The sequence below is a fragment of the Gastrolobium bilobum genome, unplaced genomic scaffold, assembly GCF_033153095.1.
Source record: "Gastrolobium bilobum isolate Gb01-03AN ecotype WA unplaced genomic scaffold, APGP_CSIRO_Gbil_v1 utg52110, whole genome shotgun sequence".
NCBI classification, from domain to species: Eukaryota; Viridiplantae; Streptophyta; class Magnoliopsida; order Fabales; family Fabaceae; genus Gastrolobium; species Gastrolobium bilobum.
The window spans coordinates 26780-145217 of NW_026896614.1; the positions used below are offsets into that span (position 1 = coordinate 26780).

At 34.0% G+C, this 118438-nt stretch overlaps 9 protein-coding genes across 13 annotated transcripts; 5 read left to right on the forward strand and 4 right to left on the reverse strand.

The window, feature by feature from the left end:
- The first annotated feature begins 5133 nt into the window (after positions 1 to 5133).
- Positions 5134 to 7426, forward strand: LOC133300968 (rust resistance kinase Lr10-like). Of its 2 annotated transcripts, XM_061500557.1 has the most exons (4): positions 5508 to 5534; positions 5720 to 5830; positions 5954 to 5989; positions 6216 to 7426. In XM_061500557.1, exons 3-4 carry the CDS (start codon positions 5971 to 5973, stop codon positions 7325 to 7327), a joined length of 1131 nt encoding a protein of 376 aa, XP_061356541.1. In that variant the 5' UTR covers positions 5508 to 5534; positions 5720 to 5830; positions 5954 to 5970; the 3' UTR covers positions 7328 to 7426. The 2 variants fall into 2 exon arrangements, with proteins under 2 accessions (XP_061356540.1, XP_061356541.1); XM_061500556.1 differs by having other exon boundaries at positions 5134 to 5830.
- A 757-nt stretch (positions 7427 to 8183) lies between these two features.
- LOC133300956 (rust resistance kinase Lr10-like) lies at positions 8184 to 16485 on the forward strand. The gene is made up of 3 exons (XM_061500543.1): positions 8184 to 8619; positions 15923 to 16039; positions 16091 to 16485. Exons 1-3 carry the CDS (start codon positions 8184 to 8186, stop codon positions 16483 to 16485), a joined length of 948 nt encoding a protein of 315 aa, XP_061356527.1.
- A 6196-nt stretch (positions 16486 to 22681) lies between these two features.
- Positions 22682 to 23526, forward strand: LOC133300973 (uncharacterized). Its single transcript, XM_061500560.1, has 2 exons — positions 22682 to 22908; positions 23008 to 23526. The coding sequence occupies exons 1-2, from the start codon at positions 22879 to 22881 to the stop codon at positions 23464 to 23466; spliced, it is 489 nt and encodes a 162-aa protein (XP_061356544.1). The 5' UTR covers positions 22682 to 22878; the 3' UTR covers positions 23467 to 23526.
- A 27638-nt stretch (positions 23527 to 51164) lies between these two features.
- LOC133300971 (receptor protein kinase-like protein ZAR1) lies at positions 51165 to 53443 on the forward strand. The gene is made up of 2 exons (XM_061500558.1): positions 51165 to 52668; positions 52785 to 53443. Exons 1-2 carry the CDS (start codon positions 51186 to 51188, stop codon positions 53441 to 53443), a joined length of 2142 nt encoding a protein of 713 aa, XP_061356542.1. The 5' UTR covers positions 51165 to 51185.
- A 2428-nt stretch (positions 53444 to 55871) lies between these two features.
- Positions 55872 to 56787, reverse strand: LOC133300972 (auxin-responsive protein IAA32-like). The gene is made up of 3 exons (XM_061500559.1): positions 56639 to 56787; positions 56069 to 56305; positions 55872 to 55984 (listed from the first exon to the last, which is right to left on the reverse strand). The coding sequence occupies exons 1-3, from the start codon at positions 56781 to 56783 to the stop codon at positions 55872 to 55874; spliced, it is 495 nt and encodes a 164-aa protein (XP_061356543.1). The 5' UTR covers positions 56784 to 56787.
- Positions 56788 to 67442: 10655 nt separating this feature from the next.
- Positions 67443 to 73416, reverse strand: LOC133300966 (uncharacterized). 4 transcript variants are annotated; one of them, XR_009750117.1, is made up of 10 exons: positions 73062 to 73416; positions 72861 to 72938; positions 71265 to 71972; positions 70990 to 71092; positions 70279 to 70379; positions 69729 to 69903; positions 68479 to 68649; positions 68289 to 68389; positions 67801 to 67919; positions 67443 to 67680 (listed from the first exon to the last, which is right to left on the reverse strand). XR_009750117.1 is itself a non-coding variant. In XM_061500552.1 (9 exons), the coding sequence occupies exons 1-9, from the start codon at positions 73272 to 73274 to the stop codon at positions 67863 to 67865; spliced, it is 1707 nt and encodes a 568-aa protein (XP_061356536.1). In that variant the 5' UTR covers positions 73275 to 73416; the 3' UTR covers positions 67443 to 67862. The 4 variants fall into 4 exon arrangements, 3 of the variants coding, with proteins under 3 accessions (XP_061356536.1, XP_061356537.1, XP_061356538.1); XM_061500552.1 differs by having other exon boundaries at positions 67443 to 67919; XM_061500553.1 differs by having other exon boundaries at positions 67443 to 67919; positions 69729 to 69899; positions 70275 to 70379.
- A 5405-nt stretch (positions 73417 to 78821) lies between these two features.
- LOC133300957 (uncharacterized) lies at positions 78822 to 79295 on the reverse strand. Its single transcript, XM_061500544.1, has one exon. The coding sequence runs from the start codon at positions 79293 to 79295 to the stop codon at positions 78822 to 78824; it is 474 nt and encodes a 157-aa protein (XP_061356528.1).
- Positions 79296 to 91304: 12009 nt separating this feature from the next.
- LOC133300958 (elongator complex protein 2) lies at positions 91305 to 97360 on the forward strand (the record flags this gene model as incomplete). Its single annotated transcript, XM_061500545.1, has 10 exons — positions 91305 to 91553; positions 91651 to 91738; positions 91931 to 92016; positions 92137 to 92290; positions 92386 to 92546; positions 92680 to 93351; positions 93654 to 93975; positions 95696 to 95916; positions 96212 to 96389; positions 96755 to 97360. Coding segments are annotated over 10 exons (2622 nt in total), but the record flags the coding sequence as incomplete, so codon positions are not given.
- Positions 97361 to 99581: 2221 nt separating this feature from the next.
- Positions 99582 to 102304, reverse strand: LOC133300965 (uncharacterized). Its single transcript, XM_061500551.1, has 2 exons — positions 100934 to 102304; positions 99582 to 100733 (listed from the first exon to the last, which is right to left on the reverse strand). The coding sequence occupies exons 1-2, from the start codon at positions 102184 to 102186 to the stop codon at positions 99893 to 99895; spliced, it is 2094 nt and encodes a 697-aa protein (XP_061356535.1). The 5' UTR covers positions 102187 to 102304; the 3' UTR covers positions 99582 to 99892.
- Positions 102305 to 118438: the final 16134 nt, after the last annotated feature.

Here is a 118438-nt window from a genome sequence, read left to right on the forward strand (position 1 = left end):
ACCTGCATTTTTTGAAGCAAAAAAAAAAACTAAGGCATGAAAAATAAATCTCTATAATATGACACATTCACTTTTCCTACAAGATAACTTTTATAAAACCCTATATAAATATCTTATTGACTATTCAAACATTTTTTAATAAATTTATATATTTATAAATTAGGAGGAGTAAATGAAATCTTATGCTATTTTGTAATCATTGATCCCACTTATATATATTACTAGTGAATTACCCGTGTGATGCCCAGGGGAAAAGAACGAAATCGTTGTCGCCGTCGTTGGTTAATCATCGCATCGGTAAATCAACATCTTCATCTTGTTATCAAGCTCTGAACAGTACTATGATAGAGGTATAAACATGAAGGAACAAAAAATAAAAAAGCAAACCTGTTATTTGAGAATTATGTGAAATAGAAAAGGATTATCTGGCTATTTTGTGCTATTTTTGAACTTTAAAAGGCTACAGTATTCACACAGAACTTGTGAATATCAACCACAAACAAATCTGTAACTCAGAGGCATTGATTGTTATGCAAAACAAATATAGTTATGTACTCAATAATTCATTCTTCAAATATAACCACCAATAAACCTTCTCTTTTGCATTATTATTCAATATAATCCAGTCTTATTGTTCAACCATACACAAAATTTGCTACAAAATGAAATCAATTAATATACATGAAGAAAAAAAAAATTAAATGTTGTGTTGATTGTTTATTTTATTTAGAGGCATTTTTATTTATCATAACATAATTGTTCATTTTATTTAGATGTTTGTTTCTGAAATATTTACCGCAGTAAATCTAATTATCTTAACCATACAAAGACGGATTTGTTAGACGGTAGATATAAGGGGGGAAAACAAGTTTGCGGGCGGGGTGGGCCAGCCCTCCAGGTTGAGCCCATTTTGCCACCTCTAACTATCAAAATTTTCTATCACCATATAATAGGCTTTCGTATTTATCCAGACAAAAAAAGGTTCTTATACTTACGTCTAGATTACTATGTATCTATTTTTTCTATAGTTGTACCATATATATTAGATGAAGAGTTCAAAAATATTTGAGTTAGTACGTTTAATATTATAACAAATATTTTATAGTTGAAGTTAAATGTAGTAATACCAAAAGACCATTCATTTGTTAAAATGATTCAAACTATATATATATATATATATATATATATATATATATATATATATAGGGAAATAATACTCTCATGCTACATGAGAGTAAATCATTTTCCGTGCCAATTAATTTTTCTTTTCTTTTTTAATATAAAATATGGGACCCACATTTAACTTCTCTCTACTTTTTTTCTCTCCTACAATCCTACAACATAAGTAAACTTAAACCCATATATATATATATATGTTAAGTGTTTGGGCTCTTTGGCCCATTGAGATTTTTTGAGGTTTTAATTTATTAATTTAGTATTTGATTTCCGGTATTTACTGATGGGACGAAAATTCGTTACCATCTAAGCCTATTTTGATGGCAAAATACCATCTGTTCCCTCATCTGATGAACAACTTTCTCACTAAAACCACATGTTTCATATCTTTACGACAAAAACACAGTGGGAAACAGATGATAATGTAATCCTTTGAAAAATATAGAAAAAAGGAGAACGGATTGCGAACATTAAATACACTTGTTCCACTAACTCAATTTCTCTGACCACTTTTCGGGAAACGTTGAAATTTTTTTTCCATAAAGCATAAATGGTACAACAATCAAGCAAGAAGAAACGTGCACGACAGGGAATAAAGAGTTCTCATTGGCTAAGAGGAAATCAAGGCATGAGGGAAAGCAGAAGGAAAGGCAAATCTCAACAATAACTGTCCCGTCCAGCCACTTGCGCCCCTCTGAGCACTGTTCACACCGCCCCTTTCATGCAGTCAAGAAAACAACTCAAGGAAGATTACAAGCTTTGCCACCCACTCTTCTGCCTATAAATAGGACGTTCCAGAATGAAGAAATTATCGAATTACTTAAGAAGAGATCACTTAGTTTGTTTTGTAATTTTTACATTTCAGTTGTATAGTTTTAGCAATAGTTAAGTGACAACAACTTCTCCTCTATTCTGTATCACTCACTTGAGACTCCTCACGAGCAACAATCATATTTCTCAATTTTCCATTTTATTGTAACTTAACTTGTTTCTGATTAAATTTACGTGTTATTTCCCTTCTTTTGACTCGTTATCTCTGAACTGAATCTCAGGTCTATGAGATTTCAGCTCGAAATAATCATGTTTAAAGTAGTAGCCATGAGCTAAGTTATCTATGGAACGGAAAAACTGTAAAAGAAAGGAAAATGATGGGACTATTAAACGATTTAAATTTTTCTTTTACAGTCTTTTTTGGTAAATTATGTAAAACTTGATTTAAAAATCTATAATTGAAAATAAATCATTTTCTGGTAAATTGTAACGCATCTCGCAGGATTAAATTAAATCGATGCTTTTGTCTTATTCTATTTTATTAGAATAAATCATACATTTCTCTTATAATTTGATCTAATTCCATTCTGTATTGTATATAGAATTTAAAAAACAAATTCTGTGCATATTTAATTGTGGGTTTAGGGTTAACTGCTCAAAATATTGGAAGGGTAGAAATTTGGAAAATACAAAAACATTGTCGCGTAATAAATCTTGGGTAGAAAATGCGTTACAGACTAGTTTATAAACCTATTGCTTATGCACAGTGATTGGTATATTGGCCTTGAGCCAATTAGATATCTTTTTCATAAGTATCTCTGAGCATATACCTATACAATAATACTCATGGTCTACCTAGGACCAAACACTTTCAAGTGGAAGTATTTTTCACGTACATAGAGCGCATTCCGAGCAATTACTGCCAACAACTTCTAATATTGTATTATCTCAGATAACTGGAACGTCTTATTTCCGGTAAGGCTGGATCGTGACGAGTATTATGATTTTTAACAAATCTAGTGAATAAGTCTGTCACATGCGTGTAATGCGGTGTGGAAAAAGCAACAATAATTAGAAGTTAAAATAAGTAAAACACTATTTCCATGTCTCACTCCTGCTTTAGATTTAATACAAGACACATTAGTCAACATAATAAGTGCTGCAAGAATTGTCAAAACCAATGGTAGACAAGGAAGTCCTTATCTTATACCTAGCTTCATTGTAAGTTGTAACTAGATTCCCATATTTGTTGCCCGTTCATTTGTATTTGTACTTGGTTACGAGATAGGTGGTCCTGATTAGTAAATATAAGATCAGTATGGTGGTACTCAAAGTTGTAAAAAAAATTCTTCTTCTAGAATGTAGAGCAGCTCTAAATCAAGTGTGTGTAATAGGCTGCACATCCCAGTTCCAATTAATGAGTACTCATGAAATTGCCCGAGTAAGTAGTGTTACCTTACCAAAATAAATAAATTACAAAGAGCATTTTATTGCTTCATATCATTTACTAAATAACTGTTATTCTACTAAATCTGTGAGCATCTTGCCATAAAGTTTATTTACTTTCAAGATTATCCCCAGTACTTTCGGAAGAGATAAAGGATGCAGGGGCTGGGGTATCCCAGAGAGAAATTCAAATGAAAACTTTAATAACCCATAGACAAGATATTACTGTGTAGTTTAATTATCCCACTCCTCGGTTGCTAACTAGTAAAATCTTTTGGTTTAGGTCCCATTTAGCTAGAGGCTATAAGGGTGAAATTTTAAGAGGTTTTACTTGCACGGGATAATTTTGTTGTTGCTGGTTTGTGTGTTGAGTGGCATGAGAACCCCAAAATAAGGGATACATTATTGAGTTTATGGATTTGATGTCACGTCCAAATCCAAAAGCCAATGAATATAGGAGTCTTTCAATTTATATAATACTGATTTGATGCTTTTCTAACCGCAATAACTTCACCACTATTATTTGAACTTTCAACTTTGCGAAGTCTGTTTGGCTATTTGCAAGTCAGCAGTGATTACAGGACTGGATTTTCAGGTCATTTGGCCTCTGCCCGCAGATGAAATAGAAGAAGATTATAATTGAATGATATCTACCAAGTAAAATTATCCACAAATTAATGTATAATGGACATTGCATTCGAGTAGAAAAGACTGTAGGAGAACCTTTATTCAGTTGTTTGTATCTATCTTATTTATTAATTTTGGTTTCCTGTACTTGTCTTGTTTTCATTTTCGTTTCCTTTATTGAGAACTTTATCAAACACACAAGATTTCTTAATAGTTACTGTTGAGATATATAGTCTCACATTGGTTGTATGTGCAACTAACGTGGAGTTTATAAGGTCTTGGGCACTCCCACCCTTTGAGCTAGCTTTTGGGGTGGTGATCTCAAGGTTCTTAACATGGTATCAGAACCTCGCCGCCCCCCACTTTCTCTTGTGGCATTTCTTAGCACAGGTAGGTCGGGCCTGTTGCATTGTCCACTCTTCAAGCTCAATGGGCTCTCGTGTGAGGGGGCGTGTTGAGATATATAGTCTCACATTGGTTGTATGTGCAACTAATGTGGACTTTATAAGTTCTTGGGCACTCCCACCCTTTGAGCTAGCTTTTGGGGTGGTGATCTCAAGGTTCTTAACATGGTATCAGAACCTCGCCGCCCCCCACTTTCTCTTGTGGCATTTCTTAGCACAGGTAGGTCTCCCACCCTTTGAGCTAGCTTTTGGGGTGGTGACCTCAAGGTTCTTAACATGGTATCAGAACCTTGCCGTCCCCCACTTTCTCTTGTGGCATTTCTTAGCATAGGTAGGCTGGGCCTGTTGCATTGTTCACTCTTCAAGCCCAATGGCCTCTCGTGTGAGGGGGCGTGTTGAGATATATAGTCCCACATTGGTTGTATGTGGAGTGGCCTTTATAAGGCCTTGAGCACTCCCACCCTTTGAGCTAGCTTTTGGGGTGCTGTATCCCAAGGTTCTGCAATCTATTTTTGTTGTACATGATTTAGCAAGGCACCAAAAAGTCTTCCATTGTCATTGTCCAAGTCAACTGGGGTATTAAGTAGCCTCGTATAGGCACTGTATTGGGAAGAATGTGCAAAATAACAAGGGATTATTAGCTCCTTAACATACTGGGTGATTCAGGAAGGATATGGCTCCAGTTTATGAATTTCTCTTCGTTTTGTTTTGTCAACTTATAATGCTACTTCCCTTGGCGGCTGGAGATGGGAATGGCTACAAAGGAGAGTGCCCTCCTTCATTTCAATGTGGATATGTTGGCAATATCAGCTTCCCTTTCACTAAAATAGAACGCCAAGACTGTGGCTTATTGGCCATACACAATTGTGATGATCATCCAATGAAGCCAAAAGAGATCCAATTAGTCAATCAAGGGAAATGGTTTGAAGTTATACGCGTTGTTGAACAGGTTCCTCGTAGTCCTACTGTTACAAATTTTCAAGTTAGAGACAAGTATCTGTATCAACTTCTGCAATCCAGAAATTGTGAAGCTTTCACGTACAACTGTACGCTTCCTCCCACCTTCCATTTTGGTGCTTTTCGTATCGGAACTAAAGCAACCCTGTTCAGGTGCAACCAAACCCTCCATGTCAGGCCCCCAATATATATGTTTAATTATACAAAGTGCCATGACTACGATCTTTACTACGGGCCAGAAATCACTGCTAATTATGCTTTGACAGCATGTGCAAAGGTCCAGCTTCCAATTAAAGACGTGCCCGACTCTTATGACCCATTTACATTCGTAAACGCAGATATCAACGTTGAAGTAAAATTAACAGATGAATGTGCCAATTGTCACCATTTACAGAGAGGGCAGTGTCAACTCGACAACGGAGGGAGATTTTTTTGTGCCAACAGTTACGGTATAATTCTTAAATTATAAAAAATAACTACAAAGGGTTGCGTTAGCAAATGTTTAATATAAATTTAAAAAGTTTAAATCATTTTCTTTGATTTTCTCTCTTTTTCTTTGTTCTGTTTTGCAGAGAATATCATAAAGAAGATGCCGGTAGTGGCAACAGGTAGAGCACTATAAGCATACCCAATTCAATTTTATCATTTTTGTTAAGACCCCATATGTACTGTGAAGATTTTATATGTTACATTGTTTGCGTAGTACACAGCCAAAATTTAGTCCAGTTAAATCAACTGAAAGGATAGCCTACGAGCATGTTTTGAGACTTTTGTTCATATATACAGTTCCTTACTTTCTTACTTGACGCTAAATATATTAAATAAATTCTGCAGTGTCCTTGGTGACTGCTGGAGTTGCAGTGCTGATGGTCTCGGCTTGCTGCTTTAGGACAAAGATCTTCTCTCCCCCATATCTTTTGTTTTGGAAGGCCAATCCAACCCATAAGATTATTGAGGAGTTTTTGAAGGAACATGGACCCCTTCCTACCGCCAGGTACAGTTATTCAGAGGTCAAGAAAATTACCAACTCTTTCAGAAACAAATTAGGCCAAGGAGGATACGGATGTGTATACAAAGGGAAGTTACATGATGGACGTGTTGTTGCCGTCAAGATTTTAAGCAAATCAAAAGGTAACGGAGAAGAATTCATCAATGAAGTTGCAAGTATTAGTAAGACTTCACATGTTAACATTGTTACTCTTCTTGGATTCTGTTTGGACGGTTCCGAAAGGGCTCTAATATACGAATTTATGCCTAATGGATCTCTTGAGAAGTTCATATATGAAGACAAAAATCCGTTACAGGTTGCTCGCCAATTGGATTGCAAAACATTGTATGATATTGCAATTGGGGTTGCTCGTGGGTTAGAGTACCTGCATAGAGGTTGCAACACTAGAATCTTGCATTTTGACATAAAGCCTCATAACATTCTCTTGGATGAGAATTTCAGCCCCAAGATTTCAGATTTTGGACTTGCAAAAATTTGCACAAGAGAAGAAAGTATAGTATCCATATTTGGTGTAAGAGGAACTGCAGGGTATATTGACCCAGAGGTATTTTCTAGGAATTTTGGTGCAGTATCACATAAGTCAGATGTTTACAGTTATGGAATGATGGTCTTAGAAATGGTTGGGAGGAGAAAAAATATTAATGATCAAGTTGACCGTTCCAGTGAAATATATTTTCCTCATTGGATTTACAATCGTCTTGAATCAAATCAGGAGCTTGGTCTTCGGAACATAAGAAATGAAAGTGATGACGAAAAGATGAGAAAGATGACAATAGTGGGCTTATGGTGCATCGAAACCGACCCTTCAACTCGACCAGCCATAAGTAAAGTGATAGAAATGCTAGAAGGTAGTATTGAGTTGTTGCAAGTACCGCCCAAACCTTTTCTGTCCTCTCCTTCAACCTCTCCAGTCCATTTGTCATGTGAGACACTGTAGTATGTGAGAATACTAGGATGTAGTTTTGTTGCAATATATTGCATTTATTACAGCAATATTATTTTTCTTTTGAGTTTGTAAATTGATTAGGGACTTACTGGGTTGTATAATGAATACTTCTAACAATTCTAAGATCTTCAAACGATAGTTGATTATTAGTTGGTCTGCTGCCACTTATAGAGCACTTTTAACAGAATTGTTGATTAGATTTAAAATTATAAATTCATTGTTGATTTAATTTAAAATGATTTTACTTCTAGCTACATTGACATAAAAATCTGCGTAAATCTAATCAAACAGATTCATTCATATAATTAAATTAAATCAAATCAACTCAGCTTGATTAGATTTAATTGAATTATATAAATCAATACCCACAAAAAAAAGGAATTATAAATGAATAATTTTACCATATTATGAAGATCCAAAATAAAGTAAAATCAACTTATTTATTAATTTTATATCTTAGGTAAACAAGAAAAAAAAAATTATGAAAATATCGAGTCAGTTTATTTTTTTGTGTATTTGAACTTCTGAACATGAAAACTGCAACTTGATTCAAATTATATTTTTATAGTAATTTTTAAACATACAAATTAATTTTAAAGTTAAATGGATTCGAACCAAATTAATTTTAATTTTCATTAATGCTAAACACAATATTAACAAAAAGATCAGTCTCGAACTTTCAAAAGAATAGAGATAATACCCCATGTATAATTCATCCTTCTAAATTTGTCGTTAACTTTGTTAGCTGCTTCATCCGCTGCTGTTGCTCTTGGTTTACTGCTTCAGAAGAAAGCCTTTCAACCTAACATCTCGTTGCTTTTGGAATAAAAATTGTCATACCGATGATATGACAATTGAGCGCTTTCTAAAGCAACATGGTTCTCTTCAATTAAGAAGGTACAGTTACTCTGAGATAAAGAAAGTCACTGATTGTTTCAAAGTCAAATTAGGAGAGGGAGGATATGGGAGCGTATATAAAGGAAAGCTACAAGATGGGAGTCTTGTTGCAGTCAAGCTTTTAAGTAAACTTGAAGGAACTGGGGAGGAATTCATCAATGAAATTGCAAGCATTAGCAGGACATCTCATGTTAACGTTGTCACTCTTGTGGGGTTTTGTTTCCAAGGTTCAAAACGAGCTCTAATTTATGAACTCATGCCTAATGGATCCCTCGAGAAGTTCATATATGAAGAAAACTCCATGTTAGTTGGTCGGCAATTGGATTGCAAAACTTTGTATGACATTGTCAATGGTGTTGCTCGTGGACTAGACTATTTGCACAGAGGCTGCAACACTAGAATCTTACATTTTGACATTGTTATAAATAATAGCTTAGAATAATAGTATAGAAGTCTCGTATCATGAATATCTCTTTGTATTTTCTTTCTCTTAAGTTATATAATAGACTCTCCGCTGTGTAGTTGAGACACACGGATTACTTATGAATCTCCTTGTTCCTAATATTCAACATGGTATCTAGAGCCTAATAAGATCCGCATCTTTTCGGTAGACCCACTGTCTACTAAGTAAAAATCTTCTCGGAAACTGCCACCGTCGTCAGTTTCCGGCCACCGTCTGCCACCACCGTCCTCCACCGGAAAAGTTTTCCGGCAACCGTTTTGATCAAAAAGTACATCAACGAACTCAGAAGAAGCCGATCTACCCAACGCCGCAAGACCCACCGTCCGTCATCAGGTGCCAATGCCGTGGACCATCATTTGACCGCTGTTGACCGCCACCACCGATCACTTTTCAGGCACTTTTTCCGGCGAGCCACCCACAGTTGTGATCGTCACAATGAGGCGGTTATTTCCGTCCAAGGTTGGCTCCCAAATTCCCACTAAGGCACCTTCACGCACGTGAAACATACGCGCGGCTTCCACCGTCAGAATCACCCTCTCCTTCCGTGTTCATATCGATCCTTATCTTGTGGTTTTGAGTCCGTTGCAGCCCTTCCGAAACACTCAAAGCATTTCTCCTCTTTCCATTACTGTTCACTACATCTTTGTTTCAGTGAATTGTTCTTGATCCATGGCTGATTCTAGCTCATTTATCCTTCCTCAAGATATTTCTCGGCACACGATCCCTGGTTCCACTGCTACTGTTGTGCATACAGGTAATAGCGTTGATGGTTTCACTCAAGGTTCATCATTTGATCATTGGGTTCTTGATTCTGGTGCCTCTGCTCATATTTTTGGTAATAAATCTTTGTTTTCATCTCTTTCTACCTCTGGTTATTTGTCTGCTGTCACTATGGCTAATGGTTCCCAAGTTCAGTCTCATGGGATTGGAACAATACATCTCTTTCCCTCCATTACTATTGATAATGTGCTTTATGTCCCTGGTTCACCCTTTAATCTCCTTTCCATTAGCCGTTTAATATGTTCTCTTGATTGTCTCATTTCTTTTACCCAAAATTCTGTTGTTTTACAGGATTGAAATTCGGGGAGGAAAATTGGCGACGGATTTGAGTCCAATGGCTCTCCAGCTCCTCTCATGCTCATTTTGTATTAGATTCTCCACTCACTATTCACGCTCAATTGGGTCATCTTAGTCTTACAAAGCTCCAGAAGATGGTACATTGTTTGTTCAAGCTGTCTACTTTGCAAGATGGTACCACGACGGTGGCCCGGTGGCGGAGCCACATGCGAGTAGCCTCGATCCAGACTAAATTTTAACAAATTATATTTAGGCCAAAATATAAGTTACCCCCTTGAACTTTGATCATGTTTCAAATTACCCCCTTGTACTTTTAATTGTTTCAATTAACCCCCTATACTTTATAATTGTTTCAAATCAACAATTCTTTAAAAAATTTACAAACTCTGTTAAACCTCCTCACATGCCCTAAGCCCCAAATCTAAAAAAAAAAAAAAATATTCTCTCTTTTCGTGACAAACAATATAGTTAATTTGATCAGATAATGCAATCGTCCTTTCAAATGTTTACGGCTATATTGAAATACTTGATTTGTGTGTCTTCTCACTAGCTTTCCGATTAAACAATTCAAACTTCAAACAAAATTACTGATGAATGAATATGTGGTCTCTGGGCATCAAAATTATGAACAGGCGGAAGCTTGTGTGAATTGCTTTCATAGTTATTGTCATATGATCCGATCTTTGATGCTTGCAATGTTAAGTAGAAGCAGATGCATTTCCCCTCGGTTAAGTTATCTGATCAAATTAACTATATTGTTTGTCGTGACAAGTGCTGTTGTTGGTTATCATGTAGGGTGATGAACAACATTCCAACCAAACCGTTGATGGCCTGTTAGATGGACTGGGACTCAAAAAATATGTTGTTCTCTTCAAGGCTGAGGAAGAGAGAATTTTTTTTTTTTGAGATTTGGGGCTTAGGGCATGTAAGGAGGTTTAACAGAGTTTGTAAAATTTTTAACAGAATTGTTGATTTGAAACAATTATAAAGTATAGGGGGTTAATTGAAACAATTAAAAGTACAAGGGGGTAATTTAAAACATGGTCAAAGTTTAAGGGGGTAACTTATATTTTAGCCTTATATTTATTATATATAAGAGGAAGAGTGTGTGTCATTTTAAAAGATGTAAAGTTGGGTCATTTTAAGAAAGAGATAGATAAAGGAGGAAAGAGAATTAACAAAAAAAATAAAGGTGTGGGTCCCACCTCTTTGTCAGAGTGAAAGGATATAAGTTGTGTCATTTAAAAGGATAAACATTTTTCCCTATATATAATTAGGGATAGGATATTGTGACAACCAAGTGATGTTACAACCAAGTGATGTTACAACCATGTGACTATCAGTCAATCTCACCGTTAAATTAGTTTTTTGATCTAACGATTATATATACCCTCACTTCCCCTTCTCTCTCTCCCTTTTCTCTCTGATCATACTCTCTCTCTTACCAGTCATACTCTCATCGCCATCGCCACCGCCGCCCATAGCCGCCGTCGCGCGGACGCCCATCCACCTCCGTCGTCTCGCCGCCTCACTCCACCGCCGCCGTCGCGCCTCCCCCTCTAATCCACTGCCACCGTTAAAATAAGGTATAAGAGACATACGCTCTGTTTTGTAAATGCGAACCTTTAATTTCCAGTTTCTTATGCAGATCCAGTTTAATTTTCAGTTTAATTTGGTCCAGGTTAAAATTATAATTTGGCCCGGGCTACAATTTATTTTATAATTTGGCGCTATCTAAAGCTTAAAATATTTTTGGTAAGAGATTTGGGTAAGTTGTATGTAACGCCCGACCACTTCAAGAATCAATGACTATCCCCACATACTAACACGAGACTTTTCAGTGTGCTTTTTCCTCACTCGCACACTTCCTGGGAAAACTTCCCGGGAGGTCACCCATCCCAGAATTTCTCCAAGTCAAGCACGCTTAAATGTGGAGTTCTTCCGTTTCGGACTACCGAAAAGAAGATGCATCATCACTCCCCGCCCTCGTCAGTGCTCGGGATGTTACATGGCTTAACTGTGGAGTTCTTTCGTTTCGGGCTACCGAAAAGAAGATGCATCTTTTTAGTATAGGTAGTGCCAATTAATTCTTATAAGTTATCTCAAACTGTGCAGTCTCATACCTGCACAGTCTTTGGAATACCTCTCTTTCCGGTGTTGATTCGATTCATTCGTGCATGTAACCCCACGCTGGAAGCCTGACAGGAGCCGCTCCTTGTCCATGCCCTTTTGCATCGGCGATCACTCCCAGCCCTCGTCAGCGCTCGGGATGTTACATGCCCACCAGCTTCCGCCTGGTTCGTCCTCGAACCACACCGTACTGGAAGAGAGGCCTGCTCTGATACCACTTGTAACGCCCGATTGCTTCAAGAATCAATGACTATCCCCACATACTAACACGAGACTTTTCAGTGTGCTTTTTCCTCACTCGCACACTTATTGGGAAAACTTCTCAGGAGGTCACCCATCCCAGAATTGCTCCAAGTCAAGCACGCTTAACTGTGGAGTTCTTCCGTTTCGGGCTACCGAAAAGAAGATGCTTCTTGTTAGTATAGGTAGTACCAATTAATTCTTATAAGCTATCGCAAACTGTGCAGTCTCATACCTGCACAGTCTTTGGAATCCTGTCTTTCCGGTGTTGATTCGATTCATTCGTGCATGTAACCCCACGCTGGAAGCCTGACAGGAGCCGCTCCTTGTCCATGCCCTTTCGCATCGGCGATCACTCCCCCCCTCGTCAGCGCTCGGGATGTTACATTGTATAAAAAAAATATCTTTAAAAAAATTAAAAAATATTTAATGAAATTATAATTTTATTGGTATTGCCTGCTCAGGTGCTTTGTATTTAATATAATTTAAATGGAGAGGGTTATATTTACAAAACTTTTGTTCGCAAACTACACTATGTACTCCCGAAAGTACACTAGGTTACATTATGTATTTTCGAGAGTATATAGTATAATTTGAAAAAAAAATTAAACGGATCATTCTCAATTTTAAATATATTATGATATGAACTAACTAAAACTAAAAAAAAAAAATACACATATATAATTTTTTGGCTCGAGCTCAAATTTGAGCCCGACTTCGCCACTGCGGTGGCCTGTATTCTGAGTGAATTTATAGTGGTCCGGACCACGAAGTATTGGGTGGGACTGAGATGAAAGAAAGAAAGAAAAAGTTGAGGAGAGAGAAGAGAAAAAAGAAATAAATAAATAAATAATATAGGTGTCAATTTTTGAGTGGAAGGACCACGATGGTCCAGGAGTATATTAAAAAATTTACTGTATTCTTTTTTCGTGATTTCTACATCGATTACTCAACTAATTAACTTTAATTTGAGCCAGTACAACCACAAGAGTAGCAAAAGTTTTCGTCCGAATTTGACTTAAAATCGAAACCACTATGCTTGGTCATAGTGGCGAATATCGCTTGGTCATAGTGGCGAATTTGACTTAACTTTAAGCTCGAACCGTGCCAATTCATCAATATGCTTGGTCATAGTGGTGAATATCTTGTTCTCCAAAGTCATCTGTTATTTACATAACACTTGGACTCCACTCAACAAAGCAGCTTAAATTTAGAAATTTTATACTCATGGGTTATTTGATCATTGTGCCTTTGACTACATAAAAAAATGGAAAAACGTTTATCCTTTTAAATGACACAACTTATATCATTTCACTCTCATTCACAAAGAGGTGGAACCCATACCTTTATTTTTTTTTGCCAACTCTCTCTCCTCCTTTGTCTATCTCTTTCTCTCTCTTAAAATGACACAACTTTACGTCCTTTAAAATGATACACACCTTACCCTAAAAAAATATCATTTTGCTCTCGTATCAAAATATTTCACCTATTTGTTCATGTTTGACCATTGACCACATAATATACTCGAGTACAAAATACTCGAGTAAATATTCAACATCTGAATTTTTTTGAACATTTACTCGAGTATAGGACCTAAATATACTAGGGTATTTGTTGTTCCATGCAATATACTCGAGTATATGAATATGTACTCGAGTATTTCTATGGGAATTTTTTAACGTGTAGCTCTCGAAAAGTTATAAAGAATAAAAAAACATCTATTTCGGACACTCGAGTCAAAAGTTATAGCCTTCTAAATTTAACTCTAAAATTTCCATTATAATGCTAATATAATACCCAGAAAGCTTTTCCTCAAATTACTCGAGTCAAGTCCAATATTATAAGTATATGACTATAGAAACTTATTTGATCCAAAAAATTTAGTGGAAAAAAAAATTTAACTATAAAATTTTGAAAGACCATATTTTTTTACTTGAGTGTATGAATCAAGTGCTTTTTTTTATTACACATAATTTTTCTATAGCTACAGGTTGGAACATTCCCGAGTCAAAAGTTATGGCCTTCCGAAGTTTTGCTCTAAAATTTTCAAAATTTTATAATGTCAATGGGTTTTGTGATATCTACAAAATTTGTTTGATTCAAAAAAATATGGTCTTCCAAAGTTTTATTGTTAAATATTTTTCAACGATATTTTTCGGATCAAACAAGTTTCTATAGTTATATACTCATAATATTGGACTTAACTCGGTTAACTTGATAAGGAGCTTTGTGGATACACAAAACCTATTGGTATTACAAAATTTTGAAAATTTTATAATAAAACTTCGGAAAGTCATAACTTTTGATTCGAGTATCCGAATCAAGTACTTTTTTTTATTCTATATAACTTTTCAAGAGTTATCGTTTGAAAATTCCCATAGAAAATTTGGTCGCAATATACTCGAGTATAGACCTATATACTCGAGTATATGTTCAAAAAACTTCAAATGTTGAATATTTAATCGAGTACATACTATATACTCGAGTATTTGCTGTTATATTGGAGTATATGGGTCTGTATTCGAGTATATTGCATGGTCAACAATCAAACAGGGGTAGGGTTGTGCATGGGTCGAATCGAACCAGATTTTTTGAAAAATCGAACCGAATTGGTTTAAATGGTTCGGTTCGGTTCGGAACCGGTTTGGGTCGACCCTCTTTTGAAAAGAAAAAAAATTAAAAATTGAAAAAATAAAGTTTATAAAAATTAATTTGGTTTGGTTTAAAAATGGTTCGGTTCGGAAGCGGTTCGGTTATTAAACTGGTTCTAAATATCGGTTCTAAAAACCGGTTCGGTTCATGAACCAGATATTTAAAAACCGGTTCGGTTCATGAACTGATTTTTAAAACAGGTTATTTTATGGGGCGGTTCGGTTCGGTTCGGTTCATGGTTTGATCCAATTTTTTGGTTATTTTGTACACCTCTAAAGAAGGGCATATAGATAAAATATTTTGATAGAGTGGCAAAGTGATATTTTTTATGTAATTAAGGCATAATAATAATAATAAAAAAAAAACATGCTCTGGCTCTGTAATGCTCTTGATTACTAACAGAACACGACATAAACAACTTCACTTTGAAGATCAAAACTTACAACCTAGCTGCCAAGTTCAGGCTCTTTCTTGTATCTTAGCTTTATAGATCTAGCTAGTAATCATTGCTTATCACCTTTATTTTCATTAGCCTGAATTATATCCAATATTTACTATATTTCTCTGCATGGCATTATTTCTCAGCCTTCTAAATTCATTCTTTCTAATTTTGAATAAACTCTCCAGCTGTTACAGCTGCACTAGTGCTAGTAATGGGCACGCTCTACTACAAAAGATGGAAGAAGCAAAGTTCAACCCGTCAACGGCTCGAAGCCTTTTTGAAGAGACATGAACCCCTTCAAACCAGGAGGTATAGTTATTCTGAGATAAAGAAAGCGACCAACTCCTTCAGAAATAAATTAGGACAAGGGTGATTCGGCAGTGTATACAAAGGACAATTAAAGGATGGGCGTTATGTTGCAGTGAAGGTGCTAACTGAATTGAAAGATGATGGTGAGGAATTCATCAATGAAGTTGCAAGCATCACCAAAACTTGCCATGTTAACATCGTTTCTCTTCTTGGGTTCTGCTTCGAAGGTTCTAAACGAGCTTTGGTTTATGAGTTTATGAGTAATGGGTCTCTTGAGAAGTTTATCTTTGAAGAAAATGACCAGATTGCAGATCGTCAATTGGATTGCAAAACATTGTACCAAATTGCAATTGGTGTCGCTCGAGGGCTAGAATAGGCTGCAATACTAGAATTTTGCATTTTGACATAAAACCTCATAACATTCTCTTAGATGAGAATTTCAGCCCCAAGATTTCAGATTTTGGACTTGCAAAAATTTGCACAAGAAAAGAAAGTGCAGTATCCATATTTGGTGCAAGAGGAACTGCAGGGTATATTGCGCCAGAGGTATTTTCTAGGAATTTTGGTGCAGTATCACATAAGTCAGATGTTTACAGTTATGGAATGATGGTCTTAGATATGGTCGGGATGAGAAAAAATATTAATGCTCAAGTTGACCGTTCCAGTGAAATATATTTTCCTCGTTGGATTTACAATCGTCTTGAATCAAATCAGGAGCTTGGTCTTCGGAATATAAGAAATGAAAGTGATGACGAAAAGGTGAGGAAGATGACAATAGTGGGCTTATGGTGCATACAGACAGACCCTTCAACTCGACCAGCCATGAGTAAAGTGGTGGAAATGCTAGAAGGTAGCGTTGAGCTGCTGCAAATACCACCCAAACCTTTTTTGTGGTCTCCTTCAACGTCCCCAGTCCATTTGTCATGTGAGACATTCTAGTTTGTGATAATACTAAGATGTACTTTCTGGTTTTTTGGATTTGACTTACTGAATTGATCAGTAACTTCCCTGAAGTTAGCAGTAATGTACTTGTTACACAACTACTAAAATTATTCTGCTGCCTTTTAGCGTTACTTATTGAGAATTTTAAAAATGTTTGATCGTAGGTTCAAATAAAGTAAGTTGGGAATGCTGAAATATCAATAGAGTTTGTGTTATTCTTCGGACAGGTACTTTGATTGAGTGGTCTTTGGCTTAAAAACCACCTCTTATCACAGTAGACACGTATGTCTAAAGTTTGAAGTTTACTTTGAAGTCAACAGTGATTGCAACTGTCTCAGATTCTCAGCAGAAGGATAGAAAGATTTGATATCCAGCGTTCCCCTGCACTCATCTTCTGCTTGCTCCTAATAATTCTAATTACTCGATAAGAATGACCTTTATATGTTTTTTTCACTGATTTTGTCTCCGCCTTTTTTTGGAGATACTGTCTCCGCTTTTTTGTTCTTCTTTCTGCTGAAGATATTAAATTCCGCTACGTAAAGTGTCTACTGTGACTCTGTGCACTCTTAGTTATGAAAATTTTGTCTTGCTGAATCTGTCTTTTTTTAATCTTCCACACCACACCCTTTTCGCCAAGACTTCCATAGACATTTTCCAAGTCAACTGGTGTATGGTTCATCAATCGGCTAAAAATGAAAAGTTGTTCAACATTACTACATAGAGAGAAGAGTGTTGAAAATTCAAGTTTCAGTGATTCAAGTCCCACGTTAATTAGAAATAATCCAATCTCTTTTTAAAATTACAACTTACTTTTATGTTAAAATTAAAAAAAAAAACTTAAAAAAATTAAAAGTTATTTAGTTATTGTATAAAATTTGTAACTTAAAAATTAGTTAAAAAGCACATATTTCAATAAAAGTCTTTATCTCTATCTTTATGGCGCTTTTTTTTTCGTAATATATCTTTATGGCTTTTTGTTTAAAAGAAACATATACAGCTCAATAAAAGCTGATCAGAACTTTTAGCTTTTTTTATTATAAAAAGAAATATTTGATAAAATCTATTTGACATAAAAGAATTTTATAAGAAGAAGAAAAATTAAAAATAAGAAAATCCATAAACTCATTAAGTCATTGATGGAGGTACCTTTTTGCTTCGTGCTTCTTTTAGTTTTTTCACCTTATACTGATTCTCTCGGCTGGACATGGAAATGCTTCCCAAAATAAATGTCAGGCTCCGAACAACTTACATTTATTAGATTTTTAGAATTTTTTTTTTTTCTTATTTCTTGATTACATCAAATCCTATAGTTAAATGAATATTAAACTTTTATGATTTATTTCAATATGATTAACTTACATCAATTTTTTTCCTTTTAATGGCTAAAAGTTTAGGATAAAGAAAATTAAGGCAGATTGATGAACCTTTAACTTCAGTTAGGATTTACATTAGGATTACAAATTTCATGTACTTCAATTAATATAAATCTCTATTCGAGTAAAAAATTAGTCATTTCTGCAGAGACGAAAGGGTCCATAAAAATATTACTTAAAAAATTAATTAGCATATGTAGTTGGAAACCAGTATCTGCATACATACATCACATGCTTGTTTATATATAAACCAAATCCGGTAGATAGTTACTCCTTATATCTTGTAGTTAAGGACGTGCTTAAAAACTATATAAACAATGCAGGGTAACAAGAATTGTTGACCGACATATTAGAGTTTCAATAACTAAAAAAAGTATTCAAGTCAAAGTCCTCTTGTTTATCTTATTCTGAAATCTCGCAATAGATAATAATACTTGCGGTCTTGCACATCTCTGAATCTGCATGTATACTTCAATTTCTAACAAATGGCTCGACCTGGAGACAATAAATTAAAGGCATTGTCTGATATCGATGATCTCACACTAAGTCACTCCAATTTTTCAAATGCACACTTATAGGTTATAGGGATTTAAATACCTAAATCAGTCGTTCTCTTGTATCTGCTGAATTTAATATTAAAATAAAGCACATAACTTTCTAGTTGTTATTAGCACCTATGATGCACGGACACGGATACAGACACGGGACACGACACGACACGCCGACACGTTAATTCTAAAAAATGTCATATTTGAACGCGTTGGGACACGTTTTGATATTAAATAAAAATTTTAATATATATAATATAATTTACATTTAATACACATAGCAACTCATAATAACTCATACTAATCAAATATTCAAATTTCATAACATAAATATTAAAAAAAAACATTATGTAGATTGTAGACAATGCATGTAACCTCAAACCCACATTAAGTGAAATTCCTAACTTAAAGCTGCATATGTTGAATAGATACTATAAATATCCACGAACAGGGCAAAAATTGCTTGGGTAGCCTTATGAATAACTTACAAAGAATAAAGAATAAAGTCCTCTGCCTAAATGTTTCCCAGATGCACCACAAGAGTTACTAGCTGAAAGCTTTAGGATAAAAAAAAATAAAAAATACCCAAGCATTAATTCAGTCTGTAAAGAACCTTGGGATACACCACCCCAAAAGCTAGCTCAAAGGGTGGGAGCGCCCAAGGCCTTATAAAGGCCATATTAGTTTCCCATCCAATCAATGTGGGACTATATATCTCAACACGCCCCTCACGCAAGAGCCTTTTGGGCTAGAAGCGTGGAATTGCACAGACCCAATTTTTTGTTTACATTTTTGTGCTTTTTATTTTAATTCCACTTGAAAGTGGGGGGCAGTGAGGATCGAACTTGTGACCTTATAGTCACTCAAGCTCTGGTACTATGTAAAGAACCTTGGGATACACCATCCCAAAAGCTAGCTCAAAGGGTGGGAGTGCCGCCCAAGGCCTTATAAAGGCCATATTAGTTGCTCATCCAATCAACGTGGGACTATATATCTCAACACAGTCCACCCCCACTGTTACCACAAACTAAGTAACAACAAAGAGAGTTATGTCGTTCAAAAAAAAAAAACCCAAGCAATAATTATGTCGTTTAATAAAAAAAATCAGTTCCAAAACAGAATATCCCCATTATAATATTACCTACTCTCACAAGAGGAACCATAATATTCAAAATAAAAAGAGAAGATTTCAGGGTACCAGTCTCAGTTTCTTGGGGTACCTCTTAAAAGCTTCAATTTCAGAGTTTATTGTTCTTTCAAAGAGACTCAAGAAGAAATCAACCTCCACCTGCAGCATCATCACAAATCAAAACTCAACAAACCAACAATTAAAACAATAGCGAAGGTAATCTTCAAAGGAAAAGACATGAACGACCTTTTGGGCGAACCAAGTTATCAGTGGAAAAGGCGAAAATGGCGAACAGAAACCATACGTTCCTCTTGTGAGAAAGGAATAAATGATAGGGTTTCAGTTCCAGAATTTTTAAATTTTATTAAATATATTTTTTTTTTAATTGTAATTTTATTTTATTTTTTACAAAAAAAAAATGTAAAACGTGTCCACATACGTTGACCACGTGTCCGATACGGTCAAATTCGCATGTTCCACTAATCAACGTGTCCCAAAAAGTCTACTGCGTGTCGAACGCGTGTCTTAACGTGTCCGAACGTGTCCGCATCGGACACACATTTTTTTCCCAAAATTACGTGTCCGTGTCTCAGATTAGCACCGGTGACTTTGTTGCCTCACAATTAAGGCCGACAAGTGGGATTCATATTAAAATTGGGTGCGGTTGGTCACAAGTTTTAAAGTGTTAATAATATCTTTTTCTTAAACGTGAATATTCTATTTTTTATATAAAAGTGAATTAATAAAAATATTAATGCAATTTTTTTTTTCAAATATTAAATAACAATCTGTGTCCGTAAGTCCCCTTTTTTTCAGTCCAAGATCTATCTTTTTCGACCAAGTATTACACTTCAACTCCATTTCCCCCTTTCTGCTGTTTATTTCATATTGCATAGCTATTATATGCATTTCTTAAAATTTTGTTTTAAGTACTTCATACAAGGAAAATAAAATAAGAAATTAAAACAGATTGAGAAAAGGACCGAGAAGAAGAATCAGAAGAAACACTCGTATCGTAAAGATTAAAACACAAGCATTTAATGCATCACAAAAATTTGAGACAGCATGTGCAAGCAAGTCCAAGAACAAGATGAAGGTGATCGCCGATCTATAATATAAATAAATTGAAAGCCAGAAGAAACAATAATTACAAACATAAAAAGCTTCGACATCAAACGGTACAGAATAATCAAGTATTGATCATAAAAATCAGAGCCATGGGAAGGTTAAGCATTTTAGGGCCTGTTTGGTGTGATGAATAAGGTCTGATAGTATACGCTTATACTATACATTAATGAATTTTCAGTTGTTTGGCATGATCATTGTATAGTATAAGCTTATACGGTCTCTTAATACATCAAAATGATATATAATCTAATCAGGTATAGGGAGGTGAGATTAGACCTGATAGGAAAATAATGTATTAAATTAATCCAATGCTCATTGTTGCCTTACTAACAGTTATGCAAGTATGCGCGCAAGTATACGCGACAACAAGTAATATAGGGTTTTTTGTGAGTCCCAGTTATCGTTCCCACAAGGATCTTTGTGTTCTAACTTGGAATAAATTGGTAATTGCTAAACAGAATTAAAAATAAAATCAAATCAAATTAAATGCTACTACTATGCTAAACTAGTACGCTGAAAATGTTTTTGTGGAGATTTTCTCTTTTTAAAAGAGTGATTTTAGTTGATGAAAAGATCTTTACTTACTGCCTAGAAAAATAACTTAACTAAAAGACTTGTAAAATAACTTTTTAATGATTTTCTTTTAAGTTTTAAAACAGAAAAATAATTTCAGATTTGAACAAAAATAACAAGTGACAAAAATTGGTTTTAAAACAGAGTTTGGAAGTAAGTTGGGTGTCAATTTCTCCTTCCCTCATTTGTCATTAGGATGCTTTAACAGAAAACAAAAATTGCTTCCAGCTTAACGAAAATACTAAAGTAATTGTTGTTTCCCAACAACAGTTTTCTTCCACTAACAACAGTTGGCATATCCCTATGTCACTGTTGTTTTAGGACCTTGAAATACCATTTTCACAAGTTACATGGGGGTAACTTCATCCCTGGAGCCATACTCATTGAGAGAGATCTTCTCTCAACTTTCCATGTGCTCACAGTGGGGTCTAGTGTGAATTAGTTCTCAATAATCTCACACCACTAAGAGCTGCCTATGTGTGATCATCACATAAAAAACTCAGCAATAAAAACGCACAGTAAACAAACTGGAATCAACAATATAAACATCAAAACATCATCTAATAACAATGAGTTCTGGGTACTCTTTCAACCCAACTCTAAGAAAATTAGCTCTTCCTATATTTATAACAGCCTGACCAAAAGATCATTCTTTCATTATATAATATTTCTGATGTATAAATATTACATTTCTCTACCTCTCAACAGAGAATCTTTTTTTTTTTACTACCAAAAAAAAGAGAACCTTTTTTTTAAATGAATCTGAGCAGCAGGCTAACCACTACTTTAACCAGTTTTAGTTATAGACTTTTCTTTCCTTTATTTTCTTCTTTCATTTTCCTATGTTCAACTTCTTACATATTCATGGCATCGACATCAGTACCACAGCCTTCTTCGGAGCTAACTATCAAAATTGAAAACAATCCTTCAAAATCATGATTATCAGAGCTCGATATAAATTTGTGGCCCAAGTGAGTGCCCAACATATATCAAATTAATAGATTGTTCATAGAGTAGTTTTTTGTCATTCTAAATGGGCAGAATGATTTTTAAGAATCTTGATTTTAATTCTAAAAGTTTATTGTGTGATTCGCTATGGTGGTAGCTAGATACTTAAAAATGTGATTCGCTATGGTGGTAGCTAGATACTTTGATATCTGAGTTAATTCGTTATATAAAGTTATTATATGATTGGCATAGACTAGTCAAGGATGTTGTTTATGCCTATAGTCTCTCTGATAAATTGGTTTCTGTATTATTGAGTTTTATTTATTTGTAAAATTGTATTATATGTTAATATATTTGATAGGTATGGCATCTGAAAGTACTCAACAAGTCAACAAAGTTAAAGGAGAACGTAGGGCTTGGAGTGACGAAGAGTTTAATAAACTGTTAGATTTCTTAGAGGAAGCAGTTGCCTTGAACAAAAAGGCAGATGCAGAGCAATTCAAAAATGGTACTTTTAAATGGTTAGAACAAAAGTTGGAGGCCAAGTTTCCAGAAGCAGGCATAAAGGTGAAGCCGCATATTGAGTCGATCATGATGAGGCTAAAATTGGAGTATAGTAACATATATGACATATTGAACACAAGTGGTTTTGGATGGGATGATGTTAACAAGAAGATTCTAGTTGATAGTGATGATGTGGAATGCTTACATCCAAGCTAAGGTTCTCTAATTTTTTTAATCAATTGTAGAACATGTTCTTTATTTTTTTTATACTTTAATTAACTATAATGTGCCTATTATATTTGTTTTATATGTAAAGAAAGACACAACCTTGAAGAACTATAGGACCAAGGTGTTTCCTCACTTTAATCGATTGATGATCATCTTTGGAAAGGATCGTGCTACTGGAAAAAATGTTGAAGCTCCTGCTGATGTACTTGAGGACTTGGACGAAGAAGAAGAAACTCATGGAAACAATGGTATTGCGGTTCTTCTAGAGGGAGAAGCTAATTTATTTAGTGATGATGATATCCAAGATGTCACTCAATCAATGTTTGTGAATCAAAATAAGAACAAGGCAAAAGATACTAACTCTGAAGGTCGACGAGTAAGAAAGAGATCAAGAGGAGAAGATGCACTAGCTACTATGATGGGTGAAGGTGTGAAGGAGCTTGTAGAAGTTGTTGGAAAATCTGCTGATAGGATGGGTGCTATGGCTGAAAGTGTTAAGGTAATGGCTGAAGGTGTGAAGGTTGTGAAAGACTTTTATGATGATTAAAGGGGTATTGCGGATGAATTGATGAAATTGGAAGACCTCACATCAAGAGAACGCAATAAGGCTGGTAATTGTATTTCTCTTGCCATTTTGTTGGTTAGGGTACTGGTTCTGCTAACAGTATATGGATTGAGTGAGATTGGCATGTGGGTACATAGTCTTATAGCTAGTAATATTTCCTGTGACATTGTTTGAAGGCTTATAATGATTTTTCTAAATCACAGCCAAAGTTGCCTCATCAGGACAAATAATTATAGTACAGAAACCTAACATGAAGAAAACCATGTCACTTCGTAGTAGACATCCAAATGGATTACATGTATAATATTATTCCATGATTGTCTGTTCTGTGCATTTGGTGTCATAGAACCTTTGAAAAGGAAAGATGATGCAGCTGTAACCAAAAAAAAAGATGATGCAGTACTTAAAATCCACTAGAACTTAATCAAACATAAAAAAACAAAAAACGCAAATAAGATCCTACAAGAGCTAAACTTATTCTAATATATACATATTTCCTCTTCTGCAGGAATGGATTATATATAACAAAAAACTCACTCCATTTGTTGTAGTAAATGACATACATTTAGAACTTCCAAATAAGAACCAATATTATATTCCTTTTATTAAGAAGTTGGTTGAAGAAATTTACAAAATGTATTAGTTATGATTTTTTTCAAAAAAAGATTGAAGATTTTTACTTTTTTAAAAAATATTTTATTTTTTGGACATATTTAAAAGAGTTATATAAATTTTGTATTAAAGGGTATTTTTGTCAAAAAAGAAAATTATCCTATATAGTATTATACAGTGTATTACCAAACACTGGATAATATTATTTTATACAATACATTATCTTATACAATGTTATGCCAAACATTGGATAGTATTAAAATTTAATCAGGTCTTATACAATCAGGCCTTATCCTATCTGGTGCACCAAACATGCCCTTAAAGAGCAACGAGGGTACAATTGTCTTTCAAGTTCAACGTAGCAGTAAAAAGTTGTACGTTAGGGTGTTTTGAGGTGCAGCAACGTGTCAGTACAATTTAAACACCAATAGCAAGAAACGCATTAACGCAACATGCTTTTTCAGTTAAATCTTTGAGTAAATACCTTTTTTCATCCCTGACAAATTTCACGAAGCCCATTTTGGTTCCCAACAATTAAAAAGGGACATCGTGGTCCTTAAAATTGTAAAAAACAAGTCACGTTAGTCTTTCTGTTAATGGGACTCTAACATCGTTACTAACGTTACTCATGTGTACCGTTAAGTTGTTGAGTCATCATGGAAAAAGTCACCTGAACCAAAAACGACGTCGTTTGATACCTTTTGACTTTTTTTTCGTTCTTCTTCTCCACTCTCCAATGCAAGTTCTCTCTGATATGGATCCACCACCACCATCCTTGTTCATTACAGTTCACCACCACCCTCTACAAAACTCCGCCGCCATTGCTGGGTATATTACCGATGAGAAAATGCACATTGTAAGAGATTATCTGGAGAAGAGTACAACAATTGCAAAGAAATTATAAACAAAGAATATAACCATTCTACATGTTTCTTTCAATATAGTTCTCTGTGCCTTTCCTTCATCCTCACTTTTGACTCACAATAAAATTCTTCTGAAGTTGGCATGAGCCATTAAGTTATAACAATTACAAGTTGAAGAAATGTAGGTAGAATAATAGTAAAGAAAATACCCTTTTTCCTCCTAACTACACATAAATGAACAAACTTAGCCACAGTTAAAAATTTGTGGAAACAACAAACAAATACATGCCTCTGCCACATTTCAAAACTTTCAAAACATGTGACTCACACACTCAAGCATAACCTTTCCGTGAATACATGTAAACTGATGAATTTAACAACAAACCAAAATATTTGGAAACAAGAAACAAATGTTAGACTCTGCCAACTTCAAAACATTCAATCCAACTAAAGTCCTGGGCAAAAAAGAGGTAACTAAAGGGAACACGGATGGAAGATACCCCAACTTCCATCCCATATGTCACAATCCTTAACACTGATTAGCATAAAAGGGAAGAAATTTATCTAATAATGGCAGCATCTCCAATCTTCACTCCTTTTTTCTATAATGGAAATGCAACCAACACTCGTCAGAAAGAATTACAAAAAGAAGAATCTACTAAACTGAACTGAACCCATTATGTTTTGCAAAGTTTCCATTCACAAGAACAAAACTTGTCAAACACCCGCCTTCCATTGGCTTGCTTGTTTGCTTGCTTTTCATTACTATGTCAGCAAAGCAATTTGAGGGTATCAAGTTGAGAGAGAAGATAGAACTTCACCTAGGATAGCCTTTAAAGTAGAAGTTGAGCAGTGAAAGTGGAGAGATGCATATGAAAGAGTCCTACGCGGAGAGATACCCCAACTAAGCAAGCATGTTGTCTATATTTAATATACCAGAGAAAGTCTCAGTATCCAAATAAGCTGCTTTGACTAGGATTCCATGCAACTTAACATAATATTCAATATATGTTTATCTATATTGATGTACTTTAAAAATCATGCAGTGAGTATACCCCAAGGCTGATAGAAGATCTTGAGGGAATCAAGGTGTGAAGCTGAATTTAATGCCTTCGTGTTTCTAATTTTAGATATATTGGCTTCAAACATTTATGATTTAACTATCATCCCTGTTGTTTTGGCTACATTCTTGAAATATGTTTAGGTTCAATACGTAGCTGCTGGGTTGCTAAATTCAGCTTGTACTGATGGTACCTGAATTTATTTTTTTCTTTTATCTTTTTCTACTTTCTCGTTCCAATCCTTGATTGTACTCTTCTTCGGGAATTAACCCTTGGTTTTTACTCTTCCTTTTGCAAACGTTGCAGAAAATGGTTCTGTTTTCATTTTTGGCGAAAGAGGGATTGACAAATTGGTATGTTCAATTGGTAGCGATTAGTTTTTTTTTTTTAACTCCATTGTCTACTAATTGTAATTTGTAATGACTAATATTTTCTTCAATAAAAGTATTCAGCTCTTGAAAGGGATGAGCAATGCAACAAAACCATCCTTGATTAGTGAACTTCCACACTCAGAAGAAGTTGCTTGTGGTGGCTATCACATCTGTGTTCTACAACAAATTTGATATGATTTTTTTTTCTGAGAATTTTTTGTGGTCCAACAGCCACCTATTCTTGTGGGACTGTATTTCTACCAGTCAAATCCGTAACCATACTAGGAATTTCATACCCATCATCTATAGAGAAAACAAAAATTGTGACCCACATGATAAGTTTGAACAATGATGATGACATATAAAGAGGGAGAGACATTGCGCAGTTATGAATAGATTACCTCGTAGAAAAAGGTGTGCGTGAAAGGGGGGTTGAAGACTCCGGTGGGTGGTGGAGTGAGTTCCCTCAACATGCAGCTCTCAGAAAGGAGTTTGATCTGTACGCTTCATCAAAATGAAGTTGAAGAAGAAGAACTAAAAAAAAATCAAAAGGTATCAAACGATGTCGTTTTTTGTCCAGGTAGCTTTTTTCACTGTGTCTCAGCAACTTAACGGTACACATCATTAACAGAAGGAGTAAGTGGCTTGTTTTTCACAATTTCAAGGACCACGATGTCCCTTTTTAATTGCTATGGACCAAAAAGGACTTCGTGGAATTTGTCAGGGATGAAAAAGGATATTTACTCTAGAATTTAATTGCATTTGTGGGTTTTTTTTATTATGGTGAACTTTGCTGACTATTTACAATTAGTCTGAATATGGATGATGATATATTAAATATAAATTTTTGCTAATTCAACATTTTCAATATGTTATAGAAGTTTAGAATCATAATAAGTTAAATTTTTGGGTTGAATTGATTTTTTTATAATTTTTATATTTCAAGTCCTAAAGAGGCTTATTTGTAACAATTTCTTATAATAAAATGAATTGATGCATTATGCGGTTGGAATAATTTGTAACGGTCCTACCACAAAACAACGGATAATTTCCTTTTCCTTAATTTATGTGCATGTTTTCTTATTTTACATGTATGTTTTATTTTACAATTATAATATTTTATAATTAAATCTTTGTAAGAGAATTTTCTTAAAAACAGTTTTTTTCTTGTAATTTAAGTAAAATTGAACATACTATAAGACCGACAGATGTTTTCAGCAAAGGTAAATACACTAACTATCGTTGAACCACTTGGCATGACACTATTTTTGGTTCTCAAGAAGAACAAAAATTTAATCTCCTTAAATATCTTGGCCACACGAATGTTCCACATTGAAATCCAATTAATTCATTGATGAGAAAATTACTATTTTGATATTCAGAAAGATGCATAAATTTCCAGGTGGTTCCGCTCGAAGACTATATTTGTATATATAATGATTGGTGAAATTGAATGGTATAAATGGAATGTAATAAAATTATCATAACATGTATATTTCAATTTTTTTATGAAATTTAACTTTTTCTCAACCCGTTTTCAAACAATTGCACTATTAGTTTTTTTTTTTTTAAAAAAAAAACCTGCAAAACTAAAATTTCAAGCATATTTTCAAAAATAACAAAAAAATTGTCGTGACGCATAGATCCAGGTTTGAATCAGTTATTGATTCAAACCTAACTGATTCAAACCCAGAACCCACTTTTTTATTTTAAATTTAAAAAATTATTGATTCAAAACGTATTTTTTTTTATTTTTTAATTCAATGATAATTTGATCATAGCCTTTCCATTTAAAAGGGTTTGTGATTTCGTAGCATTTCATAGCAGTGTTTTATTTTTTTTATTTTTTTACGCAAAAGGGAATTTGTAAACCTAGAGAGAGTAGAGAAGAAAAGAGAGGATGAAGAGTAAAGAATTTAAAATTATAAAAATTGATTGTCAGCAATTAGACAATTAGATCTAAAATAAAATTGATCTAACAAATATTAATTTAATTATAAAGGTAATAAATTTAATTGGTGGTAAATATAATATTATTCCATAAAATAATTATTCCCTACTATATATTATATTTTTTAATATTATGGTAAAAACATAAATTTTCATTCTAACCCTTATCCGCTCATAAAGTACAGTCAAGTTTAACCTCGGGGTGTAGCTCAGTTGGTAGCGCTCCAGAGTCGGGCTCATGTGTCTATAGTTATGATGCACGGACACGGACACGGGACACGCCGACACGTAAATTCTAAAAAATGTCATATTTGGACACGTTGGGACACGTTTTGATATTAAATAAAAATTTTAATATATATAATATAATTTATATTTAATACATATAAGAGTCCATAATAAGTCGTATAACCAATCAAATATTTAAATTTCATAACATAAATATAAATACAAATAATTTTTCGTACTTTGTTAATTTTTAATGTCAAATTTTATAATAGAAAAAAATTAATTTATAAATTAATTTTTTTATATTTAGTTAACAAAATAAAATTAAGATTTAAAAAAAAAAAAAAAAAACATGTCTGAGCGTGTCCCCAAATGTTGACCGCGTGTCCTCAAATATTGACTGCGTGTCGGAACGTGTCGAAGAGTTGACCGCGTGTCCCCAAATGTCGACCGTGTGTCGGACGCGTGTCCAAGCGTATCGAAACGTGTCCGTGTCGAACACGTGTCCGACACGCAAATTTTAAAAAAATTAACGTGTCCGTGCATATGAGGTCTAAAGAGCATAGAGTTCAATTCCTATTAAATGCATCTTGGGGTCACTGAAGAAACCCTTACCGCTTTAATCTACAAAAGGGATTAACCACATCACAAAGGGCTGGGGATATCCTTGGGTAGAGGTGTAAGTGGGATAGGCCAGTCTACAGGGACCTACGATCTAGTCTATATTAGGTCAAATTTAACTTATTATAAATAATAAAATATAACAGGCTTGTGAATTTTTAATGGTCAGTGCTTGGTATGCTAAACTATATTTAGCAGAAAAGAAGTCTACAGACTGATCATATTTACTGGAACACTTCTTAGGACACACAGGATTAGAGAATAAAAGATGAGAATTTGGACATTACTATTAAAGTTTACAACACCATCAACTTCAGCGAATACAGAAGCAGAACCATACCTTTCATAAGACAATCAACGATCCACAATATCATGGCACAAACAATGGGTTCACAGTTTCCACGTGTCCCAATTGTGAAGGTAAATGGATTAAAGAGCCAGCCATGTCATGACAGATTAGTTGCACAGATTTTCAGGGACCTTCGGCAGGTTTAAAATATAATATATAAAATATCCCACAAGTTTATCTTCATTTTTTATTTTTAGAGTAAATACATTTTTTAGCCCCTGGCAATATCCAAGAAGCCCTTTTCAATCCCTAGCAATAAAAAAGGACAAATTGGTCCCTGAAATAACAAAAAAGAGGTCACGTTCATCCTTCCGTTAACTCTCACTTAACGGCCCAACTAACGGTGCACTGTTGGCACGTTAGTTTGCTGACGCGGCTTGGATGTGGGACACCGTGGAAGACGAGACGACGACGTTTTGGTCCCTGTCAAAACCACGAGGGCCATTTTGGTCCATGTCAAAATGCACGAGGACGTTTTTAGTCCCTGACAAAAAGCACGGGAGCCCTTATTGGTCCCTAACCAGAGAAAAATAGGCACATGACTTCATTGGTTTTCTATGCAACAATTTTGCAAAACAGAAGCGCATTACATCAGAAACAGGAGTGCAATCCAATTTTGCAAAACAGGAACATGACATTAAATTGGATTTGTATGCAGTCCAATTTGTTAAACCAGAAGATATGGATGTACAAGAACTACAACTACGTATATTAGTTAAAAAATATCAAAAATGGTAAACTTAAACATTCATCAACCCTGTGAAACATAATAGCTGGAACATGATTTGAGTATCATTATATTTGAAGACATGGATGCACAGTAGTGCATTACAAAATAAAGTCAACTGCCAGGAATTAAAAGAAAGGCCTCTAATACAATATGGCCAGAATTTACAAAAAAAACATTGACATAATAAGGCCTCCAAATACATAATGGCCAGAATTTTCAAAAAAAGTCAGTCACATAATAATAAACTCTTATCAGTTGGCTCATGCACTACTCCCAGGTCATATACAACAGCAGGTCATTTTCTTGAGGTAGGCCTTGGTGGCCTAAAACCAGGTGTGCTCATGAAGGCCAATAATCTGCTTCGTGTGCCACTGGTTGTTGCATTCATTGTTTCATTACTCAACAACTCATTTGCTTGTTGTGGATTTGATGGAGGCGGGTTGCTTCCTCTCAAGTTGCCTTCATGTGGCTAAGAACTACTAACTGCTGCAGTCCAGTCAACTGCCATGCATTGCAATTATCAACAATCATTTACCTGGCTTCTTCTCTGATTTTTTTCTATATTTAAATATCAACAATCATGCAATTATCTTTTATAGAAAAATAAATAGTATAATTGTAATGCTACACTACTGAAGATATTGTTCGTAAATCGCATAACGCTATGTCTTATACATACTAAGAGAATTAAAGCAGTTCATAGTATTCTAGGGATCGTAAAAGTTGTTTGCAAGAGCCAAGAATCCCTTTTAACAAAGTGGGAAGCTTAATTAGCATTGAAAAAGAAATGAATAATCGTGAATAAGGTCGAAACTTCAGTTAGAAACACAAACTTCATTGAAATAAAATGCCAAGAAGGAGTATTTTACTTTGTGATGAAATTTAGTTTAATTACTTTGTGATGAACAAATGGATTGCACTCCTGTTTCTGATGTAGTGCACTTCTGTTTTGCAAAATTGGACTGCATAGAAAAGGAATGAAGTCATGTGCCTATTTTTCTCTGGTTAGGGACCAATAAAGGCCCCGTGCTTTTTGTCAAGGTCTAAAAACGTCCTCGTGCATTTTGACAGGGACCAAAATGGCTCTCGTGGTTTTGACAGGGACCAAAATGGCCCTCGTGGTTTTGACAGGGACCAAAAAGTTGTCGTCTTGTCTTCCACGGTGTCACACATCCAAGCCGCGTCAGCAAACTAACGTGCCAACTGTGCACCGTTAGTTGGGCCGTTAGGTGGGAATTAACGGAAGGATGAACGTGGCTTCTTTTTTGTTATTTCAGGGACCAATTTGTCCCTTTTTTTATTGCTAGGGACTGAAAAGGACTTCGTGGATATTTTCAGGGAGTAAGAAAGGTATTTACTCTTATTTTTATTTTCAAAATAGTACATCTGTATTTTAGGTATGATAAACATGTGCTTCGGTGTAATGATTCGAAAACCATTCAGCATAATCATTATCTAAAAGCATACTGATTTGAACATGTTACAGAGCGACAAAATGGTCACCCAAACAAAATCCACAAAAAATGAAAATTTCTCAATATTCCAAGTCTAACAATTACAATATTTTTGTCGTTTGTAACATTGATTGGAAGATGGAGCAATATTTTGGTTTTGATAGAAATAATTCTTCTATCCTTAACAATAAAAGGCCAATTTGTTTGCAACCAAAAAAGGTCCAGTGTGCAAATTATATCTAAGGATTTGACTCCGCAAAAGTGGGAAGAGCACTTTAAAGAGAAAAGTACAGAGTTTAACTATTGATCGAAAAACCAAGGGTTAAGAATTGCGATAACATACATGCTCATATATAACAAACCGTAAGGCAACCGGTGCAATAAAACTCCGGTTATGAAAAAGGTCCAAGGAAGGGTTAGATTCATTGTATGGGTCTATAATAGGCAGTCTTACCCTTGCATTTGCAAAAGATTGATTAAATGAATTGAACCAATGACCCCGCATCACATGGTAACAACACCCACCATTGTGTCAAGGCTCCCCCTTCATTGTTATAACAAACTATGAAGTTGTTAAAATTCACTTCATAGTTTTTCCAATCAACAATTAAAACTCCACAATTTTTTTTTTAAGAGCAATATCCCTCACTTTAGACAAGCCAAATTCTACATCTAAAACATGCCTAATTACTGCCACATATAGTCCATGAATCTACCTTCATACAGATTCTCCCACCAACCAACACTTGATATAGAATTAACAGTTACAAGCATAGAGTACTAAAAAAAGCTTCTATAAAAAAAACCGAGATCTCAATTTGCTTAAACTTGTCCATACCTGAAGAGGAGAAGAGAAACTTCCCCCATGAGTGATGGATGAATGGATTTGGAAGGAGAAGAAATGCGTGCAAAGGGGAATCACCCAAAACCATTAAAGATGCAGCATCAGAAAACACAAAATATGTGCACCTTGCCACTCTCCATATACAATCAAGACAACACGAAATATGGCAAGAGAATACATGCAGTTTATGAATATCCAATATCCACTTTCCGCGGTTTGAATCGATACTCCTACGGACAAGCATATACTCTATGTCCAAAAAACTACACTAAAAGACAGTTGTATCAAAATGTGTTAGGCCCTATATTGCTAACAACGAGCAACACCAACAACAACAAGAAAAAGACAGTTCCAGCAAAACGTGTGCTGGACAATTAGGTCCTATATATTGCTAATACATTTTAGCAACAAACATTGTTTTTCAAATACTAAGAAGAAAGAAGAAAACTTCAAGGGTACCGTTAACTCCCCAAAGAAGCCCCAAAATGTCAGTTTGAGCTCCATGATTGAAGACCTGAATCAGAAAGGTATTGATGAGAAATCTAGAAGATCAATATATTTCCAACAATGCATGTTCCCGTTTTGAACCCATAAAGTAAACAATTGAAAGGCTACTGGAGCATAGCATTAGAACTGTAGACAAATGACACTGCAGGTTCGTTTAATTTGCTAAAAAATAAGAGATAACACAATAAAAATGTTATTTTTTTTATGTTAAAAAAACATTAACACTAAACAAATAATATTCAAGGGATAACACAAAGATCTAAATTTTTGTTACCCTCTAAATACAAAATTTTGTCCGGAGCATAAAGAGAGAAAAAAAAAAAGAAACCAATAACTCCTACCCCCTCATCATACCAGCTCTATAGCATGCAAATTAATACACAGCATAAATGATATTATAATAAATTGTGTCATTCTATCAATGAATATCACAAAATCTTTAGTCCTATGCATTAGTAATCAAATAGCTAACAACACAAGAAATTATCGTCTGACTCAACTATTTGGTTTGTGTTGTCTCTCAACTTGCATCAAACACAACCTTCCAAGACCTCAGAAACAAGTCAAGCACAAAAAGAAGTGAGACAAAAAAAAAAGACCAGGGAAGGCTAAGGTAAGACCATCCTTTATCACAATCATAGACCCATCCCCCACCAAAAAAAATATTCTCCAGGAGCTCAATCCCTAATCAAACAATGAATATTTTCCTTTACAATTTATGCTTCCCTAATTAAAACAACAAGGGACACTTCGGCAAAAGCATCTGATTAATAATACGATACTGTTGATCTCAAGTAGAGGTAAAAATCTGCACCACCTCCATATCACTGTCTACATATTTGGTCCAGAGAGTTTTGTATTGAATCAAAGCAATATCAAGCCAAGGTTTCATATTTCCATTGTAATGAATGACTGCAGTTTTGTTGATCTCAAGAAAATGAAAAAGGCAACTGATATAGAATATGAGTACAACATCAGCGTATAGACTATAGAGGAGTAAAGAGTTAAGCAACAAGCAAAACAAATTTACCATGTTTTGCCAATAATGGTAAGGATCTAAGCATCTTTCACACTTGCAAGCATAAAGGTTAAATTCACACCGTAAGCCCAGCCCAAGCACAAGCTTTAGGATTCTCTCCTTGATTATAGGATGAGATTAATTCAAGTGCCAGGCGTATCAGTGGAAAAAACCAAAGTAGATCCATGTTTTTTAATTAAAAAAACATGTTTTACCAATCCTGTGTTTTTTAATTAAAAAAAAAAAAACTGGAGAAGTTTTGGCCTTGTTGTGTAGGACTGCTTCACAGGAAATCTCATTCCTGACCAGATCTTCTGGCTGTGCATCATTCTAACAATTTTGTTTGAGCTATCTTTCCAGAAGTACTAATTTTGGATGTTATATCTCCATCATTGTTCAAGACACATAATTTTGCTTAGTTGTTTTTCCAAATATGGTTTATGGAGCCCACATTATTTTTTAAACACAATCTAAGAGCTTAGTATGCATTGTTAGAATATAAAGTACATTCATGTGTTTGGAGTCATGTTATGTTAGAAAGTCATATTGAGTTGGGTTTTTACTATACTAGTAACTTGATCTAGATTATTAGTTTATAAAGAGGTATATCAGTGCTTTGTTTTAGACACATCTCACATGATCAGATCTAATATTATTTAACGTGATTTCAACAATGGGATTTCCCAGGCCCTGCCATATAGGATATCCTTCTCATGTTATTTTGTTGAAAAAAAGGGCATTTCAAAACTGGACATACAATGCATACTAAAAGTCATCACCATGCATTGTGCTAGAGCATGATCAGCAAGATTTTGCCTATGTTTCTAGAAAGTAATATGTAGCAGACATTAGACAAGAGTAAATTGTGTAATTTCTATACTGGTCTCACAACACAACAAATTTGGTAAACGGTCCATATTCATAATCTCTGCAATTCAATATTTTTGACAGGTGGGTAACTATATGATATGATATATGTCAAGCAGAAAAAGAAAACATTCATTGAAGCTCAGTGCACTAGATCATCAACAAATTTGCATCCATGTACACTTGTTGCCCATGTGACAGGTCCTCATAAAGGCAGTATCAAATATTTGTAAAGAGAAGAAAGTTAATAGGAGGAAAAGTCATCAAAATGTTTTACCAATATTATTTAATTTGAATTTAGAGTCAACACACATCGTCTTAACCACATCCAAATAATTGAAATCAAGTTCTGTCATTAATCATGATACTCCAATGCAAGCAAGTTCAATCAGTTATAACTTATAAGTATTAATTAAATCAATGGTCATGAAGAGCACATTACTATAAAGACTGAGATAATTGATAATATGAGAGGAATCATTTACATTTATCAAATGGATTATGAATATCTTGCAAACAAAAGAGTATGACATATGCATGGTATTCAACCTCGACTAAATGGTCTTCAGCTTAACTCAAACCTTAGAATAGGAAACACAGATTCGAACTAAAACAGCAAGCCAAGCACTAGAAAAACTTGTAAAAAAAAACCTTGCAATTTTCATCCTTAAATGAACTCTTCACCTCTAAAGATTCATCTATCAAAGATTCGTAAAAAAAATAAAATAAACCTCCAATCCCTCTCAAGAACCATAGACGACATATTCTTAAAACAAAACACTTCACAAAATAAGAACCAGCACAATGTTCAGAACCCAAGCACGGAACAACTTCTATTTCTATTGTCAGTTAATTGAAGTTATAAGTTCTTAGCCAACTACAAAATATCATAATGATATAACCAGAAACATAGAATTCTTAGAAGCAGGGAGCTAAGATTGCTAATACCTTGTGCAGTCCTAGTTGCAAGGTTTTTTTGGCGCATTTCTCTTTCGAACAGATTTCTTTGGTGCTGCCGGTGGTTCAGTTGGTGCAGGGGTGCAGGCGGTGCAGTTGGTGCAGGTGGTGGATCATTCTTAGGCCCAGGGTATTCGTGGTATATTTCAACTGTATCACGGTCCTTAACTTCGTGCCATTGAAAGGACTGCTTCTCAACCATCACTGTCTTATTGTGATAGAGAGAGTAACGTCCATCCTCGGGAAGAAGAAACTTTTTTAGCGGTATCATCATCTCCTTCAACATGTCAACAGGATCGTTGGCGTTTACTTTCCCCTCTCCCATCACCTGGTGACTGCTCATGGACAGCAAGTAGATTTTCAACGATTCTCGACCTCCACCGCTGCTACTCTCAGCAACTGCAGCAGCTGCCTCCGGCACCAGCGGCGGCAGCGGCGTCACCGGCACCGGCCCCTGCGGTGGTGGCAGCGGAGGCACAGATCCCGGCCCCTGCTGTGGTGGCAGGGGCGGCACCGGCACCGGCCCCGGCCCCTGCGGTGGTGGTGGTGGCGGGTTCCATGGCTTTAGCAGGTTGCGCATAAGCTCATCACGACGCTCATCATACTCAGGCGTCCCTGACAGGTCGCGTATCGTCTTCCCTTCGCGTATCATCTTCGCTTCTGACTTTAGCAGGGCGCGTATTGTCTCATTGTACTCAACCAGCGGGTGCACCGGCACCAGCCCCTGCGGTGGTGGCAGCGGTAGCACCGGCCCCTGCGGTGGTGGTTGTGGCTGGTTCGCTCCGGCCGCTACCATGTTCTGTAGGTTAGACAAAATGATGGTGTTAATTAAAACTTTTGAAACCACATCACATGCACATCAATTCAAGTAAATCATTTACGGGTAAAATGTGAATTGTACTATTAAATTAAGGGTAACCTGTAGAAAATCTGCTCCTGCTTCAAGTTCAGAACTTTGGTTTGCAACCATTTGAGACTCAGACTTGTAAATGTTTCCAGCGACTGAGAAGCTTTTCAGGATGATTTTTCTCTTTAACTCCAGTTCCTCACTAAGCTTTGTGGCCCTTGGCACCAATGTTGAGCAGCTAAGTTTTTTCTCATAGGCGATTACAGCCTTCACAAATTCCTATGTAACAACCAGGAACGGAAACCCTAAATTGTTTTTGGTTCTTATAGCAATTTACATAGACAGCAAATGAGTAGGAACAAAAAATGTCCTTCAGGAAAGCAATAGTACCTGATAAGCCATACTGCATCCAGGGTACTCAAATTCATCACTACCTGGGTGTCTCATTCTCTCTGGATGAAATTGAAGGCCCATAATAAATTTGCCATCTTCAGGATTATAACTATTTGGATCATAAAATCCTTCAACCAGACCGTCTGGAGCAAATGCCATTGGAACAAATCGATGTGCCAGTCCCTTAACACCCTGATGGTGGTAACTATTCACCATGATCTCCATTTTCTCATCTTCCAAAGAGTCCTTAAACCAATCATGTAAGGGAGTGTTCGTCATTACTTTTATCAAATGACGATGTCCATCATAATTCTCATAGTTTATATGAGCTACTCTTTGGAACTCGGGGCATTTCCCCAAAAGTTCATTCTCTACATCTTGGTAAAGTGTGCCCTCACATGAAACATTAAGGATTTGAGACCCCTGCATATACCCAAATAAGGTATATTTCTTTCAAGACAGAGCTTTGCAAGCCTTAGCTCAATAGAGTCTTTCTCTTCATCAATGGCAGTATCACTAGGGTGAAGGTTCCTGATATGCTCAAGCTCTTCAGGTGAAAGTCCAGACAGTTCTGCATTATAATGGGAGGGATCAATGTCCTCACCTTCACAAAGAAGAACTCCATGGATAGGTTCAAAGCTTTGTAAGAGAGTGTGAACTCCACTAACTCTTGGGACAATGACTGGAACAGCTCCATATCTTACAATATTCTGTAGGTTAGACAAAATGATGGATGGGAAGGAGTTGTGGCAATGGGATTCACTATAATACGGGTTAGACAAAATGATTGGACCAGATCCTGCAAAGGAACTAAGCCACTGGGACACTGGTCAGAACATGGTAGCGGCCGGAGCGAACCAGCCACAACCACCACCGCAGGGGCCGGTGCCGGTGCACCCGCTGGTTGAGTACAATGAGACTATACGCGCCCTGCTAGAATCAGAAGCGAAGATGATACGCGAAGGGAAGACGATACGCAGGGACGCCTGAGTATGATGAGCGTCGTGATGAGCTTATGCGCAACCTGCGAAAGCCATGGAACCCGCCACCACCACCGCATGGGCCGGTGCCGGTGCCGCCCCTGCCACCACAGCAGGGGCCGGGATCTGTGCCTCCCCTGCCACCACCGCAGGGGCTGGTGCCGGTGACGCCGCCGGTGCCGGAGGCAGCTGCTGCAGTTGCTGGGAGTAGTAGCGGTGGAGGTGGAGAATCGTTGAAAATCTACTTGCTGTCCATGAGCAGTCACCAGGTGATGGGAGAGGGGAAAGTAAACGCCAACGATCCTGTTGACGTGTTGAAGGAGATGATGATACCGCAGCTAAAAAAGTTTCTTCTTCCCGAGGATGGACGTTACTCTCACTATCACAATAAGACAGTGATGGTTGAGAAGCAGTCCTTTCAATGGCACGAAGTTAAGGACCGTGCTACAGTTGAAATATACCACCCCTGGGCCTAAGAATGATCCACCACCTGCACCAACTGAACCACCGGCAGCACCAAAGAAATCTGTTCGAAAGAGAAATGCGCCAAAAAATGGCAGGGCCTGGGAAATCCCATTGTTGAAATCACGTTAAATAATATTAGATCTGAGAGAGTGAGAGAGAGAAAAAGAGGAAGTTTAAAGGACGGGACTGAGGGTGAGAGTGGTGTGAGAGTTGTGTCAGTGGTGTGAGAGTGGCGGGAGAGTGGTGTGGGTGTGTGTTTGGTGCGAGGATTCCCAACAGAACGAGGATTCGAAGAATCTGAATCGTTTAAATTTTAAGAAGGATGGTAAATTAAAAAGTATAAAATAATGGGTTTTATAATTCTCATTTAACATTTAACATGATAATTATAATTTTCCTACACACTCTTCGATTTTTGTGCTGACATGGGTCCTACATATAATTGTTTCTAACACATCGGTTCCACATGCTTTTTATCTCTACAACATGAGATTTCAATTCTCCTTCAACATGATAATTATAAAACCCTAAAATAATACTACCCTTTCCTTTATACGGGTGTCTTATTTAAATGAAGAACATGCATATTAAATCCTAATGGAAAAATTGAAGCCAAATATCTTAAATGGATTTTTTATGGTTTATTTTTTTATCATTTATTCTTCTGTGCTTTTTTTATCACTTATTTCTCTATGATTTTTTTCATTCAAACCCACTCTTAATACCATAAAAAATTGAACGAACCTCCTAATTTTACCCGTTTTTCCTATGTCATAAGCTAACCTGTCATAAAAATCTTGACCACCCAACAATAAATTACCTTTTGTCTCATAGCTCCAACAGCAAATACTATAATCTCTTGGCTTTGACTTATTTCTAGCATCTGCAAAAATGGGAAAATAGACATTTCCTTAACATCTTGCTGCTTCTATTTTTATTATTTTATAAATAAATCAAAGCATTTGGAACATATACAAATTACAAGAATACAAACACAGGATTGCGGCTAAAAATATTTTTCATGCATTGCACACCATATAATTTCGTTATTTATTAATATTTGGTAAAAGTGGAAAATACATTACATAAAGAAATTATTTTATTTATTTTTTTGATAACAACGTAAAGAAATTTTAGATAATAAAAGAACTATTTATTATGCCCCTCAAATTCAAAGCATGCCTGCTGCCATCCTTTGGTATTTCAGTGGCAAATGTAAGAGGAAATAGATACCTCTATTTGACATGAGGTAATATGAAACGATCTTAATCGTCTATTAATTAAATCAATGGTCATGAAGAGCACATTACTATAAAGACTGAGATAATTGATAATATGAGAGGAATCATTTACATTTATCAAATGGTCACGAAGATTTATTACGGACTATTATATGTATTAAATATAAATTATATTATATATATTAAAAATATTATTTAGTATCAAAATGTGTTCTAACATGTCAAAATATTATATTTTTTAAAATTAACGTGTCGACGTGTTATATGATTACTAATTGCTAATAATAAAGTTTGAAAAGGAAACCATTCAATTCAAGTTGCTAGTAATTAAAAAAAATACAAAAATTCCAGTGTTAAAAAAAAAAAGTTAAATACGAAAAGAATGATCACGATGTGGTGGCGCTGTGTTCCCCTCAATCGACACAGAATGTTTGAAGCCACATGATTATTTTTGTGGAAATCTGATCAAGTCACCTCTTTTTCACCATCCCAAATCTCTCTACCTCAATAAACTAATCACAGCAAATTTGATTTGTTCATTGCAATAAGGAAATTAAAACGTAATCTTTTTGTAACTAAAAAAACAAAAAATAACGTAATCTTTGATTAGTCTCCCAACGGGATTCGAGTCAGAATATAGAATCGGCCTTTTATCTAAAAAAATACGTTTTACGAAATATCCCACCAGTTTAATTATTTGATCAAATGCATTACTAGATTAATGGAGAAAAATACACTTCACGTGGTTATGCACATAGTCGAACACATGCTACATGCGCGTGTTTTATGTGATATGACAAAAAATGAACACATATATGCCTATAGTATTATTAACAACATATATGTGTACATCATCTACGCGTCTAGACACTTTAGTGCTAGGTGTACATTCTAATCATGTCAATACAAGGTGTGCGTTTCAATCTGTCTAATTTGACGAATCAGTCCAGTCTGATCGCCTCAATACCAGGTGCGCGTTCAACCAACGTAATATGCACATGTGTTAAGTACATGACTATATACATAAATACCTAAAACGTGTCTTCCTATATTAATTCAGTAAAATATTTGGTCAAAGAACTAAACATATGAAATATTTCAAAAAATGTACTCGTACGGTCAAAAAGCCTAGATGGTGAGACCTGTTGCACTCCCATTGTGGTTTTGCCACGTGTATTATTATAAAAAAAGTTGACTATTTCGGATTAAATCATTTCAATTAAATTTTGGTTGGTTTGAATTAAATTGTTATATTTTTTTATATATTTATGTGTTATTTATGAAAATAAAATAAAATTAATAATATTCAATAATAATTTGTACATATAGACATATATTTTTAAAATATTAGCGAGGGAAAAAAAGGAAAATCAAGGTGTTTTGGTTTTGAACTTGCAGAATCCAAAATCCGATCCAATAATAATTGAGTTACAGTCTTTTTAACCAACATACTTGAGGTAAATTGAATTTATTGTTTTGAATTAGGTCTACTTGTTTAGCTTCATTGGTCTATCAGAATAATACATGATTAGAATACCAAAAAATTAAATATAATATATGATTACCCCAATTTTAACGGAAGTATCTGACTTGATCTTGTCAATGGTAGGCTCAGAATAATATATGCTTGTTTGTTTGGGTTAATCAAAATAAGCACTCATTTAACAATAACAATAAATGCTTACTTTAATAACTTTTATGTGAAAATTTTAATAGAGTTAAATCAGTTCGTCAAATCAATTTTTATTTAAAATAATGTATTTTTTATTAAAAAAATATCTTAATCTTGAATTAATAGTTCAATTAGTTTAAAAAGCTTACACGATAACCTATTCAGATTTCAACAATTTTTTCAATGATCAAATCACTTCATGGTCGGCGTTGTTACAAGCCTTGAAACTTCGCTTCGCTCCAGCACAATACGATGACCCTAAAGGCGATCTGATGAACGGCCTCTGTCCGTGAGTATCTAGCTCAATTCGAGGCTCTGGCCAATCGTTGCATTAGTTTACCTCCCCCTTAATTATTAAGTTGTTTTATCTCCGGTCTGAAATCGAAAATCCAGCGTGACGTTCAAGCCCTTCAACCAATGTCTTTGGCTCAGGCCATTGGCTTGGCGTGTCTCCAGGAAGATAAACTCGATGACCAGAAAACTACCTCGCATTCTAAGTTCCCTTCCTCGTCTTCTTGGTCTCCTGGGGGAGACTCTTGTGTGCCAGTTGTCACGGCGTCCATGTCTACAGGAACCCCATCTGCCTCCGCGACTGCTTCACATATAGAGTCCAAAATTGCCTAAAATTCCAAAACCCTGAATCAAGCGTTTATCTCTAGAGGAGCTCTAAGCATGCCGCGACAAAGCGTTGTGCTATAATTGCGATGAGAAGTTCTATCTGGGACACAGGTGTAAACGCTCGCTCATGCTCTTAATCGTTACACAAGAATCGGAGGAGCTGTTGGACATGCTCTTAATCGTTGCCTTGAAGGAACTTATGTCTCAGGTTATTCAAACACTAGATAAGCAATTCTACCTCTCAAAATTGTTGGGGTACGATTATGATATAGTGTACAAACCAGGGCCAGAAAACAAGGTTGCAAATGCCTTGCCTGTTGGGAAAAATTTTTCAATTCCATCATATACTAATTATTGAAATTTAATGGTATATTCTGATACCACTCGTTGGAGATGGAATAATAAACAAAACAAGTAGAATAGTATCAAACTTTTATATAGAAACAAAACACAATACAAAACAAAGTGTTACAACACTATAACTAATTTTTTTTTTCTCAAAATAACTTTTTTCAAAAACTCTATTTTTTTCTCTTAAGTGCTGCTGCACTTTTTACACACCTCATAAGTGCTGCGGCACTTTCCTTTCTTTTCACTCTCTTTTTAATTCCTAATCTCACTTTTTTCACATCTAAAAATACACCTATATTTATAGCCCGGAAAACGACTCACTTTTTCTTAACAATTATAATATAATATTCAAACTACAACTTTCTACAATTTTCCATCAACCGACTTTGTTTCCTAAACTTGTCTTCTCTTTCATTTTTTTTATGTGTTTAATCCATTTGCTTTTGACCAACAACTTAATATGCCTTTCCAAAATTCTCTACTTTCTTCTAGCTTCAATTGTCGTGTTCTTCTAGTAGATGGTAGATAGTTTCTTCGTACTTCCAAATAATTAATAATAGTTGCAAAGTGTGATTTGAATTCTAACACTCCCCCTCAAATCAGACTTTGTATACCAATTATATTTTGTAGAATACATTTGTTTGGTGGCTTCGGGACTGGTGGAAGATAAACAGTCTTTGTCGGTGTTTGCGGTGTTTGTGGCGTCTCCAGTGCATACACGATCTCTTCTAAATTTGACCAAGTAATCTTTGGCTTTTCACTTTGCTCATTCTCCATAATATCTTCTTGCTTTTGCTTTTCTGGCATATCCACGAGAGTTTGTTTTTCTTTTACTAGAATTATTTCTCCTTTGTTTGTCTTCTTTGTTGGTACTCCTCCTGACTTGTTACTACTGCTACTTAACCTCACTTTCTGTTCAAAATCACTAGATGCTTTCTCTTCTTCAGCAGTGTCTAAAGAGCAAACAAGGTATTATGTTCCCTTTACCTTCTCACGTTCCTCATCACCATCATCGACTTCGTCAGAATCATCACTACGCTCGCTGTCACCTGCTCCTCCTCTTTTTTCTTCATTTTCTTTCTTCAAAGCAGATTTATTCATCCACTCATCAGTTTCTGTATCTTCTTCCATGTCTTCAATAATATTAGTTTCAGCTTCAGCTTCACCTTCTCGTTGTTGTTGTTGTTGTTGTTGTTGTTGTTCTTCTTCTTCTTCAGTCTCTGATTTTTCTGACTCTAATTCATTTTGGATATCGAGTTCTGATTCTGGATTGCTTGATTTTGTCTCATCAATAAGATAAACTTCAGGTAGATATTTTTCTTTGAACGCTTTCTCAAAGTCCTTCCAGCTTGCATCATAACCGAACCATAGCCATCTTAGATACCACTGTTGATACCAATGAAACGCGCTGCTTCTGAGCCTTCTTATAGCTTCCATAATCTTTTCATCTTCATCAATTTTCTCTGCCTGAAAATATTCTTTCAAACAGATTAACCATCTTGCAGGTTCATCTTCATTTCCATAAAATTTTGGAATCTCTATCACGGTTTTGAAACTCTTCTTTTTTACGGTGCTTCAACACTTCTTTTCACCACAGCTCCCAGATCGAGGGCTCTGATTCGCCTCTTTGATCGAACGAGGCTCTGATACCAATTGTTGGGAAAAAAATTTCAATTCCCTCATATACTAATTATTGAAATTTAATGGTATATTCTGATACCACTCGTTGGAGATGGAATAATAAACAAAACAAGTAGAATAGTATCAAACTTTTATATAGAAACAAAACACAATACAAAACACAAGTGTTACAACACTATAACTAATTTTTTCTCTCAAAGATAATTCTTTCTAACATTGCCTAGGGTATTTGATGCAGTGCCTCATATGTGTGCCTTATAGTACCTCAGTTCGATGTTTTAGCTAAGCTAAAAGAAGAGTATGTCTCTGATTCACAGTTGTGTCAGCTACTATAAGACTTAGAAAGGGACCCGAATTCTAATCCTGGTTTTTCAGTGGTGCAAGGATTGCTCTTTTATCAAGGCCGCATTTTTGTGGGATCCAAGTCATCTTTTAAACAACTGCTCTTAGAGGAATCTCATACCTCACCATTGGGTGGGCATATGGGTGTCAATAAGACTTATTCCCGACTTAGTGTTAATTTTTTTCTGGCACGACATGCAGAAAGACGTCACCGAATTTGTGCAGCATTGCCTTACTTGCCAACAGATCAAAGTCCCTACCACTAGCCCAATGGGCCTATTGCAGCCAATTCCAATACCCACGGAGGTGTGGGAAGACATTGCAATGAACTTTATCGTATGGCTACCTTTATTCCTAAGCTTCATTTCCATCTTAGTTGTGGTGGATAGGTTCACCAAAGTTGTCCACTTCAATATGCTTCCTACACATTTTACTGCTGCTAAGATGGCTGCCTTATTTATCCAGATGGTCTGTCGTCTACATTGATTCCCCAAGAACACTATATCGGATCGTGATCCTATTTTCATGAGCCATTTTTGGCAGGAACTCTTCAAGATGAGTGGCACTGTAATATCTTTGACGCTGATGAGAGCGGGGAGTGATCGCCGAAGGGCAAGGGCATAGACAAGGAGTGACTCCTAGCAAGTTTCCAGTGGCGGAGGTACATGAATGAATCGAATCAACACTCAAAAGAGAGAGATTCCAGAGACTATGTTGTTATAGGACTGTACAGTTGGAAATAACTTATAAGAATTAATTGATATGTTTAATTATTTTTGTATGTTTATATCTTCGTGTCTCCCTGACATGGATTCATAAGAGTTAGTGTTTAACTCAACTAGTTATGGACAGGTGGTAAAACCTCTGCTCCCAACCTTAAAACCCTCCAACTTTTCAAACACATATAAATTAAAGAGAGGGAAAACAACAACTAGCTAGAGAGAGTACGGAGGTTTTTTTATTTAAAATTAAAATAAAATTAATCTTAGTATCGTGTCCTTTTGGGAAAATTTATATTTTGGGCATATCTTTAAATTGTAGGATCGTTTGGATTTTTTTTACCAATTTGAATAATATTATTATCGTTGTGTTTTTTTCTTTACATGTTTTTTTTTTCACAACAATATTTTTAATCTATAAAATGCTAAATTACAAATAAGCATTTAATTTTAGTCTATCATATATAAATAAAAGGGGAAGATCAGAATTAATTAACAACTTATTACGCTAAGTAATTATACCTTTAAATATTGTTTTGTGATACTCCACCGATTTATCAATTATACGGGCTTGTTGAATAATGGATGAACCAAAGGATATATTCAAAAAAATATTACTTATTGATTTGGATCCATATTAAATGGAATAAAAAGTCCAATCAAATAACAAATCAAAAGGTTCAGAAGACAAAGACTTAAGAGGTGTTTGGTAGAACAATTTTATTTTTTCCCCCGCAAAAGTGAGGGTGGAATTTAAAGAAGACCATATTTGATAGGGGTTTGCAAAAAAATTCCACTAGAAACTTATTTGCATGGGATAATTTTGTGTGTGTAAAATTGCTATCATTATACCACCCAAGAATACCTGCAAGTGGATGGTATTCTCATTTGCATGGGAAACGAAAAAGTGGCTTCCAATAATTGTTTTGTTACTGAAATATCCCCGTTGAATATAGATTGCTTATACTATTTCGTAATTGAAAAAATAGTGGCTTCCAAATGAAAATTGATTCCAATAGATTCACACCGTTCCAAAAAGTGGTATTCTCATTTCGTAATTTCATATCATTTTTTCAGTAATATATTATTTTCAACAAAATATAGAGTCAAAAAATTCAAATCAATTTTTTCAATAATATTTCGGCTTATTAAACAATTTTTTTTTAACTTTTCCAGAAAACTCACATTATCACTATATTCTTTAATTGAGTTTCCCGGCCAATTTTTTTTTTTCTACTAAATGTCCCCTTAATCTATAAGAAAATACATACATCACACGTACATGCACTGAGGTGGGATAGACACCTAGATTCCAACCAAGCCTATACATTGTTGTTCACCAACAAGCACCCCGTAAACGGAATAGGTTGACAAAGTCACTTTAATCTATCAATAAAAATGCATATTGTCATACTAAGATGGCATAGTAAGAAAATAAGTCGATCATGGCACAATTATAGAAAAGAGACTCAGATATGATTATTTTATCATTTAACATAACCACAAAATGTTTTCTACACTCACAATATTTTGTGGGACCTGCATTTTTGAAGAAAAAAATAAAAATAAAATTACGGCACGCAAAACGAATTTCTATAACATAACGGAATCATTTTTCCTACCATATAACTTTTATAAAACTCTAAAATAAAACAAACAAATATTTCTTTTTCTTTACATTTCTATTATGTAAATATCTAATAAAAAAAGGTTAAAGTTTTGTTATGTGATAGCAACTAAATAAATTTTGCAGGGCGTACAAAAAATATCACATCACTCCATTTTCTTTTTTCTTTTTTTTAATCAATGTAGATCTCACCCTTGATTGTGTGTGCTTTTACTTTGCAGCAACGTAATAAAACTTAAACCCTAAAAAAAATCTCCAAAACAGGCTCTTATAAAAAAGTTACTTTTTAATAAAATAATAATAATAGTTGTTATTGTTATTTTTATTTTTTGCTGTAAACTGTAAAGTACAAGTAGACCCTTTATAGTTTCTAGGCAGCTATGAGCTTGGTGAGCTGTGCATCATCGGCGTTATGATGGGTGGGGTGGGCTCTAAGAAAAAAGGATCACGCTCCAGTTGCCGTTACTGCTTTTCTCAATATATATATCGTAATTTTTTGTTGTATTATTATTGATTAGAGCCTATTAATAATATATTTTAATATAATTAAATATAAAAATTTGGAATTACCATATGTAATATGTTTTCGGTCCTGTTCGGGTATTTGTATATTCTTTTAGCATTGAATTAAACCCACTTTTGGTTCACGTACATTAAAATGGAAATGTTTTCTTTTTTTTAAGTTTAATTATAACTTATGATTCAATATTATTATACATCAAATTTTCATTTATTAGACAATTTCTTAATTTATTACCAACTTTAATGTTACAATAATTTCTTAGTTGGGTCATTATAGTTAGTGTCATTCTCATTTGTATTGTGATGATTTTTATTTTTTTTTCACAAATCATTTTGATCTTGTTAAATACTTATTGGGAAAATATTTTCTCCTTTAAAAAAAGAAAATCTCTCTCATGTTAGTGACTCAAAGCATAAGTGGGTCTCACCTTAATTTTTTTTGTCTTTCCACTATTTTGTGGAACCCACTTATACAATGTGTCACTATCATGAGAAAAATTTTCTCCTTTTAAAAGAAGAAAATATTTTCCCATACTTATTTTGATGTTTTTTCAATAACTTTACCCATATACTCGATCTATGTATGTTATACTTTTTGCATATTAATCATAATTTTGTAAAATATATGTATATATATGAAATCTTGATTTAACTCAGTTTCGATTTTAATTAGATCTTAAAACCTTGAATCTCCTCCTTTATCGGTTCAACGGCTAGTGCAATTTAATATCATGTTATTGGTAGGGTAAGTATCACCCTCCTTTTTCCATAAGAGGGTGTTTGATTCAAGTTTTTAAAGAGGATTACCGGTAATTTTTTTTGGTAAATGTAATTATCACGTTTGGTAGAAGGAATAAATTACGATTCCCGGATATCCAAGGATTACCGGTAATTTGATTTATAAAGAAAAGTCACTATTCAGATTACCAAAAATAATATGGTAATTCGGAATACCAATCAGAATACCAAGTAAAGGGAAAGCACAACAATAAATTTTGAGACAAAAATACCCCAATACACATAAAAATCTAGACCCAATCTATCAATTACAAAAGTAAAAATAGTTTGGGGTTATTTTTGTAAAATAACCTCATATTCCAAGTCATATTTCGTTCTAAACCAAATATGGAATCAGTAATTTTTACCCAGTATTCCCGGTAATATTTTGGCGAACCAAACACATCTTTCGTAAGATTCCAAGTAAACTCAATTTCTACTGAATTCCCATTAATCATGATTCTCGGTCACCAAAAAATTTCTCCTGTACCAAACACACCCTAAATGTAGTCAGTTAATTTTGCTAGGTTTGGCTTGAGAAAAACTTTTATATGAAGTATGTATCAGTAGTTCAGCGCACAGTTGTTCAATGACTTCAAAAAAGTTGTTTATTATTTTGATATGCTTGTTTTTTTTTTTTTTCTTCCTTTGTACACATCGGCATATTTTAAATATCACATTTTGGTTTCCTAAAAAAAAAAAATCACATTTTGAATATGTTAAATTTTTAGTGAGAGTAGTTCATAAATAAGGATTGCAAAATCTTTTTGGGTAATTATGAGGTGGTATGTCATGATTTATGGAAAACAACTTAAATTTGTTAGAATTTTTTTGGTAAATATATTTGTTAGAACCTTATATCAATGCTATTAAAATCGGCCCGGTCATTGATCCGGTCGAGGTACTGAGTCCCTGGTTCAACCGCATGACTCGGTAATTATATGTAATTTTATAATTTATATTAAAAAATTACAAACATACTCAAATATCTAAAAAAATGATAAAATTTCAAATATTCTAATATAAAAAGTAATACATCACATATTATTATCCAATAAAAGATCAAACAAAAATATAATGATCGTGATACGGAGTTTTAGGATCAGAAAATGACATCTCTAACTATAAATTAATTGAAAATTTTCTGCATTAGTGTTGAAGTACATAACTTATGTTAGTCAATAAGAAAAAAAGAATTCAAATATGTCCATTATGATTTATTTTTAAAAAAAAAAATTGAATTTTTTTTTGGGACTGGGCCGGGTCACCGGTTTTTTATGAAAACCGGCCGGGTCGGACCGGGTCGCACCGATTCTGATGCATGACCGGTCTATTGCTTCAACCGGATCAGTTATATGACCAATTTACTGATTTCCGAGTCGACCCGACCGGATCGGTCCGGGTTTAATAACACTTCCTTATATCTTTTTTCGAGACAATTTTTTTTTAAGATGTTAGTTAAGTTTGAATTCTTTTACAAATTTAAATGTGAATAATTTTATTATATTTCTTAATAAATAAAAAGTTTATTTATTTTTTTGCAATGAATACAGATAAATTATCTTCCTTGAGCCCAAAAAGATTTCAATAGCAATATAAGGTATTTTTGTAATTATAATTTTTTTCAATGTTATAATAGTCTTTATTATTATAATTTTATTCTTTCAACTCAAAATAATAAACGATATCGTTTTAGAAGTGAATGTAAATAATTTATCTGCATTTACAAATATCTAGAAAAAAAATTCGCTACTCCTCAAATCTAATATCATTTCTTTATCATTAATGAATGATTATACTTCTTTCAAAAAAAATTGTAAACTAATTTGTTGGAGATTAACTACTACTCGTTATTGAATTCTTTTCTCTTATTTGAACACCTTGCATTTGTTTTAATATCTGGTTTTTTTTACATAATATTTTGATTATACTTTAAAATAATTTAATTTTTTTTTTGGTAAGCTAAAATAATTTAAAATATTATTAATATGAATAGGAATTAAGATAAATTTTAATATTTCCTTATATTTTAGAATAAAGTACTTTTCTGTCATCAACAAAAATTACGGAACCCAATTTAATCTCTTAAAAATAAAAAATTGACTTGTAATTCCTTTGAAATTTAAAGTAGATCTAGTTAGTCAAAATCGTGGTCCTTTTAAAATTCAAAATAAATCCATATTAGTCTTTTGAGGAACTAACGTGAATCGTCTTTGAATTTCAAATAGACCACAAGTCGGTTTTTTATTTCTAAGAGATTAAATTGTGCCTCATGATTTTTTTTAAGGATTCAAAAAATATTTTAATTTATATTTTATGTCTCGAAAATATCTATAAAATATTATATTTTATGTCTCGAAAATATCATACATATCCGATCATATCTAAAAATGATTTTAAATATTTAAAAAATTAAGATTGTTTTTCATATTTTATAGTATTCTAATTTTTTTAATTTTAGAAATATATTATAAATATGAATAAAGATTAGGAATATTTTTTGTATTTTCTTATAATTTATAGTTTATTTTTTATAGTAGGAGCCTGTTTGAATTCTCTTTTTTTTAACTAGAAGACAGAAGTTACTTATAAACTAAAGTTAAAAAAATTTAAAAAAAAAAACTAAAAGCTGTATAATAATTACATAAAAAAATTAGTTTAAAAACATATATTTCAAGAAAATCATCTCTGTATATTTTTAAAGCTCTTTATTTAAAAAAAAAATACAATTCAAAAAAATTGATAAGAACATAAAAAAAACTTCTATTGAATCTTTTAATTTTTTTTCTTTATTTTAAAAAAGAACTTTTTATTTTAAGAGTTTTTTTTTAAACTATTTCACTTAACTTATACTTATAAATAGTATCAAACTTTAAAAAATAAAATAAAATCCAAACATAGACAATATTATTCATCTCTACTCCAATTCTTGTTTCCATCAAACTCCGTGTAATTTCACCATCTTTCTTTTCTGTAACACAAACAAGCTAAGGTAACCATGTCTCAGTGAACCTGTTCTGTTCTTTGCATTGGATTTTGGATTTTCTCCAACGGTCACATAGTTGTAGGAGGAGATGTACCCTTTTGTGTTTCTGTTTTACCTTCTTTGCTGCAACTCTCTTGCACCTGCACCTGTGGTGAATTCTCTGAATGCTGAAGGTTCTGTGCTTTTGACACTGAAGCAGTACATCACAGACCCACAAGGGTCTCTGAGTAACTGGAACTCTTCAAATGACAACCCTTGTTCATGGAATGGGATTACTTGCATGGACCAAACTGTTGTGTCCGTTAGTATCCCAAAGATGCAACTTTATGGCTCTCTTCCTTCTACTTTAGGATCTCTTTCACAGCTCCGCCATGTGAACTTTAGGAACAACAAGCTCTTTGGAAGCTTGCCTCCAGAGCTCTTTCAAGCTCAGAGACTGCAAAGTTTGGTGCTTTATGGCAATTCATTCTCTGGGTCTGTTCCAAATGAGATTCAGAAGCTCAGGTACCTCCAAACTCTAGATTTGTCACAAAATTTCTTTGTTGGGTCATTGCCTGCTACAATTTTTCAATGTAAGAGACTCAAAACCCTTATTCTAAGTCGAAACAACTTCACTGGTCCTTTGCCAGATGGGTTTGGTACTGGTTGGTTTTCTCTGGAAAAACTAGACCTTTCTTTCAATCAATTCAGTGGTTCAATCCCTAGTGACATGGGAAATCTATCTAGCCTTCAAGGAACTGTTGATTTGTCTCATAATCATTTCAGTGGTTCAATCCCAACCAGCCTTGGTAATCTGCCTGAGAAGGTTTACATTGATCTATCTTACAACAATTTAAATGGTCCAATACCCCAAAATGGTGCTTTAATGAACAGAGGACCAACTGCTTTTGTTGGAAATCCTGGTCTATGTGGCCCTCCTTTGAAGAATCCATGTGGCTCTGATACTCCACCTGCTAGTTCACCTTCCACATTTCCATTTCTGCCTCATAACTACCCACCTCAAAATACTGATAATGGTCCTGGGAAAAGTGAGAAAAACAAAGGGCTAAGTAAGGGTGCTGTGATAGGCATTGTTGTGGGTGATTTAATTGGAATTTGCCTTTTAGGTTGGCTGTTCTCTTACTGCTACTTAAGGGTTTGTGGTTTTAACCAGGACCTGGATGAAAATGGTGTTAGTAAGGGAAGGAAAGGAAGGAAAGAATGTTTCTGCTTCATAAAGGATGAATTCGAGGCTCTATCTGATAATGTTGAGCAGCATGATCTTGTCCCATTAGATACTCAAGTGTCCTTTGATTTGGATGAGCTTCTTAAGGCTTCAGCTTTTGTTCTGGGTAGGAATGGAATAGGGATTATGTATAAAGTGGTGCTTGAAGATGGGCTTGCCTTGGCTGTGAGAAGATTGGGGGAGGGAGGTTCTCAAAGGTTTAAAGAGTTCCAAACAGAAGTAGAAGCAATAGGAAAGTTAAGACATCCAAATATTGTGACTCTGAGAGCCTATTACTGGTCTGTTGATGAGAAGCTTCTCATATATGATTATATACCCAATGGAAGCCTTGCTACAGCAATTCATGGTAAGTTTCATCAAGGGCAAGCCTTCTTTTTTTCTTTTTTTCCTTATTGACAATTACTGAACTTTTGGACTGACAATTTGTTCATTTGATTGTTTGGTTCCATTTCATATCTTCAGGGAAGGCTGGACATGTCACGTTTACGCCGCTATCTTGGTCCTATCGATTGAAAATCATGAAAGGAACAGCAAAAGGATTGGTCTATCTGCATGAATTTAGCCCCAAAAAATATGTCCATGGAGATCTCAAGCCAAGTAACATACTTCTTGGACATAGCATGGAACCCCACATTTCTGATTTTGGACTCGGGCGCCTTGCAAATATTGCTGGAAGGTCCCCAACCTTGCAATCCAACCGAGTGGCAGCAGAGAAACTACTAGAAAGACAAGAAGAGAGCTTGTCCACAGAAGTTACAAATAATATTTTGGGAAACGGTTATCAGGCTCCAGAGGCAGTGAAAGTGGTGAAGCCATCACAGAAGTGGGATGTTTATTCATATGGTGTGATTTTGTTAGAAATGATCACAGGAAGATCACCTGTTGTCCAAGTGGGTAACTCAGAAATGGACATTGTTCAATGGATTCGGTTCTGCATTGAGGAAAAGAGGCCACTCTCAGATGTATTAGACCCATACTTAGATGAAGATGCAGGTAATGAGGACGAGATAATTGCAGTTTTGAAGATTGCAATGGCTTGTGTCCATAGAAGCCCTGAAAAGAGACCTACAATGAGGCACGTACTTAATGCTTTGGACAGATTGTCCATTTCTTCTGATTGATAAATTTTTCAGGGAGCTGTGAATTGTGAATCCACTTCATTTGTGAAACTTTTGCCTTTAGTCTTGGTCAGTTTAAGACTGTGTTCAATCTGCTAGGATTGTCATGAGTTTCACTAGAAATACGAGTCGATGTAATTGAAGCACTAGAAGAGAAAGCGAAATTGTTGATGAAAAATCATCAATCTTTCTAAGAATCTTAGCATTTTTTTGGGTTGTTAATGAGTTATTTGATATATGAGAATAGTACTATTGTTAGTACGAGACTATGACTTTAGTATTATGTATTTATTCATAGGCTAAAATATTGAAATTGCAATCAGTTGACATATGATAGTTGAACAAGTAGGGATGAGAGCATGTATTCAATCCTTCTCAGTACCATAATTAGGAAGATTTTAAAGCCTTAATTTTGGATTCGCTCCGAATAGAATTATCTCTTATGGAGGATATATGTGATTTATCAAAAAAATAAATATTGAAATTGCAACAAATATAACAAAGTCACGTGGCGTGGGAGACTGGGAGTGCTAAAAATTGCTTTGACATACAGATTTTCTTTTTAGTTTTTAGTTGATTTATTACATGGCATTGTTTTTTTTTTTCATTTAACGAGAGAGAAAAATAATTTCCTATACGCACAAGAAAGAAGAGAGAGAATGAAAGAGAAGATTTTTTTAAAGTGGATCCCACATGCATAAGATAATAATCTCACTTAAAAGATTATTATTTCCCTTTATTATATGTATTATATTTAAATTCCAAATCAAAATTGTTCCGACTCAAATAATAGTTCTTTGTTACGAGTGGTGCAAGAATATAGAACTAAATTTATCACAAATCATAATTTATGAGTGGTTTAAAGAAAGAACAGACGTATATCCATTTATAACCGCACCAATAAATAAACAACTCAAGTTTTCTTAAATCTGATTATTCTAAAATGTAAAACTAGAAAGCTAAGAGTTAATTTTCACAAAATATATGAATTATTAATTGCCAAGTTACTTGCAGTTCCCAAATGTGAAACAACTCAAGTTTTTTTTCATAGAGAAAGGATATTCTTATTACCAAAATTTTTTACTACTAACTTACTACCTATCTAATCACCATTGAATCAAAGAGAGAGAATGCTAAAAAAATTTTGAAAAAAGAGAAAATGTTGATTAGATAGGTAGTGAGTTGGTAGTAGAAGATTTTAGTAGTAAGAATATCTCCCCTCTTTTTTATATCAGATAATTTATTCCTCCTGTTTCTGTCTGAAAATGTACTTAGATCTCATAAGATTTTGTTGACTGCAAACTAGACGAGGGAACCAACATTTTACATTAATTAAGAAGTCGTTGGACTTGGGATGTCCAAACCATGTGGCGCAAATTTAGGGAAAACGGTCTCCAACAATTTTGGCTGTCATTTTGTATTTAACTGCTAATTAACTCCTACTTTTGTTTCGCGTGGTTGGTTGTGACTTGTGAATTTAATGCCAATGCTGAAATATTCAAAATATAAACTTTGGTATCACGTTTGTTTTATGGGTTTTATTTGTGACTTGATTTCCTTGACCAAGGCTTCAACAAATAAAAGGCTACATATCTGTTTTTTTTTCCTAATAAAAGAGAAAACCCAAAATATGGGAAAATAAATAAAAGTTTAAGGCCTTTTCACCTTTTCCTTACAAGCAATAAATAAGTTGAGTATAAACGAAAAGGAAGGGAGGTTTCACAAGAAAGAATGTTAGACTAGAGTTTATCTAGCGAAAAACCACTGGAATTAGTATAGTGGTGAGGGATTTTGATAGGTTATATTCGGTTATGTATTCAATTCTCACTTGTATTAAAAAGAAAAGTTTATCTAGCGAAAAACTTTGATACAAGCCAACGAAGGGAAACATGTCATTGTCATAGTGAAAGCAACTTGAGACAGTTGTTTTTGCAAGATTAATGGCATGGAATTTGTGAAATAATGGAGAACAGTTGTTGTCCCGAAAGTCATTGCTATAAGCTAGGTATTAATTTAGTGCAACACTGTGACACTTAGTTACACTATCGCAAAGGCACCAGAGTCACCCAAGTGAAGTCTTAGTCCTCGTTTGAAATTTATAATTGAAACGTGTTAAGTATTCAATAAATCTAAAACACCATGTGCATTCTTAAAGAGCTGAATCCATCATATTTTTTGTTGACAGACAACTTAACTAAAGTTCATCAAAACAATATTGCTTTCTGATGAGTGAGACAAATAAAATTTAAGTGTATCTAGATGAGCATGAAACAAAGCCTGCATCCTTTCTTGCAATCCTTAACCGCTTCACACATTCTACAAACTCTCTGCATCAAAAGAGAGAGAGAAAACTGAAGTTAGAATTATTGTTCAGAGTTAGTAAATCACATAATATAGAGTGAATGTAGAAAGTTGGTACATAAAAAGGGACCTACTTCCAAGGGACATCACCCACAGCCCTCCAATTATCTTCTCTGTCTTTGAAGAACAATGAGTATTCTGACCCCGATTGAAACAATCTCACACCAGATAGAGATTGGCTTCCTGAATGGTACAACAAGTTAAAGATATATTACTAGTAAATAAAAGTTAACAATATTTTGCAAGTGCATTATTGACTATACCTACCAAACATGTCTTCTAATTGGATTGCTAGACTTGAGTATCCTCCATGATCAAGTACACAAATTTTCCTACCAATGGTAACCCCATCCATGTTAACCTTCACATAAGCCCATCTCTCATTGCTCTGAACCCCCTCTATCTCTTCATCAAAATTTCCATGGACAGATCTAGTTTGCATGGTGCTTGAATTCTTGAGATTGAGATTAGAGTGAGGCCAATTCATAATGTCTTCATCATACACTGAATCCAAACATGATTTAATTAGACTACATAGGAAAAGGAAACAACTCTCTGTTTAGAGGAAATTAATCAAATTCTTACTGTTAATGTTACAACTTGAACCTTTCTTAGTTGATCAATTTCATGTTAATAATGTTAGAGCAATATAACAGATAAATCATCAAGAATATTTATTTACTTAGACCTCCTTTTTGTGTGTAGTTTGTATCCAATCATTTTCTAAACTGAATTGAATTATGATTGTTTTTATCATTACTTCACAAAACTTTGTATGAAAATAAGGAAAAGAGCTGAAGAAATAATAAAAGAATGAACAAGGGGATGAATGCATACAGTTGCCAGAAGAATGATATGGTTCACGTTGAACAGTTCTGAGACTAAGACCAAGATCAATTATGCCATCATCCTGTTTGTCTTGGTAGAAAACTGAGTGAAAATTTGAAGAGTTCAAAAGAAAGCTTGATGTGTTTGAATCCATTGGGATGATGGATGCCCTATTAACTACTGGACTTGACTTAAAAATAGCTAACTCTTCAACGTAGGTATTGGTAGCCAAGGCCTACTGAGTTGCATTGTTAGACTTGGTATTTATAGGGACAATTTTGAGTATCTAAAGGACATGTCAAAGAACACATGGAAGACAGGGAAGCCTCCTCCATTATCAATCATTAAATGGACAAAGCTTATCTTCTGTTACTGTCAACATGGAGCACAAGGTAAAAACAAAACACCACAAGAACAAGGGATGGCCAAATTGATCCTAAGCCAAGTTATTCCGGATTCTGCTTCCTGACATTGCTACAAAATGCTCAGACTCTTATGTCAATATTCCACTGTGATAGTAACCCGAGGAAAGCAAATGGAAAATAATATATTAATAATGGTAGGTTAATTATACAGGAGAATGTAGCAGTTACAGTGTAATTGAGGCACTGATGGTGAGGGAACTAATTTTAGAATGATTACTTTAATGATTTATAACCTTGAATTCTACAGTGAATCATTTTTGTTGTTCATGGGTTAATTACGGATATTAATATTTGCACAGCACATTCTTCTATGCATCACTTTACACATTACAAGTGTTCAGGTGATGTAAAGTAATCAATCATAACACAAGATTTTGATGTTAAAAAAAGTGATGTAATTACGTAAATGAGGATTCGTGTGCAAAAATAATTTCAATGCATTATACATATCCAAAAGAGCAATACATAAAATTATTGGGTTGAGGGCTTCAACTTTAAAATTTCACAAAATTTAGTCATGGAGCTTATCAACTCAGTATAAGCAACATGACAATAGATATAGGCATAAAGCTCACCTTTGATTATTTGTTTGAGTTATCTACACATATGAAAGGACTGCCACTTTTCAAGGGAACAGTTATCTGGTCGGATCCTAACATCCCACGTTATGGGTTACAAGTAGTGGCACTGAATTACAATAGGATAATTTGAATATATTCATCTCAACAAGCCGTACAGAAAAGAACTCGAGAAAATGATTTTCTGTCTACATGTAAGTAGGGGTGTCAATATAGGTTTTGACACGCGGGTCGACCCGCGACACGACACGAAAATTCGTGTTTGGGTTGACCTGCAAAAAAATTCGTGTCGTGTTCGTGTTGAGAAAAATGACACGTAAAATATTCGTGTCGTGTTCGTGTTCGTGTCGATCCGTATTTTTTTAAATTATTATATTTTTAATTTATTATTATTATTATTTTAAATTTTTTAATTTCTATCCATTTTTAAATTTTTTTTTGTTAATTACTGTTTTGACCTTTATTTTGCGTGTTATTCGTGTCATGTCGTGTCAATCCGCAAAAAATTTGTGTCGTGTCAGTGTTGAAGATTTTGACACGAATAAAAATTCGTGTCGTATTAGTGTTGATGTATTCGTGTCGTGTCGAATTCGTGTCGTGTCAACCCGTTTTGACACCCTACAGGTAAGATATTAGCATTCATGGATCAAATATTGATATTTTTTATACGGATATTTAAGATATCCCAGTATTCATTTTACGCATCTATCTATGATTTGAAATTTGGTATTGGCAGGCTTAATTAGCAAAAAAGCATTTGACACGTCAATTTCTTGAGTACTAATCTCCAGGTGTAACAATTGTTTATAATAAAAGCAAGGATTGATATAGATAGTTCTTGAAATATCTAGATCAACAATGGTGGCCCGTGAACACAAATGTGGAACATGAAACCATTATTGACATGTCTTGGAGTCTAATTCATCTTCTCGCACTTGACCTATTGATCTAGCCAAGACCTTTTTGTTCTAATGACGACAATGTGTCTGTTTCAACTTAGAAACATGTTCCAAATACTTATCACCAAAGCAAACTAAATTTGCCGGTGAAGGTGTAAAGTAAGCAGAACCCTACGGGATACTATAGCTGGCCTTGCAAAGGTGTCATATCATATAATGTAGAATAAATTAACCACTGGCGTCAACAATAACATTAGCCATCATTCTCAAGCTAACATTTGCCAGTTTTATCCCTAATGAATTTCCAACAATTTCTACAGAACACAAAGTGCATGCATCAAATATATTGTTTTTAGTTTATTTGTAAGGGATATGTTATATTACAAACTTTTTGTTTATAAATTCTTACAAATTATACTATGTATTTCGAAAAATACATAAACAAAACCCTTGTAAGTATAATATTAAGATTACATAAATTAGAATTTGTATCTAAAATTCCAGAAGAAAAAGAAAGGAGAAGATAAAATGGACCACCTCACCTCTTAATTGCCATGTTTGTTGGCCAGATTGGCAATTTGTTATTCATGTATTCAAATCTTTTGGTGAATTTATATTTCATACATTGTCTTCATTAACAATTGGAAGGCTCCTAAGGGGCAAACTAAGAGGTGAGGTGATAGCTTATAAATATTACCACCTCTCTTTACTTATCCAATGTGAAATTTCTTGCTCACACACCCTTTTATCTTTTCCTTTCCTTTTCTTCTTCAATTAATTCTTATTCATAACCCATTGAATTTTAGACACAAATTTTAACAACATATTCAAATCTAAATAAATAGCCTCTTTGCAATAGAAAAATATGTTAATTTGAATATATATCAAGAAATAAAAGTGTAATTGTTCATTTTTTTCTTGATCACTCAACTTTTTAGTGTGCATTTAGTTTCACGTTTGCCAACTCCAAAACCATATTTGACCAGTTGTGTGAACGTCATTTTTTCTTTCAAAACTTATTTGGCTTTTCTGCAAAAAGTGCATCAAAATAAATTTTGGGTTTTAGGTCATTAGAGAGTTTAACTTTGACATTTTTTTATACAATAAGGATATTAATATTTGAATCTATCACCTCAAGCACATTATTCAAACCTCTCACTACTAGATTAATTCTAGAGTGACTTAATTTATGACTTTTTTAGTTATCTTTTTCTCTTTCTTGTTTTGGTCTTTTATGAATTTTTTTAGTCGTTCTTGGTCTTTTAATAATAGATGATCAGAAACGATAAATTAATGGTAATAATTCTAATGAAAAAAAAATTAAAATAAAATTATTATTTTAATTACTGAAAGTAAAGTGATGAGAAATTGCATTGAGTTAAGGCCCGTTTGGATGGGCTTTTTTCTCCGGAAGTTGCTCTTTTTTTTTAAAAAAAAAAGCACTTTTCATTTTTAGTTCGTTTGGATGTCTGCTTTTAAAAAAAACAGAAGTCACAAAAAAGTCAAAAATTTACTTTTTTTTGAAGCTAAAAATTTTAACTTCTAAAAAAAGTAGAAGTCAAAAGTCAAATATTTTTATAAAAATATAAATAGCTTTAACTTTTATAAAAAAAACTTCTAAAATAAGGAAGAGATAAAAGTTACTTTTTTTAAAGGGAAATGATACTCTCATGTTGCTTAAGATATCTATCTTATGTTATACACCCATAGAATCTCGTGCCAATTTTTTCTTTTCTTTTTTCTTTTCTTTTTAAGTTGTGGACCCCACATAATTGTGTCACCCACATGAAAATACTATCTCATTTGACATGAGATTAGTAAACCCTTTTTTTAAAATTTGCAAACAAACAGACTCTTAGTTACTAAAGAATGGACATAATGGACTGGTGATGGTGGTTTGAGTATACTTTACACAAAAAATGTAATTTTCTTAGTTTATAATTATTTAACTTTTAAAACATGTAGATTTTGGCAAAGAAAAAAAAAGTTGGGTCATTAAATAAGAATGTAATAAAGAAATATAACAGTTGAAAATTAATAAAATATTAAAGCACAAAAAACAAGAATGGTAAACAAAATCGATTATACATCATTTTATATTTAGGAATTCCTCTTTAGTAACATCTCCATATGATAGCCGCAAAAGCCTTTCATATTAGGCCTAGTTAATTAAGTTCGTTAGTCAGTTATAACCGTATTAGTTGTCAGTTAGATTCTATTAGTTAATGTAAGTTATTGATTCTATGCTTATTGATTAAAGTAGTAACGAGATTATTTAGAGGTTTTCGAATTCAAACCTTTGGAATGAAGAAAAATATTAAAAGAACCATGCCCTATGATGAGTCTATGGGATTAGTTGATTAATAGATGAATTTATGAATATTAAAAAAAAATACCAAAAATTTTATTTCCACCAATTTAAGTCTCAATATTAAACTAAGAAAGTAAATAAAAATTATTTTACAAGCGACTCCAAAGTGAGTAATCCACCTCGATTTTCCCTCTCTTACCAATTCGTTTGTATATCAAAAATGTAAAAGAAAAAAATTCTTCAAAAATCGGTTCAAGTTGGTTATCAGATTGGTTATGTCACTAAACTGGTGCCACTAGGGTTTGATCGACCGAGTTTGTAAAAAGTCAAAATCAACCTGATCAACCAACAGCAAGTAAACCATACACAACAAATTTTTATGTCATCTATTGCTTTCATAGGGTTTATAAAGCTTTGTTCACTTTATATCAACGCCGATGTGGGACTTCTTAACTTTAGAATCTTGGTAAGTTTGAATCCCAGGTTCACACTCAGCCTTCATCTTAGCAAGGACACTCAAAGCATGATCAATCCTCACACGCGACAGAGCTTGCACACACGATCAACCATGGCGTTATAAGCCCCAACGCAAAGCTCAAAACCTCCACGATACATCTCCCCAGAGCTTGTGATATGCCTTCAGCATATGGGTAAATTCAAGCCAAAAAGAGGAAGATTAATTGTTAATCCTGAGTAAAAAGGCAACGTTTATTGTTGTTTTGCTGAAATTCCAAATCCAGGATTGTTCAACTGATTTTATGCTGATTTTGTAGGAAAGCATACAAAATTGGAGTCAAATGGAGACTTACCAAAATGAAGATCCACGCTCATAGCGTGGATGTCACGCTGATGGCGTGAAACCATCCTTTCTCCCACGCTCATAGCGTGGATTTCACGCTGATGGCGTGATGATTCAGAGGCAACCACGCTTTTGGCGTGGAACTGGCGCTCAGAGTGCCAGTTTGCGAAAATCACAGCCCGTGCTTTTCAAGAGGGTAATTTTGGAAGATGAAAAAGAAGATTATTAAAAGGAGGCTCAGCACAGAATTATGTATTCTGGACCTAAGGCGACCGTCGTGCTTCAGAAGGAGAGCTCCGGAGAGAAATTCATCTTCATCTTTATTCTTCCGTTCTTTCATTCCAAGTAACATTGAATATTGAATTTTCAGCCATGTCAATGGTTGGCAAAGTTTTCTTTATTGTAGTTAGGGTCACAAACCTTATGTGAACCCTTGTTACGACGGATTGATTTATAATTGCTCATTTATATAAATTGTCTTTATCTTTACCTTGTGCGTAATTATGTCTTCTTTATTGGAATTGATCAATCTAGTAGTTGAAGATAGTTTGAGGGTTAGAACCCTAGATAGGAATATTGGGGTTTTCATCTTGAAAAGGGGTAAGATAACAATTAGTATGCATGCTAGGAATATATGTATATTTAATTGCAGTTGCTTGAATTATCGTGTTCATTGCTTAATTCTCATGAGGGATTACTAAGGGATTAGGATTCCAATTGAGATTAAAGGGTTAAATTGCCAAGGGATTGGAATTTAACTAATTAATTCTAGATGATAATTATCTGAGTATTTATATAAATAAGTATTTCCAAATCAATCCAAGGTAAGAAATGGGGATCATATGATGAGTGTATCCTAGCTACAATGTTTTTCTCATTTTTACAAATCAATTCATTCTTATTCTTATTTTTATGGGTTTTATTAATGTCATGTAACATAATATAAGGGTAGTTTCCAACTCACACAATGATGAAGAGAGAGAAAGTGAAATGATGAAAGAGAAAGAAAAATATGTGGACCCCACCTCTTTAGTGTGTGTAGGAAAGTGAAGTTATGTTATGTAAAATAATAAACATAAAACCCTATTTTTATTCTTCAATATAAAAATACAAAAACAAGTCTTTACTTTTAATTTTTCTCAAATCGACATTATTTGTCACAAACAAACCCTTTTGAACTCTTCCATTCTTGAAAGGAATATTAATTGATATACGATCACAATCCCTATGGAGACGAACTTTACTTACTATTATATTACTTGTGCGATCGGTATACTTGTCGGGAAGCATCAGCATGCAGAGCAATCACCACAGGGACATCTTCATTTGGGCCATCCGGGTTTTTCAAATTCACTTTTTCGGAGAGCTCCTTAGCCACTTCTGAGGACAACCCACATTTGTTTATGAGGTAAGATATAACACCCTTAATTCAAGCATTTAATTAATTACCTTAAATTAAGTAATTAAGCATGTATTAGTGAGTAAAATTAAGTATAGGGCCTAATTAAGTGAATTGGGGTCACTTTTGAGGTAAAAAGTGTACTAAGTGAAAATTAAGGAGTATAAATGGGTACAGGCAAAAGTACCCAAAATATAACAATAAAAGTGGAAATGTTTCTAGAAAAATATTCCAGACCTTTGGGTAAAGTTTGGTGTTGAATAGAGTTGAATAGATAGATGAGCTAATACCCGCTTAAAGCCACTTAACATAAGTTAAGTGACCCAAAACATTAGAACCCATTCTTCCCCCCCCCCCCCCCCACCCGTCGACCAAAACAAAAGAAAGAAAGAAAGGAAAAGAATGAGAAGAAGGAGAGGGAGAGAAGGGAAACCCTAGATCCCTCTATTCTCAACCATTCTCTTTGATTCAAAAGCCTAAACCACCCAAAATCTTTCCCTCTTTCATAATACAAGCTTGGTTCTTTGTGGGAAGCATTGTGGAGTGGGATTCTCCTTGCTTTTGGGGCGAAAATATGGAGTTTTGAGGAGATTGGAAGTGACTCTTACCATGGGAGCTTAGGATGACACCATCCATTGGTTGCGCAACCATTTGTGGTGAGTTTCTTCCTCTTGAACTTGATTTCCATGGAGTTGCATGGTTGAGGAAGATGATGAATAGTGTTTTTAGGGTTTTATGATAATATTAGTAGATTGGCTATGTTCTAGGAGGATTGAGACATAGTGTATGTTGTGAAAAATGCTAAGAATGACATTTAATCGGTAGAAATGAGTTTACAGTGTTATTTTAGTATGCTTTGATGTTTGGAGAAATCTAGGCTTGGAACTATGGATTTCCTTGCATTGTTAGCATTGTGTGATTGTGTTCCTTGTATTAATAGGATTGAGGCAAGAGAACCAAGTGGAGTGACCAACCATTGTGGTTGTGTGCAATTGAGGAAAGTTCAAGAGCAAGGTAAACCTTTGGACCTTGGGGTTGATCCCATTGAGTGTTCCACCATACTCCGTTGAGGAGAAATGGTTTATGAGATGTGATATGTAATTGTGATAGTAATTGTATGCTCATGCATTGATTCATGCATTGTTACATGTTATGATTGATTAATGACTGTTGGTTGATGTTTGATTGTTTAAGAGTAATTGAGGAATGATTATAGAAGTAGAAATAATGAATAAGGTAATGGTTGAGGATTGTGATTGAGGTTATGAATGATAGTATTATGATGAGGATGATTGGTAGGAACTTCCCTTGGAAACAGTCCTATGTGGATCTTCATGTGGTAAGAGCCTAAGAGAAACAGCCCTTTGAGGATCTCTCTTGGAATAGATTGAGGAAAGGACTTCCCTTGGAAACAACCCTATGTGGATCTCCATGTGGTAAGAACCTAAGAGAAACAGCCCTTAGTGGATCTCTCTTGGAAGTCCATGTGATGCTTGTGGATAAGAATGTGTTAAGCCATTATGATTATGTGTACATCGAAAGTGAACCTTAGGGTGGAGTGATCTCCAAGGACCTCTGGTTTACTGTGATATATTCGTATATCTCACCCCGTGTTGTGGGGCATCATTTCAGGTACTGATAGAGGTGAGGTTGATCGAGGCAAGAAGCATGAGTAGACTGTACCTGATAGCTGGATATTTTGAGTTGCATGCCATTTATAATTGCTATATGTATATTTTGATGTCACAATATGTATTTTGAGGGACTTAGTGCATGATCATTGTAGTGATGAATGCCTTGTTGTAAATGGCTTATAGCTTTGATCATGTTCCTTGTGTAGCTAAGTCCTTTGGCATGTATATGAAAAGTTGGAAGAACAATGATGTATTGAAACTTGAAGTATTGATGGACCCGTAGTATGTTTGTCATGTTGTAATTATTGGAATTGTGTAATATTGTATACATGATGGAAGTTCATGAATGCCATTTGAGGAATGAGTGTCTTAACCTAAATAAGGATTATGTATTAAAGTAGTATAATGTCTATTAGGTGTAAGGAGAATGGTGAAAGTGAGAGGAAACCTCCCATGGTGTCACATGAAAATAGGGGAGGGCATGTTTTGCCCAGTTGGAGAGCGTTTTAGCGCGGAAACGGACGCTAAAACGCTCTAAGTTCGTAAAATGGAGAAAAGGCCTCTGCCCTTAGCCGTTTTAGCGCTAAAATGGGCGCTAAAACTCTCTAAGTTCGTAAAATGGAGGAAAGGCCTCTGCCCTTAGACGTTTTAGTGCTGAAATGGGCGCTAAAACGCTACAATGGACGTTTTCGCGCTCCGTATGGGCGCCAAAACGTTCTGGAGACCTGTAGAGGGCAAACTCCACTGCTGATGGGCGTTTTAACGCCCATTTGGGCGCCAAAACGCACTGCTCGAAATCAGCAAATACATAGTTTAGTAAAACTTGCATAACTCGAGCTACGGAGCTCCGATTGGAGTGCAGTTAGAACCCACTCGAAGCTAACTAGGAGATCTATAATCTAGTAGGAGATGAGAGGTATAAAGGGAGTATAGAATTAATTTAATCATAAAAGAGATGAAGACATTTAACGATATATGGTCTAATAAAATAAGAATATGATGTTAAGCTTTGTCTCACTATTCCGCAAAGTAATATGGTTATGGTCATGCAATTGGTTATTTTAAATTCGGCTTGTTTAAAAAGAAAAATTTATCCGGATTTCTAATTGAACCAATGTGATTGTAACTGTGCTTAATATCATAAAGCAATGTTAACAAACCGGTTCTAGAACGGAGTGTTACATAAGATATGGTAAAGGTGTCACCTTTGTTGTGGTTTCTATCTGATTCAGTATCAGAAGAGGTGCGTTAAATGAATGAATTGAAGAAAGAAAGTTAGAGAACCCAACTGCGTTTGGGTAGTCTTGCAGTATGTGAATGATGCAGTTAATCTTGCAATGAGAAAATTAGGAGCCATTTACTCACTTATCGACGAGATGAGAAGAAGATGAGATGAAAGATGTTTCTTGTTGCTTATGCAAATAAAGTTGACGATGCATTGGTGGGGACTAATAGTAGGGTCCAGAGGGTAGAGTTTGTCTAGTTTTTGTTTTTGTTTTTTTTTCGGGCTAAAGGCTAGAGGTGTTCATCAACCGATCCAAACCGATTCAAACCGCGGTGGCCGAACCGAAAAACCGATAACCGAATAAACCGAAAACCGAAAAATCGAAAACCAATTAAAAATCGCAAATTTTAATTGGATTGGATCAGTTTTTGGATGGGTTGATGAAAACCGATCCAATATATTAATTTTCCTCTACTTATTTGGGTCTTTCCTTAATCACAACCTAAAAATTTTTAAACTCAATACCCATTAACCCATCAACTAAACCCAAAAAAAAATCTAATCACATCTCATCAACAAAATTTTACTTTTGTAGAGCTCCATATCTCATTGCCAAAAATAAAAAAAAAACTATATTATAGTTTACTAATGCTTTTGTATTTCAAAAAAAATAATTTACAAAGCCAATATATACAAAAGATGTTATTTGGACAATAATCATGAAATAAATTTTAGGATTTTAAGATAACAAAAAAAAAAAATTAGGATTTTTAAAAAAATCGAAAACCGGTCCAATCCAAACTGAAAAAAATTGGATTGGATCGGATCGGGTTTGAAAAAAATCAAAACCGAATGGATAATTATATGATCAAACCGAAGGGATTGGATTGGATGATTTTTGTTTCCGAAACCGATCCAATCCAGACCGCAAACACCCCTACTAAGGACCATTGTTACCAAAAAAAAAAAAAAAAACTTGTGACTTATTATTTTTTTATATTATAATATTTGAAACTTATATACTTTTTATTGATATTTAAGTATGTTTATAATTTTTTTAATATAAATTATAAATTTATATATATTTATCAAATCATACGATTCAACCAATGACTCACTAATTGAACCAGTGACCTACTACTTAGACCGGATCAATCTCTGATCCGGGTTTTACAACATTGGTATCAAGTGGAGACAAAGTCATTCGATATTTTTTTTTAAAAAAAAAAAAAATCCGACTTTTAACCCACTCTTAATAAGTGGGATAGATTCAAATAGGTTAACACGTCGAAAATAAGTCAAACGGGCAACCCGACGAGTTATGTCACCTCCATATTTTACCATCTCAAAAATAAGAATACCCACGTGACCTAGCTTTCGTAAGTGTACAAACAACTACGACTACCATCAAGCAAATATTAGGTCACTAGATTGGATGCAAGAGGCTCAACTAAACATAGGGCATCCATGTCCAGGCAGTAGGCACACAGACCCGAGAAGCACAACAGTTGGTCAAAACACATTCAAGAAACATAGACAGGTTATAGTCATAATAAGAGTATCATGTAAGAAATTCTGTACAAGTGTACATATATCTTACAGCAATTCAGAGGCAACGCTGCCAACTAAAAAAATTCTTACAGACTCCTGAATTGTAATTCCTATTACTATACTTGGTTGTAATTCAGAGTCATACCGTTTACTGCTATTGTTAAGGAAACAAATGTGAAAACCTCATATCCTCCAATGCACACAAGGTCTGATCAATTCTTTCAACTTTTCTGCATTATATTGTTGTACCCAGATAAATAATCTCGTGAGTACCATCAACAGCCACACAGGTCAGTTCTGCATGTTTTAACGGGATGTACAGAAGGCAACAAGAGAAAGGTATATCATACCTGTTTGGAATTTAGTAATATGATCAAAGAAGAATGTATTTGATGAAAATTGACGCTGTACATCACTTGTCGTGACAACTAAGAAACTCAATTATACAGGGGTACACTTGCTCCACTGCCTGCGCTCAAAATATGTATAGAAATTACATCACAATGAAAGCAGCTGTAGGCATAAAAAAAATAATAAACCAATTATTTGTGTCAAACAAATCCTTGATTCAAAAGAAACAGCAGTGTATAAGTAAGATAATTAAAAATGGACGAAAGATCAAAAGTCTATAAGGAAAAAACATGGTAAGAGTAGATGAACTGGAGGAGAAAGCCACAAATAGAACAGAAAGCTATGAGAAAATTCATGTCTGGGACATCCAGTAAGGCCATAACCAATTAATTACAACATAAAATTGAGTATGTTATTATTTTCTCAACAACAGTTTTGTAATATATAGGGAAAAAAAAAAAAAAAAACTAAGCGAGCAAGTTCATACCAGTCTTCCTCCAACCAAATCATAATGAGCATAATGTGGGCCTCCGGGTTCTCCAAAAATTCTATATGTAACAAGGTGCTCGGGAATCAGCTTAACGGTTTCTGCTCCATAAAAAGCCTTATAAGAACATTCACATCTTGAAAAAACACCACAGGCAAATAAAACATCTACATCTAGGATTGAAAAACACCTTTCACGGCTTCAGGTGGGCAAATCAGATCCTGGTCTCCAGCAATAGCTAAGATAGGGATGTTGCTTTTGTGTAGATGGTCCTTGTAAAAAAAGGTCCCATTCCTGTTACATAAACCACGCTCTCGAAATGCTGTTGTGAGCTGCAAGAGAAGTTTTGCGGGTATGGTACCTGCCAGTTGTAATGGTATCAGATGCAGGTTAGTTATAATATTTATTAGTTAATATATAATTTGCTTAACTAGAGAATAAAAATTTATGTTCACTGCATATACCAGTCTTGTTCGGCACTATAGTAAGTTCAAAACCCAAATATCCTACTAAAAGTGACAATGTCCAGAAAGTACATCTAGCAGGATTACAGCATTTTCCGCCTCTTAAATTTAATGAAACCAGTCAAATCACCACTTCTTACTCATTGTATCATTCTTTAATTGTTTATTATCTTACCCTCCTATCCGAGTCTTCAAGGTCCAAAGACCTAGAGCCTTTATTTAGTGAAAACAGATGAATTATTTTGTTTTTGATAACCCTATTTATCTTAGCATGCTTAAACTAAGTTATATCATTAATTCTGATCCATCTGAATATCCTCTCTCAAGATTCTGTACAATAATATGTATAACGTGCAATTCTTAATATCACTGAAAATGGAGCCACTAGGATGGTTATAACTACCAGATAAGCATTAAAAAGGGGCATGTCAAACAGAGGTTCTGGTAAGAGCACAAAACAACCAGCATATGAAACCCATTTGATTAGTCCAAATATTGTGTATTCTACGAAATTTGACACTTATAATACGTATTAGAAGAGAGGATTTCTCATTCACACCTCCTTAAGAGAATAAAAAAGGCTATGGAATTATTCAATATTTGCATGATGGTATTTATCCAATGGTCAAGCTGCAGGCTCAGGATCCTTTTAAAAATATCAACTGTGTTTTGGAAATTAAATAGAATACCGATAACCACTGAAGTAAGTAATCAATAGTTCGCAATTTCACAGGATTTTTCAAATGATAACCCAGTTATTGATTTTCACTACTGGTTCCAAAGTGAAGTTTACTTTCTAAAGAGCATCCAAGCACTGCTAAGAAACTATATCCCATGCGACGTCACAAAAAAGCCCTATGCACAACCTTTTGGTCACAATGGTTGTGATACCATGCAAGAAACAACCCTCCCAAAAGTTTAAGTTATTAAGTAAATAGATGAATGATTTTAATTTTTAATGGATAGGAATACTTACAAAAGTTATTCAAGACCAGCCTTTTTAATAAATCTGGATCCATCATGTCCTCAGCTGAAATCAAAGTATTTAACCATGAGAAAACTTTTGGTGGATGAGATGAAAGAGGATAAGCTGCTGCCAACATTGCCCCTAAAGGAACAACAGGGACATTCAGAGCCTGTGCAGGATCTGCCTGTTTAACAAGTGACCAAATTTAGTACGAGAGATTATGGCAAGTGTTAGAGAATAGTATAAATCATTAAAAATTCCTCGCCCACAAGCTTAAGCTTTTGGGTTGAATTGGTTTTTTACATGGTATCAGAGCCTCGTGTTCCGGATTCGATCCTCACCGCCCCCCACTTTCTCTTGTGGAATTTTCTTAGAACAGGTAGGTGGGTCTGTGCTTGTCCACCCTTCAGGATCAGTGGGCTCTCGTGTGAGGGGGCGTGTTATAGAATAGTATAAACCATTAAAAAGCCCTCACCCACAAGCTTAAGCTTTTGAGTTGAATTGGTTCTTTACAGCAAGTTAACCACTAAATTTGTGTGGGAAATAACCAGACACTTACAAGGGGTAAGAGTAACTTAAGAGTTGATTTGGATGATGTGTAGTCCAGAGATGATGCCAGTGTAACTACTGCAGCCAACCTAGGTTCTTTTCCTTCAAAACCTTGAATGAAATGATAACATATGCTAAGTAAATAACTTACATATTCATTCTATACATGTTTAAGCAGATTAATGTAAACCTAGATTCTATAAAGGGGTAATGCTACTTGCAAACCTAGATTTTACACCTCTATGTTTACAAGTAATACTCGCTATTAGGTATTGACAAATTTTTTAAGAAGTTGCTATCATCGCTTATAGAAGAGCAGTTGTTATGGCAAAATAGAAGGGTAGAAGAAGTTTTGGAGTAGCATCATTTTATGAAAGAAAGATTATCTAGCCTGTCATCCATCTCCCAGTAGATATAATTCAGATCGATCTTACTTTCATTTTTTTTTTAAAAAGGACTCAAAAACTCCATTGTTTGACTTTTTTGCTACCCCTTATTCAGAAGCCTAATTATGCACAAAGTTTACTAATATACCAGCCTACTACAGGAATTTCCAAATCCAAATCCTACACCTTTTCCCCCAACCATTAGAGAGTTATTGGACATTATAGTTTAGACCATAACGAATCTCAAATAAAAGAGTATAAAATTAAGAATATGACAATAAATCAAAGCAAAATGGTTAATGATCAACTGATAGTAACAAAAGCTGAAAACGTACCAAACCGTGACAGCATTGAGTAAAGCAAGATACCACCCATGGAGTGTCCAATTGCAAGCAACTTTCCATCTTTTGGCTTGCTTTCTTTCATTATGTATTCTATCTGTATAGGTAAAACCAAAAAGTCACATCAGGGATATGTAGCCTGAGAAAGTATCCTGTACATGATAGAAAAAAGAAAGGGATCACAAATGATACAATTGTTAATCACTGTAACCAAAGTAAAAATCAGTGATGAATGTATAACTTTCCAATATTATAAGATGTCACCTCACCGCGGCAGGAACATCTTCTTCCAAGTAATGATCGAAGTCCCAATCATACTTCACTATCAAGTCAAGTTGCTTCTGAAAATCTTCTATTGTAGAAGTAAACCGAGTTTGTAGATCAAATAATTGAGGAGAAACAGATAGCTGACCTTCCTCAATAATATTTACTAGCTTTTGACTCAGATCAGTTATTTGACTAGTAATACCAGAGTTTTGCCTTGTTTCCAACAAACTTGAAAGTTTTCCCCTTACCTCATTGAACTGTTCATATAATGGAGAATCCACCAAAAGTTTTGAAATCTGATCAAGTAATTTGGCAGACATGACCTTCGATTGACCTTCACTAAGAAACCCAGAGACTCTTTCTGACAAACGCATAAAAGTCTCTGTCAACCTTGCCACCAACTTTGATTCATCCCAAACAGTAGCTAACTTAGTTAGGTCTCCTTTGACAGCCACATTCTCAGTTTCTAGTCCTTTCGAGGCAGAAATATCAGGTTCAGATACAGCAGAAAAAATGTTATTCAATTCTTTTTTCGAAGCCACAGCTCCATTGTTTGCACTTTCCGAAACAGCTTCCATCTTTTCAGACATTACATGGGCAGACCGTTCAATATCTTCGGAATTTGAACTACGAAGACTCAACCCAGCTCCTCGTACTTCAAGAATCCAAGTTTCAAATCCCTGACTAGACATGTATCGTGCAAATGATGACTGCAGGATATATATCATGTGTTAGTAGGAAGCCTGATATATTAAACCAGAAAAGAAAAATGCAATAGTCAAGAAAATACAACTAACCAGCTATAATCAGGCAGCCAGCATCATTCTTTACTCAAAAATATGTTAATTGCATAAAATAATATGGAGGAAAAATAAAACTTTAGCCAGAACGATATGGGGGAAAGCATAATATAGAATCAAAAGATAAATCTATGTACCAAAAAAGAAAAAGAAAAAGAAGATATATCTTCGGTGCATTCTTTTAAGGGAAGAGGCATTAAGCATTTTGCTATCAATCTGCATTTTAAAATAGGACTTTAGTATCAAAAAACTCAAAATCCTTTGGTCCCTATGTTCATAAGATCTTATATTCATAATTCATAATGTTAAAGGAAAATATTGGGGTGCGAAAAACAAGGATAAAAAAGTAGGCAGTTTACTATACAGGAATAAAAGGATATGCATAAAAATAAGTCATGACATCAATTCAGAGACGTAATTGATTTGATTACACCATGTCTGAGAGACTTGCTTATGTTTGAATCATCCAATCGATCAAATTCAAATACCACTAAAAATTTCTTAGGTTCATAGTTGCCCACCAAACCCCAAAACAAGTTACTAAGCACAAGAAAATCATATTCCAAACGATGATAAAATACAAGCACCAACTGATTTTGAGATGTAAAAAACTGAAAATGAAAAGAGGGCAACCAGGTGTAACCGGACAAGCAGACTCAAAGGACAAACTATATACAGAACAGAAAGGAACAGAACAAAAACACACACAATGCACAATTACGAAGGAGTAAGCTAAGAAATTTCTAGATACAAAAAAAATTACAAGAAAAATGGAATGAAAAAAAAAAGGTTGATTACCTCAGGGGAAAGGTCATATCCAATGGCGTTAGTCCCCACTCCTGACAAGAGCAACAGAGGGTGATTCCTCGGAGGTACCTATGAAACGAGTATTGTATTCTATTTCATTTCTCAGAAAACGTAATCAACATATGTGTGTGTTTGCGATTTGGATGAAGAGTTCAACAATCCAAACTGAAAAAATAAAAATAAAAAAACAACCTGAGGAGGAGGGTGGTAGCGCCAGAGGGCGAGCCTCCAATCGGAATTGTAGAGGGAGACATAGTGAAGCTCGTCGGCGGTGCAAACGGAGGGCTTATCTACGGCGTTGGAGAAGGCCCTGAGACGGAAGGGTGCGGTGGCGCGTGGGAGGGATCGGAATGTTGAAGAGGCTTTGCAGAAAGCAGAGAGTATATCGGATTGAATGGTTACCATTTTCGGAAACACAAACAGCGTCGTGTCCTGTCCTGTCAGTATCGTTGATTTCACTTCCTTCTATCTCTTAACACCTTTCTTCATTTCTCTCTGTAAATCTTCAATTTTCCATTGTCAGAGTCAAATTGTTATGTCGGTTCAAATTCTGGATCAACCAAAAGAAGAAGTCAGTTAAAAAAATATACTAGTTGAATATCTTCTTAATATATCTCATGCGGCGCATGTGTGTAAGGAGCAAAGATGGTTACACTTACACCAACTTTTATATGCGTTATAACTTAAATCCAATAACATTTTAAACAATAAACTCTTAAATTAGGTTTGCAAAAATGAGTCAATTCATCGGTTTGGCTTGTAATTCGGCTAAAATTAGTCGGGTTAGATTAAAAAAATTGAGTTAGTAACTTGAGTCAGCCCGACTCGTTTCAGCTTAAAAAAAACCGAGCCAACCCACGGGCCAAATGGGTTGGCTCGAGGTTATGATTTTTTTTTAATATAAAAGTATAAAAATTAATTAAGGTAAAGTGGAAAGCTAAAACTTAAAATTCCAATTTCAAAGACTCAAACGAAAATACTTTGCAGCTGCCTATAAGTCCTAAATAGTGCATTAAGGATCTTTTTTATAGTATGTGTGACAGTGTGAATGTGATGTCAACTGTCAATAAGTCCAAGTTCAAATGCAAAATTTTCTATGGTTTATCTGTATAATATCTTTGTATTGAATGAATTAATAATTTAGGAAAAAAATTTAGAAGTTATAACATCAATGGAAAATTATTTTATTTTTCTATTTTTTCGAGCCAAGTTGAGTTTTCTGCCTAGTTTATTTTTCGAGTCAACACTAACTCGGCTCGTTTTTTACGGGTTGAAGGCAGATTGGGTTGGGTTGAGTTGAGTCGGGTTGGCCCTTTTTGCCAACCTTATCTTAAATTGCAATGGATAAAAAAATATTAATAATATAAACTAATATTTATAATGGAATTAACGTTATGGAGAAATTATCTTCTGTATCGTAAGACGGCATTATCTTGCAGTTAAATATTAAAAATAAAGAGATTAATATTTTATTATAGAAGATAAAATTATCTCATGTACGTATATAAAAATATGAGGTTAATTGAGACCATACGAAGAGAAGAGAAACAAAAAATATATGAGCCTCACGTACTTTTATATATATTAAAGATAAAATTATTTCTTATAACATGAGAAATATTAATCTTCAAAATACATAATATTTTAGTAAAAATTTCAATATAAAAAAATAGAAATTTTTAAAATACCTTTTAATTTTTAGGAAGATTATACTTAGAACCTATATTCGTTTACAATCTCTTGCAGTCATATATTAACTGTTGATTTGCACCAATCTATGGTTATCATTTATTGCGAATTAATAATTAATTAATGAATTTGATTTACAAAAATAATAACAGTTGATTGATGAAAATCAACGGTTAATATATAGTTGTAAAATATTGTAAACGAAAATAGGTGGTAAGTATAACCTTTTTCTTTTATTTTTAACTTTAAATCTTAAAATGAAGTTATTTTGAAATAGGAGATAATTTTATGTCATGGAATAAGAAACACTTTTCTCGTTTATAATTCTATGTTGTGCGTGTTTTTTAATTGAGGATGTGACTTTTTCTTACGAGTTGCTGAAACATTTACTTTTTTTAATTAAATCTTATCATAAATATTTGAAGATTCATTCTTCGGTAAACCTTTTAAAATCAAATTTTTATCCAACAAAATGAATTTTTATTGTAACTAACTAATCATAAATATTTCACTAACTCTTCCATCACTAGTGCTCAAATTTAAAAAAAATTATTTAAAAAAGGTTTGAACAGTGATTGTTCTAAACTTCTATTTATGATCGTTAAATAGTATACAGCCATTATGTTAGTGTATGAAAGTCTACAAATCGGTTCTTGAGTAACGCAGCAATATAGGGAGGGGAACAATAAATGTGTCAGAAAGTGGCGTGTTTAGAGAACTGGGCATCTGTTTAATTAATTATGGAATGCATCACTCATTTTAATTTAAAGATTTTTTCATAAAAATTAAATAAAAAGACTCCAATAATAATTTATTCAAGTAATTATAAATTTATTATCCTAATAATAGATATCAACTTCAGAATTTTATAATCACATTGAATATAGATCCGAGTGAGCTCGAATCAAAGTAATTAGGTATAAGCTGTAAAGGAAAAAAAAATTAGAAAGACCTAACCACAAGAAAATAAATAAAGAATGAGAGTGAATAATAAATCTCACAATTATTATTTAAAGTCAGTACAATGAAACATGATTTTTGGAAAGCATGCAATAATTTATCAAAGGGAGGCGAAAGCGTTCAGTGCGGGATGATTGGCCTTCTGTCATTGTTATCAATCCACTTACAATCGGCAGGCTCGACATGAAACCTGGTGAACCGGTTGTTTGATTGGTTTAAAGTATTGGATCAGTTATGAATTAGATTCGGTAAAAATCGATTCGAATCAATTGGGTTTTGTAAAAAAAAATGATGACCCAACCAGGTTATAAAAATTGGTAGGTCATGTATTTTTTATTAAAAAAAATCAAAAATTAAAATTATCTTGTCTTTTTCTAAAAAATTATGGAAGTTCTTTCAAAAAATTTATAATTTTGTTTGCTAATAATATATTTTCTTACAGTGATCTTAAATTTTAGTTTCAAAAATTAAAGTAATTTGTATAAATTAAATTAAGAGAAGGTGATATATTGATTTCTTGCAAATTCATTTTTATAAGAAGAGATATTGATAAATTATTAAACATGGTTAGTTGAGAATATTTGGTAGAAGATTTATATGTGATTATATGTGATTTCTTTACAATATATTATGGGGAAATCACTCTTCCTGTCACGGTGGAAGTGATTTCCTCCTGCCACATACTCACCGGCATATTTTTTTTAAAGATGGCGGGGTCCACCTTGTTTTTGTATTAGTTGCAAACTCTCAAATTTTGCAATCACAGGAGAGTTGCAAAGCCCATATATTATATGTGATTATCATATATGATTTTTTTTTATTGCTAAAAACGGCTATATATATTTGCAGCTCTGCATAACAATTTTTTAATATATTTGAATATTTTTATATATAAAATATAAATTTTTAGGGAAAAATATTTCTCCAGTCACTAGAGATAAAGTTATCTCCAGTGAGCTCCGAACGACGTCATTTTGGGTTATAAGATTAAAAATTATAATAATTAAGACTAATATAACCCTGCAATATATTAAAATTACAAAAATACCTTGATTTCCATTCCAAAACAACGTAATTTTGGACTCACCGGATAAAACTTATCTCCGTTGATCGGATAAATGCTTTACCCCAATTTTATATACTAAATCAGTTTCAAGTAATTCACTGATTGAATCAATAATTCAATGCGCAGCTGGGTCAGCTATACTTCTCAGTGGAATCCCACTCATTCACACAGTGGGATTGGCCATTACGTTATTCACTGAGAAAAGTTAAAAAAAAAAAACAAAAGAGTAGCAGCATATGCATGAAACGGTTCCATAATGCTTCCAAAAACACTTCTACATCTATCACGTATTATTAACAAATATTGTGGGTGCCTATAGAGCAGTTCATAATCGATTTTAACAAAAATCGATCTGAACCGATTTTAAACGGTTAGATTTTCAAATCGAACCGGTTTTCTTTTTTTAAAACTGATTTTTAATTTTCTAAACTCGTTGTTATTCCTATGTTCCAGATGGTCCCTTTTTATTCCTTTCCCCCTTCATTTCCCCCTCTTCTTCGTTTCCTTTTTTTTTTACTTATATATATATATATATATATATATATTATTACTATTCTATTTTTTTTTAGTTTTTTATTTTACTTTTATGTTTCTTTTTTCAACCTTTTGTATCTTTCATTTGGGTTCATCTACCACTGACCTCAATTAATTTGGAATAAAGGTGTTGTTGTTGTTGATGTTGATGTTGGTTTAAAACCGGTTACAAAACCAGTTTACGATTTAAAACCGGTTTTAATTCAAATCCGGTTTGAAATCAAAATCGATTATGAACCATAAACCGGTTATCAAGTTCAAAACCGATTTTTTAACAAATTCAAAATCGGTTTTTGATGGATTGTGCTATTTTTAAAAGTAGTCGTTTGTTTCTACCGGTTACAGTTAGTATGACGTGGATTTCAATGGTATCACCATGCTTAACATGGTGCCATTGAAACGACCTATCTGCACGTATTACTTTCTGGTGGTGAATGAAACAATAACGATCGGGAAGACGTAACCCATCTGGCTCCCTCAACATTTCCACTTTATCCCTCAACTTTTCCACTATATCTGCAGCATTCATTTCTACTGTTATTTTCTCATCTGTTCTCGTCATGCTCAAATTTTTTTCCAACTTTTCAGACCCTCGGCCACTACTACTGCCACCCGCTCCCGCAAATGATTGTACTGCCACTTCAATCTCATGATCACTTGAAAACCCACAATATCACTAGCATTCGTGGTCAATGTGGTAGTTGTTGCTTGTTGGAGGACAACACCATACTGGTCCTGGTTCGAATGCTGGTAGAATCCAAAAAAAAAAAAAAAAAAAAAACCCACAATATCTAATCAATTGATGATCATGCAATTTCATGCAATATTTCACCCACTTCTTATCAGGATTTGGGTGACTTGCACTCAACAAAATGTTGTGCTCTCCCAACATCTCCTCCCTGTTTTCCAGACGAAGAATCCTCTCCTTCAGCCCCATAACTATCTCATCGAGGCCTATCGCCATTTGAATTTTACCTCTGCCGGCAAGTCTTCTCACTGTGAGCAAGATTAGTGCTGGTGGTGGTGGCTGCAGCGGCAAGTCGACACCCGATAGCAGCTCTTCTAAGTCAATGGTTTAGGTGGCATAACCCCTCTGCTAGTGGTGGTAGCGGGGATGCCTATGGTGATGGTGGCAGTAGCTCGACACTAGACGCCCACTCTTCTATCTCATTCCAATTTATCATTGTCGTTGGAGGTGGCGACTTTTTTGCCTGAGATATTTCAAAAACATCCTAATTTGATTTATGTTTATTTAATAAATTAATTGGAAAGTTGATTATGAGGTGGGAGCGTTTGGTAGAGGAGGAATTTCTTTTATCCGAGAATCACGATTAATATGATGGGAAAGTAAATTGTCCGAGAATATTACCAAAAAGTTATTTGGTAGACCAAATTTTTTCCTGAAATGATAGGTCAATTTTGCTGATGTTATGTTTGTCGTGATTAGTCAGTGTCAATTTTGTCACAATTTTCGCATATTCCCGAGAAAAACAGAATACCACCATCTAGGCAGCGGATCTACAGAAACACTAACAAGGAAAATAACACGGCAATAGTATAACTACTACAGTATCGCTACTTTTTCCAACTGCTATTAGGTTTTTTAGTGGAATTTATTACAATGGTAAAAATAGACACATTGAACATGCAAAAGTTCGTTACATCGAAACCATGAAACAACACAACGATTTATTGTCAAGACTCTAGTGGTAATTGCGCCGTTTCTGTGGTGCAGTTGCTGGATCCATTAGTATGACGTGAATTTCAATGGTATCACCATGCTTAACATGGTGCCATTGAAACGGCCTATCTGCACGTATTACTTTATGTGTGTGAATAAACAAATAACGATCGGGAAGACGTAACCCATCTGGTTCCCTCAACATTTCCACTTTATCCCTCAACTTTTCCACTATATCCCCAGCATTCACTTCTACTGTTATTTTCTCATCTGTTCTCGTAATTCTCAAAATAATTTCCAACTTTCCAGACCCTCGGCCACTACTACTGCCACCCGCTCCCGCAAATGATTGTACTGCCGCTTCAATCTTATGATCACTTGAAAACCCACAATCTCTAATCAATTGATGATCATGCAATTTCATGCAATATTTCACCCATTTCTTATCATGATTTGGGCGACTTGCACTCAACAAAATGTTGTGCTCTCCCACCATCTCCTCCCTATTTTACAGACGAGGAATCCTCTCCTTCAGCCCCATAACTGTATAATCGAGGCCTATCGCCATTTGAACTTTACCTCTGTCGGAAAGTCTTCTCACTGTGTGCAAGATTAGTGCTGGTGGTGGTGGTGGTGGCTGCAGCGGCAAGTCGACACCCGATAGCAGCTCTTCTGAGTCAGTGGTTGTAGGTGGCAGCAGCCCCTCTGCTAGTGGTGGTAGCGGGCATGCCTATGGGGATGGTGGCGGCAGCTCGACACTAGACGCCCACTCTTCTATCTCATTCCAGTTTATCATTGTCATTGGAGGTGGCATTTTTTTTGGCTGAGATATTTCAAAAACATCCTAATTTGATTTATGTTTATTCAATAAATTAATTGGAAAGATAATTATGAGGTGGGAGCGTTTGGTAGAGGAGGAATTTCTTTTATCCGAGAATCACGATTAATATGATGGGAAAGTAAATTGTCCGAGAATATTACCAAAAAGTTATTTGGTAGACTAAATTTTTTCCTGAAATGATAGGTCAATTTTGCTGATGTTATGTTTGTCGTGATTAGTCAGGGTTATTTTTGTCACAATTTTCGCATATTTTCGAGAAATACAAAATACCACCATCTGGGCAGCGGATGCTCCAGAAACACTAACAGGGAAAATAACACGGCAATAGTATAACTACTATAGTATCGCTACACTTCCCAACTTCTAGTAGGTTTTTTTGTGGAATTTATTACAATGGTAGAAGTAGACACATTGAACATGCAAAAGTTCGTTACATCGAAACCATGAAACATCACAACAATTTATTGTCAAGACTCTAGTGCTAATTGCGCCAATCTGTGGTGTAGTTGCTGGATCCGATAGTATGACGTGAATTTCAATGGTATCACCATGCTTAACATGGTGCCATTGAAACGGCCTATCTGCACGTATTACTTTATGTGTGTGAATGAAACAATAACGATCAGGAAAACGTAACCCATCTGGCTCCCTCAACATTTCCACTTTATACCCCAATTTTTTCACTATATCCCCAGCATTCACTTCTACTGTTATTTTCTCATTTGTTCTCGTCGTGCTCAAAATAATTTCCAACTTTTCAGACCCTCGGCCACTACTACTTCCACCCTCTCCCGGAAATGATTGTACTGCCACTTCAATCTCATGATCACTTGAAAACCCAGTATCTCTAATCAATTGATGATCATGCAATTTCATGCAATATTTCACCCACTTCTTATCAGGATTTGGGAGACTTGCACTCAACAAAATGTTGTGCTCTCCCAGCATCTCCTTCTAGACGAAGAATCCTCTACTTCAGCCCCATAACTGTCTCATCGAGGCCTATCACCATTTGAACTTTACCTCTGCCGATAGGTCTTCTCACTGTGAGCAAGACTAGTGCTGGTGGTGGCAGCCCCTATGGTGGTGGTGGTGGCTGCAGCGGCAAGTCGACACCCGATAGCAGCTCTTCTAAGTCAGTGGTTGTAGGTGGCACAACCCCTCTGCTAGTGGTGGTAGCGGGGATGCCTATGGTGATGGTGGCGGCAGCTCGACACTAGACGCCTACTCTTCTATCTCATTCCAGTTTATCATTGTCGTTGGAGGTGGCGACTTTTTTGGCTGAGATATTTCAAAAACATCCTAATTTGATTTTTTTTATTCAATAAATTAATTGGAAAGTTAATTATGAGGTGGGAGCGTTTGGTAGAGGAGGAATTTCTTTTATCCGAGAATCACGATTAATATGATGGGAAAGTAAATTGTCCGAGAATATTACCAAAAAGTTATTTGGTAGACCAAATTTTTTCCTGAAATGATAGGTCAATTTTGCTGATGTTATGTTTGTCGTGATTAGTCAGTGTCAATTTTGTCACAATTTTCGCATATTCCCGAGAAAAACAGAATACCACCATCTAGGCAGCGGATCTACAGAAACACTAACAAGGAAAATAACACGACAGTAGTATAACTACTATAGTATCGCTACACTTCCCAACTGCTATTAGGTTTTTTAGTGGAATTTATTACAATGATAGAAATAGAAACATTGAACATGCAAAAGTTCGTTACATCGAAACCATGAAACATCATAACGATTTATTGTCAAGACTCTAGTGTTAATTGCGTCGTTTCTGTGGTGCAGGTGTGGTGCAGTTGCTGGATCCATTAGTATGACGTGGATTTCAATGGTATCACCATGCTTAACATGGTGCCATTGAAACGGCCTATCTGCACGTATTACTTTCTGGTGGTGAATGAAACAATAACGATCGGGAAGACGTAATCCATCTGGCCCCCTCAACATTCCACTTTATCCCTCGACTTTTCCACTATATCCCCAGCATTCACTTCTACTGTTATTTTCTCATCTGTTCTCGTCGTGCTCAAAATAATTTCCAACTTTTCAGACCCTCGGCCACTACTATTGCCACCCGTTCCCGCAAATGATTGTACTGCCACTTCAATCTCATGGTCACTTGAAAACCCACAATCTCTAATCAATTGATGATCATGCAATTTCATGCAATATTTCACCCACTTCTTATCAGGATTTGGGCGACTTGCATTCAACAAAATGTTGTGCTCTCCCAGCATCTCCTCCCTGTTTTCCAGACGAAGAATCCTCTCCTTCAACTCCATAACTGTCTCATCGAAGCCTATTGCATTTGAACTTTACCTCTGCTGGCAGGTCTTCTCACTGTGAGCAAGATTACTGCTGGTGGTGGCAGCCCCTGTGGTGGTGGCTGCAGCGGCAAGTCGACACCCGATAACAACTCTTCTAAGTTAGTGGTTGTAGGTAGCAGCAGCCCCTCTGCTAGTGGTGGTAGCGGGGATGCCTATGGTTATGGTGGCGTAGATCTCGAAAAGTTATGTGTAATCAAAAAAAGAATTACCTGATTTGGATACCCGAGTCAAAAATTATAGCCTTCGAAAGTGTTATGATTAAATTATTATTATTTTTGAAAAAAAAATATGACACGTGTCAACACCTGATGAGTGACGCCTAAATTAGGCGTGATTGCCTCTTGAGTGGCGCCAAATCGAGGCGTCTTTATTGACGCCCAAATTGGGTGTCATATTGTGCAGTAAATATGTAATTATTTTCAAAACTGTAATAAATGCGTAATTAATTTATTAAAAGGGATTTGAATTTGTCATTTAACATGACACAACAAACTTTCCTACACACACAATATTTTGTGGGACCCACAATTTTTGAAGAAAAAAGAAAAAAACAGAAATTATGGCACGCAAAACGAATCTCTATAACATTACACAATCACTTTTCCTACAACATAACTCTTATAAAACCTTTATTAAAAAGCATTAAATTAATTTTGTTTCTCCCTCCCTGCATAACAACAAAATGAACTTGGAGCTGAGTTTTTTTTTTTTCTTAAGGAGATAGACCATGTTCCACCGTTATGGTCGAGACTCAATATACCAAATGCACCTAATAGGACGGACAAATATTTGATTTCATGAAGTATGGTGTTGGTTGTTGGTGCAAAACGACGTGGATTTATGCCATGGTTTCTTCCTTTTTTAAAATGTTTTTCATATGAACTTAAAAAAGCAATTATTCGTCTCAAATCTCAATAGCTTCAAGTTCAACTCTTTAACTGACAGCTAAATAATATTATTGTTTGCCTAAGTTATAATCGTAAATTCACCCGTCCAATCATTGCATTTAAACGTTTATATTTATATTTTTTTTTAAATGTTGTTATACACGTGCCTTTTGTGGTTGAAACTTGAAACCATCGTATCATCCCTCATTCTCATTTAGGACCTGTTTGGTGTGATGTATAAGATCTGATAGTATAAGCTTATACTATACGTTATTATATTTTCAGTTGTTTAGTATGACCATCGTATAATATAAGCTTATACAGCATGACCCCTTTATACATCAAAATAATGTATAACTTAATCCGGCCTAGGAGTGGTGGATTAGGCCTGATAAATGGTTGATGTATTAATATTGCTTACAAGTACAATTCTCAATAACTAATATATCATTTCAACATTTATATATTAAAATAATTTTTTTTAATATATTAATTTTTAAAATATTTGAGGATATTATCTTGTACAATATCATACCAAACGCTGGATAATATTGAAATTTAATCAGGTCTTATACTATCAGGCCTTATCCTATACTATGCACCAAACATGCCCTTAGGGCCTGTTTGGTGTGATGTATAAGGTCTGATAGTATAAGCTTATACTATACGTTATGACATTTTCAGTTGTTTGGTGTGACCATCGTATAGTATAAGCTTATACAGCAGGACCCCTTTATACATCAAAATGATGTATAACTTAATCCGGCCTAGGAGTGGTGGATTAGGTCTGATAAAGGGTTGATGTATTAATATTGCTTACAAGTACAATTCCCAAGAACTAATATATCATTTCAACATTTATATATTAAAATAATTTTTTTAATATATTAATTTTTAAAATATTGGAAGATATTATCTTGTACAATATCATACCAAACGCTGGATAGTATTAAAATTTAATCAGGTCTTGTACTATCAGGTCTTATACTATCAAGCCTTATCCTATACTATGCATCAAACATGCCCTTAGTATCTTTTTTCACGGTTGCTTGGGAGGATGGTTTAACTAATTATTTAATTAATATCATCGTGGGACTGGATCGAGAGTTCGGTATCTAATTTTTTTTTTCAAAGACGTCAATATAATGGTTATAATTTATTGATAATTAATAATTAATAATTAATAAATAATTAACGAGTGTAATCTAATAATTTTTAATAATTATAATTGTCAAATTGATGAAAATTAACGGTGATTAGGTTGGTTGTAAAAGTGGTAAATATTTCTTCTAGTAAGTATATATTTCCTCTTATTTTAAATGATGTAAGGTTATGTCATTTTAAGTGATAGAAAGAGATAGATCATCGGGATAGAGAGTGGACAAAAAAAAGATGTGAGTCTTATTTCTTTGTAAGAGGAAAATAACATAATTTGTGTTATTTAAAAAGATAAATATTTTTTTCATTTTCAAAATACATTTTAAGTTTAGTAAAATATTGATAAGAATGTAATTAAATAATTTTAAAGAGTGATATATAAAACTACAGTCATTGTAATTATCTTTACAAGCCAAGCTAGTTTCTATGATTTTTTTTTTCTCTTTAGAAGCTATTTTTTTTTTTTAAAAAAAAAATCTTTCTCACTATAATTTTGAGTTCGAAACTTCGGTTGTTTTTTTTTTTTTTTTTAAAAAGTCATAACAAAAATAAAAAAATTATTTTTTAGTAAATTTAAGAGTACTAACCTTTTATCCATAACCACGAAAGATTATAAGTAAATATTCTTTTGGGTCCTTCACAAAAAATACGATCTCATTTTAGTTTCTTACACACACAAAATTAGTCTCGAGATCCCTAACAAATTCAAAATAGACCTATTTAGTTGAAATTGTGATCCCTCACAAATTCAAAAAATACTCATATTAGTCCCTTAAAAGAATTAAAATAAGTCCATTTGAAATTTCTTAAGGACCTCGAGATTAATTTTTTTTTTTTGTAAAAAACTAAAGTGGAGATCATATTTTTTTTTGTTAGGAACCTAAATCGATATTTACTCAAAGATTATTTATTTTTCAAAAGTCTTTTCTTAAAGCCTTTATCAAACCTTTTATTTTGTTCTCTCTTTTTTATAAAAAACTTGAGGCATCTTTAATGCTCAGGTAATAAATGGACATGCTTATATTCTTTATATAAATTTTCTATCCAATAAATGCGACTCTTCATATTTAATAGACATAACTGTTCCTATCAAGCATCAAGTAATCTTATCTCACCCCGAAAGTCATTTGTCAATAATCATTTAACCCCTTCATTAATTATTAAATCATATTCACTTATCACATTCACATGACTTATTTGTTATTTCTTACGAGCGAGACCCCCTATTACGGAGTCACGCCGCCAGTCGTACGCTGCTGACGCCGTATTCCCCTGCCACTGTGCACAGACCGATAGCTTTGATGCTGTTGATAGATGGTGATAGACCTGTTGCACTCCCATTGTGATTTTGCCACGTGTATTACTATTGTCTTCCATGCTATTGTCGACTAGTGATGCATTGATTTGGGGTTATATTTCTCTTCTCTTGTAAGTTGAATTTTTAATTTGAAAATTGAAACTATCACAAACGGGGTACTCAAATTCAATTTTCTTACCAATACAAGCAACCGACGTACGAATTTATAACAAATATTCAGGATTTTGTAATATTCTTTCACTAACTTTTTATTTTGTTTTTATGTCATGAATTTAATGCTTCATATACCGTACAGAATAAAATTATTTCTTATATATATAAAAGTATATGAGATTAATAAGAGACTATACAAAAGAGAAGATAGAAAAAAATAAAATATGAACCCTGCTTGTGTATATATGTAAAAAATAATTTTATTTTATATAATAAAAGAAAAATTAAACTCTTATATTATTCAAACAATTAAATGAAATACAATTATATATATATATATATATATATATATATATATATATATATATTGGATTGGCTTTAGTTTTTAAAGCAAATTAAACGGACATTTACTCCATTTCAATTGGCATGATCAAATTATGATAGTTTATGATTAACATTCCAATATATAGCTGCTAAAATCCTTTTGTTCGAGGGGTAGAGAAAATTAAACGGACATTTACTCCATTTCAATTGGCATGATCAAATTATGATAGTTTATGATTAACATTCCAATATATAGCTGCTAAAATCCTTTTGTTCGAGGGGTAGAGAAGCAACTACGCGAAGTTAGCAGGCTTAGTCTCTCTCTCTCTCTCTCTCTCTCTATATATATATATATATATATATATATATATATATATATATATATTTTGAGATATTTCAATTGGTTCATAATTTAGTGACTAGTCCGATTTGAGACGGATTTCAAGATTAAAGTCTTAAACCTCTTCCAAAGATGGTACCGAAGAAGATCAAATACATACTCTCACCCCCACTTGCTTAATTTCTTAGCACTAACTGAACTATCATTATTTGGTTAGCAAGCTTAGTTTAAACTCAGAAAAATATTACAAGATAGTTTTCGACGCTGCTTGAAAGAAGTTTTGGTATTTCATTTGAATATTCACGTAATTTTGCTTGATATCTTCATCATGTTAAATTATATCATGCAGATGACCTTCAATCGGTTGGTCCATTAAAGCCAGCTCAAACCCCTTTTTATCATTCATGTCAGCCCTGCTGACCAAGGGTTATCAACCCTCTTTTCTTTCTGTCCCCACAGGGCAGTGTCCCCAAGGTAAGACACCAAAATGTCTTATCTTGGGATACTATCTCCCCCGGATAGCCTCTTTAAACCCCTTAAATGGGAGTTTCCCCTTAGCAACTACAACAACAACAGTGTCTGCCACCAGCATACCAGGGACTACATTGTTGTCGCTGCAGCAATGTCAGGCACCCATGGCGCTCCCCAAGGAGAGTTGATTTGGCTCGCTCTTCCATGCGAGTAGGGCATCTTCTCCCCTCATAAATACCCCTCCATCACTAGGCAAGAGGATTCATCTTATGTGTCAATCTCAAGCCCCTACACACACACACACACACACACACACACCCTCATCTTTACAGATTCAGACCTCATATTTGGGATGTCGTCGTTTAACTTGGTGTCTATCTCCGTTAGCGGCAATACCCATATAGTGATATACATCATCTCCAAGGAAATATATTGGGTTTGCATCTCTCAACGGTACACAATGAATGAATGAAAATAATGTTAAATATTTTTCGCAAAATTGACAATTCGTATGTTGAGATGTTAGTTCAAACTTCAAACTAAATACACCCATATACCTTAGGTATACTTTTCATTAATTTGGTTTAATGCGAATTTTATTTAGCTAAAAATATGGTTATGGGTTGCATTCGAGTTAAATGATTTTGCCTATATTTTTAAGCATTTCTATTTGCGATTTTAATACAGTGAGAACTCACTCACATCACAAGTGATGATTTAAAGTTCATATTTAGAAACATTACAAAGAACAATAATTTAAAATTTGCAGTGAAAAGGTTAAAAATTATTGAACTACGCCTTAATAATTTACTGGAAGATTTAGGAACAATAATACCTTTCTTGTTATTGAAGTGGACAGCGAACCAAATTAAAGCAGCTTCAGCAATAGCTTATGGAACAAGAAATTAGTGGAAATTATCTTGTATAGACATTGTTTCTTGGGTCAATCATTAATGCATATAAATGGTTCACAATATCAACAAGGCACCATGAAGTGGAGCTAGATAGTGCCATTACGTAATAAGAAAGGAAAAAAAAAAAGGAAAACCTTTTCAGCGCAATAAAAGCAATAGAAAGAAAAAACAAAATGATTTTAAAATAGGGAAGTATGTAAAAGGAGGCAAAATGATATTTACCAAATCAAGATAAGACAGTTCTAATGTAAGAGGAAAGGGACGCAGAGTGGAACAGTGACCATTTTGTCACTGTTGGCCAAAAAAATTATCAGACTGTCACGTCAACAATAAATTTTGCCAAAATGCCACGTGTCATATTTCGCTACACTGTGTAGCGAAATATGTGTGCAAATAATTCGCTACACAGTGTAGCAAAATATGCCACGTCAGAACCAAAAATGCCACGTGTCAAAATTATAGAAATTCGCTACCCTATGTAGCGAATTTCTTGACACATGGCATTTTTGGTTCTGAGCAATCTGACATGGCATATTTCGCTACACTGTGTAGCGAATTATTTGCACACATATTTCGCTACACTGTGTAGCGAAATATGACACGTGGAATTTTGGTAAAGTTTACTATTGGTGTAGCAGTCTGGTAATTTTTTTGGCCAACAGTCACACTTTGGTCACTGTTCCCAGCATAGTCACAGCTTTATACGTTGCAAAATGAAAATCTGTTTTATTGCTCAACTGCGGAAAGCTGCAGCTTCAACAGCTATTGCCATATGCTGCACATTCATTATCCCCAAAGCAGGTACTGTTGTTTCAAAGACATACTTCAGTGTTGTTCACCATTCACCAACAAAACTATTATATTATTTTCCTTTTTTATTTTAATTAATTTATATAAAATGTATTAACCTGTAATTATGATCACTATTATTTTTGGGTTAATATTTCTTATATCATAGTAGATAAATTTTATTTTTTATACGTACATAAAAGATAGGCTCATGTAAAAAGAAAAGAGAGGAAGAAAAAAATAGACTTGACATATTTTTTATGTATGTATAGAAAATAAATTGAGAAATAATAAATCCTTTATTTTTTAAACTACAACATTATTGACAGAGAGCAATGTTAAAAAATTTAGTGAGAGAACATATGCCAAAAACCTAAAACACTAATTTATATTATGGGTCTGTTTAATTGTGTTCTATTTTTTTTTTCTTACATCTGTTTTGTAAAATAGTTAATAAAGTAAGTATTTTTTATTTATTTTTTTGTTTTAAAAGTTAAAAAACAAAAAACTAAAACAAAACAACTCAGATAAGTTATCTAAATTTAATTCTAAAAACTAAAGAACAATTATAATTTTTAAAACAATTTTTACAAAATAGGCTTTATCAAACAATGTTTTTTTAAAAAATAAAAAATTATTTTTGAAAATAGAAATCAAACAGTGCCTATACCTCTATAAAAAAAATGTACTTTTCCCCCTCTAAAGACTATAAGTTCACAAATATAGTCTGAAATTAATTTCTTAGAATCAGAAATAATAATTAAGTAAAAGTTATTTTTAAAATAACGACTCTAAAGCTTAAAATCTAATATTAGATACCTGTTTGGATCATCTTTTTTTTTTTTTTAAGTTAGAAACTACTTATAAGCAGAAGTTAAGTCAAACAGATTTTGATAAAAGCTCTTATAATGAAAAATTCTTTATTTTATAACGAAGAAAAATGTTAAAAGCTCGTAGGAAGAGTTTTTTTTACGCTTTTATAAGTTTTTCTTAAATTGTGTGTTTTTTTTTTGAATTGAAGAGCTATATAAAGAAAGGAAATTTTCTTGAAATATGTGCTTTTAAGCTAAAATTTTATGTAATCACCAAATACTTTTAAATTTTATTAATTTTTTTTTAACTTTAACTTATAATTAGCTTCTAGCTTTAAAAAAAAGATGATGCAAACAATTTTTAGGTCATATTAATCGAGAACAACACTTAATTTTGAATTACTTTATTTTACATTTAAATGAATTTATAATTAATATTTTACATTTAAAACCGATTGGATAATATTTTTAAACTAATGCAATCAAACATGTCATTAGTACTGACGTGACTAGTGCCGTCACATATCCTGACGGCACTGATGCCATGTCAGCACCACGTAGGCAGTCTGTTACCATAAAATTTTGGAAGGCCGTAACTTTTGATTCGAGTATCCAAATCAGATGATTTTTAGATGACGAAGAAGAGGACGTCAATCCCTTGGGGATTCTAAACCAGGGACAGAATTGGGAAGTACGACCTGAAAATCAGTCCACTTTTCAAGCTATCGAGATGCAAATTAGCATTCCTGACTTTGAAGTCTATGATCATAATACAATTTGTGATGATGATCTGTTATGCAATAACAACTGATTTGACATATTTTATCTCCCACAAACATAGTTCAAATTTGTAACAATGGTACCACAATCATAAAAGCGTTTAAATCCAGAAGCTCTTAAGTTCTTCCGAACCAACACATTGAGCTGCAGCACATGTCATTGATTGACACATTTTATCTATGTGAATGATATTATTTAATTCCCTTTCTTATTTTTCAACTATCCAACAATAACAAATAGTGATAGTGGTTTCCTCTCCATCAACGCAAACATGCAACAACGAATAACAATATTTTTCTTATGGAAAGCCCTAAAGTACTGATCTTGTTGCTAAAAAAATCGTTGGCTCAGAGGTTAACCGTGGAAAAACTAGGTCAAGAAGTCGATAACACGTGCTGCAAATCATGGTGTTGGTTCAGAAAGAACTCAAGAGCTTATGAGTTTAAATGCTCTTGTGCAACTATTGTGATAAATTTGAATTATGTTTGTGGAAAAAAACATATGCCAAATGAGATGTGGTTGGATAAATCTTGAAAAATTATGTGAAATAAAAAGTCTATCCTTACAACACTTATCTAAACAAATATGCTATAAAAGTCTATAAAAAATTTCTCAGGATAAAGTTTCTATAAGTACGGTGGTTCCTCGTTTTCAAATTGTATAATCAGTAATCACCACCCTTGTACCATATATGTATACAGAATGAGAATTGGTCTATAATATTCCATTAGCAGAGCTTTCAGAATTACAACATTTATTCTAAATTTAATATGTGAGTTGACAATTTTAAATAATGTTACTTTTAACAATATTTAAATTTGCTTGGCATTCGAATTTTAAAGTGAATAATTCATTTAAATACTTATCATGTATTGAAGTATTATGTAAATGTAAATGTATTTATAAGATGCTCCACATAAATTTACACATATTCAATGTTAAATGTCTACAGTAAGACATGTTTATTATGAATTTTCTCTGAACAGATATTATGTTATTGTTTTCATATACTTTGCGTAACAACTTTACAAAGCAAACTATAGAATTGTTTTTACTTTTGAAAAAATGAATCAGCATCGCGCTTAATGTATTTCTAGCATCTTTCATGAACTGATGTTCAATATTTTGATAAAATAAAAAGAGTCATATATGGCTACTGATTCCATGGTTCTCTCTGTTTTTTTTTTTTTTTTTAGTATTATTCTATCAGCATTTCTTTGTTTTCAATTTTACAATATTTTTAGTGATTTTTTTGAATACACTATCTCGAACTTTTTAATAGGGCCTTTATTTTTCAGCGAATAGCCCATAAGAGATTACAATATAATGCAGGCCCATACGTTTGTGGGCTCAGAAGCCCGATGACTGACCCAATTCTCTTTCTTCTTTCGAATCATCGCCGCGACGTTCTTTCTCGCCTGAGAATCCCAAACCAAAAGCTTTCGCCGCCTTCTCTCTATCGGAACTTTTGCTGCATGTGATAATGAACGGTGGTGGTGTTGAAGTGAAGAGAGTGTTTATTGGAGCAGGATGCAACAGAATAGTGAACAATGTTTCTTGGGGTGCTTCTGGTTTGGTCTCTTTTGGTGCTCACAACGCCGTTGCTATTTTCTGCCCCAAGGTTCATTTTCACTGTCTTCAGCTTCCCTAGTTACTCTTTTTCACTTATACTTCATCTTAAATTTTTCCTTTTTTCCCTTCTGTTTTGGTTTTCGCAGAGTGCTCAAATTTTGACTACTCTTCCGGGTCACAAGGGAGTTGTGAATTGCACCCACTGGATCCCAAGTAGCAAGTTTTTATTTAAAGGTAACCTCTTTTTCAATTTCTGATGGTTTTGAAGCCTACAAGTTAATATTTTTACCACTGTGAAGTTGTATTTGGATTGGACTATTTGGCATAACAATCAAACAGGTCCTTGTTAAATGAATAGAATCTTGTTACAACGTTAAAAATGTTATTAATGATTAATATCCACCCTCCCTCCCCTTTTATATGCAGCAAAACAGTTGGAGCATCATTATTTGCTATCTGGAGATGCAGATGGTGCTATTATTCTGTGGGAACTGTCCCTTATTGATGGGAAGGTACAGTGTGTTCCTTTTTTTTTTTCACTTAATTTTGTAAGAATAAATTATGAGAGACACTTGTCAATTGGAATCTTTTATTCACTGTTTCTCGCATATTTCTCTTTGATCTGTTTGCAGTGGAGGCAAGTGTTACAACTACCACAATCACACAAGAAAGGGGTTACATGCATTGATGGAATTTTGGTTTCTCAAACTGAAGCAATATTTGCATGTACTTCTTCAGATGGCACTGTATGTACATGGGAACTTGTATTTCCACTGAAAGGCAGAGGTAAGACCTAATTCTCAATGATGATAATGACCCTGTTTACTGTCATGCTTGTATTTCCATTATCTACATCAACTGATTTTTCTTCATCAATTTAGGTGACTGTAAATTATCATGCCTGGATTCTTTTTCTGTTGGTTCTAAATCTATGGTAGCCCTATCATTGGCGGAATTGCCTGGAGGTAGTGGGCAAATTGTCCTTGCAATGGGAGGATTGGATAACAAGATTCACCTTTATTGTGGTGGAAGGACAGGAAATGTAACTTCATCCTCATAATTATAGATTATTAACATGAACTTTCAGTTTCTTATAGTTTTTTCTTTTTCTTCTTTTTTTCTTTTTGGGCATTTGTGTTAAGTATTTGTTACTTTTCTTTTACATATGAACTCAGCTTGTACATGCATGCGAGCTAAAAGGTCATACAGATTGGATCCGGAGTTTGGACTTCTCATTACCTGTAAGCATCAATGGGGAAGTAAACAATATTTTCCTGGTGAGTTCATCCCAGGATAAAGGCATAAGAATTTGGAAGATGGCATTACGCAGCTCTATGTCCAATGGACATTGCATACACAGGAAGGAAGAAATAAGCTTATCATCCTATATAGAAGGTCCTGTACTTGTAGCTGGTTCGTCCTCTTTCCAGATATCGTTAGAATCTCTTTTAATTGGACATGAGGATTGGGTATATTCAGTGATGTGGCAACCCCCTTTGGCTGGATCCATAGAAGGGGATGCCTATTATCAACCTCAAAGCATCTTATCTGCATCTATGGACAAGACAATGATGATCTGGCAACCTGAAAAGACTTCTGGTGTCTGGATGAATGTCGTCACTGTTGGGGAACTAAGCCATTGTGCTCTGGGGTTTTATGGTGGTCACTGGAGTCCAAATGGAGATTCAATTTTAGCACATGGATATGGTGGATCTTTCCATCTTTGGAAAAATGTTGGTGATGATAACTGGCTGCCACAAAAGGTTCCCTCTGGTCATTTTGCATCGGTGACTGATATTGCCTGGGCTAGATCTGGTGATTACATTATGTCCGTCAGTCATGACCAGGTATTTAAAAATACATTATGTTCACAAAAGCTTCTCTATTGATCAATTGTGTCTTTTAATTTATCTCTTGTGATCTTATATGATAATGCATTTTATAATTTAAAAAATGGTTTGCGCTTTGTTGTCTTAGTGTAAGAACATTGGCTATATGAATTTTTCTTTTTTGAAGAGAAAAATAATGAAATTCAAGCCGTTTGTGTAATTGTTTTAGTTTCCACTGCTGGCCTTTCAAATAATAACTCTGAATATTTTCTTGAATTTGTTTGGGCTCTGAAAATTGATGTTGCCATGTGAAATTTCAGACAACTAGAATATATGCCCCATGGAAAGTTGAGGCTTCTCTCCAAGATGGCGAATTTTGGTATGAAATAGCTCGCCCTCAGGTCCATGGTCATGATATAAATTGCATGGCAGTCATTCATGGTAAGGGGAATCATCGTTTTGTTAGTGGAGCTGAAGAGAAAGTTGCCAGAGTGTTTGAAGCCCCGTTGTCATTTTTGAAAACATTAAATAATGCCAATTTGCAGAAGTCTTGTTCTTCTGATGATGTCTTGAGAGACGTTCAGATTTTGGGTGCAAATATGTCAGCTCTTGGACTATCGCAGAAACCTATTTATGCTCAAGGTCAGTTATTTTATTGAAAGTTGATATTGATGAGGGTATACATATTAGTCAGATCCTGAGATAATATTGTCAATTGTTGGTTCTCTTTCTCATGGTTATCTGCTGGTGTTAACTTTGATATTAATGGCATCTGGTCGTAGTTGATCGATATGGAAAGGAAGACTTTAAAAGATAGAGCCACTGGTTGAGGCTAAAAAAGAATGCAATTAATTAAAGAATTAGTTTATAATCCAGGTGGTTTGTTTATCTAGATAGTTGGGTAAAATTTGCGCACAACTAAGTTAATTTATAATTCCAGGAATGGATACTCTCATATCTCATTTTTAACATGACGGCGCCGTACGAGAAGATTTCAACCATCTATAATTTTTTTTTGACAAATCAACAGTCAACATCACATTAGCAATTAAAATGACCTTTTTCTCTTTTTCTGTTTTATGATCGCAATAATCAACAATTATGGATTTGTTGTTAAGGCTAAAGATTCTGTGCAGCGCTAATGTGATGTTGACTATTGATTTGTCGTTAAAATTATGGATGACTGAGATCTCTTCACTTTATGTGATCATGTTAAAATGAGATATTGAGAGCATCCATTCCCTAATTCCATGTAGTTTATTTGTCTGGATAATTGGGTAAATTTTGCCCAATTGGTTAACTTAGCTTAGTCATTCAGTATTTACTTGGATGTATATACTAAAATGCAATTCTTTCGTGTATATGGATCAGTTTTAAACTCAAGTTCTATGATTGACATATTTGGACATATCATATCTTAGTAATTACTGCTTGTAATGAGTATTATGTATATAAATTGATAATAACACAATCAACTCGTATGATTCTGTTCATTCTATATAATATACAAGCTCTTGGAAAGATGCACCTTTAGATTTTAATTTTGTTTCACTGATGTGAACTTGCATCCAGTCCTATGGTCATTCTACTGCCTCACCTTTTGAGGGTGGACCTTCAACTTAGAAATGTGAGCTTTAGATCATTTTATGACTGTGTTGTTCATTGGTTTCTTGCATGAATTAATCAACACTCTGGTTACTTGTCTCAAGACAAGTAAACACCCTGATTTCTCACGTATTAGAAATAAAGATACATTTTTACTGGAGCAGCTATCAAGATAAGCTGACTGTGATACTGGTTATTCAGAAATTCAACTGGCATATTTGGTGTAAAATTATGTTATAACCATCCCTTGAATTTATGTTTTAGGAGTTAGGACATATAACATTTTCTTTAGTACTTGGTTGTCTGTCTCTGCTGTGGAGGATATGGGTCTACCCAAGAGCTGGCTTATATCATAGAATGGGATACTTGGGCTTGTTTGAATTCTGGTTTCAAAAACAAATTTTTAGTTTTCAAAAAAAAAAAAAATGTTTTGATAATGCTTGTTTTGTAAAAATAGTTCTAAAAATTATAACTATTTTTTAGTTTTTAGTATCAAATTTAGAGAACATATTTTTGTTGTTTCTGTTTTGTGTTTTGACTTTTAAATTTTGAAACAAAAAAAACACATAAAACATTTATTTCATTGACTACTCTACAAACAATTTTAAGAACAAAAAAAGCAGAACACAATCAAACAGGCCCTTAAATCCCTTGATTCATTTTCCAATGTTAAGATATAACTTTTCATTCTAATATAATTTGTTTTGGTGGATCAGTCTTTTGAAAATTTATAATTGAGGATTATTCTATATTGCAGCTGTACACGAGGCCCCTAAGAGAAGTGGGGTTGATGATGGTCTGGACACCTTTGAAACTATTCCTGATGCAGTTCCAACCGTATTCACGGAACCTCCAATTGAAGATCAACTGGCTTGGCATACACTCTGGCCTGAATCACACAAACTCTATGGTCATGGAAATGAACTATTTTCTTTATGCTGTGACCATGATGGTGAGCTTGTTGCTTCTTCATGTAAGGTATGTGGTGTTAGTCTAACTCTGCACCTGTATAATTAGACAGAAGATTTAGTGCTACTTATATGGAAAATTCTCTTTGCTTGCAAACCTCGTTACTTGAGGAATAGGATGCTGCTAATTATGTTATTTCTTCATTCGAATGCATTTTTCCACGTCATTGAATATGCATTTACTTCAACCAAGTTGGCTTAGATTGTTCTGGTAGTCAGTTTATACCTTTGCTCACTTGTCAGCTTTATCGCTGATATTGCTATGTTATTTGGTAATTATTGTATTAATGCTTTATGCATTGCAGGCCCAATCTGCAGCTGTGGCAGAGGTATGGCTTTGGAAGGTGGGTTCATGGAAAGCAGTTGGTCGCTTGCAATCCCACAGCTTAACTGTAACACAGATGGAATTCTCACATGATGACAACTTTCTTTTGACTGTCTCAAGGGATCGTCAGTTCTCCGTTTTTAGAATTAGAAGAACAGGTGGACTAATAATCATCGTTTATAGATTGCAGGCATATGCATTTGCATCTTTTCTGCATTATTATTATTGTTGTTATTATTTTGGTGATTTTCCTTGGTTAACATTTCTTGAGCTTGGATGAGTGACCAAGTCTGTAACCTGCAGCCCACTAGTGTTAAGAAACTGAGCAAACCGTTAGAGCTGCAAGATTAACTGGTTGGCATCTCTCTTCAGCAATATAATTGCTGAATAAGAATAAAAATAATTTAGAAGTTAAATATTAAAATATATATTTGACTCCTTTAGCACCGCAATAGCTGCATGTCTCTTAATAATAATTACTGCAAGTCATCAGAAATCCTAATCACTCAATTATGGTTTGTAGGCACTGGTGAAATTAGTTATAGTCTTCTTGTGAGGCAGGAGGGACACAAGCGGATTATCTGGTCATGTTCTTGGAATCCACATGGTCATGAATTTGCAACAGGTTCGCGGGATAAGATGGTCAAAATCTGGGGTGTGGAGAGGGAATCATCAGTCAGGCAGCTTATGACTTTACCGCAATTTATGAGTAGTGTAACAGCATTATCTTGGGTTGGTCTCCATGATCAGAGAAATAATGGACTTCTAGCTGTTGGAATGGAAAATGGCCAAATAGAACTGTGGAATCTGTCTTATAACAGAGCAGATGATGGGAGCATTGCAGCACCAGGTTTGGCTGCTGCTCTTGTTGTGCGTATAGATTCTTTTATATGCCATGCCTCTACAGTAAACCGTCTGGCATGGAAGAAAAATGGGGAAGATCACAGCAGTATGCAACTTGCTTCGTGTGGAGCTGACAATTGTGTAAGAGTGTTTAACGTAAATGTTGAGTAATTAGATCATTTTTCCCTTTCTCTTTTGGCATATCTATAGAATGAATTTTTTTTATCCTTATAGCTATGGCTAAGAAAATTTGATTAGTAAAGTCTTCTTAGTTAATAAGGAGAGCTGCTTATGGTGTTTTAAAGGTGGGGGGCATTTTAATATTAAAAAAATAAAAATTAATATCATTGGAAAAGTTCTCTAACACCGGTCATCAGTTGATCACTTTCTGGTCATTGTCTCTCGAGAAATAAACTTTCCATCGTGCTGAGAGGGTGAAAAGTTTGTAATAAAAAACGCACAAGAGTGAACTTTGGCCGAAAATGTTGTTTCTCCGTATGGATAAGCAAAACGTAACATATGCTTGTCAGGCTGCATTTATTAAAAGTTGTTCATTGAAGCCTAATTGATATGTTCTTTGATTGATTGTAATAAAGCTAGGTGAAATATCTTGTTTTTTTTTTTAATGGGAGAATAGGGTATATTACTAAAAAATGAATAGAAATTGTAGAGCTGCAATCTTTAATCTTGTATCTCTAATAATATTACACGGTTGTTATGGATTAATAAATTTAGTTTGTTCATCCTTCCCAATTCGGTATATAGGCAAATGCTGTATACATCTCAGTGAGAATAGTTCAACATGGTGTGTTCATTACGAGTTTACGACACAAATATTGTTCAATCTTTCAAGTGGACAACTCTAATCTATCCTTTAGTGTGGGACTTTATGATCCTCTTAAGTGGGACCCTTGGTGGGTAGCCCTTTACATGGTGCGCTCCTCAACTTTGAGTGTGTACAGTTCACCCATTCATGAAATCTTCGGAGGCAGAGAATCAAATGTTGAGCTAATGACTCCTCGTTGATTCCTTTCCATCATTATGGAATTTAGTTCTTGCTTCTTAGAAGCAAAGGGTAATATAATACCCGTTGAAATATCGCATTAAATTTGGTGGGGTGCACATACACACCTTTCTTCCATGCTTTACTCATATGGGTTTCCATGAGCAGCCCAAGTTCCTACTTTGGAGCAAGGCTCCCTCGGTCAGCAATAATGTACCAATTATGTACATTGTATCAGGTGCATTCTTCTAAGCAAAAATCAGCTTATGGAGGTGATGGACCCTGAACTCCGTTGACAATTGACATTGAACAGGTAGGGACCATAAACCCTTTGACAATTGGCAGCCCCATCATATTTATCAATGATAATGTTAATAATGAACGCAATGACATAGAATGATGCAACAAGTTGTTTGAAGCAGAGTCAGCATCAACTAATTGTCCCAGAATTCAAGTCAGGGATGACAACATTAGTGTGTAGGCAGCGGCTTCATCGTGGAAACGTGTAGCTGGATAATATTGAGATTTAAGTAAACTTTTGTTTGTTTTGAATCATATATTACTTTTATTTGATTTGAGCGTAACCAAATTGTACTTCTTCCAAGCATACAAGCAGCTCAGGACTACTCACGCCTAACTCCTAACTTTTAAATCTCGTCAGTTTTTCTTAAATTGACCACTAACTAGTACTTTATGCATACTTTAATACAACAAAACATCGAATCTAATGTACTTTGCAACTAAGGTCACATGAAATTCAGTAAAACCAATATGTAACGTGCACACTGTTATTTACGATTTATATTAGTCTTAAAGTTCACTAAACGTTAAAATTTCCCATCAATCAACTCTTGCTTAACATAGGTATCGTACATTTGTGTCTTGGTCAAGTACCAGCCTATTTTCTATTAGCTCTCGTAAGCATCACATATCGTTTGAATTCCGATCCATAAGTTGTCTTAGCAATGTAAAAGAATTATATCTACCGTAATTTCTTGCATAATATGGAGTATGCCATTAAGCGAAGATAGTTACAAAAGCAGCGTAGATTGACCATGAGTTAAAGTCATACTCGGCAGCTTGAAAAGATCATATAAAGGATTCATTTGATTATCGTGAAACAAAAAGGGAAGATTTTTTATTATTATTATTATTTTGATTATTATGCATTTAAAAGTTGGCGTGTTAAAAATAATTCAAGGCGTAGCTTTCATCAAGGGGAATCAAACTCAAACTTGGCAAGGACATTTTTATGCGGTCATGCGCGGCAAAACGTAGTCAATCAGCAAAAATATGTTTTTCCCATAGGAAACGAACAAGAGGAATGCAAAGGCCACCAGATAAATGTGTTAATTATTCATGACTACATACAAGAGAAAACTTAAGGTCCTTCACGGCTTCGGTCGTATAAGGGACCAAGGACAAACTCCTAGTCCAAGACTCCAAATGGCTACATGCATTGCACATGTCAACAGCAATAGTTTATCATGAAACATGAATCACGTAGACTAGAATAAGAAACGACTCCTCATAATTTATATGACAATCATTTCAGGAATTGATATTTGAACTTCACAATACAATGTTTCAGACTTGAACTTTTACAGTATAACCTTGGAACAATTTCCTTTCCTATAAAATATGACATACAACAAAGAGTACAAGATGATCACAGTTTCTTATTTTCTATCACAAACACGTACCACAAACAAGTACCAAACATGACGACAGGAACTAACATGTAAAACTTAAAGGGAAACCAAACCCATTTCTTCAAAATTGTTTTTCTTTTTCTTTTTCTGTAGGACTAGTTTATTATTGCTGTGAGGTTCTTATCTGCTGCTTCATACCATCGGAGGGATGCTGAGCAGAAACTTCCGGCAGCACCACAGCAGCAGCAGTCATGGTCTGGTACTGTGAAGGCATTGTGGGCGCCAGAGGCTGGGAGTAGTATATTTGAGCATGAGAAGGATCCGCATAATCATACGCATAATTAGCAGGGGCAGCAGAATTAGGGGCCATGGACTGGGATGGATGGTGGATCTGGGAGTAAGTGACATATTGTTGCTGATGCTGACTTGAAGGAACTTGAACTAACTGAGGGTTTCCTGCAGTTGCAGTTCTGTAAGCAGCTGCTGTCATTTCAGTTTTAGGATGGGGAGCATTTCTAATGGGGTTGTAAGCTGCAGATGGTGGAACCAATGAGGCAGGATTTGGCGGATTTTGGGGCCTGCTAGAAGGAATGTTTGTGGCAGATTCACCCATGTTAGCCTGCTGCATAGATAAGTTGTAAGCTTGGGCTTGTCTTGCAGGCACATAGTAAACCTGGTGATGCTGTTGCTGGGAAGGATATACAGGATGATAGTATGCAGGCATTGCAGAGTTAGGGTGAATGAAGTGTGCGCCATGTATAAACTGCTGCTGCTGCTGCTGTTGTTGTTGAGGCTGTTGGTGTTGCTGATCGAATTGCTGCTGCAATAAATATCCAGGGTCCTGTAAATGTTGCTGCATCTGGATCCGACTGTGTTGATCAGACACATTAAGTTTGGGATCCACAGGATTACTAGGAACCCTTGTTGTTCCAGATTGAATCTGAAATTGGTCTTGATAGATCACAGTTTTAGGACGTGACATTGCATTTGTAAGGCTACTATCACTGCAGGATCAAAACAAGTAACAAGAACCTAATTCAGAAACCACAAAACCAGAACCCCCAGACTTATAATCAAACCAAATAATATGATACAAATTAAATGAATGATCCAATGTAAATTTTAGAAACAAGTTCCAACCAAAACCAGATAGAGAGAGAGAGAGAGAGAAAGAATTAAGAAAGGTAAAGGAAACTGAGAATACCTTGAAACAGAATCAGGGGAAGGCAAATCAACGGCGCCAGTTGACTTCTGTTGAAATTGAGGTGCATGTGACTGTGTGTGTGTTTGTGGCTGTGGCTGTGCCGGTGGCTGTGGCACTGTCTGTGGCTGAGGAGTTGGTGGTTTTCTATATCCCACAGGCACCCCATGATCCGATCTTTCATCATCTGAGATAATACGGTTCTGGTATTCACCACCAACCACCGCAGAGCCGATCGGCACACCCACCGCCGCAGCGGAAAGGGTGGTGGGAACCGGAGGCGGCGGCGGAGAAGACAGCAAAACAAAACCCTCATCCTGCTTCTGTCCAACACCAACACCCATCTGAGCAAACTGTTCCTCAATCCCCAATACCTTTTGATCCTGCACCCTAACCCCACCACCACCACCACCATCCTCCACATGAACCCGAATCGGCGGCAAATTGGCCAGCGACGGCGACGACGAAGTAGACCCAAAAGATGAAGTGGTCTCAAGCATAGGGGAATCAGGAACAGAGTGAACATCCTGCTTCAAATTCTTACAATTCCCAAAAGATCCAGGCTGAGAAGCAGCCTCAACAACCTCTCTGGAACCGGGTTCGAGGTTGTTCCCTGCAACGTCAACGTCATCGAGACCCAGAAGACAATTGACGGAGGCAGATTCGGAGAAGCCCCGGTTGAGCAATCCGGCGCCGTTTAGGGCGTTGAGGAACCAGTCTTCGGACTTAGCAGAGGTATCAAGAATTTCTGGGGGAATGGAGTGAGTGGAATCGGGTTTGTTAGGGAAGAGGAAGAGGCGAATTCGTGAGGGTTTCACGGCGGAATTCGCGGCGGTTGTTCGATCGTACTCCTCGATCATGTTATCAAGGTCCTCGTCGGTGGTGACGGAGATGAGGGAATCGAGGTCTTCACTGGGAAGCTGGTACTTGAGACTGAACCCTCTTCCGTTCAGGAACGTCTTCGAGAGGCGCGTGGATAGGTCCGAGAGTGAGGTGTTGCGTTCCACCACCACGATGCGGGTGTCGCCGCCGACGTAACAGAGGGACTTGTCGTGTGGACGGGGGACGATGTGACCGCCGTAGCTGCACATCAGGCGGAGCTTCGTGGACGCCGGCGGGTAGGGCTCGTCCCACGAGTCCGTGTTCCGGGAGCGAGGGGACGAATCCAAAGAGTCTGGGTAGTTGAGGTGGGGTGGCGGCGGAGCCACCGAGGATAAGGGCGGAGCAGTGGATGGCGTTGGAGATTGAGCCTCCATGACGATGGTTTGGAAGATTAGAAGGAGGTTTCGGTGTTTTTGTTTGCTGCCGCTGCCTCCTCCTTCGCAGCGCAAAAGAGAGGAACACAAAAGAGGAACCTACACTCTCTACTTTCTGCTCTTATGCTAACTTCACGCAGGATCCTTTACTTAGTTTTTTATTTATTTTTATTTGGGATAGAATATTATTACTATCAAATAATGTTACTATTAATATCATTATCTATATCTTAACCGCTATTCTTTGTCTATCGACGTTTATCATTTATTATGAATTAATAATTAAATAATGAGTTTGATTTGTTAAAATGATAATCGTTGATTGATAAAAATCAACGGTTAAGATATAATAGTAACAATATTCTATCCCATAAAAATATATGAAAATAAAAAAAGATAGATATTGTTATTTTTAAAAAAATAAATATAACCGTTACATCAACATAATCAATATAACGGTGAAATAAATTAGTAGTAATATTGATAGTAACACTAATTGGTAGTAACAATATCTTATCTCTATAATTTTTAATCTTTCAATCCTAAAACAATATCGTTTTAAGCTCACTATAAATAGCTTTATCTCCAATTATTTCTCTAGAAATATTAAATCCTAGTTTTTTTTCTAATTTTTTGTGTGTGGATAAATCACATATATCCTAGATAATTCATAATTAAGATTTTAAATTTCTCTTAGAGATAATACGGTATAGATAAATTTTTTGTTATTAATATTATTATTTATTTATGAGAAAAGTTATAGTATTATTATTTATTTATGAGAAAAGTTATAGTTACAATCTTTTTTTTACAACCTCTTACAACCATATCTTAATACCGTTGATTTCCGTCAATCAACGGTTATCATTTATTGTGAATTAATAATTAATTAATGAGTTTAATTTACGAAAATCAAAATTGTTGATTGACAGAAATCAATAATATTAAGATATAGTTGTAAGAAGTTGTAAAAAAAAAAAATTATGAGTATAACTTACCTTTTTATTTATTTGTGCGTTTTTTTAAAAAGTGGAATTGGGATTGAATACTGTGGGAAAGGGAGCAAACTCGAAACAGTGTGATGTGAGAGAGTGAGAGGGTCAGGGTTTGAGTTTGACAGCTAGTTTACTGGTTGGACCCAATTGAGCTTGGTTCTTTTTGTCCCTCGGACAAACGGTAAACCATTCAAAACAATTACCTTTACCAAAATTTATGAATGTTTTTGTTAAGAGAATTATGTAATCATTAATAACTTTAATACCTCATTAAGCTCTTTCTTTTATCACTCTAAGATTCAAAGTGAACACAATCAGTAGCACAAATTAGATAGTTTTAGCATTTTTTTGGAACATTAGACCTTAACGACTCCAATCATAATTAGGCAAACATGGTGTTTAGCCGCAACTGCGGGTGGTGGTGCCTAAAAGTTATAAAACATTACGCTGACGCAACGTAACAGCGTAATCCCGTTTTAACGTAAACGGATAGCATCCGATACGGAACAGCACAAGATACAAAAGTATTAGGATCAGTAAGACGAGTAACACGGTTACCCTTAATTGCAATAAAAAAGATTCCACGCGCATCATCGTTGTTTACTCTTTAGCGTTGGAAATGAGGCGCGTGGGCGAAGTGAAGGAAGTGGGTTAAACGGCGCCCATAAGTTGCAGCGCTGTAAAGTGACAACTGACAACTGCCACTGTAACGTTTTCACCTGACGTATGACGAGGATTGGGGATGCTTGCGACGTAAGGGGACACACATCAAGTGCCTCCTTAAAAAAACAAAATACAAAATAAAAAAAATTATAGTAATATTAACGAAAAAATATTTATTCTTTTGAATAATGATCATTTTAATTAAAACTAATATTTTTTATTTAAAATTTAAATAAAAAATCTCACTTTTTTCTCAATAATTCTTATTATGTATTTATTTTTCTCACTTAAAATAATATAATTTTATATTTTTTTTGTACAATAATTTTATATCTTCTAAAAGAATAAACATCAAACATCAAACATTAATTTTTGACCTATTGTTTAACCATGAGCTTGACTTATTCCAAAAATTAACTCCACGTTGTTTTTTAACTTACCCTAAGCTGTCAAATATGATTTTTTTTTTTGCGAGTAGTCAAATATGATTTTAAATACTCCAGTTAAATTTAAATTTAAATAAAATTAATAATGTAAGTGCATAAACAAAAATAACTAAAAAAATATAATCATACAGTTTAACAATTGTTTTCCACTGATTGTAGTAAAACTATAGTTACAATGGTCAGATTCTTTTTTCTTTTTTTTTTTCTGGTAAGCTTCAGGTCAGATTCTTTTAGTATCAAACAAGGGTCAGATTCTTTTATATATTTATTCATTTAAGTATTTAACATGGGCATAACTTTTTTTATAAATAAACTATCAGCCCGGTTGGCGTAAAAATTAAAAAAAAAAATAGGTTGTAAGTATAATCTTCTTAAAAAAAATATAATATATTTATTAATGTCAGAATTTTATGTTATTTCTCTTTATTGATTTTGATAAATTTTAATTAGCTCCCACGTACGTAATATTTAAAAATAAATATAGATAAAAATAACATTTTAAAATTAGAGGATCTACTTCCTTTAAAAAAAAAATATTAAATCCACTAGGGTTCAATTGATTGGCGAATCAGCTTTTTGTATTAAAGGGTCCTCGGATTTGTAGCAGTGGGAGATAATTTTGTAGACACAGCAAATTGGGTTCATTCATTTTTTTCAAAAAAATTAATTAAGATTCAGGATCCAGATCCTAAAAAATATAAAAAAAATTATGTTTGTAGCGTACAAAAGTACAACTCTGCAGAAATATTTCTGCAGATTTTAAATCAGTAAAATAGAATATCGTAATCAGGAAAAAAAGAAAAAACTGTAAAAACTTACGTAAGATTATAATCTTATATTATATGAGATTCATCTTTCAGATTACATTTACATAAAAAAGATGTGCTTTTCTTTTTCTTCTTTTTCCTTTTTTTTTAAATTGATGGGTCCCACTTTATTTATATCACAACATAAGATAATTTCTCTCATATTACATAAGAGAAATAAAGCCCTTTTATTATTCCATCGTGTTCCAAAATAAGTATTTTGTTTTTAATCTTATTCCACTCGGAAAGTATCTAAGCAAAACTATATGTACGGATCTCTTTTATCCCATTCCAATTATTTTTTGGGTTCAATATTCTCATGTTATAAGAAATAAATAGAATTTAAATGAACTTATATGAGAAAAAGGGAGAGAATAATAAAATATGAACTTCATACACTTTTATATGTATATAAAAGATAAGTTTATCTTCTATAATATAAGAAACATTAAACCTTTATTTCTTTTTAAGTTTAATTTTTCCTGTTTTGTTTTTTGACATGCTAAAAGTTTGGAGTGATAAAAGGATTTATTAATTTTAATATTAGAGCAAATCAAAAACATTTAAAAAAAATCCTCGTGAAATTATAGAATAACTTTTTATTAGGAGAATTTTTTAGTTCCATTAAATAATTATTCCTCTAAATAGAGTAGTCTATTATATCTTTTAATATTCCCATACTTTCCTTGGTCGAATCAACATCCTGTTCAATGTTCATGGCGCCACGTCAAAAATTCTTCTCTAACTTTAATCTATTCATTTCACATTTTAATGACAATGATGTTACTCCATGTGCTAAAAATATAATTTTAACCTGATTAATAGATTCTTTCTTTCTGTTTTTAGTTTTTAATAAACTAACTCCCTTTTTTATCAAAAGATTAAAAATTAAATGTATTCTAGGCTGGATAGTTAGGATTCGAATATTTCCTTAAGACAGAAATGTCTAATTCAGTGCACTAGTGAGATTCTTTTAGATCTAGGTGCTTTCTATAAGATATATATGAATGAAATATCTTTGAGTATAGCATATCACTGTACAGAAGTAATAGAAAAAATAGCTTTCGCGAATGGGGTGTTGTATGCACCGTGACAACATAATAATAAGAGAGAGACACTGAATCATACTTGTAGATTTTACCTTTTATTTATAGGGTTCACATGTAGGTGTTAGAATTATGGACCTTTTGTGCCTCTTCTAATAGTCCAAACGCATGTTCGATGTTGTCGTATTATGATTAATATATTTAATTAATATTATTCTTTAATCATATTAGATTCTTATTTTGATTGCCCCTTATTGAGCAATATACTAAATGAGGCTCGTATATGAGTCTATAACAATTACCCCCGAGGCAGACAATCGACATTCCGGGCTGCCGAGATGTTTATAAATTCAAAATCTTGAAAATGACTCGGATTTTCTTTGAGAATTACCCGGGTTTATTGTATCATATTAATTCCAAGAAATAATTCACATATTTCAAATCCGGATAAATTGAATGTTCAATCTTATCAGAAAAATAATTCATATTATATTTCTTTCAATCAGAGTTATGATTAATAAAATTCCTTTTGATCATAAGTTTCCCCTAACCCGGATTACTATAGGATAAACAGATTATCAATCCATAATCTATGTTGTATTTTTTGTTAACCTCGATTCTTTGTCATTACATCATTTCTTATGTTTTGACTTTAAACGAATCAAGTTTGTCTTTTCCCTATTAATTCGCATTCCTTTAATTGTAAATTCGGGATAAGAATTTCACGCTTCTCAAGTAATGATGATAACTTTTTATGTGGTATCCTCTAGCTGCCATAATGTGTTATAACAGTCTTGTGTGCCATCTTCGTATTTTGTGCGCATTTAATGCACTCATTTCTTCATCTATCTAATCATTATTTTAGGGGTAAATTGGCATTTATGCCTCTTTCTTTTACTATGCGCACCTCCAACAGTTTTGTTTTTCTATTCATATCTCCCCTTTTTGTTCGTTCCTCATTTGCCTTTCTTAGAGGTTTTCTTTGTGTTTTCCCTTCATTTTTATTTCTGAAGTTTTTTGGTTCGAAGTATCTTGAACTCAGGTGCATGGTTGTGTATAATAAAAATTGTGATATATAAATATACTAGTAAATAATTAAAGGAAAAATAAGTACACATCTTTGGCGAGGGTAAAAGCATAGTAAAAGCATACTCTGGATTAAAGAGGAACTAGATGGAAAATCATGTCTCTATTTGCGGACAAGTTTAGTCTTGATTCTAGTACAATATACTATATTAGTGACCAAACGTAAAAAGAAGAAATGTGTGGCTTTACCAGAGGCGTGTTAAGATGCATCATTAAAGGGTTGGAGTCAAGATTTAAATCATATTGATGAATATATATTTGAGTGAAGTCTAGCAAAATGAGTTGAATTTGGAATTTGATGTGTTGGGGCTACGAAAGCCTACTAAAATTGAATATTCGCCCTAGTAATGCTGCTCTAAGACAAGCGCTAGGCTTTCATATAAAAGCACGATGAAATGGCTCCACTCGCCCAACTTGGTATGGAAATTTCCATTCCAATGACATGGAGGCTAACGTGGGTCTCAACTCTTTCTGTGGGTCCTTCATGAGTCATGACTATTTTACTATTTTTTTTAGACTTTGTATAGGACCTATCCTAATCCTATATGAATTATATATAGTAGGTGGCCTGTATGATGAGTTGATGACTCTTTCTCTATTCTGCTTGCGTCCACGTACAATTTTAATTTTAAGGTCTTGCAACACTTATTCAATATCTTGAAAGGACACGTACGACAAATAGTTATCGCTTTATAAATTTTTGTTTATTTGAAATTATTTGTCACTTTTTTAAAAAATGTAAGGAATTATTATTATTTTTTTAATTTTAATTTTTTATCTTTTAGTATCTTCACTTACTGAATAAGAAAGAGCATTAATGGAGTAAAAAGGTAATTTAGCAAAAGGATAAAATGATTTCTTCAATTAATGAAGATAATTTATCTTCAGTAAATTCAAAATAATATAATTTTAGAAAAGAAATTAAGGTATTTTTGTAATTTTAATATATTACACGATTATATTAGTCTTTATTATTATAATTTTTTAATCTTATAACATCAAAATGATATCATTTTGAGTTCACTGAAGATAATTTTATCTCTGGTGACTGAAGAAATACTTTTTCCTTTACCAAAATGCAGTTATATTTCTCTAAAATTTAAAATATTTGATAAGTTTTTATATTTTTGTGTGAATCATTAAAGAATATTATTTGAGTTATGTCATTTTAGAAAAAAGATTAATACATCGAATGAAAATATGGGGAAGAAAGTGAGTGATTTTTTTGATTTAAATTTTAAATAAAAAAATATTATTTTGTGTCTATCTCTCTTTTAAAATGACATAACTTTATGTCATTTAAAATGACAAATATTTTTTCAATTTTAAAATAATTGTTGTTTAAAAAGTCAATAAATATTCTCAATTCAAAAAATATACAAGTTTGTTCAACTATATTACCATCTCGTTTTATTACTATTATATCATTTCGTCTACCAAAATAAAAAAATACTATATCATTTCATTTAGCGAAGATATCAAAAAATAAGAAAAATTAAAAAGGTAATTAATAGTTTTTTGCATTTTAAATTGACAAATGATTTGAAAGAAATTAGAACTTTTAAACTAATAATAATAATTTTGAAACTGAAAAAGCATTAATTAAGAAGGGATTTAAACTGTTTACCAAAAAAAGAAGAAGGGATTTAAACTTATGCACTTAAGAAGTACAAGGCTTTATCAACATCTCTATAACAACGGAAATTTTTAATATGCTCCTAATCCATAATGGTCCTTTCATCAAGGGAGTGACATATGATTTTTTTTTTTTTCTCCCTTCTCCCTTCTATCTCTTTCATTATCTCTCCTCCATCTATCCAATCCCTTGTGGGCCGGGAGCTCCAAATTTAATCTCCTCTACAACCCATTTATAATCGTGTTTGTATTAGTTTTATTTTTTTGGAAAAAAATAATCAAAAATACTTTAAAAAACTTAAACAAATAAATATTTTTCTAAAAATAACATGTTCCCCAACTTGCCGTTAATCAACTCACGTTCTAGATTTTCAGGATGTATTTGTCACCATTTTTTTAAATTTTTTAACTGAATTGAATATAAAATTCATATTCATAATATTTAAAAAAATATCATTCTTAGAAATATAAATGCATCGAACAAAAAAATTAAAGGTAGGACATTTATACTACTAATTTTTTCTACTATCACTTTAATCATTTTTGTATTCAAAAGGGATTTATTTTCTTTCTCTTGATTCAAACTTTTCTCTAATTCAATAATAATTAGAATAATAGTAAGAAAATTGATAGTATAAATATCCTGTCTTTAAATCCTATAGGTATTACGGTATTAAAAAAGAGGAGGGATATTTTTACTACTAAAATTTTCTATTAACAATTCACTACCTATCTAATCACTATTAAATCAAAGAGAGAGAATGTTAAAAAGTTTTTGAAAAAAAAAAAAATATTGATCCAATAATAATTAGATAGGTAGCGAATTAATAGTAAATTTTTTTGATATTAATAATATTCTCGCTCGTTAAGAAATAGTAATGGGAGTGAGAACACAAAGGAAAGAGTGCAGGGCGTCCCTAGCAGAGGATGACGGAGTGTGTGCTCTTTAAGGAACAGCCATCAAGTTGTAAGGTGGATTGGGCTTCTCTTTAACGAACAACCACTCTAAGCTTAGGGAGAACCCCAGTTTCGTTTTAAGAGGTGTCGCCAACTATTTGTTAAAATATTATAAAAATAGCACTTTCTTAATAGGAGAATGAATCTCTCTTACTCACATCAACCTTCTTAGTAGTATCTTATTAAACTCACGAAGTTAAAAGGCACTGCTTACACAACATCGATTAGAGTGACTTTGAATCTATATTTGTATGACCCATTGGATCAGATAGTAATGATTGTTTTAACGAAGGCATAAGTTCTTACTCAAAAAAAGAAATAAGAATTTCTCAATTCATTGAAACGAGATATTCACAAACTGGTTGATTTTTATGGTTTTGCTGAATATCCTTGAGCATTTCTAGACATACTATCATACTATCATGTGCACGAACATTGAATAAATTTTTGGTGCTAGTGTTGTATCAAAGATTTAGTACATTCAACAATAGAAACATTACATGTCAGTCAAAGTTCTCTTTTTTTCTGCTAAATTTTTTCTTTCTTCTTTGATGTATAATGCTCTCATTATTGAGATACATTGAATCTAAGTGCAACAGATACTCTTAAGATTTATTCATGGGGCACAATGGAAGGGCCTTCACTTTTTTATTTATTATTTTGGAAAGCAGGGCCTTCAATTTTTGCAAACCCTTTTCCCATAAGATTTGGATATTCTAGTTAATAATCCACCATAATCCCCAATCCTCCCCAAATGAAAGATCTCTATGTTTGTTCAAAGGCAGTTTAACAGTCCCATAATTTGCACACACGAAAAAGTTCTATATGTTCAAAATCATTGTAGAAAAACCAATGAATAAGAAAAGCAGATCAAGACAAACACATTCGGAATATAAAGCAAACGCAATTCAACAGAACTTCAAGGTCAGAGATATTCATTAATCACAATCCATCATCATATTTTTTAATCGAGTAAAATGACTAGAATCAGATACCCTTTCGATCTTGTCCCCTATTTTCGTCTTGTTTGTCTTTTCGGCTCTATTATTGTCAACTGTAATTCTTTAATTATATCGTTTGTGAAGAATCAGATCACAATGGCGTCCGAGTCAATAAAAATTGATAAGCTACCTAACCCACGAAGATTGAATCCAAAACTCTTTTGGGCTTACCTCATCATAACCCATATTCACAACTTCAAATTAGCCCAATAATAGAACCAAACAGAGAACGAAGTTCTGAAGGTGAAGAAATAAGATTTTATTAATGTTATCTGACATGATATAAGTGGGTTTTTAAACACACACAATAATGGAAAGAGAGAGGTTTTCCAACACACACAACAATGGAGAGAGAGAAAGTGGAATGATGAAAGAGAAAGAAAAACATGTGGGTCCCACCTCTTTAATGTGCGTGTAGGAAAGTGAAGTTATGTTATGTAAAATAATAAACATAAAATGCAAAGAAATAACTTGAAGATAAAAGGAAGGTAAAGAAAGCATTTTTTGACAAAAAAGAAGAAGGGGAAAATGGAATCGACCTAGAAGGTAAAAGAGAAGGGAGAGAAAAAAGAGAGGAGAATAATAGAAGAAAATCTGTAGATAAAGGACGTTTGATAGAAGATAAATTTTTTTTTTACCAAGAAATATAATTACAGGAGAAATGGTGCGAAAGGTGGGAAAGCGATTTTTCTAGGAAAGTTAAAAAAAAGTTATTTGTTTAGCCGAAATATTATTGAGAAAATTTTGGTATAAAATTGCTACAAATTTAAGTTTGTTGGAGAAATCAAAATACCATCATTAAAATGGTATTTCCAAGTTTCATTTTTACACTACAAAAATGTTCCCATCATTAAAGTGGTATTTCCAATGTTTCATTTTTACTCCATACCAAAACATGATCATTTATAAATTCCATCTACCATTTTTCTAACATTCACAAAAAAGATCCACCTAACAAACATCCCTACTTAAATAGAAAATAGTGTGTATGTTCATATTCCATTAGAGGCCGATGGTCCTCTCATACCAACCCAAGTCCATTTCGGTGAAACGTGGTATATATTCAGCGAAATCTTAGCTTCTTCAAATTTCGCCAAAAACTTAAACAGTTAACTGTGATTTGTGCCCAGTTGGATTTTTTTTTTTTAAATTAATACGATTAAAATCAAATTTTCAAATATGTTTTGATTTTTACTAGTTTTAAAAATACATATTTAGAATTTTTTTTTCTTTAGGGGTAAGACCTTTGGTGGTGTGGGACTAATATCCATTTAAGCACTACATTAGTTTTGGCAACAAAATACTTTTAGAGATTTAACAGTTTTAAACTCGTACAATAATATGTAAACACTCACCAGTTAATTATTATTTTTTAAATATCGGACACCTTTCAAGTTGATTAGTGAATGATGAAGTAAACACCAATGGCGGATAGTAACTATTGGCAAGTAGAAGATAATTGTTATACAGTAAACATGATTCATGATAGAGAAAAATGCCGTCAGACAGAGACAGCTACCAAAATCAACTTGGCTTTAAGCTGAAAAGATATTGGCAGAGGCCAATCTAAAACAAGTGGCAGGCAGGAAGGGACACCACCAACCCTTCAATTTCTGACTTTTTTCTTTCTTGGAGGCTATCCATGCCCAAACGTTGTGGCTGCCATTTCAAACTTGTTGGGACATTTTTGTTTCCTTTGGCCCATGAGCTGCCAATTTTGATATTAGGTGAAAGGAAAAAAGAGTTCTCATGTTGTAGAAGAATTTTTTTTATATTAGTGAGAATTCGTTTCATGTGTAATAATTTTTTTTGTTTTCTTTCTTTTTTATGTGTTGACCCCACTATGAATTTGAATGTGTAAGAAACTTTTCTCCTCTCCAATAACATGAGAAATGCATTGCACTAGGTGAAATCATACCTACAAGTAACATTGAATAATTTGTTTATCTAACATCATTCTTCTTAGGACACTTCATAAGCATATAGACGCATGACTATTTCCGAGCTTGATACTTCTTAAGCTTCTACAAAACTTCATTAAAATTGTGTAGCATTTGGGGATTTATTTTTTGAATAATTCTCTGATGTATTCTCTATTAACAATTACTGAGATATATACAGATTTTGAGACTAATCAACTCTACAAAAGGGAAACTAAATCACCCAATTTTTCTCCTAAAATTAAGGAAGTTAATTACTTCCAAAAACTCCCCCTTAATCACATTCAAATCCCTGAAATCTTGTTGCTAAAATTAGGGGATTTTATCTAACTAGTCTTCTAACTTGATAAATGGAAATTGTATGATTCTTTGGTCAACCTTTTCTCTCTGCTGAAGTGACGATATATTTCCACATGTTTGGTGCGATCATGTTGTAATGGATTCTGATCAATTTGGATAGCAGTTTTGTTGTCACAAAATAAGTTCATAGGTTTCGTACACCGAATTTCTAGATCTTCCAAGATTCGTTTTATCCATAAGAGTGTTGTCGAAGACAGTGAGTGAATAATCACCAAGAGATTTGAATTCGTGCAATGAAGATACTATAATTAAATCTGCAAGTAAAGTGCAATAAAAATAAGAAACGAACTCACATGATATACAAAAGAGATGTCATTATGTAGATGAATCTGAGCCCAACAGATGTTGTCTCATTAAGACAATTTGTTCCCTCTATCGATGCCGAAGGTTGTTGAACAATTGACTCGCAGGATAGAACAGATTACGTCTCAAGAATGATGACATTATCAATCAAGAGCCCAAACGAACACAACTGAATGTCTGAGGAAATCACACTATCTAATACTATGGTATGAATGCACAATGCATAGAAAAAAAACTTAATCTAAATATTCTGACCCTTTATATATTTATAGAAAATGTAAGGTCACGATTCAAAAAACACATTTTCATCGACGAAACAACACATCTGTTCGACACGAAAAGACACACATGTTCGACACGAAAAGACACACCTGTTCGACACGAAAAAACACACATGTTCGACATGAAAAGACACACCTATTCGCAACGGCGGACTGACGTTGGTTCCTGTGTCTGCACATGCAGTCACAAAAACTTGAGAATTTTTTTTTTCAAAGGGGGGGTGATTTAGGTCAAGTAAAAAAAAAGATTTAGGAAGATTGAAAAGAAAGAATTGTTTATCCATTGGTCTATTTGTTGATAAAGTTGGCACTCATTCTACTGGTAACAACCGCTAGTGTTGAGCGAGTTTTTTCTGCAATGACTTATGTTAAGGATAAGTTGCGCAATCGGATAAGTGATGATTGGTTTAACGCATGCATTCTAACTTATGTTGAACGTGATATATTTGATAAGATTGATGATGAAGATATAATACAATATTTTCAAGGAATGAAGAATCAAATAATGCTTTTGTGATCGTTCTATTGTAACAACTTAGTTGACTCTTGATTATTATTATTTTTATGTTAAGTTAAAGTTTTCTTTTCTTTTTTCGTTTATTTTTTTTAATATAATAAAAATTTTATTTTAAAAAAATCTTCGGAGGCGCTGCCCCCGAACCCCTGCCTTAAGTGTGCACACATAAAAAAAAAAAAATTATGGGTCCGCCACTACCTGTTCGACATGAAAAGGCACACATGTTCGACATGAAAAGACACACCTGCTCGACACGAAAAGACACACCTTTTCAATACCATACTTTTTATTCATAACATGTGAGATTTAGACCCAAAAATCCAACAAAGAGTTCTCATAGGCCTTGTGATATTATTCTAAATTCAGTTTCAGAACTTGATCGAGCCACGACCTTTTGTTTTTTTTGCTTTGGTAAACTTGTTTTTTACTCCTCCAAGTAACAAGGTTTCCTTCTACGAGAATCAAGTAGCCTGAGGTAGATCTCCTGGTTGATTGATCTCCTGCCCAATCTGTGTCAATATATCCTTCTACAGTGGATGCCTTATTCTTTGTAAACAATAATTCTCTTCCTGGTGCACCTTTCGAGTATCTCAAGATTTTGTACACAACATTTGTGTGCTTTGATACCATGTAGCAATTAGGGATTCAATTTTTGAATAATTTTCTGATGTATTCTCTATTAACAATTGTTGAGATATATATAGATTTTGAGACTAATTAACTCTACAAAACGGAAACTGAATCACCCAAATTTTCTCTTAAAATTAAGGAAGTTAATTATTGCCAAAAACCCCTACTTAATCACATTCAAATTCCTGAAATCTTATTGCTAAAATTAGGGATTTTATTCTTCTGTCAAAAAATTGAAATCCCCTGCTATAATGACATCCACTATTGTAAAACCCGACCTGACCCGGCCGGGTCAACTCGGAACCCGGCGAACTGGTCATCAGACCGGTTCGGGTTATGCATTAGACCGATTATGCATCGGACTTGTTCAAACTCGATCAAAACCAGCCGAACCCGGTGACCCGGTCAGGTCATGCATTTAAAAAAAACAAAAAAAAATTAAAATTGTTTCATCTTGTCAGAAAAAAATATAGAACTCATTTTAATTTTTTTTTGTAATTTTATTTGCTAGTATACTTTTCTACAATGACCTGAAATTCCAACTTCCAAAACTAAAGCAATTTGCTGAATACTAAATTAAGAGAATATGACATATGTCATTTTAATGTAGATGAATTTAAAAAATATAGTTCAATGTCATTGAGAGGTATGTTTATAGAGATTCTGAGTTTCAATTTAAATTAACATAGTAAAAACTTGTATTTTCATTTATTTGTGCTTCATATTTCTGAGCTAATTTAGTGAATCTTGTTTAATTCATTTTAAATATGGAGAATATAATTAAATTTATATGTTTATATTTATATATTTTTTATATATTTATATATTCGGGTCAATCAATTCGACTAATAATCTACTGATCCGACCAATGATTCAATATCCCTACCAAGACGATCCCCTAGTCGGGTTTAATAATAGTGATGACATCAACATCAAGGTTGTCCGTCTCCATGAATTTAAGTTGCTTCAACTGCTGCACCTTCCCACCGTACCCCAATATGATTTTTCCAGATGTGCTTCAGAGGTTAATTTGATTTAGTATATTAAATTAGGATTTGATATTTCTCATACAAAATTATCTGCTACCCATATAAAAATATGTGGAGATAATGTGAAGAGAAATGAAAAAAAAAACGAGTCTCATGCATTTTTATATGTGTGTAAGAGATAAAATCAGTGTTATTAAACCTGGACTGACCCGTTTGGGTCGACCCGGAAACCGATGAATCGGTCATATAACCAGTCCGATTGATGTAACGGACTGGCCATGCATCAGAACCGGGGCGACCCGGTCTGACCCGGCCGGTTTTCATGAAAACCGGTGACCCGGTCGGTTAACCGGTGACCCGACCCGGTTCCAAAAAAAAATCAAATTATTTATTTTTTTAAAAATAAATAAATCATAATAGACATATTTGAATATTTTTTCCTTATTGACTTACATAAGTTATGTACTTACAACATTAATATTATCTCAATTATGTACTATTCAGAAAATTTTGATTTGATTTATAGTTAGAGATGTCATTTTCTGAACCTAAAGCCCTGTATCATGATCATTATATTTTTGTTTGATCCTTTAGATATTTGAGTATGCTTATAATTTTTTATTATAAATCATAAAAATACATATAATTATCGGGTCATGCGGTTGAACTAGTGATCCACTGAATGAACCAGTGACCCACTGACCCAATACCTCGACCGGGTCAATGATCGGGCTGGTTTTAATAACATTGGATAAAATTATCTCCTATAATACCAGAGAAATTAAACCCATTAAATTATGAGAAATATTTTTCTTATGTTGTTGGAAACAGTTATCTTATGATAGTGAAATAAAATTATAAGAGAGACTCATAAATAATTAGAGAAAAAAAATAGAGGTAAAATTTACCTTTATTATGTGTATGTAGAAATTTAATTTATCTGATATATTAAATGAGAAAAATATAACCCTTAAATTATTAGTCATTGTTCTAATAGGTTTGAATAAATTTATCAGTCAGCATATCTTTTTATCGAACTTTCAATTCTCTGCACTTGTCCCATACGATTTAATAAGCTGTATGTATGAATGACACTTTTTTTTATTCGAGATGAATTTCAATGTAATGTATTTTTTATATTATTACTTAATTTTATGCTAATATCATATTCAACACTACATATTCATAATTGATATGACAACACATTATATAAGTGTGAAACTTTTTTACATTAATATTGCATTAAAATTAAATTATTTATGTTCAATTTTAATTCTGATCTACAAAAATGAAACCGTAAAAGGAATATAAATATGCATAAATCCTCGTCACTGGATCATGATACTGTTCCGAATTAATAGCACGGGCTAATGCTTAAATTGGCGAGATGCCTCCGCAACTCATTTGCAAATTATGACAACACACCTGTATATATGCTTTGATCATGAACAATTCTACACTTAACAAGTCATCTCTTTCGTAAGTTTTCTTAAAATTCATGTCATATCTTATAGACAGAAGCTCACGGGTCCTTAATGTAATTTGAGAATTGACTATCTCGTATTAAAATTTCACATAACACCCTACATAATAATGTCACCCATTTTTTTATTAATATAAACTAAACCCTACATATTTAATGTATAGGAAAAAAAGATGTAAATTTTTCTGATATAGACAAGTCATATAAAATTTTAATATTAGAAAATCATTCTCACTCAGTCACCCTACTTAATAAATACACTAGAATCAAATAAAGAGATGCATTCCACCGATTCATCAAGAAATCTCAATAAATCTACGCACCTGTAGAATAATTAAATAAAATAAGGATAGAACAATTATTATTTTAACTATAGTCTTAAAGTTGACATTAATGCATATCTAACAGCCGTCCCATATTATGAATAATGAAGTCGACATCAAGTGATTATCCACCATACAATTAAGATGTTGATCATTCAACATATTTCACCTACCTTTTTTAATTAAATCAATTGAATTTCTTGGCCAGAGTATATTACAAATTACTAAATTTTATTTAATCCAGATATAATCGATTTCGCTTGACAATGGCTATATTCAATTGTTATAACCAAATAGTCAGCATCAAAACATCATGTTGATTGTACCAAATTATTTCCAATAAATTAGATTAATTATCTTTTGAGAATTTTTACAAAATGACTTTCTATTGCATTTTATAAATAAAATTGTGCCATGTTTCTTTGTTTGATCGATATAATTTGTTAACAGAAACACAAATATCCGGTTTAACCGGAACAAAAATAAAAGTTTATTTTTTATAGTTTCATGATTTATAATAAGCTAAATGATAAAATTTAGATCGTAGATAATTAGTTTTACCTATACTCATTGTCAATATTCTTGCAATAATTACTTTCGCAAGCTTGTGAAAAGTTATACATAATTGTCCTATACAGCTTTTAAGCGTGAAAAGATTGTATGGCGCACAAGACCTTCTTTCTTCCCAAAGAGTTCATATTTTTTTTTTAAAATATGTTTTAATTTAAAAATATTTTTTTAAATTAATTTTTAAAAATATGAAAAAAATATTTATTGACATATTTTAGTTA

Coding starts and splice junctions, on each gene's coding strand:
- LOC133300968 (XM_061500556.1), top strand. CDS start 5,146: ATGCTACTTCCCTTGGCGGCTGGAGATGGGAATGGCTACAAAGGAGAG. Junction 5,831..5,953: donor TTTTTGTGCCAACAGTTACG/GTATAATTCTTA, acceptor TCTGTTTTGCAG/AGAATATCATAAAGAAGATG. Junction 5,990..6,215: donor GATGCCGGTAGTGGCAACAG/GTAGAGCACTAT, acceptor TAAATTCTGCAG/TGTCCTTGGTGACTGCTGGA.
- LOC133300956 (XM_061500543.1), top strand. CDS start 8,184: ATGACAATTGAGCGCTTTCTAAAGCAACATGGTTCTCTTCAATTAAGA. Junction 8,620..15,922: donor ACTAGACTATTTGCACAGAG/GCTGCAACACTA, acceptor GGGCTAGAATAG/GCTGCAATACTAGAATTTTG. Junction 16,040..16,090: donor AATTTGCACAAGAAAAGAAA/GTGCAGTATCCA, acceptor ATATTGCGCCAG/AGGTATTTTCTAGGAATTTT.
- LOC133300973 (XM_061500560.1), top strand. CDS start 22,879: ATGATGTGGAATGCTTACATCCAAGCTAAG. Junction 22,909..23,007: donor ATGCTTACATCCAAGCTAAG/GTTCTCTAATTT, acceptor TTATATGTAAAG/AAAGACACAACCTTGAAGAA.
- LOC133300971 (XM_061500558.1), top strand. CDS start 51,186: ATGTACCCTTTTGTGTTTCTGTTTTACCTTCTTTGCTGCAACTCTCTT. Junction 52,669..52,784: donor CCTTGCTACAGCAATTCATG/GTAAGTTTCATC, acceptor TCATATCTTCAG/GGAAGGCTGGACATGTCACG.
- LOC133300972 (XM_061500559.1), bottom strand. CDS start 56,783: ATGGATTCAAACACATCAAGCTTTCTTTTGAACTCTTCAAATTTTCAC. Junction 56,306..56,638: donor ATATCATTCTTCTGGCAACT/GTATGCATTCAT, acceptor GTTTGGATTCAG/TGTATGATGAAGACATTATG. Junction 55,985..56,068: donor CCAATTAGAAGACATGTTTG/GTAGGTATAGTC, acceptor TGTACCATTCAG/GAAGCCAATCTCTATCTGGT.
- LOC133300966 (XM_061500552.1), bottom strand. CDS start 73,274: ATGGTAACCATTCAATCCGATATACTCTCTGCTTTCTGCAAAGCCTCT. Junction 71,973..72,860: donor GATATGACCTTTCCCCTGAG/GTAATCAACCTT, acceptor TATATCCTGCAG/TCATCATTTGCACGATACAT. Junction 68,650..69,728: donor GCTGGTCTTGAATAACTTTT/GTAAGTATTCCT, acceptor TACAACTGGCAG/GTACCATACCCGCAAAACTT.
- LOC133300957 (XM_061500544.1), bottom strand. CDS start 79,295: ATGGTGGGAGAGCACAACATTTTGTTGAGTGCAAGTCGCCCAAATCAT.
- LOC133300965 (XM_061500551.1), bottom strand. CDS start 102,186: ATGGAGGCTCAATCTCCAACGCCATCCACTGCTCCGCCCTTATCCTCG. Junction 100,734..100,933: donor TCCCCTGATTCTGTTTCAAG/GTATTCTCAGTT, acceptor TTGATCCTGCAG/TGATAGTAGCCTTACAAATG.